This window comes from Lampris incognitus, chromosome 12, assembly GCF_029633865.1.
Source record: "Lampris incognitus isolate fLamInc1 chromosome 12, fLamInc1.hap2, whole genome shotgun sequence".
Lineage (NCBI taxonomy): Eukaryota > Metazoa > Chordata > Actinopteri > Lampriformes > Lampridae > Lampris > Lampris incognitus.
In genome coordinates this window covers 1,568,403-1,704,940 of record NC_079222.1, presented here as the reverse complement: position 1 = coordinate 1,704,940, position 136,538 = coordinate 1,568,403, and the positions used below count along the sequence as shown (strand labels likewise).

Here is a 136,538-nt window from a genome sequence, read left to right as displayed (position 1 = left end):
CGGGGTCCGTGTCTATGGTTTATTATTACAGGAAGTAGTATGGCAGAGGGACAGTCTCTGGTATGATGGACCGAACCCACCAAAGCACCTGAATAAGTTTGGTTTACAACGGAACCAAAGCTGAAACCACTCTGCTGCTCCTGCGGACGCCAGGTAGTGACGGGGCCGTCCGCCCCTGTGTGCGGGCGCCAGACGTTATCGTCGCCAGCACAAACACGAGAGTTGGAGACAAGGCAATAAAGCAGGTTTGCAGCCAGCATCCGGGAGCCTGCTGGCTTTGGACGGAGCCCATCACGTTTAAAAATAGAAGAGCGCTCCCAGAACAGAGTAAAACTGTTAATAAAGCCAAACTGTAAACGAGAGCACTGCAGCACTGCGGCTGAAGCCAGGGGGGAGTTGTAGGAGTCTGCTAACACGACCAACGCCACGGCCGGAAGTGGGAAGTGGGCCAGAGATAAAAACTTCCTTCTTACCAAGTTTTGGAAGGTTAAGAAGAGGCATGAAATCCGATTTTAAAAGCTCTGACTGCTGCCGCGGAACATCATGTGTGCCAATGTGAACGACAACGTTGTCAACAGAGGTATATTGGGAGAGCAGACTAGGAAGTTCTACCGGAAGGTCCTTTACCTTGGCACCTGGAGAGCAGCATGTTGCAGCTCTGGTCGACCCGACGTCCCTGATGATGGAGTCACCCACAACCACAACAGAAGGTGTCTGTGGAATGGGTGCAGTACAAGAGCACACCCGACCACCATACACCGGTGGATGGGGGCTCCCAGCCAGTGTGGGGGACACAGCACCGGGGGGGGGGGCCGCCAGTGGCCAGTTTAGAGCCGGCAGAGTGTTTGGACACTGCCTCCTTCAACAACCTACGTGGAACGGATGAGGTTTCTTTTCGGGATCCGGATGGTGAGCAGCAGCCGGTGGTGAGCAGCAGCCGGTGGGGAGCAGCAGCCGGTGGGGAGCAGCAGCCGGCGGTGAGCGTTCCGCTCCTGGATGCGACACACTGGTCAGCGGAGGGAAGTCTTTTTTGTCAAGCATGTCAAATCCATTTGCTGAAAGGTCAGGAGGAGCAGCCGAGGGCGGACAGCCCGCCGGATCAGGGTGTACTGGGGAGGTCAGATTTTCCAAGACTTGAAATGTATTTCCAAGCTGGAAAGCCTCATCTGAAAGCGATGGGAGGTGGTGTTTAGCCAGGTGGTTTTTACAGTTCTTAACCTGGACCCGAGGCTCTGGGATGGATGGCGTTGAGCAAACTTGGGTCTTAGGCGACTTACAATAATCACATCACATTACATTACAATCATTTAGCCGATGCACCCGGAGGAAATCCACACAGACATGGGGAGAACATGCAAACTCCACACAGACAACGACCTGGGACGATCCCCAAGTTTGGAATACCCCAGGGTTCGAACCCAGGACCTTCTTGCTGTGAGGCGACTGTGCTAACCACTGTGCCACCGTGCCGCCCTGCATGGGTGCAAGCCCAAGTCAAGGCCCCGGTTAACAACAGCCACCATTGCTTTACACTCAATACACAAAATACGAATAAATACATAAAATAAATTGAATGAATATAAAACATGGCATAGGGAGTAACAGACCAAGCTAAAAACGAACCAAAACAGAAGGCAGGGGTGGGGATTTATAAAAAGGCCTGCCTGAAAAGATGGGTTTTTAGAAGCCGCTTAAATGTATTCCCAGAATCTCAGTGTGGCTTCCTCCTATCCAGAGGTACAGCAGACACATTTACAGCACGCCAACTCCAGGAAAACTGCTATGAACAAAGGCAGCCTTTGTACGTGGCTTTCATAGACTTTACAGAGTCCTTTGACTAAGTAGACCACCAGGCTCTGTGGCGCATACTATCTAGATATGGCTGCCCTGACAAATACATCAGAATATTGAGGCTTCTACATGACGGGTGTCAGTCACAGTGCTCAGCAACAACAGCTCTGAGTCAGAGCCCGTCACTGTGGAAACGGGCCAAACAGGGAAGCATCATCACACCCACCCTGTTTGCCATCTTTATTGCTGCTATATGCCACTTTATTGGCGAAGAGCTGCCACGGGGGATCCCAATCCTATACAGAACTGACAGCAGGCTCTTCAACCATAATAGGTTCAAGGCCAAGAGCAAAGTCTGCAACACCACCACCATAGAGCTTCAGTATGCAGATGACAATGCCATCGCAGCACACCCTGCAGAAGACCTCCAGGACATTCTGAATGACTTTGCCAAGGCATACAGAGCCCTTGGTCTAGCATTAAAAATCAAGAAGACCCAGGTCCTATATCAACCTCCTCTCAACCAGCCATCTACCCAGCCCACCATAAAAGTGAACAACAAAATTCTTGAAAATGTTGATCTTACCTCAGCAGCCTTCTCTCTTAACCATCGCCTGAGTTGTGCCAGTGGTGCTTATGCCACTCAGGAAACGTCTTTGAAGACCAAGACCTAAAGGTCCAAACAAAACTCCTGGTCTACAGAGCTATTGTTCTACCCACCTGCTGTATGGCGCAGTCATGGACCACCTACAGCAGGCACCTGAGAGCCCTGGAACAACACCACCAAAGATCCTTACGAAAGATCCTTAGGATCAGCTGGAAGGACAGATGCACCAACATCAGCGTTCTGGAAGACGCCAACATGACCAGCATCACTACCACAGTAATGCAGCACCAACTCCGATGGACAGGCCATGTCCTTCGCATGTCCAACACACATCTCCCCAAACAGAACCTGTACCCTGAGCTCCCAGTGGACAAAAGAAACGTTTCAAGAATAATATCAAGATCCGTCTGAAAAAATTCAACATCACATCGAGCAACAGGGAACACATGACACTGGATAAGCGCTCCAGGAAGAAATCTGTGTAGGAAGGAGCTGCACGTCCTGAAATGGAACTCTACTGTGCTGCAGAGAAAAAGTGACAGCACTGCAAAGAGAGAGAGAGAAAAAGGCTCAGCCACCACCACCAACTACCACCACTTTCCCCTGTCCACACTGCCAAAGTATGTTGATCGCGGATTAGCCTCTACAGCCATCTGAAAACCCACAAGTAGACAACCAGTGGAAAGGAAAGTCATATTCGCTTCGAGTGACCGCCGATGATGATGATAATGGCAGCTTTTGGACAATTGCCGTGATGCCACGAGACGTGTCCAGGTAGTTAAGACCAGGTAAAGATCCATCTGCTCTGGCAGCTTCAAGCTCTAAAAGAATGTCTCCCAGCTCTCTCAACCTCTGATTTTCTGTTTGTGATTTTTGGAAAATTGTCGACATTCTTAAAGAGTGCATTTTGTACTGCTTACGCTGATCTATGGCAACCTTCTAACTTTTGCCAAATCATGCTTACACCTGCTTGATGCATTGTGGATATGGACTGTTCGTATTCTCTTTGCGTGCTCAGATGATTTTGGTCCAAGCCATTTACACAGGAGATCGAGTTCTTCTCTTGATGTCAGGTTTAAGCCCTCCGTAGAGTTGTGGAAAGATGCTTTCCAGGCCTAATAATTTTCTGGTTGGTCTTCAAACTTTGATATCCCGGAGCTTACTATTTCGCGATGTATTTAGATACTTGGCCAAATCTGTTGTAGCTGATGAACTGGACTCAATAGCTCTGGGTGCAACATTGGGATTCGGCTGAGGAGGTTGGTAACCACTGCTGAATGGTCTTGTATTGTGTGATTTGTCTCAGTGGCTGTAGGTGTCTTTGTATAGACTTGGACTGTGCTTACACGCTGCTCTAGCTTGAGGTGGGTAATCTGGGTGGGCTTTGAGCATGAAGATAATTTAGAGGGGCATCAATCTTCTCTCTGAACATGTGCTGAGCAGGTAATTCCTGATATTCATGGTTGCTGATCTCACTTGACTACACATTACCTTTCCCCATGTAGCTTCTAGCTGCCTCACTGTCATCCATTGCTAGCTGCCACATTTGTGTGGATGTGGGTTCTAGTAGCTTTGAGTCTTGGTGCCGTCTCACACCTGATAGTGTGCTTCTAGTCTGCTTCCTTGGTTTGCACCAGATGCAAGAATGATAGTTTTGTTTTTCAGCTGGTTCGGTTCCCTTTCACACCTGTTCGTTTGCTCTGGTCCAAATCAGTTGATGAGTTGGTTAATCAAACCAAAGTGCAGCTGCACAAGCCACATGAGAGCGTTAATTTCACTCATTGGTCAGATGTGTCTGGGACGGGAGCAATAACAACTAAACTGCCCTCCAATTGGTCAGAATTTCCATGCGGGAAAACTCAAAAGAAACTCCGGGAAATAGAATAACAGACAACACAATTTCACAGTGATTTCACAATGGAGACACAACTGCGCGGGTTTATTTTGGCGTTGGTCATCGGTTATTACATCGTTTGCATTTATCACTTTAGGCAAACGATACAGTTTAAAAATGAGTCGCATGTTGTTGTTGTTGCTAATGGGAATTGTCTTCCTCATCCCATAATGCACAGCGTAGCTGGCTACGGGAGATCGTTTAGTTCAAAAATGCGCAGTGCTTTCTGCAGTTGGGTTGGTCCGAGGTCGGATCACGTTCTCACCACAAACAAACTAGAGTGCGTTTGGAAGTGTACCGAGACCACCTTTTCAACAAGGTCTTGGTCAGCACCGGAGTACAATTTGTTCTGACCTGCCCAAACGAACCGCAGTAAGGGGGAAAAGGAACCAGAGTTCGATACAATCCAACCAAACAAGGCAGGTGTCAAAGCACCTTTGGTGAGTCAGGTACTGAATTCACTGTGTACTTATGCTCAGCATAGTCACTCTTTTGGTTTGCACGTTCTAGTTCCCTAAATTCGTCCTCAGCAGCTACTTCCAGAACTTCTGCTTCAGCGATGGCAGCTGCAACAGCATTCTCTAGCCCAGGGGTGGGTAATCTTATCCAGAAAGGGCCAGTGTAGGTGAAGGTTTTTGTTCCAACCAAGCAGTTACACACCTGATCCCACTACTGAACAAGTAGAGTCTTTGCTGAGGAACTTGATTAGGAGACACATGTAATTGATTGGTTGGAACAAAAAACTTCACCCACACCAGCCCTTTCTGGATAAGACTGCCCACCCCTGCTCTAGCCGCAGTGCGTGCAGACTGGCTTGAAGCGCCACTTTCTTTCTAGCAGCCTCCACTGTAGCCTTTTAATGTTCCTCTTCAATGTATACTTGCGCCTTAGTCATGTCTGCTTCTCTTTGCACAAATGATGCTTGTGCACGTGCTGCTTCTGCTTTTGCACGTGCTCTGGCTGTAATGGCACTGGCTGAGGACAACTGACGTGAGGTGTTGGAGCATTGTGATAGTGTTTCAAGTGTCTCCATCCTGCTGACCGCAGCTGCAATGGCAGAAGAATGCTGTGTATTTCTGTGAAGAGCCACTTTTCTGTAGGTCACCCGTCAGGCGTCTGTCTTTTCACTATTCTGCTCTTACTGGAACGTAGACATGACTGCTAGCCTGGCAGATAGCTAAACAGGTTCCTTAATAAACACCCAGGAGACAGCAGGTGGTTTAGGATGTTTACTGTCGGAAGCACTGTGAAACTGAAATACAGGCATAAAAACACATATTCACAATTATAATGTGTTTGTCTCTTGCTCTCACACCAACAAACACTAAATCCTCATTCATTAGCAATCACAATCAACAAGCAATTAGCATGAATGCTAAGCTAACATTGAAAATCCCGTAGACAAGGTAGCACGATTAGAATCGCCATGCTTTAAGTTTCAGCCGTTCCAAATGACCATCACAGGTGTGAAGAAGGTAAGAACCTAAATCACAAATCACTGATTACTTACACACACACGTGTTCTTTGGGGTACTGCAGAGAAGACGAACAGAGGAGAAGGAACAACAGTTGTGCTTGCAAAGCTGTTTCAGTACAAATCAAGCTGCGGCAAGTCTATATGGAAAAACAGTTTGGTGCAGACAACACTGAGGGGCAGCACACGCTGGTTCATCCTTTAGTTTCATTACATACAAATACAAAATACACAAACCCAAAAAAAACATGCTATTCGTTAAAAAAGAATTTAAGTTACAATAATAAATGCATTATAAGGTGGGGTGATGTTTGGCTACTTCCTGTTGGAATTAGCGGTCCCAATGACGCAGTTGTTCACCTGGAACAGAGTAAAACAAAGCAGTGAAAATACAGTCGGTGCTAAACACCTGACCTCCAGCTACACCCCAAGAGAGGCTGCGCTACACTGATAACCATTTGCTACGGGGGGAATGAAGACAAACGTGCTGGTGTGTTTGTGTAGGCGCTTTTGAGTAGTTTTCACTTTTAAATGCTTGGTTTGTGGAGGATCTGAGGTGTGGATTTAGGACATCCCCCAGCAGTCTGAACCCTACAGCAGTAAATATCACAATCCTGATTTCTTTTCTGTTCAAAGTGCATCCTTAACACTGGAGGGACAGTGCAACGAGAAACAAAACACAACCCTTTTTCAACATTAACTTCAGGGTTTTACACTTTTGGAAATGTGAGATGTTTTTCACGAGGAGCTGCAGTCGTAGTAAAAAAGCCAACACCATGACAACAGCACTACAACCTGTTTACTTCCATTAAGCTTAATTCACCTGCTCCCCGACACGGTTGTGTAAAGACAAGTAAGGCAGAACATCAGGTGGGGAGAGGAGATGTTAGTGAAACATGTGGCCACTGACCTTGCACGCGAACCTCAAAGAGTTCAGCGTCTCTCCAAAGTTGTCCGGCTCTGGAGCGATGTTCACGAACATGAGGCTGCAGAGGAACACACGTGTTGTAAAAACACAAACAAACCAAGCAGAAGAACACCTGTTGAAGCAGCCGCCGCCTGTATCTTCCCACCAGATCCATCATGTCATCATGAAGACCACTCATCATAAATCCACCATGTCATCATAAAGACCACTACTAGTACTACTTTCGGCTGCTCCCATTAGGGGTCGCCACAGCGGACCATCCGCTGTGTCATCATAAAGACCACTCATCATAAATCCATCATGTCATCATGAAGACCACTCAGCAGTGTCTTATTGTCCACAGAACTTGCTCAGAGGACTGGCGTGGAGGGAATGTACAAGTCTATTTTCTTCTGACACAGAACACCATGGTGCATACACTTCTTTTTCCTCCCCAATTATACTTGGCCAATTACCCTATTTTCCGACCCGCCCCGGTCTCTGCTCCACCCCCTCTGCTGATCCGGGGAGGGCTGCAGACTACCACATGTCTCATCTGATAAATGTGGAGTCGCCAGCCACTTCTTTTCACCTGCCAGTGAGGAGTTTCACCAGGGGGACGTAGCACGTGGGAGGATCAGCTATTCCCTGCAGTTCCCCCTCCCCCTCGAACAGGTGCCCCAACTGACCAGAGGAGGTGCTAGTGCAGCGACCAGGACACATACCTAAATCCAGCTTCCCACCCGCAGACACGGCAAATTGTGTCTGTAGGTATGCCCGACCAAGCCGGAGGTAACACGGGGATTCGAATCAGCGATCTCCGTGTTGGTAGGCAATGGAATAGACCGCCATGCCAGCTGGATGCCGCATACACTTCTTGTAACAAACATCTGGTGTCATACACTGAACTCACGTTTTGCTGTTTCCCCCCAGGCAGCCCTGCAGCAGGTAGGTCAGCTTGGAGTTCCTGTATGGAACATAACTCTCCTGGAACACAAACACACACAGGTTTGAGTCTCACCACTAAACCATCATGTCAGCCTGTAACCAAACACATCTGAGGGGTTTGGAGTTGTGGGAAACCAAAGCCAACCACAGTCTGGAAATAATGTGAAACTAGGAAGCAGTCAGGTGAAGCCCAGACCAGTGTTATGGAGACGGTAGGCTCAGTTAGGATGACTGTCACACTGCCTCACAAACAGATGACAATAACTGAATATCATGGAGACATGTTGTAGCAGTAGTGAGGGTTGTAGTAATGCATCCATGGTAAATGCATCAGGCAGGCTGCTTTGTGGTCATGTAAATGTAAAGCAAAACCACTTAAACTAGATTGTACCCTGTGAGAAAACCAGTCAGCTCTCCCCGTCCTGAAAAGGTGACCAACTCTCTCACTTAAACTCAAAGAACATTCAGTACAGTTCCACAACCTCTAGAAACTCACACTCACACACACACACACACAGAGCACCTTACATACACCACACACTTTTTATTATTATTATTAGTGCTTTTTTGTTTTGTTTTGTTGTTGTTTCTTACTTTTGTTGCTGTAGTGTTGAGGGGCTGAAACACTTGTATAATGAGGTGTAACAAATAAAGGCTCTTGAATCTTGTTGACTCACCTTGTTGGCCAGGGCGGTGATGACGATGCCCAGGTGAGACAGGGAGCCGTTGATGGCCGTCATCTCTTTGAAACGCTCCCCCTGAGACTGGCTCTTCACCATGCGCTCACTGCCGGCCAGGTCCACCAGGCACAGAGAGGCTGTTACACACACACAAACACACAAATGACTCAAGCGCCACTTGTAGCACACACTGGCAGCACCAGCGGACATCCATCAAATAAGATAAGATAGGTGCCCCCCCCTTGCTCACCGCCCCCCCTCGCTTGCCCCCCCATATATAGCGTTTTTTCCGAAACCATCAATGGCGTTAAAAGTACTCAACTAATGAGGAGCGAAATATCAACACAGATACAAGAAAATTTTTAATACATTGCAGTACAGGCTAGGGATGGGCAAACGATCAAATTTCCTTGATCGATCATCGTGAAAATTAACGATCAATTATCGATTAATTGTTAATTACTTTTAATGAAAAAAAATGCCTATGGCAGAAATACCAAAGAAGGCGTGTTTTTCCGCAATTAAATCTTTATTCATCAAAGGAGTTAACTTATAATACAACCACAATGCTTTTAAACAAGGTAGTTAAAGTTTAACTGTTTAATTGTAAAAAACCGGCGTATCACAGTCCGTCACCACGCATAAAAAAGGCAGCCACGAGCCCGGCCGAGTCAAATCTCTCCACTAATTAAAGAGCTAATGCTGTTGCACTTTTAAACACTATTGAGCCTCTTTGAGAAACAATTCCCCACAATATAAATTATAAGTAGGCTATGTATAAAATATGCAAATTAAAAAATAAAATAAAAACATTAGGCCTACTTAGCGCTGACAGTTTTTCACAAAATGTAACTTTGAACGACTCCAATAGGCCTCCAGCTGAGAGAGAGAAAATAAAATAAACAACAGTTACTCACATAAAGGATAACTGTGCACAGTCCACTCTTAACAAAGTCAAATAATTCCAGCCTACTGGTTTTTGTTCAGCGAGATGAACATGTTGACATGCTCAGGGGTGAGACGCGAACACAGCCTAGTGACGTGACGTCAGTCCAGCCACTGAAAACACTCTCTCGCTCCGAAGGGACCGAAGTTGCGGGGATGCAGAGGTATTTTCACGCTAACTTCACCAGCCTGGGGAACCTCCCTCCATTCACTTTCCACCAGTCTGTGGGGTTGCAATTCAGGGGTGGGGGAGTCTCCCTCAGAAAGTTCTGAACTTCTACTTCGATGCCAGTGTCGCGTGGAGTGGAGTACTGCTCCCCGAAAAGTAGTGCCATGGCAGACGCCGGCGCGGTGGCTGTGGCTCCGGTGGCTGCACTAGCCACACTTCGCTTTATGCGCTTCATGTTGAAGGCTATTTTTCCAATATGGTAGCCGGTTGGTACTAGCTCAGTTTTCGGTCTCCAGATGTAAAAATTGCACCCCCGCCTGGTTAAGAGGTCTCATTACTGCAAGGCAGTGAAATTCATTCTTTCAACATTGCTGCCACGGAGTGAAATTCATTAATTCAACCTCTATGTGATATGGACGTTGATCGATAAAAAATCCATGTGATCGACTAATTTCCTAACGATCAATTATCAATTAATCATGCCCATCCCTAGTACAGGCCTATTTCATGTGACGTGCACTCATCAGATTAACAGCTGATGAGTGCGCGTCACACGAAACAGGCCTGTACTGCAATGCATTAAACATTTTTTCTGTATCTGTGTTGATATTTATAACCATATATATATATATCATATCTCAGCCATTGAAAGAAAATAACCTGCTTACTGAGGTATATAGCTCAGTAAGCAGGTTATTTTCTTTCAATGGCTGAGATATGGTAGAGCAAAGTTTCTTAGCCTCTGTGGAGTGATAAATTTGGCTTCTCTGTGGTCAAAAAGGGATGGTTTGATAGCAAGCTCATTCTACATTGGACAATTCTACACAAGATTGCCCCCAAAATAGTATTTCTGAGCCAGAAATGGTGGCTGTTTTGGAAAAGTGGCAACCATCTTGAGTTTTGCATGGCTAATGGGCTTTTTCAAAAGAACAATCCCCTAGGAGTATCTGTCCCAGTTTTAGTACTTCTTTCTACTTGTGAAAGCTTTTCCTGCAGAAATGCCATTAGCTGCTACACTATGTAGGGGGATTCTTGTTCGTGCCATCATCTAGGCCTTCAGTTGTACAGAAAATGGCACTGGGCCAGTGGTAGTATGAGTGACATGCTCCACCCTCTACATGCTACATGACACTATGCTGAAAGCGGTCACTTACACTTGCACTTGATGTCCCTGCCGGCGTGCTCGCCCTCTATGTCCAGCTTGAAGACCGAGTGGGAGCGAGAAGAGCAGTCGTTGAGGTTGGTCTGTCCTGTAGAACGGTTCTTCTTTGCCAAGTCAATCAAGGCAAACACCTATGAGACAGAGAAAGAGAGACATGTGAGAGAGACAGAAAAATGTGAAGGGACTTTTGATTATGGTTTAGAGTGAGATGAAATAAATCTGTTGAACTGCTCAGCCCTGACAGAACCGCTGAGGTGTGTCTGTACCTGGTCCTCAGAGGTGACCTTCTTGTAGTTGATGTTGGTGACCGTCACCTCGTTATTGGTTGACTTGCGCATATCCAGCTCCGGCCTCTTGCTGGCCATGCCAGTGTACAGAAGGTCTCGCAGGGTCTCATTGTAAATCTCCAGAAAGCTCACCGTGAAGGAGAACTAAGATGGAACAAATAGAGAGGCTCAGGTAAGAGTTATAAGGGTCTGAACCCACTTATCGCCAAAACACACTGCATCACAGAGTACACTTCTCCAAATCCACACTATCCAACACATAGCCCAATGTCAGTGACAGTTGTGGCAGGTGTCATGCCTCCGCATGTGACCTCTCTCATATGTTTGTTCATTGCCCCAAACTGCAACCCAGCGGGCATTCAGTCTTTAAAACTCTTCCTGATGTCCTGGGAATGGGCCTGTAGCCATGCCCCTCTATAGCCACCTTTGCCCCTCTATGGCCATCTTTGGCATCCCCACAGATTTGTTCTCATTAAATTGTAAACAAGCGGACATTGTGGCTTTCACAACCCCGTTAGCCCGTGGCAGAGCTGTTCTGAACTGGAAGTCTGCACTCCCTCCCTCCTTCTCCTCTTGGCTTAAAGATGTGATGTTCTTTCTCAAGTTGGCGAAAATCAAATATTCTTTGACGGGGTTAAAATGATAAATCACCACAAAATGTCCACTCTTTATATTGTTCTTTAATGCCCTGCAGAGGCTTCCTATGGATGAGGGGCTGTAATTTGAGATGTTCCTAGACACCTGAGTCATCTTACCATCACTGACGACACGCTAACAACATGCAGTCCAACCATTTTGCCAACTTGCCAATTTTATTTTATTTATTTGTCTCTCATACTGTCAATTTACTGTTGTTTTGTCGTTGTCTTATTGTATTGTACATTTTATGTTGCTGCTGTTAAAGGTTGTGGGAGGGTGGTGGGTGGGGTTATATTGGTAATGACCTGTAACTATCACAAAATCTGAATAAAAAAATATATTAAAAAAAAACCCACATTGCATGTGTCTAAACACGTGGTTGTATGGCTGTGTACTGGCAAGCATTTGACTATACAATTTGATATCATGACACAAGTGATTCACATTATTGTGATACATTATGATTCCACAAACATGGGTGTTTTTCAATATTTTGTGAGTTTTAGAAAAATATCATTAAAAAAAAACACTTAAATGTGCGTAAAATCAGAGTAATCACAGCTACAGCTAGTCTGACACTGAAAACACCTTCGTTGTGGTGGTTCAGAGCAGTGCTGTTACAATACAATGTAAGCTATGCAATGGGGGTGCTGTTGCAATACTGCTACCTAGTGGTCAGAGAGGTAAGCTACACAATGGTTCTGTGGCCACGTCTCTGTATACATTCTTAAGTATTGATACCGTGTTGTTGAAAATCAGTGAAACAATGTGGAGGATAGTATTGCGACAGTCAACTGTATGGACATGTTCTCACACCACTACTGAATACATGACTGCATGCTGGGTGTAGCTGTGTGCTACAGTACACATATAGCCTAAGGTCTGGGGTTTTCTTTCTTTTTTTTCTTTTGATATACTTTACTGATCCCTGTAGGGAAATCCATTCTCTGCATGTAACCCATCCTAGCTGTGTAGCTAGCAGCAGTGGGCAGCCGCCGTGCAGCGCCCGGGGACCAACTCCAGTTCGTCTCGCCATGCCTCCGTCAGGGGGACAGACAGGAGTATTAACCCTAACATGCATGTCTTTTTGATAGTGGGGGAAACTGGAGCACCGAGAGAAAACCCATCGCAGACATGGAGAGAACATGCAAACTCCACAGAGGACGACCTGGGATGACCCCCAAGGTTGGACAACCCTGGGGTTGGAACCCAGGACCTTCTTGCTGTGAGTTGACAGTGCTAACCACTGTGCCACCCATGCCGTCTTGTTTGGTTCCAATGTCCCCATGTCAAGTGTGTCAGCACTTACTGTGCTACCTTATAATTTACTTGTGCTTTACTTGAGCTCATACTTCAGTACATATAATCTGGTCAACGTCTGCTCACTGACCTCCCAGCCTTGCTCCCTCAGCGTCTTGGAAGCCCTGAAGACCTGCTGCACAGCTCGGGGAATGACCCCCCCGGTCTCCTCCAGGTCTCCTCCTTCCATGGTGTAGGTCTTGCCGCTCCCTGTCTGGCCATAGGCAAAGCAGCAAACATTGTAGCCGTCTAGCGCCGACTGCACCAGCAGTGAGATCTCCTCAAAGACCTGAGAGCACAGTGCGGGAGATGGACACCTGTCACACTGACCGTTATCAGGAAGAACTGATGGATTCCTAAAAATCAGATTCTGAAAAATGCCATCTTGGATGTTTCAAACGAGGGAAAGTTGCTAGTGATTTAAATGCAGCTTCTCCCCATTTTGCTCTGAAATACCTCCGCACACCCTCAGATAGATAGAGAATGTGAGGTGATTTCATAATTTGCAATTAAGACACCGACACTCCGCTTCTTAGAGATGTACAATTTGATTTGCTCAAGGACAGCTGTACAGGATACATGAATGTTGATGCTGAAGACTCAAACATGCAGCCTCCTGTTTAAAGGACTTGTCTCTCAAACACCAATTCTCTATACAAGCTGTAAATGCAGCAACAGAAACACAAAACATAGTGTAACAGATAGCAGGGTGAAGGTCACCTTGCATTAACATGCAAGCATGACAAGAGTATTTGTTCATCGTGGCAACAGGAAAATCATCCCTTATCGAGTTTGCTCACACTTTCAATTAACAATTAAAAGAAAAAAATCTACACCCTGAAATGAGTGAAAAGGGTGCATCAACACTAATTGATAGGTGAACAATTGATAGGTCTTCTCTGTTTTCTCCATCAACACTGATGCATATGATTGACACTTCAGTCATTCATATGTTTACACTCAACCTGATAGCTTCGTAGGCTATTTTCATATTTTAACCTACAAGCCTACAGAGCCATAGGCTACTGTTGGTCTGTCATAGCTGTTGTGGTAGTGGGGTATGGATTAGCCTCGGCTGTAAGTGAAGAGAGAGGGGGCGTGGCTCGCAGGAGAGCAGACCCAATAGTGAGGCTGATTAGTGATCAGCCTCAGGCGTACCAAACTAAAAAACTGCCCTTTATATTCAGCAGTGAAGCTGGTCCTGGAGTCCTGGACCTGACACCGACAGGCATGATCACACACAGGGTGATACAGCGAAATGACACGGGAGACCGGAGAAGGGGCCAGACAGCAGAGGCTCCAGAATTGTTGAGCACCGCCCATATATCACACACAGGGTGATACAGCGAAACCACATGGCGGCACAGAGAAGGAGCCAGACAGCAGAGGTTCCAGCACTGTTGAGCACTGCCTGTCCACCGTGCAGACGAATAGACTTTGAACTTTGTAAATGGACATGTAATAAAGAAACCTGTGTGTCGCCAAGCCGTGTCTGTCCGCCATCTACCACGCCCTCCTGCGGCACAAAAGAGTTACCACAGCTATAAAAAATGTTACCATGTCCTTGTTTTTTTGCAGTAGTCTCCATTTTAGGAAGCCTGCTGTTAAATACATTGCTCAACTTGCCGATTCTGTGTGACATGGACAGTACCAGTTGTAAATAGAACAGAATTTATCCAAGAACTTGCTAATCTGTCAGACATTCAGGTACTAGCCCTGACCGAAACCTGGATACGTCCAGAAAACACGTCCACACCAGCCGCACTTTCTGTTGACTCTGCTTTCTCACACATCCCGTTCTGTTGGGCGTGGAGGCGGTACAGGTGTCATCATTTCCAAAGACTGGATATTCACTAAGCTTTGTCCGCAAAGTAACAACTTCCCCTTTAAATACCATGCAAGCATGATTACTGCTGCTATTAAGCTATTTGTGGTTGTCATATACCGCCCCACCAGGGTAACAAAGTAACGGGGAGTGCAGAAGAGAGGTGGAGAAGAGTGTCAGGAGTGATGTGTGACAGAAGGGTACCAGCAAGAGTTAAAGGGAAGGTTTACAAGATGGTAGTGAGACCAGCTATGTTGTATGGTTTGGAGACAGTGGCACTGATGAAAAGACAGGAGGAGGAGCTGGAGGTGGCAGAGATGAAGATGATAAGATTTTCATTGGGAGTGATGAAGAAGGACAGGATTAGGAAGGAGTATATTAGAGGGACAGTGTTGTGGTTTCACCGCCCCGAGCTGCCTCGCTGGCGTGTTCGAGCCACTCCTCCAGCTCGGGCGCACCGGGAACATCCGAGCGCTCGGTTCGCGCTCTGAGGAGATGAGCGCTGCACTGCACCAGGTGTTTGCCAACATCTATCAGGCACACCTGCGGCAATCAGGCAGCCCTCTACAAGAAGTCTCCCAGAACGCCTCTCTGTGCTTCGACGTACTGAACCCTGCAGTAAAAGCTCTGACAAGCCTATTCCAGTGATTCCTAGTAACCCTTTTCTCGTGTCTATTCCCACGCTGTTGTTTTGTTTCTCCCAGTGTCTAACTCCTGTGTTCCTGTTTTTCGTCTCACTGTATTTGTTTCCCTCAAGACCCTCCCTCCGTGACTTCCACGGCTCCACGCGTCTCCCTCGCTCCTCGTCACCAGTATCCACCTGTATCACGGACTCAGACTTCCTCGGACAACCCCTCGCTCAATGGATTTGGACTTTGGTAGCCAGGCGCACACACATCGTCACAACACCCCGCCAAACATATTTCCATTATTACACGTAGGTAAGATTTTGCAAGTTAGACACCAGCTTTCATCACACACACGTAGTATAGCACACATCTCACAAACAGACTCCGCTATCCGCACCATACATTCCCCCCACCTTAGATCCGCTGGTTATTATTTTGTGGCAGTTTGTTTATTTTATCCTGCATTAAAATTGCCTTCGGGTTTCTCAGTACTCTGTGTCCGTCTGCCTTTGGGTTTTAGCTACACTGGTCTCTGGTCTTCATTCGAGAGCCGTAACAGAACGTTGAAGCCAGAATGAGCCAGAGCAAACCCAAAGGGCAGGCGGTTGCTCAGACAGCTATAGCCCCTTAGCCCCACAACCCTATATCTCTTGAGGCAGTGGTAAAGGACCACAGCACTCAACTCCATTCAGAGCTTCGCACTGCCGTCTACCAGATCACTGGAGATCAGAGGGTTCCAGACTAACTCACATTCCTCGGCGAGCACCCTTGCATCACTTTCCGCGCAGATCGCTGCTCTGACAGTGGCAGTGTCCAAGATCAGCAATCATCCTGCTCTCACCTCAGTCTCTGGCCCCAGCCCAGCTCCAGCTCCCAGTCCCTCCGAGCCTCCCTCCGGTCAACCGTATCATGATTCCCATGTTGAGCCTAATCTCCCCTGTTCTGAAGCCTTCAGTGGGGAGTTCGAGCAGTGCAGAGGTTTCATCGGTCAGTGTCAGCTCCTGTTCAAACACCAGCCAGCCAGGTATAGGACAGGGGAGGCTAAGGTAGCCCTGGTGATAGCCCCGTTAACTGGCAGAGCTCTCAGTTGGGCTATGGCGGCGGTTGGTCATGACGAACCGTTCTCCACCGACTATGACGCCTTCCGCCGCGAATTCCGTTTAGTGTTCAATTGCCCAGCAGACGGGGAAGACGCAGCTAGCTGCCTCCATTCTATCCCGCAGGGAGCTAGGTCAGTGGCAGACTACACCCCCGAGGTTAGGATACTGGCAGCTAACAGTGGCTGGGGCGACACAGCGCTTAAGAGCGCGTACAGGAGGGGGCTCAGCGATTCCATCAAGGATCTCATTGTTAAAGATCCTCTTTCAATGTTGTATTGTGTAAACTGCGTGAACACAACATCCATTGCACGCTGTCCGTCTTGGGAGAGAGATCCTCCTCTGTTGCTCTCTAGGCCTGCAACTAACGATTATTTTGGTAGTCGACTAATCTGTCGATTATTTTTTCGATTAGTCGACTAATCTAACGATTATTTCTTTCACACCCTCCACCTCTGCTTCCTGAGGGCGCGGATCCTCTTCCGGGCTCCAGTGCATGTTTTACCTCACATGCTTAAGTCTGCACACCTGTGAATGTCGCCCTGTGTCTCTGTCTTAACATAACACGATCCCATAGCGAATTAAAATAATGACTCATGAAACATTTGAATTTGGAACTTGTTTTGGAGCTACTTGTTTAATCAAATGCATCATCAATCATAATGAAAACTAAATAAATACATTAAATAATACAAATGAAAGTCAATGCATTATCAATCATAATAAAAACAAAGTAAATAAATTAAACAATGCAAATTAAAGTGCAAGTCAAAACGTAAAGATAATGTGCAAATAATGTTTTAAAAGTAACTCAAAATAGCAGCCTCAGCCCCAGCACCGCGGTTCTGATGGGGCTGTTAACCTGGTCCAGGAGGGGGACGTGGATCCACTCACTAGGCTCCACCATCTCCAACAGGAGGGGAGGATGAGTCAGATCAGACAGACTTGTAGGTCTTTTGTTTGCTGTGTGTGAGTGAGAGGAGCTGTGTGTGTGTATATGTGTGTCTTACTCTGATCTCATGCAGTTCATAAACGCTTTAAATTGCAGTGCAGGAACGTGAGCATGTCGACGTGCTCTGGAGTGAGGCTGGCTCTCTTCTTTGAGGCGATGTTCCCAGCTGCTGAGAAGAGACACTCAGAGGGAGTAGAAGTAGCTGGAATACACAAAAACGATTTGGCTTGTGATGCAAGGGTTGGATACTTTGCCTCATTCAATTTCCACCAAGACAGGGGACTTTCTGTCTTTGAGAGGGGCTGCTCTCCGAAGTACATCAGCACTTCATTACTGATCGCTTGGTTGCGTGCATCCTTTTCATCATTGGTCTCACTGTCACTGTCTGTTGAGTCACATCCAAGCAGTGAATCGAGAGCTGAAACAGACCTATTTGGAGTTCCCTCAGCTGAGTCTGTGGCATCCTTGTCAGCTGATGCTGCTGTGGCTTCTTCATTCCCACTGGTGTGCTGGTTATTAAAAGTACTCCCATCCTTGGACTGTAGGGCCAGAGCTTGTACTTTATTCTGAACAGTAAACCTCTCCTCTGGTGTCAGGAATTTCAGTTTTCGAAATCGTGGGTCTAGTGCAGCTGCAATGATCTGTTTGCTTGGGTCATCATCTGTGATGGTGACCTCTCTTGACCAGCGTGCAGTGGTCTCCTCTGAAGCAGCCGCCTGGAAGGCCTGCACAGGAGCTGTATTATAGGCAGTGTGGGTGGACTTCAAAAGCCCTCTGACTAGTGGAGGCAGGGCGGAGACTGTCACATAGCTTTCACCACTCAAGTAGACAGTGGCACATTCAAAGGCCTGGAGAGCTTTGGCCAGTTCATCTAGCAGGGTCCACTGATCAGCTTTGAGGTCTAGGTATTGTTTCCCTCTCTGTGTTACTGCCGGGTCAGACAGAGTCGCAGTCAGTGGCCATCTCTGTTCCAGCATGCGAGTCACCATATAATAGGTGCTGTTCCACCTGGTAGAGACATCTTGGACAAGTTTGTGTTCCGGGGTCCCCATCTGTTTCTGCTTTGTCTTAAGCTTGCTTGAAGCCAGTTCGCTCCTTTTAAAGTGCTCGACGAGACACCTCGCTGCTCCCAGTGCTTTACTGATCTGAGGGTGTTTCAGTGCACGATTGATCACCAACTGTAAAGTGTGGCCTGCACAGCGGATAGACACCCACCCATGTTTTTCCTGCAAGATGTTTGCAGCCAGTACGACATTGGAGCCATTGTCATGAGCAACTGCCACAATCTTGCTTGGAGGGATCTCAAACCTTTCCACAGCCTGCTCAATCCATGCAGCAATGTTGGGTCCAGTGTGCCGTTCTTCGAGTGGCATGGTTGTAAGGCAGAAGCTAGTGAGCTCCCAGTCATCACTTATAAAGTGACAGGTGATGCCAAGATATGCCTCTGTCGCGACACTGGTCCAGGCATCAGTTGTCAGGGCAATCTTGTTCTTGGTTGCTTTAAGAGCATCTTTAACCTTACCAAAAGTAGCTTCATACTTTCCCTCCATAAGCTTAGTAAAATGAGTTCTGGAAGGTAAGGTGTAACCTGGATGGAATGTGGTGACCATCTGCTTAAATCCCCCATCTTCAACCATGGATATTGGTCTCATGTCATTGACGAGCATGTTGAGGATGCTCTCTGTTAAGACTCCAGCCATTTGAGGGGTGCATGAGCCTCTCTTCAGGATGAACTCATCCACACGCCTTTGCTTAGTACTAAAATAGAAAGAGAACAAAACAGAAAGCTGTATTAATTATCATCACAAGTTGTAGGCTATGGTATCAGTTTATCTTAGTGTACTGCCTAATACCAATTAAACCATTTAAATGAATAAATATCTTACAACTGAATTATTGATATGCTCCAACCCAGTCTAACTAGCTAACGCTACGACAAGCTACAGCTGATTAGAGCGCACTGTGAAAGCTAGTTGACTGTCTAGGCTACAGACAGCTCACGTTAGCACCGTGTCGTGTTTTTGCAGACTGCAGATTGACTAGCTAAGTAAGATAGCTAGCTAATGTTAGATGGTGCTAACGTTCCCCGTCTCTGCAGTCTTGCCTGCGCTTTAGCCCAAAAAGTTCAATTTTTTTCAACTGAAAAAAAAGAAACCTAGAGCTCATAGCGTAAGTTACTGCAGAGTCAGTGAATGTTAGAACCCGTTAACATTTAGCTAACGTTAGCAATCTTAACTTAGCTAGTTAATACTCCAGTCTGCAAAAACACGACACTCGGTGATAAATGACGGAGCTAAACAACTCTAAGCTGTAGTGTGCTATGCTGCAAGCTTGATGCTGTTTAGCTAATGTTACATACAGCTCGTTGGTGGATACGCAGAATCCACATAACTGAAATAGCGTTCGCTTAGCAAGCATCACCCTTGTGACGTTCTGTTTTCCAACATGTAACTTAAGCTAACGTAAACATTACGATACTGTGGCTAACTAGCTAAACTTACCCATGATCCGAAGTAGCAATCATCGTGGCTCCAGGGTGCTTGCGTTTCAAATGCTCGTGCATCGCCGTAGTGCTGCTGTGGAATGCCAATTCGGCTTTGCATATTCTGCATTTAACTGACTTCTTTGGCTTGTCATCTGTGAAATACTCCCAGACTTTTGATAGTCTCGGTCTCGCTGGTTTTTGCTCTTCATTAGCCTCATTCGCTCTCCTTTCCGCCATCGTTCATACGCTTTCTTCTTCTCTTCGTCGTTCATGCAAAATGCAGTTATATCAGACGATGGAAGCGATACTGCCCCCAGCACTTCCTATAGGGCATTGCAGTTACAAATGAACATTTGTGCGGTTTTGAGTTAACGTTACTGGCTCTGATTGTTTTTATACGACGCGTCGAAGCTAAAATTCTGCGTCGACGAGTTTTTATGATCGACGTCGTCGATTATGTCGACTAATCGTTGCAGCCCCATGCTCTCCCTGAGGTTTCTTCCTATTTTTTCTCCCTTTTAAAGGTTTTTTTTTAGGGAGTTGTTACTTATCCGATGAGAGGGTCTAAGGACAGGATGTTGTGTTGCTGTTAAGCCCACTGAGGCTAATTTGTGATATTGGGCTATACAAATAAAATTGATTTAATCTGATCAGCCCTCTCCTTTCAACGAGCTCGTCAACCTCGCTGTCCAGATGGACGAATGGTTGCGGGAATGGTGTCTGGAGTGCCCTCAACGCGCCAGAGCCTCCCATAGACCTACCCCTGCCAGTACTACCAGCGGATCCCCTGTTCCAGTGTCCTGCAGCCAATCTCCGCCCTCTCAGTACTCCATGCAACCCCTGGCATCATCTGTATCCAGGTCGCAGGAGGAGCCTATGCAGTTGGGTCAGTCACAGCTTCCATTGGAGGAGCAGGAGCAGAGGACGCGTGACAGACTCTGCCTCTACTGTGGGAAGTCAGGCGACTACATCCGAGCCTGCCCGACTCGCCCAAAAGACCAGGCTCACTAGTGGGGAGTTTCCTAATGAACTTGATCATCCTGCCCCAGTCCAAAGAAGAGCACAACCGGTTGTTTCCTGCCACTCTCACCTGGGATAAGGAATCACTTTCTATCAGCGCACTGTTAGATTTAGGGGTGGACGAGTGTTTGATTGACATCTCCCTGGCCCGGCAAGCCGGCATTCCACTCGTCCCCCTCGACACTCCCCTCACAGCCCAAGTTTTAGACAGTCGTTCATTCGGTAGGATTACGCACAGCACAGCACTTTTGACCAAAGAGCGGTCCCGGCGCAGCACCAACCGGCAGGGAGTGCCAAACCCGGCCTATCAGCCTGGCCAGAGGGTGTGGCAACTGGCCCGGGACCTGCACCTCCCGACTGTCTCCTGGAAGCTGGCTCCTCACTACGTCGGTCCCTACACCATTGACCGCATCATCAACCCATCCGCAGTACATCTCCTTCTTCCTGCCTCACTCAAGATCCATCCTGTGTTTCATGTCTCTCACCTCAAACCGGTAGCCTCTAGCTCCATCTCCCCCTGTCCAAGCTCCTCCACCGCCCAGCGTCCTCGACAGCGGCGATTTGGTCTGGGACGTCAACCGACTGCTCGCCGTTCGCTGCCAGGGCTGGGGTTACCAGTAACTTGTGGACTGGGTTGGTTATGGGCCTGAGGACCGCAGCTAGGTGTCCCGATCCCACATGGCTGACACCGCCCTTCTATCGGGCCCACCCCAATGCCGTCGGACGGTCGCCCAGTGTCTCCCGTGGGGGGGGGGGGGGGTCCTGTTGTGATTTCACCTCCCCAAGCTGCCTCACTGGCACATTCAAGCCACTCCTCCGGCTCAGACACACCGGGAACATCCGAGCGCTCGGTTCGTGCCGCGCTGCACCAGGTGTTTGCCATCATCTATCAGGTACACCTGCGGCAATCAGGCAGCTCTCTACAAAAAGTCTCCCAGAATGCCTCTCTGTGCTTCAACGTACTGAACCCTGCAGTAAAAGCTCTGACAAACCTATTCCAGTAACCCTTTTCTTGAGTCTTTTCCCCTGCTGTTGTTTTGTTCGCCCAGTGTCTAACTCCTGTGTTCCTGTTTTTCGTCTCACTGTATTTGTTTCCCTCAAGACCCTCCCTCTGCGACTCCCACGGCTCCCCACATCTCCCTCGCTTCTCGTCCCCAGTGACCATCACGTCTCCCCGGACCCCCTCCAGCAATCTCCCTCCGCATCTCTCTCCCTGGATCCCTCCCTTCAGATCTGACTTCCTGTATCACGGACTCAGACTTCCTCGGACAACCCCTCGCTCAACAGATTTGGACTTTGGTAGCCAGGCGCATGCACATTGTCACAACACCCCGCCAAACATATTTCCATTATTACACGTAGGTAAGATTTTGCAAGTTAGACACCAGCTTTCATTACACACACGTAGTACAGCACACATCTCACAAACTGACTCCGCTATCCGTAACATACATTATTCCCCCCACCTTAGATCCGCCGGTTATTATTTTGTGGCAGTTTGTTTATTTTATCCTGCATTTAAATTGCCTTTGGGTTTCTCAGTACTCTGTGTCCGTCTACCTTTGTGTTTCGCTACACTGGTCTCTGGTCTTTTTGAGAGCCGTAACCGACAGCTCAGGTTGGACGGTTTGGAGACAAAGCAAGAGAGGCAAGACTGAGATGATTTGGACATGTGTGGAGGAGAGATGCTGGGTATATTGGGAGAAGGATGTTGAATATGGAGCTGCCAAGGGAGAGGAAAAGAGGAAGGCCAAAGAGGAGGTTTATGGATGTGGTGAGGTAGGACATGCAGGTGGCTGGTGTGACAGAGGGAGATGCAGAAGACAGGAGAAGACAGAAGACAGACAAGAGATGGAAATGGATGATCCGCTGTGGTGACCTCTAACGGGAGCAGCCGAAAGTGGTAGTAGTAGATATACCACCCACCAGGGTGTCAATTGGGGAACTTTGTAGTCAAACTAGACATGTTATTCTCGGCCATTCCTGATGATGACACACCACTGATTGTCATTGGAGACATGAATATCCTTACTGACAAAACCCAAGCGATAGACTTCCTGTCTCTTCTGTCCTCGTTTGACCTCAGACAGGTCTCCACCCCTCCCACACACAAAGCGGGCAATAATCTTGACCTGGTTTTGAATCGGAACTGCTCCACAGCAAATCTGACTGTCACGCCCCTACATCTGTCAGACCACTTCTTTATTCAACTCACAGCCTCCTTACTGGAACATCGTCACGTTCCTCCACAAATGGTCTCCTTCCACCGAAATTTACAGTCCCTTACACCGACCCAGCTTTCCAATGAGGTCTTGGCTTCCATGCCTCGTCATAATGAATTCTCTTCATTCCCTGTCAACGAGGCTACAGACACTCTGTTCCTCACTAGCCTCCTCTCTTAACAATCTCTGCCCTCTAACATCCAAACCTGCTCATAACCCCCCCCTCCCCGGCTCACTGAGGTCATCAGAGAGCAAAGGGCGGGACTCAGAGCGGCAAAGGGAAAATGGCCTAAAACCCCAGAGTCCGATGATCTCAGTGACTATCGGTGTCTCCTAGCATCATTCTCCTCCAGCTTAAAAACAGCTAAGACCACTTACTATCAGAACACGATCTGTGGCTCGACTGATGCTCCAAAAATGTTTTTTGCTTTTAACTCATTCCTCAATCCGCCTCTTCCTCCGACTACCACTCTGCTCACTCCTGACATGTTCACCTCATTCTCCCTCTGACCAGGGAGGAAGTCTCCGAGCTTCTGCTGGACTCATCCCACTACCTGTCCGCTGGACCTGATACCATCTAACCTCCTACAGACCATTTCCCCCGCACTTAACCCCACAGTCACACACATACATCAACTCCTCGCTTAGAACGGATGTATTCCCCACCGCATTTAAGCAAGCTCGGGTCACCCTGCTGATCAAAAAACCAACACTCAACCCAGCCCAGGTTGAAAACTACAGACCGGTCTGACTCCTACCCTTTCTTTCAAAAATACTTGAGTGCACGGTCTTTAACCAAATCTGTGAATTCCTTTCTGAGAACAATCTGTATGATCCGAATCAGTCTGGCTTTAAGCGGGGTCACTCTACCGAGACTGCACTCCTGTCAGTAATAGAATCACTGCAATTGGCTAAGCTGCTGGGCAGTCCTCAGCTTTATTGCTGCTAGATCTGTCAACTGCCTTTGACACGGTTAATCAAATCCTCCTCTCTACATTCACTGAGCTTGGTATCTCAGGATCTACCCTCCGCTGGTTCATGTCCTACCTCTCAGGGAAATCTTTTAGAATGTCTTGGAGGGGAGAAGTGTCCAAACAGCACGGCTTATCCACAGGGGTGCCTCAAAGGTCAGTGCTCAGTCCCCTTCTCTTCTCAATATACACCATCTCACTTGGTGCAATCATCCGTTCCCATGGTTTATCATACCAATGCTATGCTGATGATACCAAGTTCTTCCTATCATTCCCGCCAGATGAACTCACAGTCTCGGCACGGATATTGTCATGCTTTGCTGATATCTGCATGGATGAAAGAACGCTACCTTCAGCTTAACATTTGTAAGACTGAGCTCCTTGTCAACCCAGCCAGTCCATCCTTACATCAACAGATCAATATCAAATCAATTTTATTTGTATAGCCCAATATCACAAATTACAAATTTGCCTTAGTGGGCTTAACAGCAACACAACATCCTGTCCTTAGACCCTCTCATCGGATAAGGAACAACTCCCTAAAAACCCCTTTAACAGGAGGAAAACTAGGAAGAAACCTCAGGGAGAGCAGCAGAGGAGGATCTCTCTCCCAAGACGGACAGCGTGCAATGGACGTTGTGTTCACGCAATTTACATAATACAACATTGAAAGAGGATAACAGAATTATAATGGACATAAAATCTATGAACAACATGATGCACAGGATGCCAAGCAGTGTCCACATGCCAACGGGGCAGTCCAGGACCCAAGCCACGCAACCAGCATCATCATGTAATAAAAGAAAAACTTATGTGAGGAGTGGACACGTAACACCAAGATTTTTGGCTGCCACACTTTGTGAAACCACAGAGTTTTCGATCGTTATCGTTACTTGATCAAATATCCAGCTCGGCTCAACCCAACTCATACCCACAAAGTCTGCCCGAAACCTGGGTTTCATGACTGATGACCAACTAACCTTGAAGATTCAAATGGCTTCGATTGCTCGATCATGCGGATTTGCCCTGTACAACATCAGAGAAATTTGACCCTACCTGTCTGAGCATGCAGCAAAACTCCTGGTACAGGCTATTGTAATATCACGCATTGACTACTGCAACTCCTTACGGGCAGGTCTCCCTGCATGCACTTTCAAACCTCTGCAAATGATCCAGAATGCGGTGGCGCGTCTGGTCTTCAACCACCCCAAAACAACACATGTCATTCCGCTGTTCATATCCCTCCACTGGCTCCCAGTTGCTGCCCGCATCAAATTCAAAACCTTAATGCTCGCTTACAAAACAGCAACTAAAATGGCTCCCACCTACCTGAACTCCCTCATTCAGGTCTACACTCACTACACTCTGCCAATTAAAGGCACCTGGCACTTCCGCCACAACGGGTCCCTAAGTCACTAGCCAGACTCTTCTCTTCTGTAGTTCCCCGATGGCGGAACAAGTTATCAAATTCCATTAGATCCGCTGAGTCCCTCTCCATCTTTAAGAAGAAGCTAAAGACCCAGCTCTTTCACGAACACCTTCACACCTGATGGTATTTAAAAAAATAAATTAAAAAAAACTTCTGTGCACCCTATGGATTGCCTTTGTGCACTGCCTGTTGACATCTATGTCCTATCAGGCTTGAACCTAGTTTTTTGGCACTTACTTGTGTTGTCGCCTCCTGACTAAATCCTTGCTTGTGTTGTATTAACTCTCAAGACGTACGTCGCTTTGGATAAAAGCATCTGCTAAATGAAACTGTAACATTGTAAACGTGCTACTGTACCTCCTGCTGGGAAGCATGGGGTCCAAACACCTTGTCAAATGTGAAGTTGTATTTCTTCTGAGTGTCTCCCGCTTGGCCTGTATGAGACTGAGGGTAGGAGAGGAACAGTGAGAATACATTTGCTTAATTTTTTTGGCAGTGGATAATAAATTTACAGTCGACTATTCACCATTTCAGAGATTAACTTCCATTCTAAATATCCCCGTTGCTGGTAACAAAAGCAAAGGGCTGGTAACAATTGGAATGTACTAGTGAGTATCCTGCAAAAAAACAAGTAAATAAAAATCTGTCTTTCAAATAAGTTTTTGAAAGTGTTGGGATGTCAGTGGGCAATCTCACCTCCTCAGTCTTTATTAGCGTCAACGTCGTCTTGTTGTCACTGCCAGGGAGCTGGATGTGCTCACTCAGGCCTCCTCCTACCTGAGGGCGAACTCTGCAAAACACCCTGATGTTACCCTGCAGGGCAGAGAGAGAGTGATAGACCCAGAGTCATAAGTCTGACAGAAGAGACAGGCGATATAACCTGGGGTTTATACCTTACATTTCTCTTTCCTCCCTCAAAACAACCACCCTTATGGTTTGTGTATATGACATCTGCCATGTTCGCTCGCCTTGAGTTCCTGGATGGTGTTGTGGAGCTGCCTGCGCTCTAGCTCGCCAGCATGGATTGCATCCCTCTGGTTGCCAACGGTCTCCTGGAAAGACCGGATATCTTCTTCCCTGTCTCTGAGGGTGGCCTGGAGCTGGGCCAAAGTGGACTCCTGCACTGACAGTTTCATCTGGAATAGAGAGCGGGGAAGAAGGTGAGGAGAGACACTGAAAAATAGCCTTTTTTTCTTTTATTCATTTACTTATTCTCTTTTCCCACTGAGTCTAGTTCAGGGTCATGAGGAGCTGGAGCCTATCCCAGCAGACAGCAGGGAGACATCCTGGACAGGTCACTAGTCCACAACAGGGTCCTCATACACTTCATACCCACAAACCATTTAGAGTCTACAATTCAACTGTAAGTCATGACTTTTGGACTTAGGGGGTAACTGAAGCATTTAGAAGCCACCTACATGAGCACACAGAGAACATAAACTTCTCATACAGTCCTGGATAAAACCCAGGATGTTCTTGCTGTGAGGTAGCAGCATTAAAGGGCAATTCCAGTATTTATAAATCTGGGCCCTATTTTTCCATCATTTGGGGTCTAAATGACTAATAGGGGCAAACGTTTTTTGAATTGGTCCAGTATGGTGTGAGAACACTTCAGTGAGCAGCTGCGAAACGGGCTGCAATATAATCCTTGGGGGAAAGTTTTCCCATCAAAGTACGTCCACTAAAAGTGATTGTTTTTACTGTTTAACCACACAGCCAAGGTGCTGCCCTTTACTTCTTCACCTGCCTTTTCAATAGTGCAAAGAAATATCTGACAGTGATACGCACTTTGACACACTGACCGCATTCTGAGCAAGAAACCAACTTTCTCAGCAGTGAGGTCTTGTTGATCCAAAATCCCAGTATATCCGCAATCGTTCTGCTTTGTAGAAAAGAGAAGACCACGACTTTTACCTTGCCTAAGCTTTCTGGTAGAACGGTAGAACCAAGAGTGGAACATGGTGCCAACTCTGGCCAAGTCAAGGATTCCAGTCCATCTTGGACATCCTGTTTAAAATGCATGCATGGTATCCATAGGAAAAAAGACGCCAGGCTTAACATTCTTAAAAGTCTCGTACCTTGAGAGTCTGAAGCTCCAACTCCTGGCTATCTCGGAGGGTCTCCATGGCCTTGTACTTGTCATGCAGGTTGGAAAGGTCCCTCTGGAGGTTGTTCTTGTCACTGATGGTTTTTTCCAGTTCCTCCTTGACCCCTAACAAAGCCTTCAGCTCCACCTCGTACTCACTAAGACATAACCCCACAGATCCAAAATAATGATGCCACCCAGTGCAAAGGCTTTGAAAGAACCATTTGAAAAGCTATTTAAAAAGCATTGCATCAGTGTGGCAACTAGAATAGGAATAGGGATAAATCTCACTTAGGTGCAGCAATACTATACAATACAAAGAGATTTGTCGACTGCAAAAGTAAAAGAAAATTAATGGATTAAAGATGAAAAACGGATTAAATATTAAAGCATTGTTACATAAACGTGGCACATTAATGTACTCCTTTAATTTAGTATTAAACTACAGAGCATGTAACAACATCTACCAAACCAACAACTATCAAAATAGTTGGAGACGAAATCCACGCTAGTACCTGATCAAATTTCTCTGTTTGTCCAATTCTTGCTTCAGCTCCGCCCCTCTCTGCTGCATCTGGGCAACTGAACCCTTTAGCTCCTTGTTCTCCTGGTGAACCGTCTTGACCTTGTTGTGACTCTTGCCATCTGTATTGCTGACCTTGCCCTTGAGGTCCGAAGGGCGCTGCTGGCTTGCTCTACCTAGGGCTGTGCGATATTGCCAAAATCTCATATCACGATATAGGTCATTCATACCACGATGACGATACATATCACAATATAGGTCATTCATACCACGATGACGATACATATCACGATATAGATCATTCATAGCACGATGACGATACATATCACAATATAGATCATTCATACCACGATGACGATACATATCACGATATAGATCATTCATAGCACGATGATGATACATATCGCGATATAGATAATTCGTACCACGATAACAATACACATCGCGATATAGATCATTCATACCATGATGACGATACATATCACGATATAGATCATTCATACCAGGATGACGATACATATCGCGATATAGATCATTCATACCATGATGACAATACATATCACGATATAGATCATTCATACCACGATGACGATACATATCGCGATATAGATCATTCATACCATGATGACGATACATATCACGATATATATCATTCATACCACGCTGACGATACATATCACGATATAGGTCATTCGTACCACGATGACGATACATATCACGATGACGATACATATCACGATATAGGACATTCATACCACGATGACGATACATATCACGATATAGGTAATTCGTACCGCGGTGACGATACATATCACGATATACGTCTTTCATACCACGATGACGATACATATCGCAATATAGATCATTCATACCATGATGACGATACATATCACGATATAGATCATTCGTACCACGATGACGATACATATCACAATATAGGTCATTCGTACCACGATGACGATACATATCACGATGACGGTACATATCACGATACAGGACATTCATACCACGGTGACGATACATATCACGATGACGGTACATATCACGATATAGGTAATTCGTACCGCGCTGACGATACATATCACGATATAGGTCTTTCATACCACGATGACGATACATATCACGATATAGGTCTTTCATACCACAATGATGATACATATCACGATATATGTCTTTCATACCACGATGACGTTACATTTAACAAAACATCACTTTCTGTAAATTCAATGAATCGATAGTTTATATAAAATGAGCACAAACAAAGGCCCATTTCTTATTACATTTTGAATTATATGCTCGACAAATAAAAGCTAATTGCTCATATTTGATTATTTTTCTCCTTTAGAAAATGTGCGCAAATTTTCAGCATGTAAAAAAAATATAAAATATTAATGTCCAGGGTTTGCTTTGAGCACTCGACTGAGCTTTTGCGGCTCTCATGTGTAGACTCCCTCCGTACTGTTTGACATGATTCTTGCGTAGGTGGTAAAAGAGGCTAGTGGTGTTTGAGTCTGTTGTGGGGACCAGTGTGTGGCATATTTTGCAAAGTACAGTTTTCTGATCCATGTCAGACTTTTCATACCCAAACCACATCCATACAATAGAACAGCCCCTCTTTGTGAGGCCCTTAAGGCCAGATTTTGTGGAGATATTGAATTAATTAGATTTTAATACACCCTCTCTCTCTACCCTCACACTTCTTTTCCCTACCATGAATTGGGAACCTTCATACTCTCCCTACCACAAACTGGGAATCCTCATATCACCTCTCTCCTGTATAGTCTTATGTACACACGTTACCTCTTCCAAATTGTATAAAGTTCTTAAAGTTTGCCTTTTTTTAATGTGTATGTGTATGTATGTGTGTGTGTGTATGTATGTATGTGTGTGTGTGTGTATATATATATATATGTAGTTTTTTGTTTGTTTGTTTGTTTTTTACTTTCTCTTGTAAGTTTAAAAAAAAAACCTGAATGGCAGAAGAAAATGAAACTGTTATTGTTTTGATATACATTTTGTAATATATACTGCTGTGAAAAATAAAGAATAATAATAATAAAAAAAAGAATAGCCCCTCTTTTAGGTACAAGCTCTTCGTTTGGTCCTGGCTGTGTTCTGTGTTACTTTCACTGTCCTCCATGTTTGTTTGTGTTACCTTCATGCAAATTTTCTGCCTGCGTCTGTGCTGTGCCAAGAGCAGAAAAGGTCGTCCAAATGATGAAAAATATTGCCGTAAAGAGTGTTCGTTGTGACACAACGAAATAAACGATAGAGCTTAATATGAAATGACAGACATTTTCTATCGCACAGCCTTAGCTCCGCCTACATCTTTGGACAGCACTGTCCATTGAACAGAGGTTGTGAGATGTGACATATGGATTATATCCTAATCAACCCAGCGGCATACCTTAAAATCTCGTGGCCCCCATCAGGGAGGGGGCCTGGGGCCCTTTCGCAATGTAGGTGCCGGAAAAATTAACAAAAAAATAAATATTACAAACACGCATGCACACACACACAACCATGCAACAATCACATGACTTACAATAAAAGGATCAATATGCAATATATATTGCAAGCTTGATAAGACAGCTAACTTAGTATTTAACGTCATCTTCTGAAAAAAAGGTGCATGGAATGCATATATAATATACCATTCAAGCACACAACTCATCTTACCTCTGGAAGGACCAGCAGCAACAGTGGAAGCTTTTCGAATGGGTGCTGGCTTGGCTGTGGAAGGAAAGAAAAAAATTGAACATTTACTTAAATGGTCACTTCACATGAAATATTTTACTTAATAGCTGTTCGTAAAAAGTACATTACAGCTAACACATAAAAAAGGATATAGAATTATAAGTAAGAAAAAAAGTAGAAAATAGTGGGTGTCCTATTATTCTATGAACAGTTTAGAGTCTGATTGATGCACCAGTGGAAGGTAATAAATGCCAGCACTGCAAAGCAAATAGGGTGATTATTCCACAACGAGGCCCCACTCACAAAACCCATCATCATCAGTATCTCTCGTGGTTTTACTTGGTGCATCTGGAAAGGTTTTTTCAGCTACGATAAGAAACGGATATGCAGATTGGCGAAAGATTAAACATTCATGCTGGTCCTGTATTACATGTTTGTATGTAGTAGGCTGAACGATTAACCCAATTCAAACCGATATCACAATATAGTGAGAGCAATACACGAAGAAAACATCTTGTCACGCGACGCTTTCATTCTAGCAGTAAGGTTACTATCTTGTGAACATGGCCTCGGCAGAACCGAACACTGAAGAGGAGACTTTAGTGCCAAAGAGGTGCAGTACGTCGGTTGTCTGGACCTATTTTGGATGTAGGACAGAAGATGCTGCACAGAGTCAGGTATTGTGCAGAACATGTCTTGCTACCGTAGCTACAACTCGGGGCAACACTACAAACCTGTTCCAGTATTTAAGAAAGCATCACGACGCCATGTATGACAACTGCATGGCTAAAAACCCGACCACCAGTGTGTCAAGTAGGCCAAATACCACCCGGCAGGGATCACTGACCGAAATGTTTGAGCGTATGTCTCCATATGAATGAGATCCAGAACGGCACTGTGAAGTTACTCAGGCATTAGCAGAGTCCACAGGGAAAGATAGGATGCCCCTCAACACGGTGACCAAGGCCACGTTTACGGCTTTGGTGAAAACACTTGATAAACGGTACAGCATGCCGTCCCACACATATTTTAGCAAGGATGCCATACCGGAGCTACATAAAATGTGCAGACAGAGAGTAGCTAAAAACAGCGAAGTTTTCCGCTACTACCACGGACATGTGGTCAAGCTGTACAGCGGAACCCTTTCAGAGTCTGACTGTGCATTTCATCAATGAAGAGTTCCACGTCAAAGCTTTCTGTCCTCACACTGCTTACTTCCCGGACGACCACACTGGGGAGAACATCGCAGCCAGCCTGAGAGACGGGCTAGCCAGCTGGGACCTCCATGAAGAAAAACACGTCTGCCTCACAACGGACAATGCATCCAACATGGTGAAGGCCATGCAGCTCAACGAGTGGATATTACATGTTTATTACCACTTTGAATTATCCCAATATTTTTAGAGTGGAAGAGCCACAGATTTGTCTTTCTATATTTTTGCACTTCAGTTTGTGTGGTTTGTTACTGCTACGGACGGGAGGTCAGTAAGATTCTGATTTATGTTCCTATTCATGCTCACACCAGCCCTGTTGTTCTGCAGTACTTTGCTGTTCCTTTTCATATTTCATAATAAATAAATGTTCATTTAATGTTAATGACAAATAAATGTTCCTGATTCCTGGTTTCATTAAAACGTTCATAATTATATTACATGTTTACAAGGCTGGACGTTAAATTAATCAGTCAATATTTTACTGTGATTGAAGTTTTTTCTTTTACAGTTAAATAGTTAAATAAGCTGTTATTCATATCAGCTCATGCATCAGTGCGTCACGTCATCATAGCACGTAGGCCTGGCCTACAGGAAAGAGCAGCTTATATGTTGACTGTTTGTTGGTCATGCTATAGAATGAGTTATTGCTGTGTTTAGGGGAGAACACAGAAGATAATGAACTTTGAAAAATAAATCGCATACTGAATCGCAATCACAATATTGGTCTAAAAAAATCGCAGTTAGATTATTTTCCCAAGTCGTTCAGCCCTAGTATGCAGCACATTACAGTAAACGTTGACAGTAAGTTATCCGCACTGTTGTCAGTGATGGAAAATCCCTGTTCATTCATTTCCCTTGGACACTGAAGTGTCTCACATCGAGGCTTGAGGTGGTGACTTACACAGTGTTGGCCTGGTGGATGCAACAACAGGCCTCTTGCTAAAGGTAACGGTGGCTGCTGCCTTGGGTTTGACTGGCTCCACGTCCCTCCGCATCTTCTTCTGCAGAAAAAACAGCATTAGATAATTATGATATCCAAACCAGCCACTGAGGATGCACGAGCCAGTGCATTCTTAGTGCCGGTCCCAAGCCTGGATAAATGGGGAGGGTTGCATCAGGAAGGGCATCTGGCGTAACGTCTTTGCCAAATCAAACATGCAGATCATGGATCTGACTTAAATTAAATTAATTAAATTAAGTTTCCTTCATTAATCCCCTTGGGGAAATTCAGGTGCTGCAAAATAACCCTTCCTAGCTGTGATCTTTGTAGCTAGCAGCGGGCTGCTGCCTTGATGCTGTGCTTGTGGACCAACTCCCCATCTCCAGTTCTTTTCCCGTTGCCTTGGTCAGGGGCCAGACAGGAGTCCTAACCCTAGCATGCATGTGTCTTTTGATGGTGGAGGAAAGTGGAGCACCCGCAGAAAACCCACCGCAGACACAGCAGGGAGAACATGCAAACTCCACACAGAGAACGACCTGGGATGACCCCCAAGGTCATCTGGACTAGGGATCGAACGATTATCGGTTTACATATTTGTGATTTTTCATATTATCGTTATCGGCATATTTTTATTGGCCAAGCCGATATTTTTTTTTAAATCACATATCGAAAATGTTTATTATTTCCTTATATACAAAAAGGTTTAGAAACAATCACATGAAGAGGAAAGATGTGAAAAGAGGAGAAGGGAATATATAGCTGCAACTCACCTGAACATTTTTCAAGGCATTTCTAAATTTTGCAAAAAGTCTTTAAACTTCAGCATTGGCATCATTATTCCTTCAAAATACATGATTGACAGTTGCTTTTAAAAGCTGTCATAAAGGGCGAGAGCAGAGGCCAGCTCTTTGGTAAACTGGTAGGGCTGTCAGCGAAGGTTCCTCATTCCTATATAACTGAACCATGGGGGGGCACACATAGGAGGGTTTTGTCTGTGTCCCATTCCTCAACTTCCGTGCCGGCTACTCCTACTGACTTTCCAAACTGGGGGGCACAGACTCCATCTACTGCAGGTAATACACTGACTAGTGATAAGTACCTCATGCAACAGTCTCCATCTACTGCAGGTAATACACCGACTAGTGATAAATACCTCATACAACAGACTCCATCTACTGCAGGTAATACACCGACTAGTGATAAATACCTCATACAACAGACTCCATCTACTGCAGGTAATACACTGACTAGTGATAAGTACCTCATGCAACAGACTCCATCTACTGCACGTAATACACTGACTAGTGATAAGTACCTCATACAACAGACTCCATCTACTGCAGGTAATACACTGACTAGTGATAAATACCTCATACAACAGACTCCATCTACTGCAGGTAATACACTGACTAGTGATAAATACCTCATACAACAGACTCCATCTACTGCAGGTAATACACTGACTAGTGATAAATACCTCATACAACAGACTCCATCTACTGCAGGTAATACACCGACTAGTGATAAGTACCTCATACAACAGACTCCATCTACTGCAGGTAATACACTGACTAGTGATAAATACCTCATACAACAGACTCCATCTACTGCAGATAATACACTGACTAGTGATAAGTACCTCATACAACAGACTCCATCTACTGCAGGTAATACACTGACTAGTGATAAATACCTCATACAACAGACTCCATCTACTGCAGATAATACACCGACTAGTGATAAATACCTCATACAACAGACTCCATCTACTGCAGGTAATACACCGACTAGTGATAAGTACCTCATGCAACAGACTCCATCTACTGCAGGTAATACATCGACTAGTGATAAGTACCTCATGCAACAGTCTCCATCTACTGCAGGTAATACACTGACTAGTGATAAGTACCTCATGCAACAGACTCCATCTACTGCAGGTAATACACCGACTAGTGATAAATACCTCATACAACAGACTCCATCTACTGCAGGTAATACACCGACTAGTGATAAGTACCTCATGCAACAGACTCCATCTACTGCACGTAATACACTGACTAGTGATAAGTACCTCATACAACAGACTCCATCTACTGCAGGTAATACACTGACTAGTGATAAGTACCTCATACAACAGACTCCATCTACTGCAGGTAATACACTGACTAGTGATAAATACCTCATACAACAGACTCCATCTACTGCAGGTAATACACCGACTAGTGAAAGTACCTCATACAACAGACTCCATCTACTGCAGGTAATACACCGACTAGTGATAAGTACCTCATACAACAGACTCCATCTACTGCAGATAATACACTGACTAGTGATAAGTACCTCATGCAACAGACTCCATCTACTGCAGATAATACACTGACTAGTGATAAGTACCTCATGCAACAGACTCCATCTACTGCAGATAATACACGGACTAGTGATAAGTACCTCATGCAACAGACTCCATCTACTGCAGGTAATACACCGACTAGTGATAAGTACCTCATGCAACAGACTCCATCTACTGCAGGTAATACACCGACTAGTGATAAGTACCTCATGCAACAGACTCCATCTACTGCAGGTAATACACTGACTAGTGATAAATACCTCATACAACAGACTCCATCTACTGCAGATAATACACTGACTAGTGATAAGTACCTCATGCAACAGACTCCATCTACTGCAGGTAATACACTGGCTAGTGATAAGTACCTCATGCAACAGACTCCATCTACTGCACGTAATACACTGACTAGTGATAAATACCTCATGCAACAGACTCCATCTACTGCAGGTAATACACTGACTAGTGATAAATACCTCATACAACAGACTCCATCTACTGCAGGTAATACACTGACTATTGATAAGTACCTCATACAACACACTCCATCTACTGCAGGTAATACACTGACTAGTGATAAGTACCTCATACAACAGACTCCATCTACTGCAGGTAATACACTAACTAGTGATAAATACCTCATACAACAGTCTCCATCTACTGCAGGTAATACACTGACTAGTGATAAGTACCTCATACAACAGTCTCCATCTACTGCAGGTAATACACTGACTAGTGATAAGTACCTCATGCAACAGACTCCATCTACTGCAGGTAATACACTGACTAGTGATAAGTACCTCATGCAACAGACTCCATCTACTGCAGGTAATACACTGACTAGTGATAAGTACCTCATGCAACAGACTCCATCTACTGCAGATAATACACTGACTAGTGATAAGTACCTCATACAACAGTCTCCATCTACTGCAGGTAATACACTGACTAGTGATAAGTACCTCATGCAACAGACTCCATCTACTGCAGGTAATACACTGACTAGTGATAAGTACCTCATGCAACAGACTCCATCTACTGCAGATAATACACTGACTAGTGATAAGTACCTCATACAACAGACTCCATCTACTGCAGGTAATACACTGACTAGTGATAAGTACCTCATACAACAGACTCCATCTACTGCAGGTAATACACTGACTAGTGATAAGTACCTCATGCAACAGACTCCATCTACTGCAGGTAATACACTGACTATTGATAAGTACCTCATACAACACACTCCATCTACTGCAGGTAATACACTGACTAGTGATAAGTACCTCATACAACAGACTCCATCTACTGCAGGTAATACACTAACTAGTGATAAATACCTCATACAACAGTCTCCATCTACTGCAGGTAATACACTGACTAGTGATAAGTACCTCATACAACAGTCTCCATCTACTGCAGGTAATACACTGACTAGTGATAAGTACCTCATGCAACAGACTCCATCTACTGCAGGTAATACACTGACTAGTGATAAGTACCTCATGCAACAGACTCCATCTACTGCACGTAATACACTGACTAGTGATAAGTACCTCATACAACAGACTCCATCTACTGCAGGTAATACACTGACTAGTGATAAGTACCTCATACAACAGACTCCATCTACTGCAGGTAATACACTGACTAGTGATAAATACCTCATACAACAGACTCCATCTACTGCAGGTAATACACCGACTAGTGAAAGTACCTCATACAACAGACTCCATCTACTGCAGGTAATACACCGACTAGTGATAAGTACCTCATACAACAGACTCCATCTACTGCAGATAATACACTGACTAGTGATAAGTACCTCATGCAACAGACTCCATCTACTGCAGATAATACACTGACTAGTGATAAGTACCTCATGCAACAGACTCCATCTACTGCAGATAATACACGGACTAGTGATAAGTACCTCATGCAACAGACTCCATCTACTGCAGGTAATACACCGACTAGTGATAAGTACCTCATGCAACAGACTCCATCTACTGCAGGTAATACACCGACTAGTGATAAGTACCTCATGCAACAGACTCCATCTACTGCAGGTAATACACTGACTAGTGATAAATACCTCATACAACAGACTCCATCTACTGCAGATAATACACTGACTAGTGATAAGTACCTCATGCAACAGACTCCATCTACTGCAGGTAATACACTGGCTAGTGATAAGTACCTCATGCAACAGACTCCATCTACTGCACGTAATACACTGACTAGTGATAAATACCTCATGCAACAGACTCCATCTACTGCAGGTAATACACTGACTAGTGATAAATACCTCATACAACAGACTCCATCTACTGCAGGTAATACACTGACTATTGATAAGTACCTCATACAACACACTCCATCTACTGCAGGTAATACACTGACTAGTGATAAGTACCTCATACAACAGACTCCATCTACTGCAGGTAATACACTAACTAGTGATAAATACCTCATACAACAGTCTCCATCTACTGCAGGTAATACACTGACTAGTGATAAGTACCTCATACAACAGTCTCCATCTACTGCAGGTAATACACTGACTAGTGATAAGTACCTCATGCAACAGACTCCATCTACTGCAGGTAATACACTGACTAGTGATAAGTACCTCATGCAACAGACTCCATCTACTGCAGGTAATACACTGACTAGTGATAAGTACCTCATGCAACAGACTCCATCTACTGCAGATAATACACTGACTAGTGATAAGTACCTCATACAACAGTCTCCATCTACTGCAGGTAATACACTGACTAGTGATAAGTACCTCATGCAACAGACTCCATCTACTGCAGGTAATACACTGACTAGTGATAAGTACCTCATGCAACAGACTCCATCTACTGCAGATAATACACTGACTAGTGATAAGTACCTCATACAACAGACTCCATCTACTGCAGGTAATACACTGACTAGTGATAAGTACCTCATACAACAGACTCCATCTACTGCAGGTAATACACTGACTAGTGATAAGTACCTCATGCAACAGACTCCATCTACTGCAGGTAATACACTGACTATTGATAAGTACCTCATACAACAGACTCCATCTACTGCAGGTAATACACTGACTAGTGATAAGTACCTCATGCAACAGACTCCATCTACTGCAGGTAATACACTGACTAGTGATAAGTACCTCATACAACAGACTCCATCTACTGCTGGTAATACACTGACTATTGATAAGTACCTCATACAACAGACTCCATCTACTGCAGGTAATACACTGACTAGTGATAAGTACCTCATACAACAGACTCCATCTACTGCAGGTAATACACTGACTAGTGATAAGTACCTCATGCAACAGACTCCATCTACTGCAGGTAATACACTGACTAGTGATAAGTACCTCATACAACAGACTCCATCTACTGCAGGTAATACACTGACTATTGATAAGTACCTCATACAACAGACTCCATCTACTGCAGGTAATACACTGACTAGTGATAAGTACCTCATACAACAGACTCCATCTACTGCAGGTAATACACTGACTAGTGATAAGTACCTCATACAACAGACTCCATCTACTGCAGGTAATACACTGACTAGTGATAAGCATCTCATGCAACCTCACTTAAAAAAAAAACACAACTATCCCTTTAAAGATAAGAGATAGGGAACAGGATGACACTAATGTACATTTTTCCATTCAGTTCAGTCAAAGCCTGCTGGGAGCACTTTAACCAGTTTATGTGTAGTTTTTATTTTTATTTATTTATAGTTTTCCCCCTTATCCTACCCGTATGTGTAGTTATTTTAATATTATAGCTATTCAGTTTGATTCAGTTTGAGTGAGTGAGTGACTGTGTCCCTGCTGTTTAATTCATTCCATTTCCATGCTTTGGAAGTTATTTATTTTTAATTAAAAAAGAATTCCACTCAGATTGTTATCTAGTGCCTTGAACATCATGCACTTTATTTTTTCAATTATTTTGTTTTACACAAAGCGCAATAACTTACGATAATCAAAAACGGTATCGGCCCTGAAAGAACCATATCGGTCGACCCCTAGTCTGGACACAAAGTTTATTGACAGATATGTTTCCTCACTCAACTAAGTGACATCTTCAGTCTAACCTGACTGCAGGTGTCCCCACCCTTATAAACAATACAGTGCCTGCAGGTATCCCCACCCTTATAAATAGTACAGTGACTGCAGGTGTCCCCACCCTTATAAATAGTACAGTGACTGCAGGTGTCCCCACCCTTATACACAATACAGTGACTGCAGGTGTCCCCACCCTTATAAACAATACAGTGACTGCAGGTGTCCCCACCCTTATAAACAATACAGTGACTGCAGGTATCCCCACCCTTATAAATAGTACAGTGACTGCAGGTGTCCCCACCCTTATAAATAGTACAGTGACTGCAGGTGTCCCCACCCTTATACACAATACAGTGACTGCAGGTGTCCCCACCCTTATAAACAATACAGTGACTGCAGGTGTCCCCACCCTTATAAACAATACAGTGACTGCAGGTATCCCCACCCTTATAAATAGTACAGTGACTGCAGGTGTCCCCACCCTTATAAATAGTACAGTGACTGCAGGTGTCCCCACCCTTATACACAATACAGTGACTGCAGGTGTCCCCACCCTTATAAACAATACAGTGACTGCAGGTATCCCCACCCTTATAAATAGTACAGTGACTGCAGGTGTCCCCACCCTTATAAACAATACAGTGCCTGCAGGTGTCCCCACCCTTATAAACAATACAGTGACTGCAGGTATCCCCACCCTTATAAATAGTACAGTGACTGCAGGTGTCCCCACCCTTATAAACAATACAGTGCCTGCAGGTGTCCCCACCCTTATAAACAATACAGTGCCTGCAGGTATCCCCACCCTTATAAATAGTACAGTGACTGCAGGTGTCCCCACCCTTATAAATAGTAGTGACTGCAGGTGTCACCACCCTTATAAACAATACAGTGGCTGCAGGTGTCCCCACCCTTATAAATAGTACAGTGACTGCAGGTGTCCCCACCCTTATACACAATACAGTGGCTGCAGGTGTCCCCACCCTTATAAACAATACAGTGACTGCAGGTGTCCCCACCCTTATAAACAATACAGTGACTGCAGGTGTCCCCACCCTTATAAACAATACAGTGACTGCAGGTATCCCCACCCTTATAAATAGTACAGTGACTGCAGGTGTCCCCACCCTTATAAACAATACAGTGACTGCAGGTGTCCCCACCCTTATACATAGTAGTGACTGCAGGTGTCACCACCCTTATAAATAGTAGTGAGTGCAGGTATCGCCACCCTTATAAACAATACAGTGGCTGCAGGTGTCCCCACCCTTATAAATAGTAGTGACTGCAGGTGTCCCCACCCTTATAAACAATACAGTGACTGCAGGTGTCCCCCACCCTTATAAATAGTACAGTGACTGCAGGTGTCCCCACCCTTATAAATAGTACAGTGACTGCAGGTGTCCCCACCCTTATAAACAATACAGTGACTGCAGGTGTCCCCACCCTTATAAACAATACAGTGACTGCAGGTGTCCCCACCCTTATAAATAGTAGTGACTGCAGGTGTCCCCACCCTTAGAAACAATACAGTGACTGCAGGTGCCCCACCCTTAGAAACAATACAGTGGCATAATGACCGAAACCAACAACCAGCTTCATATGCAAATAGGGGTGTGACCATGAACTAGAGTTACAATGGTCATGTGTACTATTCACAGAGGATTTAGGAATGTTACAATCACAGCATTGTAAGATGGGGGCAGATGTACTCTTATCTCCCCCAACGTTCAGGGATGGTCGTTCCCTCTTCACATAGATGGCCTCTTCGACTCCCCGTTCAAACCAGCGTTCCTCCCTATCAAGGATGTGCACCTCCTCATCCTTGAAAGAGTGGCCACTGACCTGTAGATGGTGTAGACTGTGGAATCCTGGCCTGTAGATGGTGTAGACGGTGGAGTCCTGGTCTGTAGATGGTATAGACTGTGGAGTCCTGGTCTGTAGATGGTGTAGACTGTGGAGTCCTGGTCTGACGTGTTAGCTCTCCTGTGTAGTGGCATCTTCTTGGCCAGTGTCTGTTTAGTTTTCCCAGTGTACAAGTCACAGCAATCCTCCTGCTAAGGGTGGGTAATTAAAACGACCCCACCCTTAGCAACACTGACCAAGTGTGTCTGCTCCTGAAGCTGTGTCTTCAGTCCAAGTACTTACAGGGGGCAGTACTATAGGCAGAGTCATGGGTGTGCTATGGGTTCCCTCGTCTCACCTGTAGTGGCCAACTTGTATATGGAGGAAGTGGAAAAGAGGCTCTGATGTCCTATCCAGGGACACCACCTAGCCATTGGTTCAGGGTTAAACTTAAATCTCAGGACGTACCATGTTTCACCGACCGCATTAACTCTGTGGACACTACATCAAGTTCACCAGGGAGGATGTGAAACATGACAGCTTAGTCTTCTTACACTGTGAAGTTGCAATTGGTGATGAAGGACATTTCATTGTTGATGTTTACCGTAAACCAACACATACTGATCAGTACTTAAGGTTTGACTCTCATCATCCACTGAAGCACAAACTAGGAGTCATCAGGATGTTGGACCACCGAGCTGACGTCCCCACCAACACAGCGGTCAGGGAAGGGGAGAAATCCCACATTAAACAGGTCCTGGTTAAGTGTGGTTATCCTAACTGGGCGTTTGTCAAAGCCAGGAAGACCCCAAACAGTGCATCAGCTGATCAGAGACAAGGACAACAGCTGTCTAAGTGTAAACCAGTGGTGATTCTGTATGTGGCGGGAGTGTCAGAAAAGCTGAGATGTGTATTTTAAAAACACCGCGTCTCAGCTGCTTTCAAACCCCGAAACATGCTGCGCCAGAAGTTGGTCCACCCCAAGGATCGGGTCCCTGGGCACAAACAGAGCAATATAGTGGAGCTGTTAAGTGCCAGGTGGATTGCTGTGACTTGTACAATGGGGAAACTAACAGACACTGGCCAAGAGGATGACACAACACAGGAGAGCCAACACGTCAGACCAGGACTCCACAGTCTACACCATCTACAGGCCAGTGGCCACTCTTTCAGGGATGAGGATGTGACCATCCTTGATAGGGAGGAACACGGGTTGAACGAAGAGTCAAGATGGTTGTTCCCTCTTCTCTATGCGAAGAGGGAACAACCATTCCTGACCTGGGGGGAGGGGGGGTACATCTGTCACCATCTTACAATGTTGTGATTGCAGCTATTCCCCACCCCTGTGTCTGTGAATGGTACTCATGGCCATCGACACTCCTGTTAATTGGCACACCTATATTTGATCATGAAACTAGTCGTTGGTTTTGGTCATTATGCATCTGTCGCCATCTTACAATGCTGTGATTGCAACAATCCCTAATCCTCTGTGACTAGTACACATGATCAATTATCACACCCATATTTGCATATGAAACTGGTCGTTGGTTTCAGTTGTTAGGCACTGTATTGGGCTGTATTGTTTAGACTGAAGAAGCCACTTAGATGATGATGAAACATATCTGTCAATAAACGCTGTATCCAGATGAACTGATTCAACCTTCTTTGATGGACTTCATTGTGCTGAACATCTTCTTTGGATTATTGCAGTTACTGTGGATAAGAGGGGATTGGGGCCCTTAAAAACATGAATGCCTCTGCAATGTTTATAAGATAAAATCTCACTCTATATCGAATCTGGAGGTACCTGCCAATTCCCAGCCTCAACAAATTAATTGGAGAGGAGGTCAACTGGAGACTCTAAATTGTCCATATTGTATGATGTCTTGGTTCCAATCCATACTTGCAATGAACTGGACTGACAGGGATTATTGAACGGATGAATGAATTTTAGGCCATATAAAACGACCCCTTCACCCTGAGAGACTTGCAATAATAGACCCCAAATCAATTTAGCAAGCAAGCAGCTACTGCAGCAAATGCACCAGATTAGCAGACAACAAAATTACTCTGCAGCAAATGCACCAGATTAGCAGACTTAACATCATTACTCTGTAGAAATACACCAGATTAGCAGACTTAACATCATTACTCTGCAGCAATGCACCAGATCAGTAGACTTAACATCATTACTCTGCAGCCAATGCACCAGATTAGCAGACTTAACATCATTACTCTGCAGCAAATGCACCAGATTAGCAGACTTAACATCATTACTCTGCAGCAAATGCACCAGATCAGTAGACTTAACATCATTACTCTGCAGCCAATGCACCAGATTAGCAGACTTAACATCATTACTCTGCAGCAAATGCACCAGATTAATAGTCATAACATCATTACTCTGCAGCAAATGCACCAGATTAGTAGATTTAACATCATTACTCTGCAGCAAATGCACCAGATTAGTAGTCATAACATCATTACTCTGCAGCAAATGCACCAGATTAGCAGACATAACATCATTACTCTGCAGCAAATGTACCAGATTAGCAGATTTAACATCATTACTCTGCAGCAAATGCACCAGATTAGCAGACATTCATATATAGCAGCATAACACCCCGTCCGTCTCTAAAAACGCCCGCGTCATTCAAGTTGCTAGAAGGTGAAAAAGGAGCAGTGGACAAACTAACAAGGATGTTTACACACCTGGTCAGGTTGGCTGTTCTCCTTTGTGTTGCTCAGTAGAACCCGCTTACCAAGCAAAACCGGCAACGAAGAGTTCTGAAAGACCAAACACATCGCAGACAAATGTCCCCCTTTAAAGAGTGAAGACAGCCTAACAGAAGACAGTTGGGTCATAAAGTGAATGAAAGACAGCCCCCCCTCCTCCCCCGTTATATGTTTAATCAAGGAAATGTGTTGTTGCTGAGTGCAAAGGTCAGATGGATGGTTGATAATACATATGTGTATAATATGTGTCGTGCGCAGTAAGCAGGCGGGGAAATAACCGCAGCATGGTGTCTGGTGGTGTTCTGGTCGAGCTGTCCGAGTGGTACTGTTACACTGGACGCCACTGGGCCCACGCCGGACAGCGGAGCCGGCTAGCTACTGACCCGTACCCCGGGGTGTGCGGCTGTGGTGCGGACGCCTTACCTTCTTGTTCATCGTGGCCTTTCCCTGCTGCAAACAAAGCGACAAGGATCGAGGATTAAAACACAGAAGGCTACCCGTGTTCCTGGCTCAGCGGGCACAGCCAAGGAAAGCAGTGTTCAGGTAGCTAAAGAGGTGAGCTAAAGATGTGTGAGCTAAAGAGGTGAGCCGGCTAAATGACCCGGCTGATGAACGAGCGATGTAACAGAAGGAAGCGCCGTGACGGGACACGGCTCTAGGAAAGTGGCAGAACCACGCAGGAAGAAAAGCAACTAAAGCCGTAATCAACCCACCTCTGCTCCACTCGCCATCCCGCCGCCCTCCTTCGCCGCTTGCGGCCGTTTGAATTTGAAATCTAAACGTTCTGGCGGGTGCGTCACGGGCGCCACTGTGATTGGACAAATCCTTATAAATCCCGCCTTCTTCCGGGTTTGTTCGCCGTTAATGAGATTAGGGCGCGATGCTTTAGTCAATGCTGCTTTATTCACAACGAAGAAGACGCATTAAAAATGACGCGTCTAGAGAGACTGGTGACTGCTAGGAAGCGGTGACCATGTGCTGATAGAAGTTCAGTGTAGAAAGACAAAGACTGAAGGGCAGCGTGGTAGATATGGGGAGGGGGGGGAGCAGGATGGTAGATATGGGGAGGGAGGGAGCAGGATGGTAGATATGGGGAGGGAGGGAGCAGGGTGGTAGATATGGGGAGGGAGGGAGGGAGGGAGCAGGGTGGTAGATATGGGGAGGGAGGGAGCAGGATGGTAGATATGGGGAGGGAGGGAGCAGGATGGTAGATATGGGGAGGGAGGGAGCAGGGTGGTAGATATGGGGAGGGAGGAAGCAGGGTGGTAGATATGGGGAGGGAGGAAGCAGGGTGGTAGATATGGGGAGGGAGGGAGCAGGGTGGTAGATATGGGGAGGGAGGGGGGTGGTAGATATGGGGAGGGAGGGGGGGAGCAGGATGGTAGATATGGGGAGGGGGGGAGCAGGATGGTAGATATGGGGAGGGAGGAAGCAGGGTGGTAGATATGGGGAGGGAGGGAGGGAGCAGGGTGGTAGATATGGGGAGGGAGGGAGCAGGATGGTAGATATGGGGAGGGAGGGAGCAGGATGGTAGATATGGGGAGGGAGGGAGCAGGGTGGTAGATATGGGGAGGGGGGGCAGGATGGTAGATATGGGGAGGGAGGGAGCAGGGTGGTAGATATGGGGAGGGAGGGGGGGAGCAGGATGGTAGATATGGGGAGGGAGGGAGCAGGATGGTAGATATGGGGAGGGAGGGAGCAGGGTGGTAGATATGGGGAGGGAGGGAGCAGGGTGGTAGATATGGGGAGGGAGGGAGGGAGGGAGCAGGGTGGTAGATATGGGGAGGGAGGAAGCAGGGTGGTAGATATGGGGAGGGAGGGAGGGAGCAGGGTGGTAGATATGGGGAGGGAGGAAGCAGGGTGGTAGATATGGGGAGGGAGGAAGCAGGGTGGTAGATATGGGGAGGGAGGGAGCAGGGTGGTAGATATGGGGAGGGAGGGAGGGAGCAGGGTGGTAGATATGGGGAGGGAGGGGGGGAGCAGGATGGTAGATATGGGGAGGGAGGGGGGGAGCAGGATGGTAGATATGGGGAGGGAGGGGGGGCAGGATGGTAGATATGGGGAGGGAGGGAGCAGGGTGGTAGATATGGGGAGGGAGGGAGCAGGGTGGTAGATATGGGGAGGGAGCAGGGTGGTAGATATGGGGAGGGAGGAAGCAGGGTGGTAGATATGGGGAAGGAGGGAGGGAGCAGGGTGGTAGATATGGGGAGGGAGGGAGCAGGGTGGTAGATATGGGGAGGGGGGGCAAGATGGTAGATATGGGGAGGGAGGGAGCAGGGTGGTAGATATGGGGAGGGAGGGGGGGAGCAGGATGGTAGATATGGGGAGGGAGGGAGCAGGATGGTAGATATGGGGAGGGAGGGAGCAGGGTGGTAGATATGGGGAGGGAGGGAGCAGGGTGGTAGATATGGGGAGGGAGGGAGGGAGCAGGGTGGTAGATATGGGGAGGGAGGGAGCAGGGTGGTAGATATGGGGAGGGAGCAGGGTGGTAGATATGGGGAGGGAGGGGGGGCAGGATGGTAGATATGGGGAGGGAGGAAGCAAGGTGGTAGATATGGGGAGGGAGGAAGCAGGGTGGTAGATATGGGGAGGGAGCAGGGTGGTAGATATGGGGAGGGAGGGGGGGCAGGATGGTATATATGGGGAGGGAGGAAGCAAGGTGGTAGATATGGGGCGGAAAGAGAGAGGGAGGGAGCAGGGTGGTAGATATGGGGCGGAAGGAGGGAGGGAGGGAGCAGGGTGGTAGATATGGGGAGGGAGGAAGCAAGGTGGTAGATATGGGCAGTGAGGGAGCAGGGCGGTAGATATGGGCAGTGAGTGAGCAGGGTGGTAGATATGGAGAGGGAGCAGGGTGGTAGCTATGGGGAGGGAGGGAGCAGGGTGGTAGCTATGGGGAGGGAGGGAGCAGGGTGGTAGATATGGGGAGGGAGGGAGCAGGGTGGTAGATATGGGGAGGGAGGGAGCAGGGTGGTAGCTATAGGGAGGGAGGGAGCAGGGTGGTAGATATGGAGAGGGAGGGAGCAGGGTGGTAGATATGGGGAGGGAGGGGGGGCAGGATGGTAGATATGGGGAGGGAGGGAGCAGGGTGGTAGATATGGGGAGGGAGGAAGCAGGGTGGTAGATATGGGGCGGAAAGAGAGAGGGAGGGAGCAGGGTGGTAGATATGGGGCGGAAGGAGGGAGGGAGGGAGCAGGGTGGTAGATATGGAGAGGGAGCAGGTTGGTAGCTATGGGGAGGGAGGGAGCAGGGTGGTAGCTATGGGGAGGGAGGGAGGAGGGTGGTAGATATGGGGAGGGAGGGAGCAGGGTGGTAGATATGGGGAGGGAGGGAGCAGGGTGGTAGCTATAGGGAGGGAGGGAGCAGGGTGGTAGATATGGAGAGGGAGGGAGCAGGGTGGTAGATATGGAGAGGGAGGGAGCAGGATGGTAGATATGGAGAGGGAGGGAGCAGGGTGGGAGGGAGCAGGGTGGTAGCTACGGAGAGGGAGGGAGCAGGGTGGTAGCTATGGGGAGGGAGGGAGCGGGGTGGTAGATATGGAGAGGGAGGGAGCGGGGTGGTAGATATGAGGAGGGAGGGAGCAGGGAGGGAGCAGGGTGGTAGATATGGGGAGGGAGGGAGCAGGGTGGTAGCTATGGGGAGGGAGGGAGCAGGGTGGTAGATATGGAGAGGGAGGGAGCAGGGAGGGAGGGAGCAGGGTGGTAGCTATGGGGAGGGAGGGAGCAGGGTGGTAGATATGGAGAGGGAGGGAGCAGGGTGGTAGATATAGGGAGGGAGGGAGCAGGGAGTGAGGGAGCAGGGTGGTAGCTATGGAGAGGGAGGGAGCAGGGAGGGAGGGAGCAGGGTGGTAGCTATGGGGAGGGAGGGAGCAGGGTGGTAGATATGGGGAGGGAGGGAGCAGGGAGGGAGGGAGCAGGGTGGTAGCTATGGAGAGGGAGGGAGCAGGGAGGGAGGGAGCAGGGTGGTAGCTATGGGGAGGGAGGGAGCAGGGTGGTAGATATGGGGAGGGAGGGAGCAGGGTGTGAGGGAGCAGGGTGGTAGATATGGAGAGGGAGGGAGCAGGGTGGTAGCTATGGAGAGGGAGGGAGCAGGGAGGGAGGGAGCAGGGTGGTAGCTATGGGGAGGGAGGGAGCAGGGTGGTAGATATGGGGAGGGAGGGAGCAGGGTGGTAGCTATGGGGAGGGAGGGAGCAGTGTGGTAGCTATGGGGAGGGAGGGAGCAGGGTGGTAGATATGGGGAGGGAGGGAGCAGGGAGGGAGGGAGCAGGGTGGTAGATATGGAGAGGGAGGGAGCAGGGTGGTAGATATGGAGAGGGAGGGAGCAGGGAGGGAGGGAGCAGGGTGGTAGATATGGAGAGGGAGGGAGCAGGGAGGGAGGGAGCAGGGTGGTAGCTATGGGGAGGGAGGGAGCAGGGTGGTAGATATGGGGAGGGAGGGAGCAGGGAGTGAGGGAGCAGGGTGGTAGATATGGAGAGGGAGGGAGCAGGGTGGTAGATATGGGGAGGGAGGGAGCAGGGTGGTAGCTATGGGGAGGGAGGGAGCAGGGTGGTAGATATGGGGAGGGAGGGAGCAGGGTGTGAGGGAGCAGGGTGGTAGATATGGAGAGGGAGGGAGCAGGGTGGTAGCTATGGAGAGGGAGGGAGCAGGGAGGGAGGGAGCAGGGTGGTAGCTATGTGGAGGGAGGGAGCAGGGTGGTAGATCTGGGGAGGGAGGGAGCAGGGTGGTAGCTATGGGGAGGTAGGGAGCAGTGTGGTAGCTATGGGGAGGGGTCGAGCAGGGTGGTAGATATGGGGAGGGAGGGAGCAGGGAGGGAGGGAGCAGGGTGGTAGATATGGAGAGGGAGGGAGCAGGGTGGTAGATATGGAGAGGGAGGGAGCAGGGAGGGAGGGAGCAGGTGGTAGATATGGAGAGGGAGGGAGCAGGGAGGGAGGGAGCAGGGTGGTAGCTATGGGGAGGGAGGGAGCAGGGTGGTAGATATGGGGAGGGAGGGAGCAGGGAGTGAGGGAGCAGGGTGGTAGATATGGAGAGGGAGGGAGCAGGGTGGTAGATATGGGGAGGGAGGGAGCAGGGTGGTAGCTATGGGGAGGGAGGGAGCAGGGTGGTAGATATGGGGAGGGAGGGAGCAGGATGGTAGATATGGGGAGGGGGGGGCAGGATGGTAGATATGGGGAGGGAGGGGGGAGCAGGATGGTAGATATGGGGAGGGGGGGCAGGATGGTGGATATGGGGAGGGAGGGAGCAGGGTGGTAGCTATGGGGAGGGAGGGAACAGGGTGGTAGATATGGGGAGGGAGGGAGCAGGGAGGGAGGGAGCAGGGTGGTAGATATGGAGAGGGAGGGAGCAGGGTGTGAGGGAGCAGGGTGGTAGCTATGGGAAGGGAGGGAGCAGGGTGGTAGATATGGGGAGGGAGGGAGCAGGGTGGTAGCTATGGGGAGGGAGGGAGCAGTGTGGTAGCTATGGGGAGGGAGGGAGCAGGGTGGTAGATATGGGGAGGGAGGGAGCAGGGAGGGAGGGAGCAGGGTGGTAGATATGGAGAGGGAGGGAGCAGGGTGGTAGATATGGAGAGGGAGGGAGCAGGGAGGGAGGGAGCAGGGTGGTAGATATGGAGAGGGAGGGAGCAGGGTGGTAGCTATGGGGAGGGAGGGAGCAGGGTGGTAGATATGGGGAGGGAGGGAGCAGGGTGGTAGCTATGGGGAGGGAGGGAGCAGTGTGGTAGCTATGGGGAGGGAGGGAGCAGGGTGGTAGATATGGGGAGGGAGGGAGCAGGGAGGGAGGGAGCAGGGTGGTAGATATGGAGAGGGAGGGAGCAGGGAGGGAGGGAGCAGGGTGGTAGATATGGAGAGGGAGGGAGCAGGGAGGGAGGGAGCAGGGTGGTAGCTATGGGGAGGGAGGGAGCAGGGTGGTAGATATGGGGAGGGAGGGAGCAGGGTGGTAGCTATGGGGAGGGAGGGAGCAGGGTGGTAGATATGGGGAGGGAGGGAGCAGGGAGGGAGGGAGCAGGGTGGTAGATATGGAGAGGGAGGGAGCAGGGTGGTAGATATGGAGAGGGAGGGAGCAGGGTGGTAGATATGGGGAGGGAGGGAGCAGTGTGGTAGCTATGGGGAGGGAGGGAGCAGGGTGGTAGATATGGGGAGGGAGGGAGCAGAGAGGGAGGGAGCAGGGTGGTAGATATGGAGAGGGAGGGAGCAGGGAGGGAGGGAGCAGGGTGGTAGATATGGAGAGGGAGGGAGCAGGGAGGGAGGGAGCAGGGTGGTAGCTATGGGGAGGGAGGGAGCAGGGTGGTAGATATGGGGAGGGAGGGAGCAGGGTGGTAGCTATGGGGAGGGAGGGAGCAGGGTGGTAGCTATGGGGAGGGAGGGAGCAGGGTGGTAGATATGGGGAGGGAGGGAGCAGGGAGGGAGGGAGCAGGGTGGTAGATATGGAGAGGGAGGGAGCAGGGTGGTAGATATGGGGAGGGAGGGAGCAGGGTGGTAGCTATGGGGAGGGAGGGAGCAGGGTGGTAGATATGGGGAGGGAGGGAGCAGGGAGGGAGGGAGCAGGGTGGTAGATATGGAGAGGGAGGGAGCAGGGAGGGAGGGAGCAGGGAGGGAGGGAGCAGGGAGGGAGGGAGCAGGGTGGTAGATATGGAGAGGGAGGGAGCAGGGAGGGAGGGAGCAGGGTGGTAGATATGGGGAGGGAGGGAGCAGGGAGGGAGGGAGCAGGGTGGTAGATATGGGGAGGGAGGGAGCAGGGAGGGAGGGAGCAGGGTGGTAGATATGGAGAGGGAGGGAGCAGGGTGGTAGATATGGGGAGGGAGGGAGCAGGGTGGTAGCTATCGGGAGGGAGGGAGCAGGGTGGTAGATATGGAGAGGGAGGGAGCAGGGAGGGAGGGAGCAGGGTGGTAGATATGGAGAGGGAGGGAGCAGGGAGGGAGGGAGCAGGGTGGTAGATATGGAGAGGGAGGGAGCAGGGTGGTAGATATGGGGAGGGAGGGAGCAGGGAGTGAGGGAGCAGGGTGGTAGCTATGGGGACGGAGGGAGCAGGGTGGTAGATATGGGGAGGGAGGGAGCAGGGTGGTAGATATGGGGAGGGAGGGAGCAGGGTGGTAGCTATGGGGAGGGAGGGAGCAGGGTGGTAGCTATGGGGAGGGAGGGAGCAGGGTGGTAGATATGGGGAGGGAGGGAGCAGGGAGGGAGGGAGCAGGGTGGTAGATATGGAGAGGGAGGGAGCAGGGTGGTAGATATGGGGAGGGAGGGAGCAGGGTGGTAGCTATGGGGAGGGAGGGAGCAGGGTGGTAGATATGGGGAGGGAGGGAGCAGGGAGGGAGGGAGCAGGGTGGTAGATATGGAGAGGGAGGGAGCAGGGAGGGAGGGAGCAGGGTGGTAGATATGGAGAGGGAGGGAGCAGGGAGGGAGGGAGCAGGGTGGTAGATATGGGGAGGGAGGGAGCAGGGAGGGAGGGAGCAGGGTGGTAGATATGGGGAGGGAGGGAGCAGGGAGGGAGGGAGCAGGGTGGTAGATATGGAGAGGGAGGGAGCAGGGTGGTAGATATGGGGAGGGAGGGAGCATGGTGGTAGCTATGGGGAGGGAGGGAGCAGGGTGGTAGATATGGAGAGGGAGGGAGCAGGGAGGGAGGGAGCAGGGTGGTAGATATGGAGAGGGAGGGAGCAGGGAGGGAGGGAGCAGGGTGGTAGATATGGAGAGGGAGGGAGCAGGGTGGTAGATATGGGGAGGGAGGGAGCAGGGAGTGAGGGAGCAGGGTGGTAGATATGGAGAGGGAGGGAGCAGGGTGGTAGATATGGGGAGGGAGGGAGCAGGGTGGTAGCTATGGGGAGGGAGGGAGCAGGGTGGTAGATATGGGGAGGGAGGGAGCAGGGAGGGAGGGAGCAGGGTGGTAGATATGGGGAGGGAGGGAGCAGGGAGGGAGGGAGCAGGGTGGTAGATATGGAGAGGGAGGGAGCAGGGTGGTAGATATGGGGAGGGAGGGAGCAGGGTGGTAGCTATGGGGAGGGAGGGAGCAGGGTGGTAGATATGGAGAGGGAGGGAGCAGGGAGGGAGGGAGCAGGGTGGTAGATATGGAGAGGGAGGGAGCAGGGAGGGAGGGAGCAGGGTGGTAGATATGGAGAGGGAGGGAGCAGGGTGGTAGATATGGGGAGGGAGGGAGCAGGGAGTGAGGGAGCAGGGTGGTAGATATGGAGAGGGAGGGAGCAGGGTGGTAGATATGGGGAGGGAGGGAGCAGGGTGGTAGATATGGAGAGGGAGGGAGCAGGGAGGGAGGGAGCAGGGAGGGAGGGAGCAGGGTGGTAGATATGGAGAGGGAGGGAGCAGGGAGGGAGGGAGCAGGGTGGTAGATATGGGGAGGGAGGGAGCAGGGTGGTAGCTATGGGGAGGGAGGGAGCAGGGTGGTAGATATGGGGAGGGAGGGAGCAGGGAGGGAGGGAGCAGGGTGGTAGATATGGAGAGGGAGGGAGCAGGGTGGTAGATATGGGGAGGGAGGGAGCAGGGAGGGAGGGAGCAGGGTGGTAGATATGGAGAGGGAGGGAGCAGGGAGGGAGGGAGCAGGGTGGTAGATATGGAGAGGGAGGGAGCAGGGAGGGAGGGAGCAGGGAGGGAGGGAGCAGGGTGGTAGATATGGAGAGGGAGGGGAGCGTCCAGACAGAAATCAACCAAATACCATTTGCAACCAATATGTAATGGCCGCTGACTGGCGCTCACAGACTGAAAAACACTTTTATTTCCTAAGTATTTACATTATACTACTAAATTATATTTAACGTGTTTAAGTAGACTTTCATCTTGATATTTGAAGTGGCGGCGCTCCAGCGCCCCCTTCTGACCAGCCGCCACTGGGTGTGAAACATGGGACAAGCAATTACAGGTGCAAAGGGTATTATTTAATACAGGTTCACTATCCAGAATATAACTTTATCTTTATAAAGTGGTGTTGTAACACTCCGGTACGGTAGGTGGCGGCATGCACCTTTAATATTGGATTGTGGTCCGCCTCTGCAAGGCGCGTTCGGATGTACGGAGCCCGTTAAGGGACCTGCATAGTAGACAAGCAGAACACGGAAAAAAATGCGGCTTGAAAAAAATGACGCGGGGTTTAAAACATGCGACGTGGGGAGGGGGGGCTGCAACGTGGGGGGGGGGCTGCGACGTGGGAGGGGGGGCTGCGATGTGGGGGGGGGGGCTGCGACGTGGGGGGGGCTGCGACGTGGGAGGGGGGGCTGCGACGTGGGGGGGGGCTGCGACGTGGGAGGGGGGGCCCTGCGATGTGGGGGGGGCTGCGACGTGGGGGGGGGCTGCGACGTGGGAGGGGGGGCTGCGATGTGGGGGGGGCTGCGACGTGGGGGGGGCTGCGACGTGGGAGGGGGGGCTGCGATGTGGGGGGGGGGGCTGCGACGTGGGAGGGGGGGCCCTGCGATGTGGAACAAAACCTGCGACGTGGAACAAAACCTGCGACGTGGGAGGGGGGGCTGCGACGTGAGGGGGGGGCTGCGACGTGGGGGGGCCCTGCGACGTGAGGGGGGGCCCTGCGACGTGAGGGGGGGCCCTGCGACGTGGAAAAAAATTAGTGTGGGATGGGAAGAAAAGAGCGGCTGCGGGGTAAAAACCAAAGCCGAACCTGCGGGTTTAAACCCTGCCTGTGTTTGACGTGATGACGCTCAAATTCAAAGCCCCGTGTGTCTCCCCGCCTGCCGCCCAATGCCTGCTGGGATAGGCTCCAGCATCCCCGCGGCCCTGGCAGCAGGAAAGCAGTTCGGATGATGGATGGATAGATGGATGGATGGATGGATGGATAGATGGATGGATGGATGGATGGACATTCAAATTCAAATGTCTTTATTTCGAACCTGCAAGATAAAAAATAAAAAAGGACCAAGTTTAAATAACACACCAAAAAAAATGATAAAAATGAAACCAGAAGAATTCAACAAGAATTTTCAACAGACAATCCAACAAAAAAACTACATGTTCAAAAAGGAGCAGGAGGAAGTTACTACTTACAATTTCCTGCCCCCTCTCTAATGCTCAATTAATAAAGCTACACGATCGACGTAGTTTTCCACACATCATCAGAGTACGTCATTCTCAGGATCTGTCTCAGTCCAGTGAATATGCCCAGGTCGTTGTCACCGAAGGAGACGGTGGGCCACTGCAGCAGCAGGAGTACTCAGAACTGCCACAAATATTGCAGCAAGCAAACCAGTCTTTACATCAATCCTGACATTCAGCCGGTAGCGCAGCCCTTAAGGGGGACACCGCTTTATCTGAGGGGACCTGTAGAGAAAAAAATAAAAGAACTGTTAGACATGGACATCACTGAAACGGTGAATGGACCTACTCCATGGGTTAATCCAGCAGTAATCGTGCCAAAAGGAAACTCCCAAATTAGACTTTGTCTTGATATGCATCAAGCAAACTGTGCTATCGTAGATGAAATCCTGCAAGGCATGAACGAGTCCATGGTGTTCAGCAAACTGGATCTCAAGTGGGGTTACCACCAACTGCAGTTGACACCATCCTCGCGCCAGATCACAATATTTGCTGTCCGCAACGGAGTCTGTAGATACAAACGGTTGATCTTGGGAGTGTCTTCAGCCAGCCAGCAATATCAACATGAAGCAGCCTCTGCACTAGCTGCAACAGAGCGAGCTGACAACTTTGCAGACAATGTCATCGTTCACGCACCAGACCAAAAGATACATGACCAACGGCTACACGCTGTCAGGAAATGTCTGCAGCAGTGTGGACCTACCTGCAATCACGCCAAATGTGAACTCAATATGGATCGCTAGATCTTCATGGGAATTTTGCTGACAGCCAGTATCAGCAAGTCTGAGATGGACCGGGAGCCGAGTCAGAAAGAGCAGAAAGTCAGTGCACTTACCTTAATGCTTGAGAGCTGTAATGATCGACTTCAGGACCAGCTGGCTTTTAAGACAAAGGAGTGCGAACAACTCGCAGCTGAGCTAAAACAGCAGCACACCAGCAAGGAGGATGAGAAGAGAGAGTTCACTGAGCAGCTGCAGCAAACGCAGAAGCACTTCACTCAGAATTATAGTAACGTGGTTCACGAGACCGAGGAAAAACTGCACTCCCTGCAGAAAGAAAACCACACTTGTAAATCAGAACTTGAAGTCAAGGGGAGGAATTTGAAAAGATGAAAAATGGAATTGTAAAGAGCAAGGAGGAGGGCCTGAAGGCAACAGAGGAGAGGCTGTCAACAGAAAGTGCCAGGAAAGTATCAGAATTGAAAAAGAAAGAGCTGAGGCGATATGTCGCAGTGTACATAGGAATTACACACACCACCAGTAATGAGAGACGACATCAATGAATCACACAACGCAGATGGTAACGTGCGGCAGCAGCCATTTAGTTAAAACAGGAAGAACAACAGAGCCTGCAACACAGGCAGACCGGGAGGGAGGCTTGGTAACTATAGCAACCACAACCACTACTGTTGCCTGTTGCCCCACTATCAACGGTGAGACGCATAGGGCAGTGTCCATGGAAGGCATCGAGGTAAGGGGACTGTTTGATAAGTACACGTTCCACACCACTAGATGGCGCTGGCTCCCCACTAACGCACTCCTCTACCTCATCATCAGTCTCGACCTGCTCTCCCAAAACCTGGCGCGACTTTGCCATGTGCATGTTATCTTGGGGGGGGGGGGGGGGCAGAAAGGAACATTTGCTGAGGAAGTGATTATCAGGCCTGCCGGCACATTTACAAAGGGGACATGACCTCCTTGTCCGGACAGGGATGGATTGCTTTGACTTGGGGAGTTCAGACACAGCCCCGGTGCACTGAAAGCCCTAATGTAGAAGAATAGCTTGCCATATGCTGTCAACAGATGTGGAGTCCCTGACTACGCTGTGACGAGAGATTACAGGACAATAATTGGCTATCTGTCCCAACATTAGCTCTAACATGGCTACCTTCTGTTCTTTATTGCGACGTCGGGGCGCGGGAATATCTTCGCCGTCATCTGTGAATCCCCGGACAGGGAACGTTTTAGACTTCTTCTCCCACTCCACGCCATCGAGCAGGAAGGGGGCAAACCCGGCGTCGAGCGACATTACATAAAGCAGGTCCCCAGAAGAGTTCACCCTCTTGGTCTTTGTTAAACACCACTGCTTCGGTGCTCTGTGTGTCGCCATGCTGCCCACTTAGCTAGCACAACTGTGTCTGAGCTAGCTAGCCCAGCTGCGTCTGGTGGTAGACGTGACTACCCTGGGATTCCCCTGGAAGGGCTACCGCCATTAGCTCGGTAAATATCAGTCCTCGGGACGTAAGTCTGGTAAGCGCTGCCACCACGCCAGTAATGAGAGACGACATCAATGAATCACACAACGCAGATGGAAACGTGCGGCAGCAGCCATTTAGTTAAAACAGGAAGAACAACAGAGCCTGCAACACAGGCGGACCGGAAGGGAGGCTTGGTAACTATAGCAACCACAACCACTACTGGCGCAACGCAACAGGCAAAAGCCCAGCAGAACTCTTGTTCAACAGGGAAATGAGAGGCAAGTTACTGGAAATCACGTCTGCACACATGGATTTGGATGTATGTGATAAAGATGCAGAACAGAAAGGGAAATGCAAGCTGTATGCTGATGAGCAGCGCAAAGCAGAATATTCAGATGTGGATGTTGGAGATCACGTCCTGGTGACACAAGACAAGGTGGATAAGTTCAGTACAACTTTTGGCAAGGTACCACATAGTAAAAATGGAAACAAAGTAACCAGTGAATCACCTACCGGAGCTCCGTACAGCGGAAACACAACCTGTGTGAAGAAGTACTACATCACAGTGGGAACAGGAGACCAACACGGGACAGAAAGATTGGAAGATGGGAATGCTGGTTTGAACCCATGCAGGGCAACAATCAGCTACAGACTCTTCCAGATGTCCTGCCATGCAGGCTGAACACAGCAGACCTTAACACCTCCTCTAAGGCCTCTGCGGCAGAGGAACCCACCTGAAAGACTGAAAGACAATGTCCTTACTTAAGTCACATGTTTTGATTGTGGAAATTTTGAAGTAGAAGAAGATTCCGGAGATTATTATTTTGGTTGTATTTGTAATTTGAAATTTAACTCAGTCGAGAAAATGTGGTTATAAGATAAGACTTTATATCCAAGTAAAAGGGGGCTGTCATGTACCGAATGGTGCACTGTACCTTTAAGAGGAACTATGTGATATGTAACCAGGGGGAGACTATTTATGTTACACACGTCCACAGTTGAGACATCAGTAAAAGAACAGGTGTCCGTGATTTGATTCCGATAATCCTAATTAAAAGAATTAAGGTAAAGGAAGAAGTTACAAAATATAACAGCTCTGACCGATTGTCAAACCTCGGATCCAGGAGGGACAATGCGGATTCTGTCCTGGCCATGGAACAACGGACCAACTCTTTACCCTAGCAGAAGTGCTGAGGGGGGCATGGGAGTTTGACCAGCCAGTCTACATAGGTTTTGTGGACTTGGAGAAGGCTTACGACCGTGTACCCCGGGACACTCTGTGGGGGGCACTGCGGGAGTTTGGGGTACCGGGGCAGTTGCTACAAGCCATCTGGTCCTTGTATAACCAAAGTGAGAGCTGTGTCCGCGTTCTCGACACAAAGTCAAACATGTTTTGGGTGGGTGTCGGACTCTGCCAAGGTTGTCCCTTGTCTCCGATGCTGTTTGTGATATTCATGGACAGGATGTCAAGGTGCAGCCAAGGTGAAGAGTGTGTCCATTTTGAGAACCTCAGAATTGCATCTCTGCTCTCCGCAGATGATGTGGTTTTGTTGGCTTCATCAGAACGTGACCTCCAGCACGCACTGGGACGGTTTGCAGCTGAGTGTGAAATGGCCGGGATGAGAGTCAGCACCTCCAAGTCTGAGGCCATGGTTCTCTACCGGAAAATGGTGGATTGCTCCCTCCAGGTTGGGGATGAGTTGTTGCCTCAAGTGAAGGAGTTCAAGTATCTCGGGGTCTTCATCAAAGAAGGTTGAGTTGGAAATTATACAGCTCTGAGTGCTGTCCTAATCTGGACACGCAGACACAATTCCTAGATAATCTTAATATTCCTAACATTTCGGAAGAGGAATGTAGAGTATTAGATCAAGATGTAACTGCATTGGAAATTGCAGAAGCAATTGGGTGTATGCAGGCTGGAAAATCAGCGGGTCCAGATGGCATCCCTATAGACATTTATAAAAAATGTCAAACCAAATTAATACCACCCCTCTTGGAGATGTTTCAGGAGTCCTTTGAGAATGGTCTTCTCCCTACATCTATGAGGGGCGCCCTAATCACTTTACTCCCAAAACCGGGGAAACCAAATACAAAATGTGAAAATATGCGTCCAATTAGTCTCCTAAATTCTGATACAAAAATACTCTGTAAAATTCTTGCAAGAAGATTGGAGGATCTTCTACCTAGAGTAGTGGGGGAAGACCAGAACGGATTCATTCAAGGGAGACAGGGTTTTCATAACGTTAGACGAGTGCTCAATATTTTATACAGTCAGATGGAGGCGCCTGACACGGCCTTACTTTCACTTGATGCAGAGAAGGCCTTCGACCATGTTGAATGGCCTTATCTGTTTGAGGCGTTAACACGATTTGGCCTTGGGGATACATTTATCAAATGGGTAAGATTGCTTTGTACAGGGCTTACTGCAGAAGTTTTGACGAATAGTAAGGTTTCTAAACCTTTTAACATTTATAGAAGTTGCCCTCAAGGGAGCCCTTTATCGCCTTTACTTTTTATCCTAGCGACAGAACCATTTGCTATAGCGGTGAGGACACACAGCGATATTTATGGAATTCGAGAGGGACATCTGGAGCACAGGGTAGCACTCTTCGCCGATGATGTGATATTGATGCTTAAAAATCTGCATAGATCTATCCCAGCGCTCCTAAGCCTTATTGAATCATTTGGGAAAATATCTGGTTATAAAGTTAATTACTCCAAATCATCTATAATGTTACTGAGTGAAACAGAGAGGAAGAATGGTCTTGTTTATGCTTCTACCTTCAACCCAACAGACACATTTACATATCTGGGAATAAAAATTGTCCCTGAGGTGAATAAGATTGCTCAGTCAAATTATGAGCCCATCCTGGACGCTAGTATTGCTTCGATAGAGCGTTGGACATCCTTACCTATTTCAATGATCGGCAGGATTAATATCCTAAAGATGAATATGCTTCCCAAATTTCTTTATTTGTTCCAGAATGTCCCCCTACCCCCTCCTTCATCTGTGTTCACGAAAATCAAGAAACTGTTTACCAACTTTATTTGGCAAAATAAACGTCCTAGATTACGTCTATCTTTACTTTATCTACCATATGATCGAGGAGGCCTGAAATGTCCAAGTATCCAATGGTATTACTGGGCAGCACAATTAAGGTCGATTATGTTTTACTTCTCATCTGGAAGTCCCCCAGCTTGGATTGATCTGGAAGCCTGCTCTGTTAAACCAGGCTTACCATTGCACCTGTATTTGTATTCAGCAGACCGTAAATATCTGAAGAAAAATACAGACAACCCTATAATATTGAATATGACTGATGTTTGGTTCGATGCTTGTAAGTATTTGAATATAAATATGTCCCGGTCACGCTTCAGTCCTATTTGGGGTAATGCCAATTTCAAACCAGGGCAAAATGATAGGGGATTTAAATTATGGGCTGAAAAGGGGTTAAGGAAAGTGCAAGACATGTACAGGGAGGAGGATGAAGTATTCATGTCCTTTGAGGAAATATCTACCAAGTATGACATTCCAAGGAATCCTTTTTTCAAATATCTTCAGCTAAGGAGTTTTATATCATCCTGTCAAAGCCATTCATTAGACATTCCTACCATTTCTATATTAGAAGTTGCAGTCACAAAACACTGTTATGATAAAGGTTTAATTTCAACTATGTATGACTTATTTGTATCTGGATCTGATGAATCATCAGAGACAAAACTGAGATGATGGGAGGGAGATATAGAGGAGGAAATATCTTTAGAAGAATGGAGTGAGGCATGTAAAGAGGCCCAGAGACAGATAGTTAGCAGCAACCTAAAGCTTCTACAGTATAAATGGCTGATGCGTACATATATAACTCCTGTTAAATTGCACAAGTTTAATGACAATATTCCTGATACCTGTATTAAGTGTAGTGAGGCAAGGGGAACGCTGTTTCACTGTATATGGGAATGTGTGGCAGTGAAAACCTTCTGGCAAGATGTTGTTGATATGATTGATCAAATTTTGTCAAAGAAATTACCATTGAGTCCAAAGCTTTTTATTCTTGGTTTATATCCTACCACCCCACATTTACATAGCAATGAGTTCAGATTTATAGACATGTGTATATTACAAGCAAAACGTGTAACTGCTCTTCATTGGAAAAGTGTTGATGGACCAAGAATTGGTATGTGGGTTAAAGAAATGGCTTCAAACATGTCAATGGAAAAGATAATGTATATTGTTAGACGTAAACAAAGTGTTTTTGATAAAATCTGGGGATTGTTTCTGTACTTCTGAAGACGTAATACTAATGTTGGTAACTTGCTTCAGCAAGAACAAGCTCTGGGGGAGTAGAACAACTCTATCTGACTGTTTATATGCGTAAAAGCAACTGAAAAAAAACCACACCCTCTAATCAGTCTGTGAAAGAAATTATTTATTTTTTATTATTATTATTTAATTTTTATTTTTATTATTTTCTTCAACCCTGCTTTGAATTGTATTACTGGTTATAGGGACGGGGTTATGGGGGGGGTGAAAATGTTTGCTGTACTGTACTATTACTTGTTTTGATGTAATTTGCAAACAAAATTCAATAAATATGTTGCTTAAAAAAACAGAAGGTTGAGTGAGTTCATCTGGATACAACATTTATTGGCAGATACGTCTCATCACTCAACTAAGTGACATCTTCAGTCTAAACTGACAGCACATATCCCACCCTTATGAACAACACAGTGGCATAACGACCAACACCAACAGCCAGTTTCATATATGCAAATATGGGTGTTTTAAATACTACCGTGTACTGTTCACAGAGGATTAGGGAATGTTGCAATCACAGCTTTGTAAAATGGTGACAAATGTACGCTTTGCCCCCCCCCCCCCCCGGTTCAGGGATGGTCGTTCCCTCTTAACAGAGATGGCCCCTTTGACTCCCCGTTCAAACCAGCGTTCCTCCCTATCAAGGATGTGCACCTCCTCACCTTTGACGGAGTGGCCACTGGCCTGTAGAGGAGATAGTAGGAAAATGTGAGATATGTCTTAAGTACAGCAAGCCTAAGTCCAAGCCTGCTGTTGGTCTGCCCATGGCCTCCCGATACAATGAGACTGTGGCAGTAGATTTACATGAGCTAGAACCGAATGTGTGGTACCTGCACATTATCGATCACTTCACATGCTTCAGTGCAGGTGGCATTGTGACCTCAAAGAAACCAAGTGTGATAGTGAAATGCTTTGGACATTCCTGGATCAGTGTCCATGGTCCACCGGACCGTCTCTTCAGTGACAATGGCGGCGAGTTCAACAACGAGGAAATAAGAGACATGGCAGAGAACTTCAACATCGAGATAAAGACGACTGCTGGCTATAGTCCATGGAGCAATGGCTTGCTAGAACGCCATAACCAAACGCTCACAGAGATAATACTGAGGGTAACATTTAACAATGGAGTTGACTGGAAAACTGCACTGGATTGGGCACTCATGGCAAAGAACACAGTGCAGAACGTACATGGCTTCAGCCCACATCAGCTGGTGTTTGGACAGAATCCGAACCTTCCCTCTGTGTTAGTGGATCAGCCACCTGCTTTGGAGGGAACTACTATGAGTGCATGGGTGGGACAGCACATAACAGCATTACATGCAGTAAGGAAAGCTTTCACAGAGGCAGAGTGCTCAGAGAGAATCAGAAGAGCTCTACGAAAGCAACTTCATCCAACAGATGACAAGGGGACAAGGTGTTCTACAAAAGGACAGACTGTGTTGAGTGGAAAGGTCCTGGAGTCGTGATAGGACAAGATGGGGTGGTGATCTTTGTACGCCATGGTGGGACCTATGTCAGGGTTCATCATTCTAGGTTGCGGAAGGCCGATAAGAGTGAAGTAGGTGCTAGTGAGGGTCTAGAGCACCCTGGGGAGAATGTTACTGAGGGCAATATGAAAGTACCTGTTACTGATAGTGATGTGGATGTTGATAACAATGACAGTGGGAACATACCTGGTACTAATCGTGACATACTAGATGTTGATATGAACAATGACGGTGAGGCTGGGGGTGTTACAGACAATGATACAGATGTCACTGAGGGTAACAATCATAAGGATAATCAACAGACAGGCACAAGGGTAGGAGCCTCCTTAGGGCTGAAAACAGGTCAAACAATCAGCTTAGTGGATAATGTAACAGGTGCGTCTCACAGAGCTAAAGTGATGGGACGAGCAGGAAAGGCTACAGGAAATAACAGAAACTGGTACAACCTACAGTACTTAGAACCATCTGACATCGCTGGTACTATGGGGTCAGCTGATCGTACTAAGGTAGGCAATCTTCAGGTTAATCCACTGGATAGTGTAGAACTATGCTCTGATATGCAGGAAAATTATGTATTAGTCACATATGGTGTTTCATTTGATAAGGCTAAACTAGATGAAATCAGTAGCTGGAAGAATGATGGAGTGTTTGAGGAGGTAAAAGATATGGGTCAAAGGCATGTGTCCACTAGATGGGTGTGTACGCTGAAAGAAACCACTGATGGCATAATGCCCAAAGCGCGTCTTGTGGCTAGGGGTTTTGAAGAATTCAACACTAAAGATCTACAGAAGGACTCACCTACATGCTCATCAGAGTCCCTCAGACTACTCATGTCAGCTCTATGTCAGAATAAGTGGCATCAAATAACTTATCCAGAACAAAAGGATTCACCGTATTCTGTGGTCAGCTACAAAGGAACAGCTGGCAGACTGTCTGATCAAAAAGGGAGCCTCTTCCCTGGTATTACTTAAGGCACTGAATAATGGACAATGGAAGCTAGATGACTGAGTCTGACTGTTGACAACTGAGCATTTGTTTTGTTTTCCTGAAATATTATCCTTGCAGTTTTTGGTTTTAAAAAAGAGGGGAGATTGTTAAGTTTGTTAAATTAACTTTTGTTGGTGCCTATAATACAGTTAATATGGTAGCCTGTTTTGTTAGTCACTTCTACTGCGGTCTTTACGGTAACCCTCCTGTTAGGAGGAAGGCGCGCTGCTAGTGAAAGGCACTTGTTGAAATGTTTGGTAGGCTGTGGCCACTTGCTGTTGAGAGCGCAAATAAAGTTCAGTTAAATAAGTACAGTTGTCTTATTTGAAACTAACAGCAGCGCGTGGGAGGGTCACGCTATTCCCCCCCCCGGATATACAAGAGGGGGCGCTAGTGCTGCGACCAGGATACATACTCACATCCGGCTTCCCACCTCCAGACACGGCCGGTTGTGTCTGTGGGGACGCCTGACCGAGCCGGAGGCAACGCGGGGATTCGAACCGACGATCCCCGTGTTGGTGGGCAACGGAGTAGACCGCTACGCCACCCGGACGCCTGAAGCTCTACTCTTTTAGGAACCGCCTACACTTTCATCCGTCTGTTTTGTCAGACTTGGATCAGCATCCGTCAGACACAGCTGCACTTCGTCAGTCAGACTCACCTGTATTTTGGACTAGCAAGCTCCTGTTAGTATGCAAAGCCCGGCCGCCACTGAGCATGCTCAGGGCAGCCACTGAGCATGCTCAGGGCAGCCACTGAGCCCCCAACCAAGCCCCGAGAAATGGGGAGGGTTGCGTCAGGAAGGGCATCCAGCATAAAACCTTTGCCAAATCACATTTGAAGATCATTAATCAGATTTGCATACCGGATCGGTCGAGGCCCAGGTTACCATCGACCACCACCGGTACTGTTGGCCAGCAGGGTGCTGGTGGAAACTATGTTACTGTTGGGTGAAGGAGGAGGAGGAGGAGGAGGAGGAGGAGGAGAGGGGGAAGGCCTGTCCAGAGGCAGAGGGAGAGGAGGGAGGGTAGTTCTTGGATACTTCTGGATAAACTGTTGGACTTAACGTCAACGTGTGGTGCATCATGTCAGTGGAAACAGGAACAACTGGATCAGGCTGCAGCTGTGGTGTTCTGACTTAGGGCCAGCTGGCTTCACGGAGTTTGTTTTAGTTGGTCAGGAAATTGAGTTTTTATAGGAATCATAGAACTCGTCACTCTCGTTACAGCTGGTGGAGGTTTGTGTCTGTGTATTTGCACATTTTTTCTTGGTATTTCAAATTTCATTCACAGGAATGTTATCCTTTTAAAAGCTTGCAACGATAAAGCTGAATAAAGCATTTTCTTTTTATGCATTTAGTTGTGATTTAGTATTTTCGATGGATAATGCCATAAATAATCAGGTAACTCTTTGTTTCAAATCGTCTGACATGCAGACCAACATTTAGAATGGTTGAAAAAAAAAAGACTGATTACATGCTCCACTAATGACCACCAAGAAACAATCAGCCACCCAAAAATAGCTGCATTAAAAATGCTGTCATACTTGGTAGTCAGACTTCCCGAGTTATAACTTGGCTTGTAAAAGTCCTTGCCCAAAGTTCACCAATTTACTGGTAAAACGCCAAATGCAGTGTCAGTGAAACATGATCGCTATTTTCATATCTTCATAAAATATTGAAAAACCATTTTGAACAGTATAGTCTTCAGCTGTGGACCAGTAAGTCGAGGGTTTGTTGTGCAATTGTTTTATTCAAAATTGCCAAGCTCATGTCCACATATTCAAGAAAAACCACTACAAAAATAGATTTAATAAATTTACAGGCAGTGCAGGAAAAAGTGCTACAGTTTATAATACATTAAATAACATTTCGTAGCAAATACTGAACCAGCCTGCAGAGTCCATCTTTATTAATATTCTGTCGCACATTTAAGCCCGACATTCAGGGTCGTGGATGGCGGCCCTTTTGAAGCCTTTTTGTTTTTTGTTTGACGCCTCTATGCTGATGTAGCACAGACCTAGGTCATCGTACCCAGGCTTCCTTCACCTTCACAGGCAGAGAGATCCAGCAGGGATAACTCTCTCAAATCCTGCAGGAGTGTGTACAGGTTGGGGGTTCTGGTCTGGCGGAACTCTTCTTCTTCCTCAGAGGAGAGCTTGGAGGTGTAGGTGGCTTTCTCTTGTGCCTGGTGAGAGGCCTCCTTGGCCAGGTGCACCACCTCCTGGATCAGCTGGGAGCGTCCATAGGGCTGGGGGTTCTGCGTCTCCGGGCTCAGTCGGGGTTTGCTGCTGATCATGTCCAGGTGGAGGCTATCTGAGTGACACCGTGATGACTGGACTGAGATCCGAACCTGCGGATTGGAGAGCACTGATCTCAATAAGAGCCATTCATCAGACTGGAACCATTTTTACACTTCAATACTGTTGATAACCAGTATTACCAACTTTCACCACTGGAGGGTGTAAATGGCAACAGCCACTCATAAAAACAGGTGAGCTAGCAGCTGCCAAGCAAACAAGTAACTAGTAAATATCATGTCAAGTAAATGTCCTTGGGGGTTACTAGCTAAACGATTCACTGCCCCTGCACTCTGCAGATTTCCACATTTAAAACCACAGGAGCTGGACCCGCGGAGTGATTCTGTTATTTGATGAAGTTTTAATAGGATTAAAGTTGAGGTAGACGTGCATGGTCTTGGTGGATACGGAAGCTTACAGTAATATGATCAAACAGTTTAAAGGTGGAGGTTCCAGAGCTGCTGGTGGTGCTGATGTGGTCCAGGTATCTCTGGACCGAACCGCTCTGCCACTCACAGCTGCCGTCTGGTTTGACAGTCAGAACCTGACCCTCCCTGTTCTTCAGATTCATCGCCCCTTTCAAGCAATACCTGAAATGACAGCAGTCAGCATTGGGAAAAAAACGTTTTTGTGGTACTCTGTTATACACACCAGGAATTTGTCTTGGTGGGATGTTTACAAGAATGAGAGCAAATGGGTCATATTTTCACAGTATTACTCAACAGGTACACCATATTCTTTAATATAATCAATGAAGCATTTTTGATTTACTTACTGTGGGACAAAGACCAGGACGCCATTTGCTCGTATGGCGTAAATAACGGCATCAGCAACACAACGTGGGTCTGTCTGGGAGTCTTTCTCTTTAAAGTAGAGACACTGAAACAGCTCCATGGATGACTTCTGGACCTGCTGGGCCGCCTGAAACCAGCACACACAGGATGTGGCCTTTGAGATTAGAGGGTCACTGCTGTTGACTTCAAATAAGAACAGGGCGGATGCTGGTCAAACAAGGTGAGGAGGCTTGCACGTAGGACGTTTCCTTAGATGTGGTGAAGCATGCTTGCTTATTTCAGTTTTTGATTATTTGGACATGTTGGTGAAGGGAACAGAGGTGATGAGGAGGTGATGGGTAGGTATGGTGTCAAGGAGAAGAATGTGGAAGGACAGATGTGGTGGATTTTGCGAAAAGGATGGAAATGGCTGTGGTGAATACATATTTCAAGAAGAGGGAGGAACACAGGGTGACGTACAAGAGTGGAGGAAGGTGCACACAGGTGCTCTATATCTTATGTAGGAGGCGCGATCTGAAAGGGATTGGAGACTGCAAGGTGGTGACAGGGGAGAACGTAGCTGTAGGATGACTTTGGAGATCAAGGAGAGGAAGAGAGTGAAGGCAGAGCCAAGGATCAAATGGTGGAAGTTGAAGAAGGAAGACTGTTGTAATGAGTGTATGTAAGTATGTGTACGTCAGTAAGCTGCTAACATGTATTTCAGCATCTCTGATATATTCTCTGCACCACTGCACTTTATCACCTCTTAATTCAGCTGTGTAAGTCAGTCCTTGTGTATATATGTGAAGATGTTGTGTTGTGGTGTTGTTATTCTATGTTCAGTACACTGAGAGAGCCACGAAACCAGAGTCACAGTCCATGTATGTGAAACCTACATGTCCAATAAACATGGTTCTGATTCTTCTGTGAATGCTGAATATGGTTGAGTACTTAAATTAATACCTGTGTTTCTTACTGTAATGGTAACTGCACTTTTGAATCAGGAAAGCTCAAGTTTACAGTGTGTACATGTAAAAGTTTTATCAACGTTCCATGTTCTGGATGTACACACACAGAAACCCAACAAAAATCATATTAGTTACAACAGATAATCACAACCTGTAGTTTGAAAGTGAACCTTTTGTTCCCCTGGTTCTGATCAAGACTCTTTCCTTGAAGCAGCAGTACCAACCCGGCTTTTGTTGTTGATATGCTGGGCCATTTCCTGTAGTTCTTTGTTGCTGTTCAACGCCTTGCAAGGCCCTTCCCCCTTTTCCAGGTTGATGGCTGCAGTTAGGAGGCGGTGGACCACTGTGTCAGCGTAGCGGCGGATGGGTGAGGTGAAGTGTGTGTATCGGTCCAGCGCCAAACCTAAAAAAAAAGAGAAGAGGACAAATATGGATCCGCTCGGTCCTTTAAAACACCAAGAATTTCACTTTTTAAAAGAATTTTCTGAGTAATAATATCACATACAAGTGCATCATCCAGACAAATCTGTCGCCTACATCCTGCATTTACACAGGAAATCAGACAGGGACGCTTATGAATACAGGTTAATGGAGTAACATGATATCAACAGATAAAGCCGTTCTTTTCTATGAGACAGGTGATATGGTAAAAACACATATAGTTGGACTGATGTACCATAGTGGTAGTACTGGTCCGGCGAGCAGGTTCCGGTGGAAAAGTATTGTGCGTTAGACATGGCTTGGGTAGCCATAATTCTGAGAAGCTTGTTTACCAGCGGGTCCTGGGGATCTACGGCACAGTCCAGAGAGGCTGCCAATGCTTTGTTGGACCTGGTAGTGCAGAATAAAGAACTGTTCAAACCAAGCAGAAACCACCAGGGCTAGCAGTTGAAGCCAGTGCAGCAGGGCCTCAGACAGTACCTTAGTCAGTGCCTTAGACAGGGCCTTAGACAGTGCCTTAGTCAGTGCCTTAGACAGTTCCTTAGACAGTGCCTTAGTCAGTGCCTTAGACAGTGTCTTGGACAGTGCCTTAGACAGGGCCTTAGACAGGGCCTTAGGCAGTGCCTTAGACAGTGCCTCAGGCAGTGCCTTAGACAGTGTCTTAGACAGGGCCTCAGACAGTGCCTTAGACAGGGCCTTAGACAGGGCCTTAGACAGTGCCTTAGGCAGTGCCTTAGTCAGTGCCTTAGATAGTGTCTTAGACAGTGCCTTAGTCAGTGCCTCAGACAGGGCCTAAGACAGTGCCTTAGACAGTTCCTTAGACAGGGCCTTAGACAGTGCCTTAGACAGTGCCTTAGACATGGCCTGAGACAGTGTCTTAGACACTGCCTTAGACACTGCCTTAGGGCAGTGCCTTAGACAAGGCCTTAGACAGGGCCTTAGACAGTGCCTTAGACAGTGCCTTAGTCAGTGGCTTAGACAGTGCCTTAGGCAGGGCCTTAGACAGTGTCTTAGAAATTGCCTTAGACCATGCCTTAGTCAGTGGCTTAGACCGTGCCTTAGACTGGCGCCAAAAGATTCCGAGTCCAGTGTAAGTTGAAAGCCATTTTATTTTTGTCATTGTACAGACTTTTGTTTTCTGCATGTAACCATCCTATTGTACAGGAACAGTGGGCAGCTGTGGTGCAGTGCCTGGGGACCAACTCCAGTTCTTCATTCCACTGCCTTGCTCAGGGGCACGGACAGGAGAATCAACCCTAACATGCATGTCTTTTTGATGGTGGGAGGAAATCCAAGCAGACACGAGGAGAACATGCAAACTCCACACAGAAAGGACCTGGGACAGCCTGGGGTTAGAACCCAGGACCTTCTTGCTGTGAGGCAACAGTGGTAACCACTGGGCCACCGTGCCACCATTAATGAGAGAATCCCCAACTTCTACCTTAAAATACAGTCAATTAATGAATTCTACAAGAATTAAATCACTCAGTCGCCGATATGGAGTCTGGCACACAGAGCGAGGGCAGTTATTTTGAAAATGATTGTTCCGTTAAGAAGATATTAAGCATGAAAAATGGGCATGTTGAGGGCATGTCTGCCTTGAATGACAGGTTTGTCAACCTGTTTGACACCAAGGTCCAACTCCAGCTCTACCAACACTGCACACCGTTGCCCATATTTAGATTTTCTGGCTTCAAAAACTGATAAGATGGCGGCAAGCTGAAAGCCAAACTTTCGCCCTCAAAATGCCCCTTAAGAAACCGATGCGTGACATCAAAGTCGCGCCATCTTTTTTGTTGTTTTTTTTTGTGATCAAAAATTTCTATTTTTAAAAAACAGGACACAACAAACACATAAACAACAACAACAGGGCAGCACATTAGTAACAATGTTTAAGGACCGAAAATTACAGGAAAAAAACTGTATCCATGGTAGCTGAGAGTAAGAGACAGACATTCCCAAGGGAAAAACAAATAATAGTGGACTGAAAAGAAAGAAAGAAAAAAACAAACAATAAAACAAAACTATCCATTGTAGACACAACCATCCATTTGTACTAACTTCCAAAGCTGGCCTGCTCCAGGTCCGATGTTACTGGGTGTGGAGGGGTGTGGGAGGGGGAGAGCCCTTCTTTTAAGGTAGCAGGTAGTCCCTTATGGACACAGCGATGCCTGAGCATGCCTGCACAGTGGCAGGTTGGGCTCTGTTGAGTCGTGCTGTTGTACACTCACTACGCCCTGGTAGGACGCCATCCAGCACTGATTAAAGGAGGTTTGGGATTAAACCAAAGTGTCGGTATGGTCTTTTCTGCTGCAGCAAGTCCTGCCAGCATTAGTCTTCGCTGATGTAAATGGAGAGACAGAGACGAATCATCACTGAGCAGACAAAGGCAAGGATGAGGCGTTATTGTCGATCCTAATAACTCTGACAGTACTGACATAACTTGTGTCCAAAAATCTCTGACCAGTGAGCAGTCCCACAACATATGCACTGTTGAGCCCGGCAGTGAGTACATCTAGGACTGGTAATTAGTTTCATTTTAAGACATGTGATGGGTTTAGGTTCGCGGTGGTGTAGCGGTCTAAGCATCGGCTTTGTGTCGATGCAGTTGCCCACTGGGGACTGGGGTTCGCGCCTCGGTCTCGTCAGATCCGACTATGGCCGGACTCCATGAAACAGCAATAATTGGCAATGCTGTCTTCGGGAGGGGGGCGGAGTCGGCTTTTGTTTGTCACATGAATGCGTCTCTGCGTGTGTCGGAGAAAGCAGTGGTTCGGCCTGGATTCGCCTTGTCACAAAAGTGGCGAGGCGTCTCCTTCGAGACTGCCGGCTGGAGAGATGCAGTTGGCGAATGCATGCAGTACGAGGGTGGGTGTTTGAACTAAAATAGGGAGAGATTGGCCACTAAATTGGGAGAAAAAAGGGGAAAATCACAAATAAATGAAAAAAACAAAAACGTGATGGGTGTAGCACATGCTCTGTGAATCAGCACATAGTGTATAAGCTGATGTGCAAGATTTTCAGAGGTACTGCTTAGACCATACCGTTTCCCAGTTTGGTTCCAGACCGACAATGCGGAGTTCCCTGGCCCACACCCCTTCAACTGGCAGTGTCTTAGTAGAGTGATCAAGCAAAGAGCTATCTATATGTGTCACTGTCCCCCGAGAACCCCGCCCAGGACCGATCCGCTCCTCCATAGGGTGCTCCGGCAAAGGCCCATTCCAGGGCACACCATATGTTTTCATTGCAGCTCTCAGTCTCAAGTAAAAAAAGAAAGAGGTGCCCGGTAAATCACATTCCCCCCTAACATCTTGGAATGAACGGAGTCCAGCATGTTAAAGAGATCACTGAGAGTGGAGACACCTTTTTCTGGCCATGAGGCAAATGTAAAAGGCTGCCCATCTGAGTGAAGGTGACAGTTATTCTATAGTGGAGATGTTTGATGAAGCTCCATCTTTTTTATACAGTCGACAGTTCAAACTGTTCAGATGGGTGGTGCTGCAGACTCATACACTCGTATCCAAAAGCAGAGGTTCATGGTTCGAACCCCGGGTTTTGGCTCCAGCTCGGTTTGGCGTCGCAGGGAATTTATTTGTCAATATGCTTGAGTGGGGGGTTAGTAGGGTTGACATGCCCACCATTGGATTTCTAATCTAGGTATCTATCTTTTAGTCAATCTAGTCATCAATTCTCATTAAGTGAATATAATAATCACACATACAAAGTTCAATTTGTAAGGTGTTCATTTTAACTTCTGGAGTGATTCTGAATTGCTGGTTCATCTAAAATAGAGTAAGTATCTAGAATAGACTAAGTATCATCTTTCCTGCTGAACAAGTTGCTACTAGTCTTATTCCAGCTGCTTGAGTATTAGTCTTTTTGTCTCTACATCTGCCGCTGGTTCCTAGTGGGATCCCATTCTAGCTGTAGCTGTCTTATTATATTTACTTACTTGTCTTATTTACTTATTCTAGCTGTAGCTGTTTTTCACCTAGTGTTTCCTTAAACATTTCTTGTTGCCTAGCTGTTTTGACTTAGTTATCCTTTTAGCTTATAAATATATTCCTTGGTAACTTGCTCTTTGCAGTTTTAATACTATTGTGTGAGGTTTGATAGAGTTTTACATAAGTGTCCAGTTTCCGGGCAATACGCCTATTTTCAGGGTACCTCTTTGGCCAATTGGGTGTTAAGTGCCCAGGGTGTGGCCTGCTTTCATGGCAGACAATTAGCAATCAGTGTTCTTTAAATCACTGCTGCTACTTGGAAGCATCAGCTTCCAACCGTCAGGCAAACAAGCCTAGGTTGAACGAAGGCTAGAGTGAACAAAGGCAAGTGCGACTTTTTCAAGCAAAGACTTCGTCAAGCACGGACTGCTCTTTTTAGATCCGGTCAGTCATCTGTATTGTGTGTAGCTAGTATAGACTATGTGTTTCCATCGCATTCCTGTCCTTTCCTCTTCCCAGGGCTGGCATAGATGTTGGGTCACTCCTAGGCGCTGTGACCCCTACCAATCTCATCTATCCCACTCTCTCCACTCACGTTGAGCAAGTGGTGACGGGAGGGCTCTGGAATTGCCAGTCTGCGGTGCCGAAAGCTGAGTTTATCTCAGGCTACGCATCCTTGCTCTCACTCAACTTTCTTACTCTAACTGAGACCTGGATCATGCCAGAAAACACTACCACACCCGCAGCTCTGTCTGATGTGTACTCTTTTTCTCACACTACTGGAGCTGGGAGGCGGGGTGGTGGTACTGGCCTGCTAATCTCCCTGAAATGGAAATACTCCTTTGTTTCCATTCCACAATTTTCTCTTTTGAATTCCATGCTGTTACTGTCTCTTATCCAGTCAAACTCACCATCGTGGTTGTGTACCGCCCACCACACCCCCTTGGTGAGTTTCTGGAGGAGCTTGACACACTTGTCTCGCACTTCCCTGTTGATGACTCTGCACTTATCCTTCTTGGTGACTTCAACATCCACACTAACAAGCTAGATCCTCCTCTCTCTTTCCTCTCCTCCTTTGACCTACACCTCTCACCCTCTCCTCCTACCCACAAGGCCGGCAACCAGCTGGACCTTATCTTTACAAGACACTGTCCTATTTCAAATCTCTCTGTTACTCCCCTCTAGCTCTCTGACCAGTATTTCATGTCCTACTCTCTCTCCCTCTCTTCAACCCCCCAGCCCCTCCCCCTACCCACATGGTTTCCACCCGTAGACACCTCCGCTCTCTCTCCACCACTGATCTTTCTTCCTCTGTTACCTCTATCCTCCCTACACCTGAATCTTTCTCTCTCCTACCCCCTGACACTGCTACTGATCTTCTCTCTACCCTTTCCTCTTCTCTGGACAATCTCTGCCCCCTCACCTCCAGGCCTGCACGCCCAACTCCACCTGCCCCTTGGCTGTCCGACTCAGTACGTACTGACAGACGGAGCCTAAGAGTGGCAGAGCGCAAATGGAGAAAAGGCAAACTCCCAGAGGACCTTCTCAACTTCCGATCTCTTCTTTCCACTTTCTCCTCGGCCCTGTCTGCTGCTAAAGCTGCCTTCTATCACTCTAAAATCCTATCCTCTGCCTCTAATCCTAAGAAACTCTTTGAAACCTTCTCTATACGTCTTCAACCCCCACCTCCTCCTTCCTCCCTTCTTCCTGATGACTTTGCTAACTTCTTTGACAAGAAGGTAAACGACATCAGATCCTCCTTTTCTCACCACCTGGTTAGTACTGCTTGCACTAGCCAACCCTCTGCACTGTCCCTCACCTCTCCACGTCCCACCCTATCCCTTCTCTCTCCCCTCTCCCCTGATGAGGTTCTAAACCTCATCACATCCAGTTGCCCCACCACATGCTCCCTTGACCCGGTCCCCTCCCCTCTTCTTCAGTCTATAGCACCTGAACTCCTTCCCTATCTAACCCACCTCATAAACACCTCCCTACAGGCAGGATGTGTTCCATCTGCCTTCAAGACTGCTAGAGTCACCCCCCTTCTCAAGAAACCATCACGTAACCCCTCTGACATCAAAAACTACAGACCAGTTTCCCTTCTACCCTTTCTATCCAAAACGTTTGAACGTGCTGTCTTTAACCAACTTTCTTTGTACCTCCACCAGAACAACCTCCTGGACCCCAACCAGTCTGGGTTCAGGGTGGGTCACTCGACAGAGACGGCCCTCCTTGCAGTGACAGAATCGCTGCACTCTGCGAGAGCAAATTCTCTCTTCTCTGTCCTGATACTCCTGGAGCTGTCAGCTGCGTTCAACACAGTGAACCACCAGATCCTCCTCTCTACCCTCGAGGGGCTGGGTGTCACAGGCTCTGCACTCTCAATGTTTGCAACCTACCTGACGGGTCGCTCCTACCAGGTGACATGGAGGGGATCTGTGTCGGAGCCTCGCAGACTGACTACAGGCGTTCCACAGGGTTCGGTTCTGGGTCCTCTCCTTTTCTCTCTGTACACGACTCCCTGGGTTCTGTTATTCGCTCACATGACTTCTCTTACCATTGTTATACCGATGACACCCAGCTGATCTTGTCCTTCCTCCCTCTGACACACAAGTAGAGACACGTATTGCTGCATGCTTGACTGACATCTCAGAGTGGATGGCGACACACCACCTGAAGCTCAATCTGCACAAGACAGAGCTGATGTTCCTCCCCGGGAAAGGTTGCCCGCCCCGAGACCTGGCCATCACCACTGAAAACAACGTGGTGACGCCAACTTGGACTGCGAGGAATCTGGGTGTGATCCTGGAGGACCAACTGTCGTTTGCTGAAAACGTTGCATCGGTTGCTCGCTCCTGCAGATATCTCCTCTATAACATCAGGAGGATTTGCCCATTCCTCACCAACGAGATGGCACAGGTGCTCATCCAGGCTCTGGTCATCTCCCGGCTGGACTATGGCAACTCCCACCTTGCTGGTGCCCCGGCTTCGGCCATCAGACCTCTGGAGCTTGTTCAGAAAGCGGCAGCTCGTCTGGTGTTCAACCGCCCTAAGTTCTCCCGCACAACTCCCCTTCTCATGTCCCTACACTGGCTCCCAGTAGCTGCTCGCATCCAGTTTAAGACTCTGGTGATAGCCTCAGGGCAGTGAAAGGAACAGCTCCTTCCTATCTCCAGGCCATGGTCAAGCCCTACACCCCTGCCCGACCAATTCGTTCTGCTGCCTCGGGACGCCTGGTTGCCCCGTCGCTCAGAGGCCCCTGCTGCCAATCGACCCGGTCACAGCTCTTTTTTGTCCTGGTCCCACAGTGGTGGAATGAACTCCCCACTGATGTCAGGACAGCGGAGTCGCTGCCCATCTTTCGGCGCAGGTTGAAAACTCACCTCTTTAAGAACTACTACCCTGTTACTTGTTCTTAGCACTTATTGTATTCACTCGTTTTAAAAAAAAAACTCTTTCTTGCTCTTTTACTTTAGCACTGGTTTTGCTCTTAGATGCTTGTTTAGATGCACTTATGACCTCTGATGACTAATAGTTCTCCTGATTTCCTATGTTAAATGATGCACTTATTGTACGTCGCTTTGGATAAAAGTGTCGGCTAAATGACTGTAATGTAATTTCTCCTCCCCCATTGTGCTAAGATGATCTACTGCTACTACTACTACTACTACTACTACTTTCAGCTGCTCCCATTAGGGGTCGCCACAGCGTATCATCTGTTTCCATCTCTTTCTGTCCTCTACATCTTCCCGTCACATCAGCCACCTGCATGTCCTCCCTCACCACATCCATAAGCCTCCTCTTTGGTCTTCCTCTTTTCCTCTTCCCTGGCAGCTCCATATTCAGCATCCTTCTCCCAATATACCCAGCATCTCTCCTCCACACATGTCCAAACCATCTCAATCTTGCCTCTCTTGCTTTGTCTCCGAACTGTCCAACCTGAGCTGTCCCTCTAATATACTCATTCCTAATCCTGTCCTTCTTCATCACTCCCAATGAAAATCTTATCATCTTCATCTCTGCCACCTCCAGCTCCACCTCCGGTCTTTTCATCAGTGCCACTGTCTCAAAACCATATAACATAGCTGGTCTAAACACCATCTTGTAAACCTTCCCTTTAACTCTTGCTGGTACCCTTCTGTGGCAGATCTGGGCTAAAATAATGATATTCAACCATATCAACATGTACTAGGGTTGAGATTTGAGTTTCTGTCCCATACGCACACAGATGTCATTGCATTTTCTTGGTTAGCATACAGACCACCCTGGTCACCTGGTGTCTATGCTGAAGCCCTTGCCCTTGGCGGTGTCAATCAGCTGGTTGAAGAAGTCCTGGCGTGGGGGCGGGTGGTGGCGCAGCAGAGCATGCTGGGGGAAGCTCTCATGGATCTTACATGCCACCCAGTGGTTGGCATAGATCATACACTGAGCCACAGTCTCATGGATCTCCAGGGGCTTGGAGGGCAGCAGCGCTGTGATATTCTTTTCCTGATCCAGCTGAGCATGCACCTGAAGAGGGATGGGAACACGGCTCAACATTCAGGACAACAAAAACAAGACAATCCCTTTAAAGGGTTAACAAACCTTTTATGTTTACTCTTTTTTAAGGTGGTATTGGTCTTGGATGGTAGAAATAATTGTTCTCATGGTAAATTAAACAAAAATGAGACACACCACATGGAGGTTTTCAAGGAGAAAATCAGTTCTTTTTTGGATGTCCACATTACCATCAACTCCCTCCCAAGTGGTGATGTTGATGCTTCTGAAGCTGTGAGTCACGACCACATTGCTTTTTGTCCTTTTATACTTGGACACCACCATCATTGTCCTCCATATCCACACCGTTATATCCTTTATACAGTGACACCACCATCACTGTCCTCTACATCTACACCCCTTTATATCCTTTACACATGGACACCTCCATCACTGTCCTCTACATCTACACCCCTTTATATTCTTTTATACATGGACACCTCCATCACTGTCCTCTACATCTACACCCCCTTATATCCTTTTATACATGGACATCTCCATCACTGTCCTCTATCTACACCCCCTTATATCCTTTTATACATGGACACCTCCATCACTGTCCTCTACATCTACACCCCTTTATATCCTTTATACAGGGACACCACCATCATTGTCCTCCATATCCACACCCTTATATCCTTTATACAGTGACACCTCCATCACTGTCCTCTACATCTACACCCCTTTATATCCTTTATACATGGACACCTCCATCACTGTCCTCTACATCTACACCCCTTTATATTCTTTTATACATGGACCCTTCCATCACTGTCCTCTACATCTACACCCCCTTATATCCTTTAATACATGGACACCTCCATCACTGTCCTCTACATCTACACCCCTTTATATCCTTTATACATGGACACCTCCATCACTGTCCTCTACATCTACACCCCCTTATATCCTTTATACATGGACACCTCCATCACTGTCCTCTACATCTACACCCCTTTATATCCTTTTATAGTACATGCCAGGAGGTACAGATGGACTAAAACCCATGCTGAGGATAACCTCGATGAGGCTCTTACTTGATGAACAGATGGCAGATGGCAATAAGTGAAAAAAACAAATCCCACCTCCATGCTCTCCAGCTGTAGAGCGCCCCCTCTCTCCCGCTGTGTGCAAAGTCGCCTGGCGATGTGGGTCAGCAGCTCCAGCGCCTGCTTTAGCTGAGCCAGCTTGGTGTCCCTCTCCTCAGGGCCGAGGCCGGCCAGCTCTGGCACTTCCACTTCCTCCCCGTCAAGGATCATCTGGGCGAGCTCGTAGTGCAGCTGGTAGGACGAACAGATCAGTGTGCGGCCGAACCAAACCTTCTGAACAGCCAGGCTGTGTGCATCCAGCTCCCACATCACGCTCATCGCATACCTGGTCACGGAGTAGATTGTGAGTGTGAAAACACAAATACACACACATCATACACATACATATACCTCATCAATATGGTGCTGTGGACGGTGGGCTCAGTTCCGTGCGCTCTTGTACTTTTTCTGTTTTTGTTTATTTGTTTAGTTTCAGCATCCACTCCCTGATCACATGCAGCAGGGAAGAACTCCCCCCCCCCCCTATTTTCTCCCTAATTGTATCTGGCCAATTACCCCGCTCTTCCGAGTCGCCCCGGTCACTGCTCCACCCCCTCTGCTGATCTGGGGTGGGCTGCAAACTACCACGTCTCCTCCGATACATGTGGAGTCACCAGCCGCTCCTTTTCACCTGACAGTGAGGCGTTTCACCAAGGGGACATAGCACGTGGGAGGATCACGCTATTCCCCCCAACTCCCCCTCCCTCCCGAACAGGCACCCCGACCGACCAGAGGAGGCGCTAGTGCTGCAACCGGGACACATACCCACATCCGGCTTCCCACCGCAGACATGGAAAATTGTGTCTGTAGGGACGCCCGACCAAGCCGGAGGTAACACGGGGATTTGAACCACCGATCCCTGTGTTGGACAACCGGACAAACTGAACAGACTACTTTACCAACTTTAATTAAACATTTTAATGAAAGTCTTGCCGAGGTCTTGATCGGTACAGTCCTGTGTGGACTATGATGAAGATGCTGAAGGGGTAACCAAGCCGGAGTGCTCGTTAAACTGCGACAGCGGGGATTTAGAACCGCGCTCCTGTCAGTCCACCTGGTGAATGTCCACTCTCTGGGCAACAAGATGGACGAACTGCTGCTCCTAAACGGACAAAACTCAGACTTCTCCGGATCTGCCACCCTGTGTCTCATTGAAACCTGGCTTAGTGAGCCTATCACGGACAGTACACTTCATCTGCTGCATTTCCAACTCCTCCGGGCGGACCACCATACGGAAGTATCGGGAAAAAACAGGGTGGTGGCATATGCTTCTACATAAAGGAAGGTTGGTGTACGGCTGTCACAGTGTTGAGGACATCATGCAGCCCTCACTTAGAGACCTTTTTCCTTGGCTGTAAACCATTCTATTCACCATGGGAATCTTCATCATGTATTCTGGTCGGTGTCTGTATCCACCCCAGGCCTGTGTTAAAGAGGGGTTAAAACACCTGCTGATCACATTACAGACATGGAGCACAAATATCCAGACCCCCTACTCATTATGCTTGGGGATTTTAACAGAGCAAACCTCAGCCACGAACTGCCAAAATATACACAGCATGTTAAATGTCCCACCAGAGACAAAAACACTCTGGATCATTGCCGCACAATATTAAAGGACACCTATCACTCTGTCCCCCGTGCAGCCCTGGGCCTCTCTGATCACTGTCTGATTAATCTGATCCCAACCTACAGGCAGACACTAAAACCTGCAAAGCCTGTGGTTAAAACTGTGAGGAAATGGACCAATGAGTTAAACCTGGATCTCTAGGCCTGCCTCCACTGCACTGACTGCAGTGTTTTTGAGGCTGCATCTACAGACCTGGACGAACTTACTGACACTGGGACATCTTACATCAGCTTTTGTGAGGACATGTGTGCCCACCAAAACCTTCTGTGCCTTCAACAGCAATAGGTCCTGGTTTTCAGCTAAACCCAGGCAGCTTCGTCAGGTCAAAGAGGAAGCCTACAGGAGAGGAGATAAGATCCGGTACAACAAAGCCAGGAATATACCCACAAAGGAGATCAGAGTGACAAAAGGTGCTACTCTGAAAAGTTGAAAAACAGGTTTTCTGCCAACGACCATCATCAGTCTGGGGAGGTTTGAAAGACACTACCAACTGCAGGAGACCCCCCCACACACACACACACCCACTGCAGGGAACCATCAACAGGCTGACGACCTACAGGGGTTTTACTGCAGGGTTGAAAAGCAAACTTTCCCACCCCTCCCCCTCTCCATCCACAACACAATACCAACTGCACTCCCTGGCAGCCACTCCCCTCCCCATCAAACCCCCACCCACACTCAGGATCTGTGTTGAGGACATGCACCAGCTCTTCCCGAGACAGAAGACCAGGGAGGCACTGGGGCTGTCTGAAAGTCTGTGCAGACCAGCTGGCCCCGTTTTCACACTGATCTTCAACAGATCACTGGAGCTGTGCGGCGTCCCCTCCTGCTTCAAGAGCTTCACCATCATCCTGGTCTCCAACAAACCCTGTATTCATTCATTAATTCATTCACTCATTCATCTTCAGCCGCTTCTCTGGGGTCGGGTCGCAGTGGCAGCAAGCTAAGTAGGGCACTCCAGACGTGCCTCTCCCCAGCAGCGCCCTCCAGCTCCTCCTGGGGGATCCCAAGGCGTTCCCAGGCCAGATTGGACATGTAGTCCCTCCAGCGACTTCTGGGTTTACCCCGGGGTCTCCTCCCAGTTGGACGTGCCTGGTAAACCTTCAAAGGAAGGCGCCCAGGAGGCATCCTGATCAGATGCCCAAACCACCTCAACTGGCTCCTTTCAACGCGAAGGAGCAGCAGCTCTACTCCGAGCTCCTGACCCTATCTCTAAGGCTGAGCCCAGACACCCTACGGAGGAAACTCATTTCAGCCGCTTGTATCCACCATCTAACCCTTTCAGTCACTACCCAAAGCTCATGAGCATAGGTGAGGGTTGGAACGAACATGGACTGGTAAATTGAGAGCTTTGGCTTCTGAAACCCCGTATCACAGGATTAAATGACTACAGGCCCGTTGCCCTAACATCTGTGGTCCTGAAATCCTTCGAGAAACTGGTGTTGGCCCACCTAAAGGAAATCAGGACATCCATCACTGTCTGGTTTGGTTCAGCCACCAAACAGGACAGGGACAGACTACAGCAGACAGTTAGGTCTGCAGAGAAAATCACTGGTGCCAACCTGCCCTCCATTCAGGACTTACACACCTCCAAACTCAGGAAACGGGCAGGCAACATCACTGCAGACCCATCACACCCTGGTCACAACCTGTTCCAACTCCTCCCCTCTGGCAGGCGCTACAGAGCACTGTACCCCAAAACAGCCAGGTATAAAAACACTTTCTTTCTGCAGGCTGTCATTCAAATGAACGCTTAACACTGTCAGTAAACCCACCATGTTGTATATACTGTACTGTACATGTTGTCTATACTGTACTGTACATGTTGTATATACTGTCCTGTACATGTTGTGTATACTGCACTGTACATGTTGTATATACTGTACTGTACATGTTGTGTATACTGTAGTGTACATGTTATATATACTGTACTGTACATGTCGTATATACTGCACTGTACATGTTGTATATACTGTACTGTACATGGTGTACATACTGCACTGTACATGTTGTACATACTGTACTGTATTGTACGTGTTGTATATACTGTACTGTACATGTTGTATTTACTGTACTGTACATGTTGTATGTACTGTACTGTACATACTGTACTGTATTGTACGTGTTGTATATACTGTACTGTACATGTTGTATTTACTGTACTGTACATGTTGTATGTACTGTGAGTAAGCTGCTAACATGTATTTCAGCATCTCTGATATATTCTCTGCACCACTGTACCTCATCACCTCTTATTTCATCTGTGTAAGTCAGTCCTCCTTGTGTATGTATGTGAAGGTTGTTGTGTTGTAGTGTTGTTATTCTATGTTCAGTACACTGAGAGAGCCACGACACCAGAGTCACTTTCCATGTGGTGTGAACCCACATGGCCAGTAAACGTGGTTCTGGTTCTGATACACAGATGCGGCTGTATATGGAAGGTATGGTATGTACACACATGCACACCTACATGGCCACACCTGTATATGGAAGCCTCTCACACACACACACACACACACACACACACACACACACACACAGAGTCGTGAGGAGGTGGTGTGAGTTGTCTGACCTGTCCACACCCCCCAGCAGAGAGCACAGGTCGGCGCTGAGGACGGCAGGTAACATGTCATACCTGCGGTCCGCCAGGTAGTAGGTGGTGGTCCTGAGGGAAGATGGACAAAGTGATGAGGATGGAAGAAAGATGTCTGTGCCCTCCAGTGCTCAGGGGTTTATTCAGCACCGCTCACCGTGCACGTGCCGCCTGGTCCGTGAGCGAGCCCTCGGCAACAAAATGGGTGACGTCTGCGATGTGGACGCCCAGCTCCAGCGTGTCGCCCCCGGGCAGAACCTGCACTGACAGCGCGTCGTCCACGTCCTCACAGCCCGGCGGATCGATGCTGAACACCAAGTGACTCCCTCTGAGGTCCCGACGCAGCGCCACCTGGGAGGGGTCGACCGCCCACGGCCTCTCAGGGGAGTTGACGGGCATCTCTCTGAGCTGAGGACAAACACACAAACCAGTGCAAGACACTCAATGTACAGCGGCACAAGCACTGAAAAGAGCGAGCGGTCACAGCTGAAGGTTTCCCCTGCCAGGCTCAGAAGACACACACACTTCCCCCCCCCTTTTTTTTTCCCACACCCCCCCAATTGTACCTGTCCAATTACCCCACTCTTCTCAGCCGTCCCGGTCATTGCTCCACCCCCCCTGCTGCACCGGGGAGGGCTGCAGTCTACCACATGCCTCCTTCCATACATGTGGAGTCACCAGCTGCTTCTTTTCACCTGACAGTTAAGAGTTTCACCAGGGGTACGTAGCACGTGGGAGGATCACGCTATTCCCCCCAGTCCCCCCCCCCCCCGAACAGGCGCCCCGACCGACCAGAGGAGGCATTAGTGCAGCAACCAGGACACATACCCACATCCGGCTTCCCACCCACAGACACGGCCAACTGTGTCTGTAGGGATGCCCGACCAAGCCGGAGGTAACACAGGGATTCAAACCAACGATCACCGTGTTGGCGGGCAACAGAATAGACGCTACGCTACCTGGACACTCCGAGACAGACGGTTTTCTTTTCTTTTCTTAAAATTTATTTCTGATTTGTCCCCTTTTCTCCCAACTTAGTGGCCAATCCATCCCTATTTTAGTTCAAGACAGACGCTTTTCTGATGGTGTGGTGGACTCAACCTTAGTTTAATGGCTTGGTGGAGACACACAGACATCAGGTCATGTCTGAGGTGTGAACCCACATGTACAAGCTGTACGGCTCAACCAGCAGCACGCAGACGGGTACGTGAATGTGTGTACACACAACAGTTCTACCGCAAGCCTGAGTACACAACCTGCACCAGACAGTATCACTAACATGAGCAACAGGACCCTCGTGACCTGGATGTCCTGGACACTGAGGTACACACACCAGAGGCAGAACAAGGACACGTGTGTGCATGCACACCTGCAGGATGACGGTGAGGGATGTCGCAGTTACTACACAATCACCTGGTCGCCGTTCTTCGACTTGGCCACGTCACGCTGCACACTGTCAGAATCGTTTCAATTCATTTGTGTGCAAACCGCTGGATGAGACGAACAGATGTGTATTTCCACCTGGTTTTCCACCGTCTGGTGTTTGGCATTTTGTCGGATTTGCAACAAAGAAGCGCTCATACCACACATTTAAAAGCCATCTACGGATCCACCACCCCACCCAATTCGCCGAACTTGGAAAGACAGCCACCGCCGCGGTTCCATCCCGGCCACTGGCTGTTCCTGAAGCTTTCGGACACGTGTCCAAATATAAACATGACAGCACCAGATGGTGCACGTTAACAGACAGTGTAATGCGGTTTACAGCCAAGGAAATGTATGGGAGGAGACATGTGGTAGTCTGCAGCCCAACCTGGATCAGCAGAGGGGGTGGAGCAGAGAGCTCGGAAGACTGGGGTAATTGGCCAAGTACAATTGGGGAGAAAAAAAAAAAGGGGGGGGGGAGTAAAGAAAAAAACGAAAAAAGAGACAATTAAATCATTAATCACGACTATTTGTATGACAATTAATCGTCAATGAAAATTTCATGATCATGACAGCCCTAACTATAGCTTTAAATTTTAATTATAGCTTTAAATTTTAATTATAGCTTTCAGTGGAAAGACACATTCTAGATTTGACTGAATGCAAATATAAGTCCTATGAAGTCCTTGAATCAAATATAATTCCTATGAAGTGCTTGGATCAAATATAATTCCTATGAAGTGCTTGGATCAAATATAATTCCTATGAAGCCCTTGAATCAAATATAATTCCTATTAAGTCCTTGGATCAAATATAATTCCTATGAAGTCCTTTGCTCAAATATAATTCCTATGAAGTGCTTGGATCAAATATAATTCCTATCAAGTCCTTGGCTCAAATATAATTCCTATGAAGTGCTAGGATCAAATATAATTCCTATCAAGTCCTTGGCTCAAATATAATTCCTATGAAGTGCTAGGATAAAATATAATGCCTATGAAGTGCTAGGATCAAATATAATTCCTATGAAGTGCTTGGATCAAATATAATTCCTATGAAGTGCTTGGATCAAATATAATTCTTATGAAGCCCTTGAATCAAATATAATTCCTATCAAGTCCTTGGATCAAATATAATTCCTATGAAGTCCTTGGCTCAAATATAATTCCTATGAAGTGCTTGGATCAAATATAATTCCTATCAAGTCCTTGGCTCAAATATTATAATTCCTATGAAGTGCTAGGATCAAATATAATTCCTATCAAGTCCTTGGCTCAAATATAATTCCTATGAAGTGCTAGGATCAAATATAATTCCTATGAAGTGCTAGGATCAAATATAATTCCTATGAAGTGCTTGGATCAAATATAATTCCTATCAAGTCCTTGGCTCAAATATAATTCCTATGAAGTGCTAGGATCAAATATAATTCCTATGAAGTGCTTGGATCAAATATAATTCCTATGAAGTGCTTGGATCAAATATAATTCCTATCAAGTCCTTGGCTCAAATATAATTCCTATGAAGTGCTAGGATCAAATATAATTCCTATCAAGTCCTTGGCTCAAATATAATTCCTATGAAGTGCTAGGATCAAATATAATTCCTATGAAGTGCTAGGATCAAATATAATTCCTATGAAGTGCTTGGATCAAATATAATTCCTATGAAGTGCTTGGATCAAATATAATTCCTATGAAGCCCTTGAATCAAATATAATTCCTATCAAGTCCTTGGATCAAATATAATTCCTATGAAGTCCTTGGCTCAAATATAATTCCTATGAAGTGCTTGGATCAAATATAATTCCTATCAAGTCCTTGGCTCAAATATAATTCCTATGAAGTGCTTGGATCAAATATAATTCCTATCAAGTCCTTGGCTCAAATATTATAATTCCTATGAAGTGCTAGGATCAAATATAATTCCTATCAAGTCCTTGGCTCAAATATAATTCCTATGAAGTGCTAGGATCAAATATAATTCCTATGAAGTGCTAGGATCAAATATAATTCCTATGAAGTGCTTGGATCAAATATAATTCCTATCAAGTCCTTGGCTCAAATATAATTCCTATGAAGTGCTAGGATCAAATATAATTCCTATGAAGTGCTTGGATCAAATATAATTCCTATGAAGTGCTTGGATCAAATATAATTCCTATCAAGTCCTTGGCTCAAATATAATTCCTATGAAGTGCTAGGATCAAATATAATTCCTATCAAGTCCTTGGCTCAAATATAATTCCTATGAAGTGCTAGGATCAAATATAATTCCTATGAAGTGCTAGGATCAAATATAATTCCTATGAAGTGCTTGGATCAAATATAATTCCTATGAAGTGCTTGGATCAAATATAATTCCTATGAAGCCCTTGAATCAAATATAATTCCTATCAAGTCCTTGGATCAAATATAATTCCTATGAAGTCCTTGGCTCAAATATAATTCCTATGAAGTGCTTGGATCAAATATAATTCCTATCAAGTCCTTGGCTCAAATATAATTCCTATGAAGTGCTAGGATCAAATATAATTCCTATCAAGTCCTTGGCTCAAATATAATTCCTATGAAGTGCTAGGATCAAATATAATTCCTATGAAGTGCTAGGATCAAATATAATTCCTATGAAGTGCTTGGATCAAATATAATTCCTATCAAGTCCTTGGCTCAAATATAATTCCTATGAAGTGCTAGGATCAAATATAATTCCTATGAAGTGCTTGGATCAAACATAATTCCTACGAAGGGATTGGATCAAATATAATTCCTATGAAGTGCTAGGATCAAATATAATTCCTATCAAGTGCTTGGATCAAATATAATTCCTATGAAGTGCTTGGATCAAACATAATTCCTATCAAGTCCTTGGCTCAAATATAATTCCTATGAAGTGCTAGGATCAAATATAATTCCTATGAAGTGCTTGGATCAAACATAATTCCTACGAAGGGATTGGATCAAATATAATTCCTATGAAGTGCTAGGATCAAATATAATTCCTACGAAGGGATTGGATCAAACATAATTCCTACGAAGGGATTGGATCAAATATAATTCCTATGAAGTGCTAGGATCAAATATAATTCCTATGAAGTGCTTGGATCAAACATAATTCCTACGAAGGGATTGGATCAAATATAATTCCTATGAAGTGCTAGGATCAAATATAATTCCTATCAAGTGCTTGGATCAAATATAATTCCTATGAAGTGCTTGGATCAATCATAATTCCTACGAAGGGATTGGATCAGCGTCATGCAGTGTTTCACTCTGAATGGCTCGATGCTCTGCTGACAGACAGCAAGTCAACAGTGGGAAGTGGTGGTATTTTTCTCTTGCACCTTGATGCCACTAATCCAGATGTTCTGACTCGAATCCACTGGGTTGTTCAAAGGAACAGAACCACTCACCACTAGCGGTAAGACATGGTGTAATACAAGCAGTAACACATGGTGTAATAACAGCAGTAAAACATGGTGTAATAACAACAGTAAGTGGACTTTGAGGTGTTGCTCTGATATCATGTGCCATTAGAGAAACCATTTTCTGCCATGAGGCTGGATTGAGGTGTTTGGTGAGGAACAGGATTCAGATCAGAACAGCTTCAGATCACACCAGGTTCAGATGAGGTTGGGCAGCAGCTGCCTGCAGACCTGGGCTTCTGTGAAGGGTGGCACATGAATGCAGTTCTCTATCAGGATGGTCTGGACTTCAGTCTCCAGCTCCCCGGCTTGACCCAGGACTCGCACGATGTGGCCGTTGGGGTACAGCGATGTTTTTTCCCATAAGTCAATGCGCACCACCACCCTGTGGTCCTGGGGGAAGGAGACAAGGAGTGGGAAGGATTAAGTTAAATCTCTGTGTCTTGATGCTGCTCAATAATCCAGGTAAAAAAACCAAAGAAGGCTGAATCAGTTCATCCGGACACAACGTTTATTGGACAGATACGTTTCATCATCATCTAAGTGACCTGTTCAGTCCCACCTGACTGCAGGTACCCCCACCCTTATAAAAAATACAATGACTGCAGGTACCACCCTTATAAAAAATACAATGACTGCAGGTGTCCCCAACCTTATAAACAATACAATGACTGCAGGTGTCCCCACCCTTATAAACAATACAGTGACTGCAGGTGTCCCACCCTTATAAACAATACAGTGACTGCAGGTACCCCACCCTTATAAATAACACAGTGACTGCAGGTACCCCACCCTTATAAACAATACAGTGACTGCAGGTGTCCCCAACCTTATAAACAACACAGTGACTGCAGGTGTCCCCACCCTTATAAACAATACAGTGACAGCAGGTATCCCCACCCTTATAAACAATACAGTGACTGCAGGTACCCCACCCTTATAAACAATACAGTGACTGCAGGTACCCCACCCTTATAAACAATACAGTGACTGCAGGTACCCCCACCCTTATAAACAATACAGTGACTGCAGGTGTCCCCAACCTTATAAACAACACAGTGACTGCAGGTGTCCCACCCTTATAAACAATACAGTGACTGCAGGTGTCCCACCCTTATAAACAACACAGTGACTGCAGGTGTCCCAACCTTATAAACAATACAGTGACTGCAGGTGTCCCCAACCGTATAAACAATACAGTGACTGCAGGTGTCCCCACCCTTATAAACAATACACAGGGTTCTTACACTTTTTCACCAATGATTTTCCATGACTTCTCCATTACTTCTCCAAAACCTTTAACTGAATTTCCGTGACCAAAAAAAATTATTTTATCTCAATGGGACCACCGAAAACTAATTATCGTAACACTAAGTAAAATTAGGTTTACATCTGAAATGTATGATGCCTCTCTAAAAAAAGAAAAAAAAAACCATCAGACAGGCACACTTAGATAAATTTTCTCATATTTTAATTCCAACGGTTTAACATTTTTGTCAATGTCTCAAAAGATAAAAATGCCATCACATTTTCTGTCAGAGATAAACAGAGAGAAATAGTGCATTGGGGTGGGTAGGAATGCCAGTGCTAACTACTGATTACTCAGTAATCAGTACATGAGTTGTCAATATAAAAAAAGACATAACATAAATAAATTAAATAAATCTTCTAAAATTAACTTCCACTCCTAAAACTAGAGACGGAATGTACAAAGTCTGGAACTCAATGTGTAGTCTTTAGTCTTTACTTCTGCTCCATCCCACAGCCTCACATGTAAATCCATTTGTTTGGACTGCAAATAGTGGTTTAGGCTTTCGTCAAACAGCACTACATATGCCTTTTGTTGGGACACTTCTGACACTAAGAGTCTTTTAAAGCGCGGCGGAGCAAGCCCAAAAGTACAGACATAGGCACACTTGTTCTCACCACAGGTATATTTCGCTGCAATCTGGCTGTCCGGGAACATGGCGGCCAAAACACGGGTCGTGTCCTCGGATGACTTGAATGAGTAGTGTGAATTCATGATGTTTAGTGCCCACAGTCTCTCCGCTTTGAGGACTTCAGTTTTTGCAGAAACGTCCAAAGTCGTCTGCTTTGTTGCTGTGGAAAATGTAGTACTGTTGCTGGATGTCCTCACAGCATCCGCGTTCATAAACTCACCTATGGGTATTGTGCGGCTAGCAACTGCGGCTACAGTCTTGAGTTTTTTCCCCTTCAAGTGGCTAACGAGCAGTCTCTTTTGCCAGCCGTAATTGGTATTTACCCTTAAAAAGCCATGTATTATTGAAGCTGCACTTCCCTGGCATTTTGTCGAAATCGGCCATTTGCTAGCAGAAGCAACTGCAGGCTAGTGGGCGTGCCTGCAGTTGCTAGGCGCTTGCACGCCGCATGCCCAGTAACACAGACTGGCCCAGTAACACAGACTGGCCCAGTAACACAGACTGACCCAGTAACACAGACTGAGCCAGACTGAAGAAACTTTTCACACCACCAACATATCACAACGGTCCTTGGCAATTTACATTTTATTATGACACATCGATTTTGTTTGGATTAATTGATGAAACTTTAGATATCTTTCCATGACTTTTCCAAAACTTCTGAAAAAATATTATTTTCCATAACTTTTCCAGGGCCTGGAAATTGCATTTTAAAATTCCATTACTTTTCCAGGTTTTTCATGACCGTACAAACCCTGAATACAGTGACTGCAGGTGTCCCCACCCTTATAAACAATACAGTGACTGCAGGTGTCCCACCCTTATAAACAATACAGTGACTGCAGGTGTCCCCACCCTTATAAACAATACAGTGACTGCAGGTGTCCCCACCCTTATAAACAATACAGTGACTGCAGGTGTCCCCACCCTTATAAACAATACAGTGACTGCAGGTGTCCCCACCCTTATAAACAATAAAGTGGCATAACCACCCAAACCAACGACCAGTTTCATATGCCCATATGGGTGTGACCATTGATCATGTGTACTATTCACAGAGGATTAGGGATTGTTGCAATTACAGCATTGTAAGATGTCGACAGATGCATAATGAACGAAACCAACGACCAGTTTCATGATCAAATATGGGTGTGACCATTAACTAGAGTTTCAATGGTCATGTGTACTATTCACAGAGGGTTGGAGAACAGTTGCAACCACAGTCGAAGAGAGGAGAAGGACAACAGCTGTCTAAGTGTAAACCAGTGGTGATTCTGTATGTGGCAGGAGTGTCGGAAAAGCTGAGACGTGTATGTTCCAAACACCGCGTCTCAGTTCCTTTCAAACCCCAAAATACGCTGCATCAGAAGTTGGTCCACCCCAAGGATGTGGTGCCCCGGCACAAACACAGCAATATAGTGTAGCTGTTAAGTGCCAGGAGGATTGTAGTGACTTGTACATTGGGGAAACTAAACAGACGCTGGCCAAGAGGACGACACAACACAGGACAGCTAACACGTCAGACCAGGACTCCACAGTCTACACCATCTACAGACCAGGACTCCACCGTCTACACCATCTACAGACCAGGACTCCACAGTCTACACCATCTACAGACCAGTGCCCACTCTATCAGGGATGACGATTTGACCATCCTTGATAGGGAGGAAGGCTGGTTTGAACGGGGAGTCAAACAGGCCATCTATGTTAAGAGGGAACGACCATCCCTGAACCGGGGGTGGGGGGTGGGCGCTAAGAGTACATCTGCCATCATCTTACAATGCTGTGATTGCAACTATTCCCCAATCCTCTGTGAATAGTACTCATGATGAATGGTCATGCCCATATTTCGATATGAAACTGGTAGTTGTTGTGGGTCATTAGGCACTGTATTGTTTATAAGGGTGGGACACATGCAGTCACTATTGTTTATAAAGGTGGGGACACCTGCAGTCAATGTATTGTTTATAAGGGTGGGGACACCTGCAGTCAGCGTATTGTTTATAAGGGTGGGGACACCTGCAGTCAATGTATTGTTTATAAGGGTGGGACACATGCAGTCACTGTATTGTTCATAAGGGTGGGGTATTTGCCGTCACTTTATTGTTTATAAGGGTGGGGTACCTGCAGTCACAGTGTTGTTTATAAGGGTGGGGTACCTGCAGTCACTGTATTGTTTATAAGGGTGGGGGTACCTGCAGTCACTGTATTTTTTATTAGGGTGGGGTACCTGCAGTCACTGTATTATTTATAAGGGTGGGGTACTGCAGTCATTGTATTATTTATAAGGGTGGGGTACCTGCAGTCACTGTATTGTTTATAAGGGTGGGGTACCTGCAGTCACTGTATTGTTTATAAGGGTGGGGTACCTGCAGTCACTGTATTATTTATAAGGGTGGGGTACCTGCAGTCACTGTATTGTTTATAAGGGTGGGGTACCTGCAGTCACTGTATTGTTTATAAGGGTGGGGTACCTGCAGTCACTGTATTATTTATAAGGGTGGGGTACCTGCAGTCACTGTATTGTTTATAAGGGTGGGGACACCTGCAGTCACTGTATTATTTATAAGGGTGGGGTACCTGCAGTCAGGTGAGACTGAAGAGGTCACGTAGATGATGATGAAACGTTTCTATTAATAAATGTTGTGTCCAGATGAACTGGTTCAACTGTCATGATTAAATCTCTGTGATTGTTTCAGATCTTATGAGCTCACGAGTCCTCCTGAATTTGGGTGTTTTAAACTTCTTTAGGATTCACAAGACACTGCATGTCCCTGAGTTCGGTTTTGAAAAGCCTTGAGTATGTTCTTGATGAAATCTTTCAGCTGTGGATGCAGAGACAAACATCCACACTCACACTATCTTCTCCACCCTTCTTCATTTGTTTGACAGGTAGCAGTACTCCTGAGATAGCTGTACACTTTTGCTCAGAAAGTGGGACAGTGTGACTTAAATGCATGTGTAAACACCAGAGGACAGACAGCAATGTTCCTCTGTCCACTACTGTGCTCAGATGTATGACTCATAGTCTCACCAAGACACTTGCAGTGCTTTTGTCTCAAACATGATGAAGTGTAGTACATGAGACTGAGAGTGAAAGTAAACTGATTAGGATATCGAGTGAAAGGATAATTCTGTTTTTCTACAACCTGGCTTTCATTTTTATACTTTTTTCCATCAGTTATGACATCGTTTTACTCACTGGCTTCATTGTGGGGACTTTGAACACAAGACGACTGGACTCAGCTTCACAACGGCTTCTCCTGGTGCGACCTGACCCATTATCTAAACCATGCAACGGGAAGTGAAAACCAAAGGGGAAGTCGGAAGTGATTATTCATAATCTCCAGTACCCTCGTGGTGGATCACATGGCTGAGCTACCTGCTGCTTCAACTTGAATGAAGGAGCAACCTGAACTCACCGTAGGCAGTGGTGCCATCTGTACGGTGGTACAGAACGTAGATAACACCATGTGCACCCTTCAGCTGAGGGAAAGGTTTTGTTGTTTTCTTGCTGGTGACAGGACAAGTTTGTTTTCCGTGGCACCACAACATGCCATTGTAAAACTGAATCCAGCAGTGGTGCCATCTCCAGAATCCCCAAAATGAAGCTGGTGAGTAAAATCATATCCCAACCGATATGTGAGAAGGCCAGAACTACCAAAACAGACCCAACTTGTAAAAACCGGATCATCCTTTAAGAGTTTCTAACTGCCTTGTCATATCTTAAACTAATCTGCATGTTTTTGTTTAGCTTAGTGAGAGCCTCCCGGAGGAAGCACAGACCTCCAGAGCCTCCGCCTGGTGGGTGCTGATCCGGATCTTGGGAATGCGCTGGTCCCAGGGCGTGACCAGGATCCGCTGGGAGGTCCTGGTCTGGCTCCGGGTCTCCTCTCTGGGGGGAAGAGTCACCACATAGTCTCTCCAGTTCCTCTGCAGGATGCCCACCACGCAGCCTAGAGATGTGGAGGTACAGAAACATGGAGTAACCCACTTATCAGCAAGGATCAGGTCATCTGCAAACCTACAGACACTACCTGGTCTGTAGTCATGTTCACTCCGTCACGCCAGTCGGAGAAAGTACAACGTGTATTTATGTTTGGGACATTCTGGGGAACTGGAATTGATTCTGAAGGCTGGTCTTTGGAATTTATCATGCTGTTTATAATAAGTAAATAAAAATGAAAAGATAATTCTATTTGTCTTTACAACCTCAGTCTTCTTTTCATAGTTTTTGCCATTGTACAGATCGGTGATGATATCATTTTACTCAATGGCTTCATTTTGAACATTTGGAACACAGGACCACCCTTGGGACAACTGAACAGGAGTCTTCACTGGTGGTGGTTGAAGTGAGTTAGCCCTTCAATGTGAAGTGCTTTGGGTGTGTAGAAAAGCTCTACATAAATGTCCATCATCCAAACCATTTATCCTGCTCTCAGGATCATGGGGATGCTGGAGCCTATCCCAGCAGTCATTGGGAGGCAGGCGGGGAGACACCCTGGACAGACCACCAGGCCGTCACAGGACCCCCCCCCCCCCACACACACACACCTAGTGACAATTTAGTACGGCCGATTCATCTGACCTACATGTCTTTGGACTGCGGGAGGAAACCGGAGCACCCGGAGGAAACCCACGCAGACAAGGGGAGAACATGCAAACACCATACAGAGGACGACCCCCAATGCTCAGGACCTTTTTGCTGTAAGATGACCGTGCTAACCGCTACACCACCATGCCGCCAGTACATGTAATTATTATGATTATACGTGTCCTTTAGACAGTAAACTAGTGTCTCAGTCAGACTGTGTCCATTATCTATGACTTGTCTGTGGTGCTGGCCAGCTAGGTTATGGATGGTTACTACTCCCTATGGTAAGTACAGGCTGCTACTTCCTGCAGGGTGAACCAGGGAGTAGATCAGCAATGTCCTCCACCATCGATTATATTGGACATTTCACTTCATAACTTTTAACTTTCATTTTCATTTTCCACTCCAAACATGTGGTCTAGATGTTTGGGTTGAACTGGACTTGTTGAAGCGTGTCTGACCCTGAAGTTCAGCTGTCCCACAACACACTGACGCTACGCTGAATCCAGCGAGTAAATCTCCAACATGAAGCTGGTGAGTAAAGTGAGATCATAACTGACCTGCAAGATGGCAAATCTATAGGTGTCTGGGTAGCATGGAGGTCTAGTCCGTTGCCTACCAACACGGAGATCACCGGTTCGAATCCCTGCGTTTCCTCCAGCTTGGTCAGGCATCCCAACAGACACAATTGGCCATGTCTGCAGGTGGGAAGCCGGACGTGGGTATATATTCTGTTCACTGCACTAGCGCCTCCTCTGGTCGGTTGGGGCGCCTGTTCAGGGCGGGGACTGGGGGGGAATAGCGTGATCCTCCCATGTGCTACGTCCCCCTGGGGAAACTCCTCACTGTCAGGTGAAAAGAAGCGGCTGGTGACTCCACATATATCGGAGGAGGCATGTGGTAGTCTGCAGCCCTCTCCGGATCAGCAGAGGGGGTGGAGCAGAGACCGGGACGGCTCGGAAGAGTGGGGCAATTGGACGGTACAGTTGGGGAGAGAGAGGGGGAAAAATCCCCCCCCCCCCAAAAAAAGATGGCTAATCTACGATGGAAAGACTCAGGTTGTAAAAAAACAGAATTACCCTTCAACGATACAATACAAACAACTTTATTAGTCCTGTGAGGGGCAATTTGTTTGGAGAAGCTTGTGAAGACAAAACACAGTAACATGCAAACAAACAAATAACACAGACAATAAATAATAGCACCTCAGGGAGCTAAATGTGGAAGAACATCTATAAAATATATAAAAGTACACAATAAGAAACACCATAAGATAAACTTCATAAAGACAATAAAACAATCTGATGAAAACACTATGGAGCATTTAAGAACTGAGTTGCAGCAGGTATGAGTGATGTAGAATAAGGATTAACTTTACCAGCGGGTAAAACATGACGATGCCCTGATGGCAGCAGACAACATTCACTTGCTAGAACTTGTCCAGAAGAAGCCAAAATACCTGCTGCTTTCTAGAGGATTTGTTGGCTGCAAAAAGAATTCAGATCTCTTTGTTTCACTCCGTTGATCTTAGAACAGATTTTAACAATGCTGTTCAGACTGTTTCTGTGTTTTACTGTGAGGCTGTGAAACCAGCAGGTAAAAGAAAAACTTAGAAGACTCAATAAAAGATTAATAAAAGCGACAAAGGATGACAGGACTGACAGAAAAGGAATTTAGTTGGTGCAGAAGGTGAATTCACTGTTGCCCCTGTTTCACAACAGCCTCAGTGTTCACATCACATTGAAGGTGCCCATAGATGATAGTGCCCCAATAGTTGTATGATGTGACCATTTCCACACTGTCATTATGTATGATGCACTCTGGCTACATCTGTTACGTCTAAAGTCAATAATCAGTTCCTTGATTCTAGAAACATTTAGAAACATGGGAGTGACGAAGAAGGACAGGATTAGGAAGGAGTATATTAGAGGGACAGCTCAGGTTGGACAGTTTGGAGACAAAGCAAGAGAGACAAGACTGAGATGGTTTGGACATGTGTGGAGGAGAGATGCTGAGTATATTGGGAGAAGAATGCTGAATATGGAGCGGCCAGGGGAGAGGAGAAGAGGAAGGCCAAAGAGGAGGTTTATGGATGTGGTGAGGGAGGACATGCAGGTGGCTGGTGTGACAGAGGAAGATGTAGAGGACAGGAAGAGATGGAAACGGATGATCCGCTGTGGTGCCCCCTAACGGGAGCAGCCGAAAATAGCAGTAGTAGTTGGTTTTAGAAACATTTAAGTGCAGAAGTTGTTATCACACCAAGAAATAAAATCAGTGAGAGCATTCCCATGGACTGATTCTGAAGCTCAGAGGAGGGTCAGCAATGCAGTGTCGTCAAAAAATCTGACCAAATAGCTGCCCTCCTGAGTGCTCCTGCATCCATCAGTGCACCTAATAAAAAGTAAGGGTGGAAGGAAGCATTCTTGTGGTGAGCCTGTGGATATAGCGACGGAGTCTGAGAGACAGCCATTTACAGACACCTTCTGCTCTCTGTCAGTGAAGAAGCCCAAGATCCAGAACACGAGCTGGTGAGGCGAATTAAAATCGCACAGCAACCTGTCTACTAAAAGATGCAGCTGCATCGTATTGAACGTCAATGAAAAGTCAGCAAACAAAAGCCTGGCATGGGCTTGCGGCTTTTCCAAGTGCTTATCCAGGTTATGAAGTATAAAAGTTGTGCATCCTCCACACCTTCCCTGCCTGGTGAGCAAACTGCAGTGGATCAAGTTTTCCATCCACAGTTAACAAAACAAGGTTATTAACAATTTTCTCAAGGATTTGCATGATTACCGATGTCTTCATTATTAATGGTGTTTCAGACGAAAGACACAGTTCAACACAGTATCTCCAAGCTGTGTGTGTCTGCGTGTGTACATTTCAATCAGAAAAAGGAAGTGCAGAAGCAAATAAAGAACAAAGAACGCAGAAGAGAAACTAAAAGATGAATGTAGTCTCACCTGTTGGGAGGGGCTGGCTCTGGTTCCCCTCTTCATCTTTCTCCTCCCTCTGTCCATCTGACAGGGAGGTGCTCTTCCCTCTCCACTCGCTCCGGGGCAACAACTCCACCACAACCACGTCACCGTGCACGGCTCTGTTGCGACTACGTCTGCCGAACACCATTATATCACTGCTCAGGTCTGGAGGGAGAGAGAGACAGAACGAGACAGAGAAGGAGACAGTGGACATGACAGGAAAGTCAATCAAAAAGCTGACAGTCTGGCAGGCAGACAGACAAGACAGGCAGACAAGACAGGCAGGCAGGCAAGCAGGCAGGCAGGCAGGCAGACAGACAAGACAGGATGGCAGGCAGGCAGGCAGACAAGACAGGCAGGCAGGCAAGCAGGCAGGCAGACAGACAAGACAGACAGGCAGGCAGGCAGACAGACAGACAGGCAGGCAGGCAGACAGGCAGGCAGGCAGGCAGGCAGGCAGACAGACGACAGGCAGGCAGGCAGGCAGGCAGGCAGGCAGGCAGGCAGGCAGACAGGCAGGCAGACAGGCAAGACAGACAGACAGGCAGGCAGGCAGGCAGACAGACAAGACAGGCAGGCAGACAGACAGACAGACAGAAAGACGGACAGACAGACAGGCAGGCAGGCAGGCAGACAGGAAGGCAGACAGACAAGACAGGCAGGCAGGCAGACAAATCAGGTAGGCAGGAAGACAGACAGACAGACAGACAGACAAGACAGGCAGGCAGACAGACAGACAGAAAGACGGACAGACAGAAAGACAGACAGACAGGCAGGCAGGCAGGCAGGCAGGCAGAAAGACGGGCAGACAGGCAGGCGGGCAAACAGATAGACAAACAGGCAGACAGATAGAGATCCACTGTTAATTACCTGTGTTTTTATTCGTAGAACCGTCTATTCTGATGAAGGCCTCATTCTGAGCCCGGTGTTTGTTGACATGCAGGGTACCCTGTCGATAATTCTAATGTTAAATATGATTCACTTATTCACTTTCACTTTCTTCCCACAGGCTGTCATTCAAATGAATGTCACTGTCAAATCCAACATTGCTGTATATACTGTACTGTACATTGTACGTATACTGGTACACTCTACCATGTCCATCTACCTCACGCATGTATGTAAGTAACTTGCTAACATGTATTTCAGCATCTCTAATATATTCTCTGCACCATTGCCCTTTATCACCTCTTATTTCACATGTATAAGTCAGTCCTTAACCCAGCCACTGAGGATGCACAAGCCAGTGCATTCTTAGTGCCGGTCCCTAGCCTGGATAAATGGGAGGGTTGTGTCAGGAAGGGCATCTGGCGTAAAACCTTTGCCAAATCAAATATGCAGATCATAAATCAAGATTCCCACACCAGATCAGTCGAGGCCCGGTTTACCAACGACTGCCACCGGTACTGTGGGCCAGCAGGGTGCCGGTGGAAACTATGCTACTGTTGGGCAAAGGAGAAGGAGAGGGGGAAGGCATGTGCAGAGGCAGTGGGAGAGGAGGAAGGGTAGGAGTGTGGAGGTGAGAGTCGGAACTTTGAATGTTGGCACTATGACTGGTACAGGGAGAGAGCTGGCTGATATGATGGAGAGAAGAAAGCTAGGCATACTGTGTGTGCAAGAGACCAGATGGAAGGGGAGTAAGGTCAGGAGTATCGGAGGTGGGTTCAAACTCTTCTACCATGGTGCAAATGGAAGGAGAAATGGGGTAGGGTAATTCTGAAGGAAGAGTATGTCAAGAGCGTGCTGGAGGTGAAGAGAGTGTCAGACAGAGTGATGAGTATGAAGGTGGAAATCGAAGGTGTGATGATGAATGTTATCAGCGCATATGCCCCGCAAGTTGGGTGTGAGATGGAAGAGAAAGAAGAATTCTGGAGTGAGTTGGATGACGTGGTGCAGAGGGTACCCAAGGAGGAGAGAGTGGTGATTGGAGCGGACTTCAATGGGCATGTTGGTGAAGGGAACAGAGGTGATGAGGAGGTGATGGGTAGGTATAGTGTCAAGGAGAAGAAAGTGGAAGGACAGATGGTGGTGGATTTTGTGAAAAGGATGGAAATGGCTGTGGTGAATACATATTTCAAGAACAGGGAGGAACACAGGGTGACGTACAAGAGTGGAGGAAAGTGCACACAGGTGGACTATATCTAATGTAGAGGGTGCGATCTAAAAGGGATTGGAGACTGCAAGGTGGTGACAGGGGAGAACGTAGCTAGGCAGCATCGGATGGTGGTCTGTAGGATGACTTTGGAGATCAAGGAGAGGAAGGGAGTGAAGGTAGGGCCAAGGATTACATGGCGGAATTTGAAGAAGGAAGACTGCTGTGTGGAGTTCAGGCAGGAGTTAAGACAGGCACTGGGTGGTAGTGAAGAGTTGCCAGATGGCTGGGCAACCACTGCAGAAATAGTGAGGGAGACAGATAGGAAGGTACTTGGTGTGTCATCAGGACAGAGGAAGTAAGACAAGGAGACTTGGTGTTGGAATGAATAGTACATCAAAGTATACAGAGGAAGAGGTTGGTGAAGAATAAGTGGGATAGTCAGAGAGATGAAGAAAGTAGACAGGAGTACAAGAAGATATGGCATAAAGTGAAGAGAGAGGTGGGAAAGGCAAAGGAAAAAGCATATGGTGAGTTGCATGAGAGGTTAGACATTAAGGAAGGAGAAAAGGACTTGTGCCGACTGGCTAGACAGAGGGACCGAGCTGGGAAGGATGTGCAGCAAGTTAGGGCGATCAAGGATAGAGATGGAAATGTGCTGACAAGCAAGGAGAGTGTGTTGAGAAGGTAGAAGGAGTACTTTGACGGGTTGATGAATGAAGAAAATGAGAGAGAAAGAAGGTTGGATGATGTAGGGATAGTGAATCAGGAAGTTCAGTGGATTAGCAAGGAGGAAGTGAGGGCAGCTATGAAGAGGATGAAGAGTGGAAAGGCAGTTGGTCCTGATGACATACCTGTGGAGGCATGGAGGTGTTTAGGAGAGATGGCAGTGGGGTTTTTAACTAGATTGTTTAACACAATCTTGGAAAGTGAGAGGATGCCTGAGGAGTGGAGAAGAAGCATACTGCTACCGATTTTCAAGAACAAGGGCGATGTGCAGAACTGTAACAACTACAGAGGTATAAATTTGATCAACCACAGCATGAAGCTATGGGAAAGAGTAATAGAAGCCAGGTTAAGAGGAGAGGTGACGATCAGTGAGCAGCAGTATGGTTTCATGCCATGAAAAAGCACCACAGATGTGATGTTTGTTTGAGAATGTTGATGGAGAAGTATAGAGAAGGTCAGAAGAAGTTACATTGTGTATTTGTAGATTTAGAGAAAGCATACGACAGGGTACTGAGAGAGGAGGTGTGGTATTGTGTGAGGAAGTCGGGAGTGACAGAGAAGTATGTTGGAGTGGTGCAGGATATGTATGAGGGCAGTGTGACAGTGGTGAGGTGTGTGGTTGGAATGACAGATGGGTTCAAGGTGGAGGTGGGATTACATCAAGGATCGGCTCTGAGCCCTTTCTTGTTTGCAATGGTGATGGACAGGCTGACGGACGAGATCAGGCAGGAGTCTCCGTGGACGATGATGTTCGCGGATGACATTGTGATCTTTAGTGAGAGTAGGGTGCAGGTAGAGGAGAGCCTGGAGAGGTGGAGGTATGCACTGGTATGCACTGGAGCAAGACGGAATACCTATGCGTGAATGAGAGGGAGGACAGTGGAATGGTGAGGATGCAAGGAGTAGAGGTGATGAAGGTGTAGGAGTTTAAATACTTGGGGTCAACTGTCCAAAGTAACGCGGAGTGCAGAAGAGAGGTGCAGAAGAGAGTGCAGGCAGGGTGGCAGTGGCGCCGGCAGCTGTAATCCTGTACGCATGGTGCGTACAGGGATCTGTACGCATCGTGCGCTATTAGCCAGTGACATTAACACCAATCATCGGCCTTCAAATGTATTTGTGTCACATGACGTGAGTGGCAAAAAAAACAAAAAACAAAAACAAACAAACAAACAAAATCATAAAAAAAATGTACGCACGGTGCATACAGGATTACAGCTGCCAGCGCCACTGCGGGCAGGAGTGAGTGGAGAAGAGTGCCAGGAGTGATTTGCGACAGAAGGGTACCAGCAAGAGTTAAAGGGAAGGTTTGGAGACAGTGGCACTGATGAAAAGACAGGAGGTGGAGCTGGAGGTGGCAGAGATGAAGATGATAAGATTTTCATTGGGAATGATGAAGAAGGACAGGATTAGGAACGAGTATATTAGCGGGACAGCTCAGGTTGGACGATTTGGAGACAAGACTGAGATGGTTTGGACATGTGTGGAGGAGAGATGCTGGGTGTACTGGGAGAAGGATGCTGAATATGGAGCTGCCAGGGAAGAGGAGAAGAGGAAGGCCAAAGAGGAGGTTTATGGATGTGGTGAGGGAGGACATGCAGGTGGCTGGTGTGACCGAGGAAGATGCAGAGGACAGGAAGAGATGGAAATGGATGATCCGCTGTGGCGCCCCCTAACGGCAGCCACCGAAAGTAGTAGTAGTAGTAGTAGTATTCCTGAGGATGGAAGTATATTGCTGAAGACAAAAACCCTGGGTTTTAGCATCAGTACAACATTCACATCCCTATAACTTGGAAATACCCCTGATGGGTTGAGTAAAGATGAAACTTACCTCCTAAAGACCTTGCGGCAGCAAGTAAAACGCCAATACAAAACACTGGCTTCAGAAAACTTGTCTTTTTGTCAATATTGTCAAACACCTACATCTTCTAGAACAGATTACCTACAGGTGCATCTCAAAAAATTAGAATATTGTGGAAAAGTTGATTATTTTCTGTAATTTAATTCAAAAAGTTAAACTTTCATATATTCTAGATTCATTACACATAAAGTGAAATATGTCAAGCCTTTTTTGTTTTAATCTTGATGATTACGGCTTACAGCTCATGAAAATCAAAAATCCAGTATCTCAAAATATTAGAATATTACATAAGACCAATCAAAAAAAGGATTTATAATACAGAAATGTCGACCTTCTGAAAAGTATGTTCATTTATGCACTCAATACTTGGTCGGGGCTCCTTTTGCACGAATTACTGCATCAATGCAGCATGGCATGGAGGCAATCAGCATGTGGCACTGCTGAGGTGTTATGGAAGCCCAGGTTGCTTTGATAGTGGACTTCATATTGTCTGCATTGTTGGGTCTGGTGTCTCTCATCTTCCTCTTGACAATGGTTCAGGTCAGGCAAGTTGGCTGGCCAATCAAGCACAGTAATACCATGGTAGTTTTGGCACTGTGGGCAGGTGCCAAGTCCTGCTGGAAAATGAAATCAGCATCTCCATAAAGTTTGTCAGCAGACAGAAGCATGAAGTGCTCTAAAATTTCCTGGTAGATGGCTGCATTGACTCTGGGCTTGATGAAGCACAGTGGACCCACACCAGCAGATGACATGGCACCCCAAATCATCACTGACTGTGGAAACTTCCTACTAGACTTCAAGCAGCTTGGATTCTGTGCCTCTCCACTCTTCCTCCAGACTCTGGGACCTTGATTTCCAAATGAAATGCAACATTTACTTTCATCTGAAAAGAGGACTTTGGACCACTGACCAGTGGTCCAGTTCTTTTTCTCCTTAGCCCAGGTAGGACGCTTCTGACATTGTCTCTGGTTCAGGAGTGACTTGACAATAGGAATGTGACATTTGTAGCTCAGTTCCTGGGCAGGCCTGAGCGTGGTGGCTCTTGATGCACTGACTCCAGCCTCAATCCACTTCTTGTGAAGCTCCTCCAAGTTCTTGAATCAGCCTTGCTTGACAATCCTCTCAAGGCTGTGGTCATCCCTGTTGCTTGCGCACCTTTTCCTACCACACTTTTCCCTTCCAGTCAACTTTCCATGGATATGCTTTGATACAGCACTCTGCGAACAGCCAGCCCTATCAGCAATGACCTTCTCTGGCTTATGGGGTATTGTCAAGAGGAAGATAAGAGACACCAGACCCAACAATGCAGACGAGACATGTCTGTGAATGTTCTCATTCATCCAGGTCATGGTTATCCAAAGGAGTTGAATCAAGTGCAACTGGACTTGGTATATATCCGTGAAGACGTTTCGCCTCTCATCCAAGAGGCTTCCTCAGTTCGTGCCTTTCTGACTAGACCAAGCTAGTCTGATCTGCTGGTGATGAGACTCAGAAATTATCCTCTTGGGAGTCGTTGTCAGAGCTATAAATGTCCATGGCTCTTTGTGTCCTGATGTTTACCAACGCCTGTCGCTAACAGAGCCATAGATATATGAGTGGTTCTTTTGTGTACCGATGTTTGGCCGCGCCCGTCATTATCGGAGCTATTGATATGCGTGGCTCTCCTGTGCTCCGATTTCTATGCGAAACTGGAAAAACCATCCCCCAACAGAGGAGGAGGTCTGCAACACCACCTATCTCCCACTTACAATGCCGTCCTTTCATCTCTATCCAGGAGACTCAAGAAGCCTAGCCTCCAAGAACAACAGTCGGTCACTAACGGCTCCAACGACTTTCATGACCACTGAACAATGAAGTCGAAATGAACACCCCCAATGACTGTCGCTGCTAAACAAATGCAAATCAATAGCTCCGATGGCGACGGGAGCGGCTGGACATCGGAGCACAGGAGAGCCACGCATATCAATAGCTCCGATAACGACGGGCGCAGCCAAACATCGGTACACAAAAGAGCCACTCATACCTATGGCTCTGTTAGCAACAGGCGTTGGTAAACATCGGAACACAAAGAGCCATGGACATCTATAGCTCTGACAACGACTCCTAGAGGATAAATTCTGACTCTCATCACCAGCCAGTCAAACTAGCTTGGTCTGGTCAGAAAGGCACGAACTGAGGAAGCCTCTTGGATGAGAGGCGGAACGTCTTCACGGATATATACCAAGTCCAGTTGGACTTGATTCAACTCCTTTGGATAATGCAGACGAGCTGAAAGCCTATATCAAAGCAACCTGGGCTTCCATAACACCTCTGCAGGGCCACAGGCTGACTGCCTCCATGCCATGCTGCATTGATGCAGTAATTCGTGCAAAAGGAGCCCCGACCAAGTATTGAGTGCATAAATGAACACACTTTTCAGAAGGTCAACATTTCTGTATTATAAATCCTTTTTTTGATTGGTCTTATGTAATATTCTAATATGTTGAGATACTAGATTTTTGATTTTCATGAGCTGTAAGCCGTAATCATCAAGATTAAAACAAAAAAGGCTTGACATATTTCACTTTATGTGTAATGAATCTAGAATATATGAAAGTTTAACTTTTTGAATTAAATTACAGAAAATAATCAACTTTTCCACAATATTCTAATTTTTTGAGATGCACCTGTACTCCATACAGCTACACAAAGAACTGGGAGAAACCCGGTGGGGACAATGGTGTGTTTATTTATAGCCAATGAAACAGATCTTTCATAACTGTTTTATGTGCCATGTGCAATATTTTACTTTAATTAGGCAAATTTGTCTTGATTTACTGATTGCCCCATGACCTCATATTTGTTTGCCTTTTTGTTTCTAGTTTACGTTTTGCTTGCTGTCCTTATGTGAAAAATTTTCATAAATGAAAAGTTAAAAAAAACAACTCACGAACAGAAGAAAAAGTCAAGTTTAACTGTATAGCCCTAAATCACAACGTCCTCACGGAGGGCTTTACAATCAGAGTCATATACAAACCACCTATCCTTACACACTCATGGTTTGCTGAATTTCAAGTGGCCCTTATAACACACACTGTCTCTCCCAGGCTGCGTGTACCTTAATATATCGCCCAGACTTGATGCCAGCCTCCAGTACTTCAGCAGCCAGGTGTTCAGCGTACTGTCTCTCTGGACCGTCACTCGCCTTCTCCTTCACAGCCTGACGGATGGCCGAGTAAATCTCATGAGATGCCTGCAGGGCTGGCCAGAAGCTCTGCAGGTAATCCTGAAAAAACACGGAAAATCAATTATAATCCTGACAGACACCAAACCTGTTATGATCCAGACTCCTACGCAGAATCTCTTGGAAAGAAAATCCCTGCCAGGTAGCTCACGATGTTCACCTGTGGTGCCAGGTTCAAAGCCTTCCTGACAAACCAGCACGACTGGCAGTTCTGAGGGCCGCTGCCGGGAACCACCATTTTACTAATAATAACCTAAACTGTGCCCAGTTAGATGAAGGATGAACATGTGTCAGTAGAAACACCACTGGTTACTGAAGGAACATAGCCTGGAAAGGTTTTGAAGTGGTATTAGCTAAGGAAATGTTTTAGGACCAACTGATGGTACACCGAGGGACCTACAATGACAGGAAGGTACCTGCTATGTGTAGAATGGTCAGATGTGGTTAAATTGTGTTCAGACTCGAAAATGTGGTGAGACTGTGTTCAAACCAATAAAGCGTGGTTAGACAGCAGTCTAGTTAGACTGTGGTCAGATTGGTCAGGTGTGAAGTGTACCTGCACAGAGAGGACATAGACTCCAGAGTGAAGACTGCTGTACTGATCCACTGCAGTCTGGTCTTCAGTGATCATCACCACAGGCTTCACACCAGCCAGGTGGTCATGATACCATACTGCAGCACGGTACACACATCTACAGTGATACACACACACACACACACACACACACACACACACACACACACACACACACACACACACACACACACACACACACACACACACACACACAAGTTACATACAAACCATCATCATCATCATCGACGGTCACTCGGGGTTGAGTATGACTGTCCTCCTTCTGTGTCCTTGTGGGTCTTCAGGTGGGTGTACAGGCCGATCCTGGAGCCACATATTTTGAGGCAATGTGGGCAAGGGTGTGAAGAAGTGGTTGAGGTCTTTCTGGTAACTCACTCCATTCTGAGTCTGCACTTGTTTTCAGCAGCACGGTGTAGGTTATAATTGTTGAAATAATAACAATAACAACAATAATAATAATAATAACAATAACAATAATGATCATATAATAATAATAACAGCAATAACAACAAAAATAATAACAATCATAATAATAACAACAACAATAATAACAACCATAATAATAATAATAATAATAATGATGACAATAATAATAATAATAATAATGGCCCTGTCCAGGGTGTCTCTCCACCTGCCGCCCAATGACTGCTGGAATAGGCTCCAGCATCCCCGCGACACTGAGAGCAGGATGAGCGGTTAAGACAACGAATGGATGGATGGATAATAATAATAATAACAATGATAATAATAATAACAACAACAATAATAATAACATAACAATAACAATAACAATAATAATAATTATAATAATAAGGTCCATAGAAGTTCAACCCCTCCTCCACGTGGCATGGACCGGGCAACGCCAGTATGGCAAGCCAGTAATACAAGCAGCCAAAGGGGCTCTGACAATTAAACACAATGATGCAATTACAACTAACTAAATCACCACACCGCATCGGTCGTCACGCGGGTCAACAAGGACCGCGGTCCCCAGTGAGGAACCACGCTGGGATCGAAAAGTCTGCTCATGGAACAAACTCTTCCCAGCAAGTACTAGAGGAACACCACACCGAGGACACTCCTCACAGTGGTCTTCTATGTACAACAACTAAAAACCCAACAAAAAGAACACGACAGAAATGGTCTAGGGAAGAGTATATAGAAGCCTTATATAGAAGCCACGGAAGCCTTCTACACCAGTGTTTCTCAAACCTCTCCTGGAGGACCACTTGTCCTGCATGTTTTAGATCTCTCCCTGCTCCAACACAGCTGATTCAAATGATCGACTCGTTATGAGCTCCCGAAGCTGCCTAATAACAAAACTGATCATTTAAATCAGCTGTGTTTGGAGCAGGGAGAGATCTAAAACATGCAGGACAAGAGGTCCTCCAGGAGAGGTTTGAGAAACACTGTTCTACACTGCTTCACTAAACCCGACAGTAACATCAACGTCCAAAGCTGCCTACAACATCTGGCGAGAAAAACACCCCATGGACAGACTGAATCTGGATGCCAACAAATTCTCCATTGTCAGGCGCAACATCATTAAAAACCAAAGACTAACAGACATGGAACTCGAAAACATACTAAAAAAGATCAGAGAGAGCATCCCCAACATGAACATCGAGCAGCTAAACATCAACAAACCAGACGAGAAAGCAGCAACTGTTGGAAGAGGAAGAAGAACAAACAGAAACCACCATCACGGACCCCCAAGAAGTACAACACCAAGTAGAGGCAGTCCAGGAAGAATACAATGAGAAACAAGCAGAGATGACAGTAAGCATCCGGCAGAGACGGGAAACCCTAAAAAAATTCCTATCGAAGAACGACTAATAATACCAAAGATCAAGAAAGACCACCACTACAAAGATGCCATCAGACTCGCCAATGAAGCCATCCAAAACATCAAGGGCAAGATGACAAGACCGTTGAACCTAACAGAAATCAACCAGCTCATATGAGGCTGCTTCAGCCATCGCAGACACAGTAGGAAAAAGATCAAGACAACAACAGAAACGGAAGAGAAAACAACCAGTTTGGAAGGAGAAATTTCAGAAGGAGATTGGGAAACTGCGGAGACAACTATCACTCCTGGGTGAAGTCGAGAAAAACTCCAACTTAAAAGAGAGAAAAAGGAAAGACCTGGAATGAAAGCTCAACATCAAACAGAAGAATGATATACCAATAGTCCAAGAGATGCTGAAACAACAGATTCAAGCAAAGGCACAGAGACTCAGGAGATTTGACAAGAGGAGCATGTTCTTTTGGCAAAACAAGATCTTCAAAGAAGATGCCAAATAATTCTATCGTGAGCTGGGCAAGAAGAAGATAGACGTCAACGAACCACCTACAATTGAAGAAGTCGAGGAGTTCTGGAGTAAGATCTGGGAAAACAACAAAAGACACAATGAGAGAGCTACATGGATCCAGCAACAACAGGATCAATACAAACACATACAGAACCAAGAATGGCCAGACATCAACACCACTGAGACCACTGCTGCCATCAACAAGACCAACAACTGGAAGGCACCAGGGATAGACAGAATTGCTAATTTCTGGCTCAAGTACCTGCCCAGCATCCACAAAGACCTCGCATGGGCCTACAATGATATCATCAAGAACCCAAAGAAATGTCCCAAATGGCTCACGTGGGGGACCACGTACCTGCTCCCGAAGACAGAGGAGACACAGAACCCAAAGAATTACAGACCCATCACCTGCCTACCTACAATGTACAAGATCACCTCCATCATCACAGAGAGGACCTATAGCTTCCTCGACAAAACAACTTGTTACCAGCAGAACAGAAGGAATGTAACAAAGGTAGCTATTGATGCAAGGACCAGCTACTCATCAATAAAGCCATATTGCAAGAGGTCAAATCGAAGAAAAAGAACTTATCTGCAGCATGGATTGACTACAAGAAGGCATTTGACAGCATGCCACACTCCTGGATGGAGAAGAGCCTCAAGATCTAGATCCTCAAGATCAAGTGTGCATTTTAACTTCTGGAGTGATTCTGAATTGCTGGTTCATCTAGAATAGAGTAAGTATCATCTTTCTTGCTTAACAAGTTGCTATTAGTCTTATTCCAGCTGTTTGAGTACTAGTCCCTTTCTCTATACATCTGCTGCTGGTTCCTAGTGGGAACTAGTGGTATCTTATTCTTGATGTAGCTGTTTTTCACCTAGTGTGTCTTTAAATATTTCCTGTTGCCTAGTTGTTTTGATTTAGTTATCCTTTTAGCTTATAAATATACTTAGCACAAAAAGTAAGGAAATTTTTGTTTGGTAGATTATTTCTTTGTTATAACAATGATTCTTGGCAATAAATCTTATACCATTGGAAAGCCTGTTTATTTACCTTTTAAATGGTGCCACATTTGTAAGGAACATGCATTTGTGGGATGAGCAGCAGAGCTGAGTATGTGGGTTGTGCCCATGAAAAATTTGCCAAAATTTCTCTGCCAAGGCCAACAGCTTATTTTGCTGTTGCTATTGACTCTTGTTTTGAGCTTCTGGTACCCCAGGTGCTGACAATCAGGTGCCTGATATAAGATTTATTGCCAAGAAGCATTGTTACAACAAAGAAATAATCTACCAAAATTTCCTTACTTTTTGTGTTGAGTTTATATTCCTTGGTAACTTGCTGTCTGCAGTTTTAATTGTATTGTGTGAGGTTTGATAGAGTTTTACATAAGTGACCAATTTCTGGGCAATAGGCCTATTTTCAGTGTACTTCTTTGGCTAATTGAGTGTTAAGTGGCCGGGGTGTGGCCAGAACATCACAGGGATTTATAAGTCTGGCCTGGTTCAGTTTCAATCAAGTGTGCATTTTAACTTCTGGAGTGATTCTGAATTGCTGGTTCATCTAGAATACAGTAAGTATCATATTTCTTGCTTAACAAGTTGCTATTAGTCTTATTCCAGCTGCTTGAGTATTAGTCCTTTTCTCTATACATCTGCTGCTGGTTGCTAGTGGGAACTAGTAGGATCTTATTCTTGCGGTAGCTGTCTTATTCTAGCTGTAGCTGTTTTCACCTAGTGTGTCCTTAAATATTTCTTGTTGCCTAGCTGTTTTGACTTAGTTATCCTTTTAGCTTATACATATATTCCTTGGTAACTTGCTGTTTGCAGTGTTAATTGTATTGTGTGAGGTTTGATAGAGTTTTACACAAGTGACCAATTTCTGGGCAATAGGCCTATTTTCAGTGGGTGTTAAGTGGCCAGGGTTTGGGCTGCACTCCTGGCAGACAATTAGCAATCAGTGTTCTTTAAATCACTGCTGCTACTTGGAAGCATCAGGCAAACAAGCCAAGGGCAAACAGGTCTAGGTTGAACGAAGGCTAGAGTGAACAAAGGCAAGAGCGACTTTTTCAAGCAAAGACTTTGTCAAGCAAAGACTGATCTTTTTAGATCCAGTCAGTCATCTGTATTTTGTGTACCTAGTATAGACTATGTGCTTCCTTCGCATTCCTTTCCTTTCCTCTTCCTGGGGCTGGCATAGACGTTGGGTCACTCCTAGGCGCTGCGACCCTACCAATCTCATCTATCCCACTTTCTCCACTCACGTTGAGCAAGTGGTGACAGGAGGGCTCTGGAATTGCCAGTCTGCGGTGCCGAAAGCTGAGTTTATCTCAGGCTACGCATCCTTGCTCTCCCTCAACTTTCTTGCTCTAACTGAGACCTGGATCATGCCAGAAAACACTACCACCCCCGCAGCTCTGTCTGATGTGTACTCTTTTTCTCACACTACCAGAGCTGGGAGGCGAGGTGGTGGTACTGGCCTGCTAATCTCCCTGAAATGGAAATACTCTCTTGTTTCCATTCCACAATTTTCTCCGCCCTCTTTTGAATTTCATGCTGTTACTGTCTCTTATCCAGTCAAACTCACCATCGTGGTTGTGTACCGCCAACAAAGCCCGCTTGGTGAGTTTCTTGACACACTTGTCTCGCACTTCCCTGTTGATGACTCTGCACTTATCCTTCTTGGTGACTTCAACATCCACACTGACAAGCTAGATCCTCTTCTCTCTTTCCTCTCCTCCTTTGACCTTCACCTCTCACCCTCTCCTCCTACCTACAAGGCCGGCAACAAGCAGGTCCTTATCTTTACTAGACACTGTCCTATTTCCAATCTCTCTGTTACTCCCCTCCAGGTTTCTGACCACTATTTCATGTCCAACTCTCTCTCCTTCTCTTCACCCCCCTCAGCCCCTCCCCCTACCCACATGGTTTCCACTCGTAGACACCTCCACTCTCTCTCAGCCACTAATCTTTCTTCCTCTGTTACCTCTATCCTCCCTACACCCGAAGCTTTCTCTCTCCTACCCCCTGACACTGCTACTGATCTTCTTCTCTCTAACCTCTCCTCTTCTCTGGACAATCTCTGTCCCTTCACCTCCAGGCCTGCATGCCCAACTCCATCTGCCCCTTGGCTGTCCGACTCAGTACGTACTGACAGACGGAGCCTAAGAGTAGCAGAGCGCAAATGAAGAAAAGGCAAAACTCCCAGAGGACCTTCTCAATTTCCAATCTCTTCTTTCCACTTTCCCCTCCTCCCTTTCTGCTACTAAGGCTGCCTTCTATCGCTCTAAAATCCTATCCACTGCCTCTAATCCTAAGAAACTCTTTGAAACCTTCTCTATACGTCTTCAACCCCCACCTCCTCCTCCTACTTCCTCCCTTCTCCCTGATGACTTCGCCAACTTCTTTGACAAGAAGGTAAATGACATCAGATCCTCCTTTTCTCACCACCCGGTTAGCGTTCCTTGCACTAGCCCACCCTTCGCACCCTCCCTCACCTCTCCATGTCCCACCCTATCCCACCTTGCTCCCCTCTCCCCCGACGAGGTCGTCAACCTCATCACATCCAGTCGCCCCACCACATGCTCCCTTGACCCGTCCCCTCCCCTCTTCTTCAGTCTATAGCACCTGAACTCCTTCCCTTTCTAACCCACCTCATAAACACCTCCCTCCAGGCAGGATGCTTTTCATCTGCCTTCAAGACTGCTAGAGTCACCCCCCTTCTCAAGAAACCATCACTTAACCCCTCTGACGTCAAAAACTACAGACTTCCTTTCTATCCAAAACATTCGAATGTGCTGTCTTTAACCAACTTTCCTTGTACCTCCACCAGAACAACCTCCTGGACCCCAACCAGTCTGGGTTCAGAGTGGGTCACTCGACAGAGACGGCCCTCCTTGCAGTGACATAATCACTGCACTCTGCGAGAGCAAACTCTCTCTCCTCTGTCCTGATACTCCTGGACCTATCAGCTGCATTCGGCACAGTGAACCACCAGATCCTCCTCTCCACCCTCGAGGGGCTGGGTGTCACAGGCTCTGCACTCTCAATGTTTGCAACCTACCTGACGGGTCGCTCCTACCAGGTGACATGGAGGGGATCTGTGTCGGAGCCTCGCAGACAGACTACAGGCGTTCCACAGGGTTTGGTTCTGGGTCCTCTCCTGTTCTCCCTGTACACGACATCCCTGGGTTCTGTTATTCGCTCGCATGACTTCTCTTACCATTGTTATGCCGATGACACCGAGCTGATCTTGTCCTTTCCTCCCTTTGACACACAAGTAGAGACACGCATTGCTGCGTGCTTGACTGACATCTCGGAGTGGATGGTGACACACCACCTGAAGCTCAATCTGGACAAGACAGAGCTGATGTTCCTCCCGGGGAAAGATTGCCTGCACCGAGACCTGGCATCACCATTGACAACACCGTGGTGACGCCAACTCGGACTGCGAGGAATCTGGGTGTGATCCTGGACGACCAACTGTCATTTGCTGAAAACGTTGCATCGGTTGCTCGCTCCTGCAGATTTCTCCTCTTTTACATCAGGAGGATTTGCCCAATCCTCACCAACGAGATGGCACAGGTGCTCATCCAGGCTCTGGTCATCTACCGGCTGAACTACGGCAACTCCCACCTTGCTGGCGCCCCGCCGTCAGCCATCAGACCTCTGAAGCATGTTCGGAAAGCTGCAGCTCGTCTGGTGTTCAACCGCCCTAAGTTCTCCCACACAACTCCCCTTCTCATGTCCCTGCATTGGCTCCCAGTAGCTGCTCGCATCCAATTTAAGACTCTGGTGCTAGCCTACAGGGCAGTGAAAGGAACAGTGCCTTCCTGTCTCCAGGCCATGGTGAAGCCCTACACCCCCACTCGACCACTTCGCTCTACTGCCTCGGGACGCCTGGTTGCCCCGTCGCTCAGAGGCCCCTGCTGCCGATCGACCCAGTCACGGCTCTTTTCTGTCCTGGCCCCACAGTGGTGGAATGAACTCCCCACTGATGTCAGGACAGCAGAGACGCAGCCCATCTTTCGGCGCAGGTTGAAAACTCACCTCTTCAAGAACTACTACCCTGTTACTTGTTCTAAGCACTTATTGTATTCACTCATTTAAAAAAAAAATCTCTTTTTTGCACTCACTGGTTTTACTCTTAGATGCTTGTTCAAATGCACTTATGACCTCTGATGACTAGTAGTTCTCCTGATTTCCTACTTTAAATGCACTTATTGTAAGTCGCTTTGGATAAAAGCGTCAGCTAAATGACTGTAATGTTATGTAATGTAATGAATGTAAGATCTACAGAGTCTGCTCAACAACTGTCAAATTCATCACGGAGAGCATGAAGACCTGGCAGACGACTCTGAATCTCCATCATGCAGAGGGGTCATTAACATCGAGACCAATCAACATCAGAAGTGGAATCTTCCAAGGGGACTCACTATCACCACTCCTCTTTTGCCTTGCACTAGCGCCACTCAACTGACCCAGCTGTTCTACATCGATGACCTCAAGACATTTACCAAGGATGACAATCAGCAGAGGGGTCTACTCACCAACATCAAGACCTTCAGCGACAACATCAAGATGGAATTCGGAATCGACAAGTGTGCCAAAGCCACTTTCAAGAAAGGAAGACTTACCAAGACTGCAGACTTAGACCTTGACACTGACACCGTAATCAAAGAGCTAGATTGAACATAAAAGCACCTAGGAGTGAACGAAGGAGACGGCATACAATACTCAACCATGAAGGAAAAGATCCAGAAAGAGTACCACAGGAGAGTGCGTATGGTACTGAAGAGCGAACTCAATGTGGTTAACAGAATTGATGCTAACAACACCCTAGCGATACCTGTAGTGACGTACAGCTTCAACATGATCAATTGGAAAGTGAACGACATCAAGTGACTCGACAACAAGACAAGAAAGATGCTGACCATGGAGAAGATGCACCACCCGAAAGCAGATGTTGACAGGCTGTACCTATCAAGAGCTTCAGGAGGATGAGTCCTAGTCCAACTCGAACTGACCTTCAAGACTACCACTATTGGGCTAGATGCATACCTGACAAAAACAGATGACCCACTCCTCCGAATAGTAAAACATCAGATCTACTCCATCAATAAAGAAGCTGCACAATTCAAGAAAGCGCTTGATGTCCCAGAAACCCCACCAACAGAAAATGAGGCAACTACCATCTATGCCAAACGAGTGAAGCAGAAGGCAAAACACCATGGCCAGCGGCAACTGCAAAAAAACTGGGACGACAAAGCAATGCACGGGAAGTACCAAAAAAGAATGAGAGATGCAGATGTGGACCAACAAAAGACACACCAGTGGCTGAGGAGCACCGGGCTGAAAGCAGAGACGGAGGGCCTGATAATCGCTGCACAAGACCAGAGCCTGGCAACCAGATCCTATCACCATCGCATCATCAAAGATGGAACAGACCCAAAATGCAGAATCTGTGAAATGTACGAAGAAACCATCGACCACATTGTCTCAGGCTGCCCGGAACTGACAAAGACCGAGTACATGTACAGGCACAACAAGGCAGCAGCATACCTGCACTGGAAGATCTGCAGGAGTTACAAGATCAAGAAGACTGAGAAGTGGTACGAACAGCAGCCAAAAACGGTCACTGAAAACAATGACGTCACCATCCTCTGGGACATGCCCATCCACACTGACAGAGAGATAAAAGCCAACAAGCCCGACATCGTTATCAAGGACAGGAAGAAAAAGAGGTGCATGCTCACATGGCAACACAATCCAGAAAAACAGCTCAGTGAAAGTCACAGAGAAGCTGACCAAGTACAAAGACCTGGAGATTGAAATCAACAGGATGTGGGGAATGAAGACCGAAACAACACCAGTGGTCATCGGAGCTCTAGGACTCATGAAGGAGGGAATGGAAAAGTTCACCAACCATATCCCAGGAAACATCAACATCTGCGTAGTCCAGAAAATCGGCCCACATATTACAACGAGTACTGTCGATCAAGTGACATCTGCCTTATAGTGCCTCAGGTCCATCGTTTGGACCTGGCTAAAACAGGATGGAAAACAGGAAATGTGAAAGAAATAATAATAATAATAATAATAATAATAATAATAACAATAACTTTATTTATATAGCACGTTTCTAAAACAATGTTACAAAGTGCTTTACAAAGAAATAAAACCAGACAAGACTAAAATAAAATTAAGACCAAATAAGAGTAAAAATAAATAAAAACAAATATCAAACATTAGTAAAAGCGTTCATAAAAAGAAAAGGTTTAAGAGGAGATTTAAAAGCAGCTAGAGACGTGGTGTGTCAGTTCATCAGGAAGAGAGGTCCATAGTGTGGGGGCTCTAACAGCAAAACCTCGACCACCCTTTATAACAAACCCAGACCTGGCAATAACCTCAGGGCTCCACTGGCACACCTTCATGGTGGAGGGGGCGTGTACCAGGTCAATAATCAATAAATCACACATGTATGTAGAAGCAAGACCGTTTAAAGCCTTAAAAGTGAGCAATAATATATATACTATATATATCCCCCCCTCTTTTCTTCTCCCCATTTGTATCCGGCCAATTACCCTACTCTTTTGAGCCATCCTGGTCTCTGCTCCACCCCCTCTGCCAATCCGGGGAGGGCTGCAGACTACCACATGCCTCCTCCCATACATGTGGAGTCACCAGCTGCTTCTTTTCACCTGACAGTGAGGAGTTTCACCAGGGGGACGTAGCGCGTGGGAGGATCATGCTATTCCCCTCAGTTCCCCCTCCCCCCCAATCAGACACCCCGACCAACCAGAGGAGGTGCTAGTGCAGCGACCACGACACATACCCACCGCCGTCTTTCCACTCGAAGACACGGCCAATTGTGTCTGTAGAGACGCCTGACCAAGCCGGAGGTAACACAGGGATTCGAACCGGCGATCTCCATGTTGGTAGGCAATGGAATAGACCAGCATGCCACCCAGAAACCCTTGAGCAATAATATTTTAAAATCAATTTGAAATATAAAAGGGAGCCAGTGTAGGCAGGCAAGCACAGGAGTGATATGATCATGCCTCTTTGTCCCGGCTAGCCAGGGCATCAGCCGGGGCATCAACCAGGGCATCGACCAGAGCATCAACTATGGCATCAGCCGGGGCATCAACCAGGGCATCAACCGGGGCATCAACCGGGGCATCAGCCAGGGCATCGGCTGGGGCATCAGCCGGGGCATCAGCCAGGGCATCAACCAGGGCATCAGCCGGGGCATCAGCCAGGGCATCAACTAGGTCATCAGCCGGGGCATCAGCCAGGGCATCAGCCAGGGCAGATACTGAGAGAAAGAAGACTTCTAAGAGGAGACACAAGGGGAGAATGAGTCTGACCTGGTCTGCCACGTCTCCTGACTTTCCCCCTTCTCTCGCGGGCAGTAGGAAAACTCCTGGAACTCGTTGGTGAACAGCACACAGTCATGGCAGGGGTCTTTCAGCAGGCTCCGCAGGTGGTTGTACTGCCTACTCCAAAACAGCCAGGAACAGACAAGAAGATACAGGACAAGATGTGTTTAATGTGATATGAGCCCAGCCTGCGAGTGAGGCTGTGACCTGACACAGCATGCTGCATTTACTGCACCATCTGTTGCACTATACTGTACTGTACTATTATCTTCAATGCAAGTCAATAGTTCCCCTTTATGTTCTCAAGATATTTTTTCTAATCAGTTCAATGTCTCCCAAACATGTGAAAACATTATATATAGTATATGAATGTTACTACTTACTCTTTCTTTCAGTGTACTGAAATATACTTATCAACAAATAAGTTCTTATTAACCTGTATATTAGATATTCAGATAAACGGATAATCTCAGGTACATACATTTTTCATAGACAATATTTGATATTCTTAGGGCCAGTTTCACAGACAAGGCTTAAGCCTAGTCCCAGACAAAAAATGCCTGTTTGAGTTGTCTTAACTCAAAGTGACTTGCACAGACACATCTTAAAAAAGTCCTAGATTTAGCCTGTTCTGGATTAAACTAAACCGACTGCAAGAAGGAGGATCATAGTTACTCTAGGACTAAATTGAAGCTTAAATTAATCCTTCAAAGAGGCAGGTTTAAATTCTGCTTAGCAGTTTACGAGGGAGCATGGACTACTTGGAATACCTAAATGAAGACCAACATGCAATACAGAGGCCAGCCAGACGAGTACTTGTGGATAGCAGTAATCCATTAAATTACTCTGATGAAATAACTTTTCAAGACCGCTTTCGTATGTATAAAGAAAATGCACTGGAGATCATATCTTTGCTTGATCCTAGACTTTCCTCTCTGTCTCAAAGAGGAAGGCCTTTACCCAGTTCTCTCCAAGTTCTGATCACTTTGAGATTTCTGGCTTCTGGAATGTTTCATCGTGAAACTGGTGATTTATGTGGTGCCAGTGAAGCAACTGTTTGTAGAATAGTTCACAAACTCTGTAGGGCCATTTGTGAACTGAGGAATATTTACATCAAGTTTCCTGATGCTCCTGGCCAAGCCAACTATAAAGTGCAATTCTATGAATATGGGCACCTCCCAGGAGTGATTGGCTGTATAGATGGATGTCATGTTCCCATCAAGTGTCCATCAACTCCTGATGCTGAGGAGTACAGGAACTGCAAGAACTGGTTTTCCATCAATGTTCAGGGTGTATGCATTCCTAATTTAGAGTCTTCTAACATTGTTGCCCGTTGGAAAGGTGCAACTCACGATTCAAGGATTTTTCTCAACTCTTCATTGTGTGCTCAGTTTCAGAGAGGACAACATAGTGGACTACTCCTTGGTGACAGTGGATATGGTCAGAGTAACTTTTTGTTCACCCCATACCTAAATCCCACAACAGCTGACCAGCAAAGATACAACAGAGCTCATATCCGCACTAGAGGGCTGGTCGAGCGTATGTTTGGAGTATGGAAAAATCGATTCCAGTGTTTACGCAATTCACTTCGTTTTGAGCCAAGAAGATGCTGCAAGGTGATAATTGCTACAGCTAGGGGTTAGTTAAGGGGTTGCAGCCCTTCAATACAGTTGAATCTCCATCTTTTAGGTAAGTTACGTTTGCAACGATCTACTAGTAAAAGTAACAGTAAATACATGGTTAGTACTTCTACTTGCTTCTGAATGAACAATCTGACTGTAACACTGTTCTTTTTTCCCTTTGTTTTATTAAGAGAGATGGTAGCAGCCCTCAATCCCCATTACCAGACCCCCTCCAGAGACACACTGTCAAACACTGATACCAGCGTGGTACAAGGTAGAGGGGGAGAGAGTGCACGAGGAGTTCAGGGAGGTGAAGGAAGTAGTGCTGACCTGTGATGGATGGACAAGCATAGCGCAGGACCACTACCTCTCAGTTACAGCCCACTTTATACAGCCAGGTGCAGGCAAGGTCACAGAGAGAGTTCTGCAGACCAAACCTGTCTACAAAGTGCAGACAGGAGTGAATGTGGCTGCAGAAGTTAGCCTTATACTCGACGAGTTTAACCTCAAAGAGAAGGTGAATATGAATATTAGAATACACAGTTGACTGAGCAATCTCCACCAAACTACCAATCTGGCATTCTAATAACAGTTTGTTAATCTGGCATCTAACAGTCTGTACAGTGTGATGTAATGTATCTCCTACTTATTCCATCTAACAGGTGGTGGTGATCACCATGGACAATGCCATGAACATGGAAGTGGCGACCAGGATAATGAGCTACTTGAAGTTGCCTTTCTTTGCTCATTGCCAAAACCTTGCAGCACAGAAGCTCTACTCAGAGCAAAGTGTTGCCAGGTGGGCTGCCCGAATCCGCATGGTGGTAGTGTGGCTGAAGAGAGCAGTCTTGGCCAAACCAGTCCTCAAAGAAAAACAACACCTCCTAAGTATGTATCCATTATTATATTCAATAATAACAGAGTTAAATTTAAGAAGATAAATATACTAGCTAACTAATGTTTTTATGTTTTAGACCTTCCTGAGCACAGACTGGTGTTGGATGTGAAGACCAGATAGAATACACTGTTCCTGATGGTCGAGAAGTTCAGTGAGCAGTATCCTGCCATTCAGGCAACTTGCATGGACCCTCGCCTGAGAAGGTTGATGGAGAGAGATAGGTAAGTTGTTGTAGAGGCTTTTTTTATGTATAGAGAGTAATATGCTTTATATGCGAGACTACTGTACAAAAGGCTGTGTTTGTGTTCGTGTGTGTTGTATGTGTTGCTGTATGTTTTCTTCCAGACTGGACAAAATCACCGACCAGGAACTTAAGAAGGCAGAGGACTTTGTTGAGAAAATGCAAGTCCTGTACACGTCAACTCTTGCTGTTTCGGCTGAGAATACCCCAACTTGCAGCCAGATTTTGCAGATCATCCAGAAGCTGGAAGCCCACTTCAAAGTGGGAGATGGTGAGGACTCCTTCTCTGCCACTGTGAAGACGACGATCTGAATGACCTCTCTAAGCGGTACAAACTAAATTCAGGTTGCCCGTGTCAGAACCTGTAGAGAGAAACCCAAGCGAATTCTAGTAATAATAAATAATACTAGCAGACTAGAATTGCCCTCACTACTTGAATCTGACTTATCATTTGCTCTAACAGGAGCCAAATATCCAGGCATTCCTCGAAGAGGCCACCGCTATGGATCCGTGATTTAAAGGGAAAGTCCAGGATGCTGCCACCTGGGTGAGGCTTGAGGAAGAGACCTGCTTGCGGTTGCAGAACCAGAGAAAGGTACTTCAGAGGGGTTTGCTTTATATCAAGCCAACAGACTATGCTATAGACACTTATGTATGGATGTAATTATAAACACATCTCTTTCCATTTAAAAAGGAACATCATTCTGATGTTGGCCAGGCGGAGGAGGAAGAAGCAGCAGCACTGGAGGATGATGGCATGGAATATGTAAGAACTAAGGAGAATTGTGTGATAATATCAATGCCATGCGGCCACTGTCCTCTGTCTGAGTGATATCATTCTGAGCCATGTTGCTTTCATCTGCTTTTTTTCCAGATTCCACCAGAAAAGAGGTCGACCCCCCTGACTGCACTCGGTGAACTCGTTGAGGACGAAGACAGGGCCCTAACCATCAGCAGAAATGTGGAGGGTGTCAGCACAAATGCACAGACTGAAGCAGAGGGCAAGAAAGGAATTGGAGCTGTATAGAAGCCTACCTAATGTGTTGACCTCAACAAATCCAGTAATCTGGTGGTTTGAGAGAAAGGAGACTTTACCAGTCTTGTTTGGTCTAAGTGCTAGGTACTTGTGTCCCCAAGCATCCTCCACTCCAGTTGAGCGAACATTCTCAACAGCTGGGTACACAATTAGTGTAGAAAGAGCCCGTCTTCTGCCAGAAAGGGCAGATATGCTTATCTTCCTGCATAAGAATGCTAAATGAGAATGAGCAAACATAAACTCACCGGCCACTTTATTAGGTACACCTTGCTAGTACCGGGTTGGACCCCCTTTTGCCTTCAGAACTGCCTTAATCCTTCGTGGCATAGATTCAACAAGGTACTGGAAACATTCCTCAGAGAGTTTGGTCCATATTGACATGATAGCATCACGCAGTTGCTGCAGATTTGTCGGCTGCACATCCATGATGCGAATCTCCCGGTCCACCACATCCCAAAGGTGCTCTATTGGATTGAGATCTGGTGACTGTGGATGCCATTTGAGTACAGTGAACTCACTGTCATGTTCAAGAAACCAGTCTGAGATGATTCGAGCTTCATGACATGGCGCGTTATCCTGCTGGAAGTAGCCATCAGAAGATGGGAACACTGTGGTCATAAAGGGATGGACATGGTCAGCAACAATACTCAGGTAGGCTGTGGCGTTGACACGATGCTCAATTGGTACTAAGGGGCCCAAAGTGTGCCAAGAAAATATCCCCCACACCATTACACCACCACCACCAGCCTGAACCGTTGATACAAGGCAGGATGGATCCATGCTTTCATGTTGTTGACGCCAAATTCTGACCCTACCATCCGAATGTCGCAGCAGAAATCGAGACTCATCAGACCAGGCAACGTTTTTCCAATCTTCTATTGTCCAATTTTGGTGAGCCTGTGCGAATTGTAGCCTCGGTTTCCTGTTCTTAGCTGACAGGAGTGGCACCCGGTGTGGTCTTCTGCTGCTGTAGCCCATCTGCCTCAAGGTTCGACATGTTGTGCGTTCAGAGATGCTCTTCTGCATACTTCGGTTGTAATGAGTGGTTATTTGAGTTACTGTTGCCTTTCTGTCAGCTCGAACCAGTCTGGCCATTCTCCTCTGACCTCTGGCATCAACAAGGCATTTTCGCCCACAGAACTGCCGCTCACTGGATATTTTCTCTTTTTCGGACCATTCTCTGTAAACCCCAGAGATGGTTGTGCGTGAAAATCCCAGTAGATCAGCAGTTTCTGAAATACTCAGACCAGCCCGTCTGGCACCAACAACCATGCCACGTTCAAAGTCACTTAAATCACCTTTCTTCCCCATTCTGATGCTCGGTTTGAACTGCAGCAGATCGTCTTGACCATGTCTACATGCCTAAATGCATTGAGTTGCTGCCATGTGATTGGCTGATTAGAAATTTGCGTTAACGAGCAGTTAGACAGGTGTGCCTAATAAAGTGGCCGGTGAGTGTACATTAAAGATGGCAGTCTGCATGTTGACCTCATTGTCATTGTATCCTTTCAATCTCAAAGTGCGAGAGTACAGAACCGAAATAACACAATGTGTCAATGAATTATGGTGCTCACTGCATAGAAAAGTAGTTTGCTGATAATCCTATAAGGTTTTTGTAATATATAGTACCGGAAAGTATTGTTTAGGTATCGTATCGAATGGAAGGTATTGGGTTTGGTATCGGTATCGAAATTTTTTAGGCGATACCCAACCCGACCCAGGTGAAGGAGCTAATCCAGGTGAAAGAGCTAAGCCGGGTGAAAGAACTACGCCGGGTGAAAGAACTACACCTTGTGAAAGGGTGTTTTTTTGCATCTGCCTTGCCCACAGGTATGAACGCACCTGCGTCCTTTGCAGTGTTGCAGGGCCTGGCAGGCCGTCTGAGTGAAGACGATGCCTTGAATTTCTGGGAACTCCAGGATCTCCAGGTAGTCGACCACCACCCCGGCATCAGGAAACAGGTAGTGGGTTACCTCACCCGACAGTAACTTGCCATCTGTTTAGGGAGAATTCACAGAGTTTTAGTAGGGTCTTAAACCACACATACTTAACACAAAAAGTAAGGAAATTTGTGTTTGGTAGATTATTTCTTTGTTGTAACAATGCTTCTTGGCAATAAATCTTATACCGTTGGAAATCCTGTTTATTTCCCTTTCAAATGGTGCCAAATTTGTAAGGAACATTCATTTGTGGGATGAGCAGCAGAGCTGAGTACATGGGTTGCGCCCATGAAAAATTTGCCAAATCTTCTCTGCCAAGGCCTAACAGCTTATTTTGCTGTTGCTATTGACTCTTGTTTTGAGCTTCTGGTACCCCAGGTGCTGACAATCAGGTGCCTGATATAAAATGTATTGCCAAGAAGCATTGTTACAACAAAGAAATAATCTACCAAACACAAATTTTCTTACTTTTTGTGCTAAATTTAGAAAAACTTCAAATGCAATTGACTGTTTAACATTTTTATTAGGGATTGGATTAAGGATTAGGGATGCACAGATACCGACATTGGTATCTGATATCGGGGTCAATACCAGTCTAAAACTGAATAAAGGTATTTGAGATTTTACCCAAGGCTAAGATCCAATACCTAAAGTCATGAGTAACATGTCATGAATACAAGGAAAATGGTTTGATTTACTGCATTTTTGGCACATGGAAGCTTGAGTTTCTTTAACACTGGAAAAAAACTGATTCCATCTCAGTTATTTTTCTAACTGAACCCAAGCTAATAGCCTAGCTCTGCACTGTTCAGCAAAAGTAATGGATCAATACTCAGAATCGATATCAGCAATGAAAATGTGATATCAGTACCTCCCTAATTTTAACCAAAGCAGTTGGTTAAACCTTTTGAAAAAATCAACTGCTTCACAAAAGTTGAAACTGGAGAATTATTTCAATGTGACAGGAGTGGGAAATGTGTAGTTCATTGAAAAATCAAACATAGGTCCTACTTATATGTAGCTACAAGGTACTTATCTGGGTTTGATTAGATTCAAGAGAATAACTGCCATCTCTGATATATTCAGGTATCTACTACTACTACTACTATTACTACTGCTACTACTACTACTATTACTACTACTACTACTTTTGTCTGCTCCCGTTTGGGGTCGCCACTGTGGTTCAGCCCTTTCCATCTTTTCCTGTCCTCTGCATCTTCCTCTGTCACACCAGCCACCTGCATGTCCTCCCTCACCACATCCATAAACCTCCTCTTTGACCTTCCTCTTCTCCTCTTCCCTGGCAGCTCCATATTCAGCATCATTCTGCCAATATACCCAGCATCTCTCCTCCACACATGACCAACCATCTCAATCTTGCCTCTCTCCAAACCGTCCAACCTGAGCTGTCCCTCTATTATACTCGTTCCTAATCCTGTCCTTCTTCATCACTCCCAATGAAAGTCTTATCATCTTCACCTCTGCCACCTCCAGCTCCACCTCCTGTCTTTTCATCAGTGCCACTGTCTCCAAACCATACAACATAGCTGCTCTCACAGCCATACTGTAAATCTTCCCTTTAACTCTTGCTGGTACCCTTCTGTCACAATCACTCCTGACCCTCTTCTCCACCCACTCCACCCTGCCTGCACTCTCTTCTTCACCTCTCTTCTGCACTCTCCGTTACTTTGGACAGTTGACCCCAAGTATTTAAACTCATCCACCTTCGTCACCGCCACTCCTTGCATCCTGACCATTCCACTGCCCTCCCTCTCATTCACACATAGGTATTCCGTCTTGCTCCTACTGACTTTTATTCCTCTTCTCTCCATGCATACCTCCACCTCTCCAGGCTCTCCTCCACCTGCACCCTACTCTTGCTACAGATAACAATCTCATCCACCAACATCATAGTCCATGGAGACTCCTGCCTGATCTCGTCCGTCAACCTGTCCATCACCATTGCAAACAAGAAAGGGCTCGGAGCCGATCCTTGATGTATTCCCACCTCCACCTTGAACCCATCTGTCATTCCAACCGCACACCTCACCACTGTCACACTGCCCTCATACATATCCTGCACCACTCCAACATACTGATCTGCAACTCCCAACTTCTTCATACAATACCACACCTCCTCTCTTGCTACCCAGATGCCCCCTTTCTCCACCCCTGTAGGCTTCCTCTTTGGCCTAACGAAACTGACTGAGTTTAGCTGAGAACCAGGGCTTATTGTTGTTAAAGGTACAAAAGGTTTTGGTGGGCACACACGTCGTCACAAAAGCTAATGTAAGATGTCCCAGTGTCAGTAAGTTCGTCCAGGTCTGTAGATGCAGCCTCAAAAACACTGCAGCAGGTACAGTCAATGCAGACCTGGAGATCCAGGACTCATTGGTCCATTTCCTCACAGTTTTAATCAAAGGCTTTGCAGGTTTTAGTTTCTGCCTGTAGGTTGGGATAAGATGAATCAGACAATGATCAGAGAGGCCCAGGGCTGCACGGGGGACAGAGTGATAGGTGTCCTTTAATATTGTGCAGCAATGATCCAGAGTGTTTTTGTCTCTGTTGGGACATTTAACATGCTGTGTGTATTTTGGCAGTTCGTGGCTGAGGTTTGCTCTGTTAAAATCCCCAAGCAAAATGAGTAGGGGGTCTGGATATTTGTGCTCCATGTCTGTAATGTGATCAGCAGGTGTTTTAACACCTCTTTAACACAGGCCTGGGGTGGATATAGACACCGACCAGAATACATGATGAAGATTTCCGTTGTGAATAGAATGGTTTACAGCCAAGGAAAAAGGTCTCTAAGTGAGGGCTGCATGATGTCCTCAACACTGTGACATCCGTACACCAACCTTCCTTTATGTAGAAGCATATGCTACCACCCCATTTTTTTCCCAATAGCTCCGTATCGTGGTCCGCCCGGAACTGGTGTACTGTTCAGTTTAGCTCCTCATTCAGTTTAGCTCCTCATTCAGTTTGGCTCCTTATTCAGTTTAGCCCCTCATTCAGTTTGGCTCCTCATTCAGTTTAGCTCCTTATTCACGTTAGCTCCTCATTCAGTTTAGCTCCTCATTCAGTTTAGCTCCTTATTCACTTTAGCTCCTTATTCAGTTTAGCTCCTCATTCAGTTTGGCTCCTTATTCAGTTTGGCTCCTTATTCAGTTTGGCTCCTTATTCAGTTTGGCTCCTTATTCAGTTTAGCCCCTCATTCAGTTTGGCTCCTCGTTCAGTTTAGCTCCTCATTCAGTTTAGCTCCTCATTCAGTTTGGCTCCTCATTCAGTTTGGCTCCTTATTCACTTTGGCTCCTTATTCAGTTTAGCCCCTCATTCAGTTTGGCTCCTCATTCAGTTTAGCTCCTTACTCAGTTTAGCTCCTTATTCCTTATTCCTGCTTCATCAGTTCATTTCGAGTAAGGAGTTAAACTCGGCTAAATCACTGTAATGTAATGTAATGTTATGTGCACATGTAAAGGTATTTAATCAGAACCATGTTTACTGGTCATGTACGTTTGCACATACATGGAATGTGACTCTGGTTTCGTGGCTCTCTCAGTGTACTGAACATAGAATAACAACACTACAACACAACAATCTGCACATAACCTCTCACTGTCCCAATCTAACGTCCCGGCATTCTTTTATCACTCCTGTCCCCAAGAAACCAACATCCACATGTCTGAATGACTACCGACCCATAGCACTCACCCCCATTGCCATGAAGTGCTTTGAGAGACTGGTTCTGGCTCACATCAAAACCATTATCCCCCCACATTCGACCCACATCAGTTCGCCTACCGTCCAAAAAGGTCTACTGAGCATGCCATTGCCACTGCCCTGAACGTTGCTCTGACCCACCCTGAACTTAACAACACATACATCCGGATGCTGTTTATAGATTACAGCTCTGCCGTCAACACTATCATCCCTGCCAAACTAACCACCAAACTCCCCTCTCTTGGCTTCAACCCCTCCCTTTGTAACTGGATCCTGGACTTCCTGACCAACAGACCTCAGTCTGTTTGGTTAGGTGACCACTCGTCCTCCACCTTGACCCTCAGCACAGGTGCCCCTCAAGGCTGTGTTCTGAGCCCCCTCCTTTTCTCCCTCTTTACCCACGACTGCCTGCCAACTCACCCTTCAAATGTTATAGTTAAGTTTGCAGATGACACCACAGTCATTGGACGTATCACCAACAATGATGAGATGGCCTACAGAAACGAGATTGAGCACCTCACATCATGGTGTACTACCAACAATCTTGTTCTTAATGTGCACAAGACGAAGGAGCTGATTGTGGACTTCAGGAGGTCTAGAAGCTGCAGCCACTCCCCCATACACATCAATGGGGTGGAAGTGGAGCGTGTTTCCAGCTTTAAATTCCTTGGAGTCCACATCAGTGAGGACCTTTCGTGGACATTAAACACCCAGGCCCTTGTGAAAAAGGCCCAACAATGCCTGCATTTCCTGAGGAGGCTGAGGAGCACTCGTCTACCCCCCAAAATTCTCACCAACTTCTACCACTACACCATAGAGAGCATCCTGACCATCTGCATCTCAGTGTGGTACGGCAACTGCACCTCAGTAGACCAGAAAGCTCTGCAGCGGGTCGTCAAGGCGGCCCAGCATATCACCGGTACCCAGCTCCCAGCCATAAAAGACATTTATCACAAACACTGCCTTCGAAGGGGTCTGAGCATCAGCAGAGATCCCACCCACCCCAACCATGGACTGTTCTCCCCCCTGCACTCTGGGAGGCGGTACAGGAGCCTCAGAGCCCACACTACCAGGCTCAGAAACAGCTTCTTTCCACAAGCTGCTGCCCACCTGAACCTGGCTACCCACTGAATGTCTGTAGATATTTTTAAATATTTTGTACTCCAGCTTTCTTTTAACTTATTTTTAGCTTTTGGTCTTCATATGTGTATATCTTATATTGTGTTTGCTGTGTTTGTGTGTGTCTGTCTTGCACTGTTTGGTGAAGCCACAGCCCTCATTTCATTTTTAACATGTGCTGCACATTGTTTTTAATGACAGTAAAATTGAATTGAATTGAACTGAATATGTAAACAAGGACTGACTTATACAGGTGAAATAAGAGGTGATAAGGTGAAGTGGTGCAGAGAATATATCAGAGAAGTGAAATACAGAGAATATATCAGAGATGTGAAATACAGAGAATATATCAGAGATGTGAAATACAGAGAATATATCAGAGAAGTGAAGTACAGAGAATATATCAGAGAAGTGAAGTACAGAGAATATATCAGAGATGTGAAATACAGAGAATATATCAGAGAAGTGAAGTACAGAGAATATATCAGAGAAGTGAAATACAGAGAATATATCAGAGAAGTGAAGTACAGAGAATATATCAGAGATGTGAAGTACAGAGAATATATCAGAGATGTGAAGTACAGAGAATATATCAGAGAATATATCAGAGATGTGAAACACAGAGAATATATCAGAGATGTGAAATACAGAGAATATATCAGAGAAGTGAAATACAGAGAATATATCAGAGATGTGAAATACAGAGAATATATCAGAGAATATATCAGAGAAGTGAAATACAGAGAATATATCAGGGAAGTGAAATACAGAGAATATATCAGAGAATATATCAGAGAAGTGAAGTACAGAGAATATATCAGAGATGTGAAATACAGAGAATATATCAGAGATGTGAAATACAGAGAATATATCAGGGAAGTGAAATACAGAGAATATATCAGAGATGTGAAATACAGAGAATATATAAGAGAACTGAAATACAGAGAATATATCAGAGAAGTGAAGTACAGAGAATATATCAGAGGAGTGAAATACAGAGAATATATCAAAGAAGTGAAGTACAGAGAATATATCAGAGAAGTGAAATACAGAGAATATATCAGAGAAGTGAAATACAGAGAATATATCAGAGGAGTGAAATACAGAGAATATATCAGAGGAGTGAAATACAGAGAATATATCAAAAAAGTGAAGTACAGAGAATATATCAGAGAAGTGAAGTACAGAGAATATATCAGGGAAGTGAAATACAGAGAATATATCAAAGAAGTGAAGTACAGAGAATATATCAGAGAAGTGAAATACAGAGAATATATCAGAGAATATATCAGAGAAGTGAAGCACAGAGAATATATCAGGGAAGTGAAATACAGAGAATATATTAGATAAGTGAAGTACAGAGAATATATCAGAGAAGTGAAATACAGAGAATATATCAGAGAATATATCAGAGAAGTGAAGTACAGAGAATATATCAGGGAAGTGAAATACAGAGAATATATCAGAGAAGTGAAGTACAGAGAATATATCAGAGAAGTGAAGTACAGAGAATATATCAGAGAAGTGAAGTACAGAGAATATATCAGAGAATATATCAGAGAATATATCAGAGAAGTGAAGTACAGAGAATATATCAGGGAAGTGAAATACAGAGAATATATCAGAGAAGTGAAGTACAGAGAATATATCAGAGAATATATCAGAGAACATATCAGAGGAGTGAAGTACAGAGAATATATCAGAGAATATATCAGAGAATATATCAGAGGAGTGAAGTACAGAGAATATATCAGAGAATATATCAGAGGGGTGAAATACAGAGAATATATCAGAGAAGTGAAATACAGAGAATATATCAGAGGAGTGAAATACAGAGAATATATCAGAGGAGTGAAATACAGAGAATATATCAGGGAAGTGAAATACAGAGAATATATCAAAGAAGTGAAGTACAGAGAATATATCAGAGAAGTGAAGTACAGAGAATATATCAGAGGAGTGAAATACAGAGAATATATCAGAGAAGTGAAATACAGAGAATATATCAGAGGAGTGAAATACAGAGAATATATCAGAGGAGTGAAATACAGAGAATATATCAAAGAAGTGAAGTACAGAGAATATATCAGAGAAGTGAAGTACAGAGAATATATCAGGGACGTGAAATACAGAGAATATATCAAAGAAGTGAAGTACAGAGAATATATCAGAGAAGTGAAATACAGAGAATATATCAGAGAATTATCAGAGAATATATCAGAGAAGTGAAGTACAGAGAATATATCAGAGATGTGAAGTACAGAGAATATATCAGAGAAGTGAAATACAGAGAATATATCAGAGAAGTGAAATACAGAGAATATATCAGAGATGTGAAGTACAGAGAATATATCAGAGATGTGAAATACAGAGAATATATCAGAGAATATATCAGAGATGTGAAATACAGAGAATATATCAGAGATGTGAAGTACAGAGAATATATCAGAGATGTGAAGTACAGAGAATATATCAGAGAATATATCAGAGATGTGAAATACAGAGAATATATCAGAGATGTGAAATACAGAGAATATATCAGAGAAGTGAAATACAGAGAATATATCAGAGATGTGAAATACAGAGAATATATCAGAGAATATATCAGAGAAGTGAAGTACAGAGAATATATCAGGGATGTGAAATACAGAGAATATATCAGAGAATATATCAGAGAAGTGAAGTACAGAGAATATATCAGAGATGTGAAATACAGAGAATATATCAGAGATGTGAAATACAGAGAATATATCAGGGAAGTGAAATACAGAGAATATATCAGAGATGTGAAATACAGAGAATATATAAGAGAACTGAAATACAGAGAATATATCAGAGAAGTGAAGTACAGAGAATATATCAGAGGAGTGAAATACAGAGAATATATCAAAGAAGTGAAGTACAGAGAATATATCAGAGAAGTGAAATATAGAGAATATATCAGAGGAGTGAAATACAGAGAATATATCAGAGGAGTGAAATACAGAGAATATATCAAAGAAGTGAAGTACAGAGAATATATCAGAGAAGTGAGGTACAGAGAATATATCAGGGAAGTGAAATACAGAGAATATATCAAAGAAGTGAAGTACAGAGAATATATCAGAGAAGTGAAATACAGAGAATATATCAGAGAATATATCAGAGAAGTGAAGCACAGAGAATATATCAGGGAAGTGAAATACAGAGAATATATTAGATAAGTGAAGTACAGAGAATATATCAGAGAAGTGAAATACAGAGAATATATCAGAGAATATATCAGAGAAGTGAAGTACAGAGAATATATCAGGGAAGTGAAATACAGAGAATATATCAGAGAAGTGAAGTACAAAGAATATATCAGAGAAGTGAAGTACAGAGAATATATCAGAGAAGTGAAGTACAGAGAATATATCAGAGAATATATCAGAGAATATATCAGAGAAGTGAAGTACAGAGAATATATCAGGGAAGTGAAATACAGAGAATATATCAGAGAAGTGAAGTACAGAGAATATATCAGAGAAGTGAAGTACAGAGAATATATCAGAGAAGTGAAGTACAGAGAATATATCAGAGAATATATCAGAGAATATATCAGAGAAGTGAAGTACAGAGAATATATCAGAGAAGTGAAGTACAGAGAATATATCAGAGAAGTGAAATACAGAGAATATATCAGAGGAGTGAAATACAGAGAATATATCAGAGGAGTGAAATACAGAGAATATATCAAAGAAGTGAAGTACAGAGAATATATCAGAGAAGTGAAGTACAGAGAATATATCAGGGAAGTGAAATACAGAGAATATATCAAAGAAGTGAAGTACAGAGAATATATCAGAGAAGTGAAGTACAGAGAATATATCAGAGGAGTGAAATACAGAGAATATATCAGAGAAGTGAAATACAGAGAATATATCAGAGGAGTGAAATACAGAGAATATATCAGAGGAGTGAAATACAGAGAATATATCAAAGAAGTGAAGTACAGAGAATATATCAGAGAAGTGAAGTACAGAGAATATATCAGGGAAGTGAAATACAGAGAATATATCAAAGAAGTGAAGTACAGAGAATATATCAGAGAAGAGAAATACAGAGAATATATCAGAGAATATATCAGAGAAGTGAAGTACAGAGAATATATCAGGGAAGTGAAATACAGAGAATATATCAGATAAGTGAAGTACAGAGAATATATCAGAGAAGTTAAGTACAGAGAATATATCAGAGAAGTGAAGTACAGAGAATATATCAGGGAAGTGAAGTACAGAGAATATATCAGAGAAGTGAAGTACAGAGAATATATCAGAGAAGTGAAATACAGAGAATATATCAGAGGAGTGAAATACAGAGAATATATCAGAGAAGTGAAATACAGAGAATATATCAGAGGAGTGAAATACAGAGAATATATCAGAGGAGTGAAATACAGAGAATATATCAAAGAAGTGAAGTACAGAGAATATATCAGAGAAGTGAAGTACAGAGAATATATCAGGGAAGTGAAATACAGAGAATATATCAAAGAAGTGAAGTACAGAGAATATATCAGAGAAGTGAAATACAGAGAATATATCAGAGAATATATCAGAGAAGTGAAGTACAGAGAATATATCAGGGAAGTGAAATACAGAGAATATATCAGATGAGTGAAGTACAGAGAATATATCAGAGAAGTGAAATACAGAGAATATATCCGAGAATATATCAGAGAAGTGAAGTACAGAGAATATATCAGGGAAGTGAAATACAGAGAATATATCAGAGAAGTGAAGTACAGAGAATATATCAGAGAAGTGAAGTACAGAGAATATATCAGAGGAGTGAAGTACAGAGAATATATCAGGGAAGTGAAATACAGAGAATATATCAGAGAAGTGAAGTACAGAGAATATATCAGAGAAGTGAAGTACAGAGAATATATCAGAGAATATATCAGAGGAGTGAAGTACAGAGAATATATCAGGGAAGTGAAGTAAAGAGAATATATCAGAGAAGTGAAGTACAGAGAATATATCAGAGAAGTGAAGTACAGAGAATATATCAGAGAATATATCAGAGGAGTGAAGTACAGAGAATATATCAGAGAATATATCAGAGAATATATCAGAGGAGTGAAGTACAGAGAATATATCCGAGATGGTGAACAGATGTTAGCAGGATACTTACACACATGGCTGAGCTAGATGGACCTTAGTTGAGGGAAGGTGGAAAACATGACTTAACCTCGTGTCAGCGGACACCTTTACAGGTGCACATCACCTGGTTTAGCTTCTCATTCAAAATGAGCTCGCGATAAGCAGCTCAGTGTCTGCAGACATGGTCGTGGTGTATTGAGAATGGACGATACGGAAAACAGGATCAGGGCTTTCCTGGCTCCACATAAGCAGACCGGATCGGGGCTTTCCTGGCTCCACATAAGCAGACCGGATCGGGGTTTCCCTGGCTCCACATGAGGCTCAGGTGGTAACTTTGGTGTAAACGTGTTGGTTGACTGAAAGCTACAAGTCTAATACTCTGCGTTGACTGACGGGTGACGTCGTCCATGCTGGTGGTTAGCGGGTTAGCCGTTAGCTTGCCTTACCTTGGGGGCACTGTGTGCACACAGAGCTGCCGCATGGGATATCTCCTCTCAGGTACAGCTCCCGAACCACCCGAACGTTCCGCCCGCGCGAATTCTTCAGCACTAAAACCCGATCCGTCCTCCGGGGCATGTCTAGCGGGTCGCAGTAAATCCCGCGGTTTGTTTAGCGCTGCTCAAACGGGGAGGAAATTACGCTCTCATGACGCCCTTTAAACGTCGGGAAGACGCAGCTTCCGGCTACGTCATATACCCCGCCCCCTGCTAGTCATCGACGACGTCACGTTTACGAACCACAGACCCCTTTCTGCCCGGAAGTATTAATTCGAGTGCCATGAAAAGGCCCAAAGCACCGTAAAACATGTTAGCCCGTGGGCCAGAGGCCAAAATGTCACTATTTCGTCCATGTCAGGGTGGCAAACCTTTCTAGGGATGTTTGAAAAGATACATGTCTGTAGATGACATGTTGGTACGGTAGCCCTTCCTACGTGGTAGCTGAGTCACAGCTACCAGCTCATCAAGTCAATAGCCACTCATCACAAATTCAGTTTTTTGACACTAGTGTATATCTGGTTAAAGCTCATGTAAGGACATTTGCCAATGTTTAATAATATAGTGTTTGGTATCATTTTAAAGGGGACCTTTTAGGCTTTCATTTAAACCCAATATTGTATTTGTATGACAAACACAGAGTTCATGTGACCTCTTTAAACCATAAATGACACACATTTTCCCACAATCTTCACCTAAACTATATTCTGTCTTTTAGCCCCGTGGCATCAAGAGACCTCAGGGGCACAAAACTCAACAACTGCAATACAGAGGAGATTCCAAGGATTCAGAAAATGTATAATATACCCATACTTTTTCTTTGTGAGAGGTGATTTTGAGCCTTAAATTAGAAGTCACCAGCTCAGGCCCATTCACCTCCATTATTTGGACCAACATATTTAAATAGGATAATTCTTCCCAAGGAGTAACTTAGTCATAGCTATCACCTTTCAGTGACACCATTCGTGATTCAAAGAAGGAAATAAGAAAAAAACTATACATTTAATACACCTAATCTTCATCATCATCATCATCATAGTCGACCAGTTTCACATCAACCTCTACGTCCTCCTCCTCCTCTCTATGATTGGTGCAGGTTTGTAGCTTGCACATTTCTGTGCACTTCAGTCTGTGGGCAAGGCAGGAGTAGTCAGGAAGCTTGCAGGTCCGTACACACTTGCAGGCCATAAGTTCCAGGACAGCCAGTGGTGCTGGGGGTCCTCGCATCCATTCTAACATCAGCGTACCTGTAAGAATAAGTGGAACATATTTCTAATCCATTTCAGCGAGGAAGTTGAATGTTGAGAAATTACCTATACATATTATTTTAGCATTATAGCATGATGAATATGTATGTAGTGAATTATTATAAGTATACCTTGGTCATCAGTTGTCCATCCATGTCCTTTTGGCTCTGGTATGTCTGGTTGTCCTCCCAGGCAGCGCCTCCACACTGCTGCCTGATAATTGGCACGCTGGATATGCATCTGTAATAAGTCCTTGCAAGGAGGAAGTACACTGGACTCCACTTCACCCCTTTTGCTGCAGAACAGCAAGTAACGCAGATCATTGACATCACATATGCTAGATGATGGCGCATACAACCTGCAGACAAATGATTCCATATTGCTGTACAATTCGTCTGATACATCCCAGGATGTTCCCAGGGTTTTGAAGGACTCTTGCAATGTCCTGTTTCCTTTGATCAGTTTGAAAGCACAAAGTTTACCACGTCCTGCAAATGCACTTACACTATTACAACCTGTGAAGGCATGTACACCTACAAGAGCATCACATAGGTCATCCCCAAGGAGCTGAGCAAGGTTGCTGATGTTGATGTACCTTGTCCGATTCTGAGTGCCACACTTCAGATACAAGGGGCAGTTTATCTTCTTATAGTATCCAAGACAAAGGATCATGACATCTGTATCCTCGCTCACAATAACTGTGGTTTGATAGCCATTCTTACTGGCATGATTTGCATGTAAGAGCATGTGGATATCCGCCTCATCATGGGAAGATTTCAGGTCTTCAACAAAATTCCAGTCTGTTTTGCGGAGACAATAGCATGTCTCTCCACAGGTTGCAAATAGCTGCTTGTCCTCCTTAAGCCTTTGAAGGTTCTCTGGTTGCTTCCACTGGTCCACCATGAACGTTATCAGTGCTGTTTTGCTGTCTGGATTACTTAAGAGTTTTCTCCACTGCACAACTTTGTGTCCCGGGGCAATGTTTTGCCGTTGAGTGCTAATTGCTGAACCACGATTGCATCGCTCAGCATTCTTGATCGATGTTTTCCTGTATACATCAAACACCACATCTATCCGCTTACTGTGTCCTCCTTCATACAGCACTAGGTTCAGCACAGATCCAGCAATCTCTCCAAAGGTTTTGCCATCACCTTTCATTTTCTGAACAAGGCTCATTCCATCAATGATGCATGCAGAATGTTCTCCAATTTCTTCTACTGCTGGTCCTGATTTCTCCAACTCTCTTGCAAGAGCAGCCTTGTTAGTTTTCCACAGTGAGCCATCTGGTGCCCAAGGTAGTGGACCAAGAGGATGAGCCAGGACATCTTTAATGTGAAAATCTCTACTTTGTGAAACAATGATCATATGTCCAAAGAGATTTCTATCTGCTTTCAAGACCACCTCCTTGTTTTTTGCCGGCTTTCCTCTACTTTTAATGATGCTTGCAAATGTCTTCAGGTTCTGTTTTTTCATTGTGTCATGGAACTTGGCTGTTGGTGAACCTTTTTCCAAATGCTCACTTCTGAACTTTTGATATGCTTCCTCTCCAGTCTGGTGAGCTTGCAGCAGATCACGAGCTATGTCGGATGACACAGTGATTCCTGTGGAAAGACTGATTATATCAGATTGATCTGCACCTAGAGGGTTTACCCAGCTTTTCTCCATAAGTTCTACAAAGGCATTAACATCTGCCCGGTCCTTCTCTATCCTTGTCTTCTGTAGATCGTGATGATTTACACTTTCTGTAGGATCATTGCCTGTCATGTTCCTGAGTTGCCTTAGATACTGACTTCTGTTTTCTGAAGTGAGATAGTATCTGGTCACTGCTCCAGCTTTTAAGCTGAAACCTTTGGTCCCTCCTGCAGTCTGAGTATCCTTGTTTACAGTCTCTTCAATTGTCTGGTCTACTGGAATTTTTCCAAAGGGATTGTTCCTTCCCAGCTGGACAGAAAAAACACCCTCTACAAAGTGTGCATGAACACCGGGATAATCAATCTCCAGGCAAGACATTTGAGCATAGTAGAATGGTAGATATCTGGCATAGTTCAGTTTATCATAGGCAAAGCACCATGGAATGATGGCCCTGATTGCTGCAAGATGCATCATCCACTTTCCCTTTCTTGATGCTCGAATAAGACTCAGCATAATCTCAACCATGTCCACATAAGACATCCAGAAGGCTGAGAGGGGGCCATTGTCTTCTCGAAGGTAGTTGAGGAACTCATTGAAACGTGTCAGAATAAGCTGATATGAATCTTGCTCAAGCGTGGGCTGTGATACTTCATCACACATGTTCTCGATTGCTTGCAGAGTTTCTGCCAAGTGAAGGAGATCTTCAGGGTGATTCTCTTCTAACCAGAGATGAACACCTTCTCATGCTAGTCGCAACAGAGCCTCATAGAGCAGTTTGTGGAACCGTACAGCTCGGTTATACCTGTGACCATCAATAACCCCTGTCATTGAACCATCGGCTATCACTCCTGCCTCTATGCAAAGGTCTCTTAGACCAGCATCTGCAAAACGTTTTCCAATCGTTGCTATGAAAATGCAGGTGGTATGAAAGACCCCCATTCTAAGGATGATGTTCTTGAACTATTCCGGGTGTTTCCAGGTGATTTCAGCAGCTTTGGCATACAATGCCTGGTCAAAAACAACAACAATGTTGTTGAGCTGCAGAGACTTCATGATGCTTATCGACTGGTGAAGAACCTCATTAACTGTTGATAGCCATGTGGCAGGAGCGTTGATTGTGGGCAAATAGCCGGTGCTGTGGCGGACACTAGGGGCTGTGCCTCTCACCCAGCAGGACTGTGAGCTGGGGGCGTGGTTTACGTTCCCGGGCTTGCTGGTGCAGGGTTGTTCCTGCAGAGTTTTGGTTTTTGGAGTTGAGGAATAAACATCAAACTCGCCTTCATCTGCTGTGTTTTTCCTCATCCTGCCACATTGGTGACCCCAAATTGAACATGTTTGGAGCAGAAGAGGAGTGTGAATCCACTTTGGCCACGCCGCCCCAACTCTCACAGCCGGCCGTTCTCGCCGCGGCTGTGAAGCTCCCAGAGTTCTGGCAGAGCGACCCGGCCTCGTGGTTCCAGCATGTCGAGGCGCTGTTCCACCTGCGTGGAATCTCCGCGGACGACTCCAGATACTATCTGGTCGTCGCTGCGCTGGACCAGCAGTCCACACGCCGGGCCATGCAGCTGTTGCCCCCCCCCCCTCCGCAACACGATAAGTACGTCGCCCTCAAACATCTTCTGCTCCGGAGGTACAGCCTATCTGCCGCAGAGAGGGCAGATGGGATCCTTTCCCTATCCGGTTTGGGCGACGGGACGGCTGTGGATCTAGTGGACAATATGCTGTCGCTCCTAGGCTCGGACGAAGGTGGGTTCCTTTTCCCGCACGTTTTCCTGCGCCAGCTCCCGTCTCCTGTGCGCGCGGCTTTGGCTAACTCCCCGTGTCTGGCCGCTGGTGACTGCCGAGGTTTGGCTGAGGAGGCCGATCGGGTCCTGCTGGCTACCAGACGGCTGTCTGTGCAGAGTGTGGCATCGGAGCCTCTGCAGCCGGCGTTGGAGGACGCGGACCCGGCAGTGGTGGCTTGAGTGACTGCCTGGAGACGGCGCGGGAGTGGCCTCTGTTTCTTCCACCAGCAGTTCGGCGGCAAGGCGAGGCGCTGCGTCTCTCCGTGCACGTTTGAGGCGGCGGGAAACTCCAGGGCAGCGCTCAGTAGCAGCTGTGGGCGCTGGCGGACGTAGTGAGCTGCTCTTCATTAAGGACACGATGTCAGGAAGACGGTTTCTGGTGGACTCAGGCTCGCAAAAGAGCCTACTCCCTCCTGCTAAGACAGACAGGTCGGCCGAAGGCGGCAGCCCACAGTTAAGTGCAGCTAACGGTTCGTCCATTGCGACGTTTGGCACAAGGTTGGTGACTGTTTGCTTCCACAGGCGCCATTTTGAGTGGGACTTTGTAGTGGCCGCCATTACTGTTCCTATTATCGGCGCGGATGTTCTGTGTGCTAATGGTCTGCTGGTTGATGTTGCAAACCGCCGTTTAATTGATGCTGTGTCTTTCGCCACTGTTCCATGCGAGACGGGGGGAGCTGGGCCGTTAACACACGCTAACTTTTTAGCATCAGGGGATGTTTTTCAGCGTTTGCTGGCGGATTCTCCATCGGTGACTACGCCTGCCTTTTCCACCGCGGTTACTAAACACGGGGTACATTTCATTCCCACTCTGGGACCGCCAGTTTTGGCGCGCGCGCGGCGCCTCAACACAGTAAAATGGGCTCCAGCTAAGGAGGAGTTCGCCATCATGGAGCGTCTGGGTATAGTGAGGCATTCCAACAGCCCGTGG

The 136,538-nt window shown here is 46.2% G+C and overlaps 2 protein-coding genes across 2 annotated transcripts; both read right to left on the bottom strand.

Annotated features, from left to right (window-relative positions):
- Positions 1-6,081: 6,081 nt before the first annotated feature.
- LOC130122045 (carboxy-terminal kinesin 2-like) lies at positions 6,082-44,661 on the bottom strand. Its single transcript, XM_056291067.1, has 17 exons — positions 44,633-44,661; positions 44,343-44,369; positions 43,896-43,970; positions 32,854-32,953; positions 30,721-30,774; positions 28,034-28,223; positions 27,511-27,676; positions 26,401-26,568; positions 26,129-26,245; positions 25,790-25,876; positions 12,894-13,091; positions 10,844-11,008; positions 10,570-10,708; positions 8,299-8,438; positions 7,587-7,660; positions 6,677-6,752; positions 6,082-6,126 (listed from the first exon to the last, which is right to left on the bottom strand). The coding sequence occupies exons 1-17, from the start codon at positions 44,648-44,650 to the stop codon at positions 6,082-6,084; spliced, it is 1,839 nt and encodes a 612-aa protein (XP_056147042.1). The 5' UTR covers positions 44,651-44,661.
- Positions 44,662-64,679: 20,018 nt separating this feature from the next.
- dis3l (DIS3 like exosome 3'-5' exoribonuclease) lies at positions 64,680-131,026 on the bottom strand. The gene is made up of 18 exons (XM_056291155.1): positions 130,897-131,026; positions 120,391-120,544; positions 114,740-114,868; positions 104,020-104,155; positions 103,338-103,505; positions 96,432-96,510; positions 95,547-95,726; positions 91,782-91,951; positions 86,287-86,448; positions 81,364-81,614; positions 81,186-81,278; positions 76,981-77,269; positions 75,633-75,868; positions 67,651-67,805; positions 67,199-67,377; positions 66,009-66,154; positions 65,652-65,823; positions 64,680-65,286 (listed from the first exon to the last, which is right to left on the bottom strand). Exons 1-18 carry the CDS (start codon positions 131,024-131,026, stop codon positions 64,954-64,956), a joined length of 3,162 nt encoding a protein of 1,053 aa, XP_056147130.1. The 3' UTR covers positions 64,680-64,953.
- Positions 131,027-136,538: the final 5,512 nt, after the last annotated feature.

What these genes read in the sequence shown, in the direction of transcription:
- LOC130122045 (XM_056291067.1), bottom strand. An exon ending in TGCTGCTGGTCCTTCCAGAG is followed by an intron (nt 28,224 to 30,720) that starts GTAAGATGAGTT and finishes AATATCGCACAG; the next exon opens with CCCTAGGTAGAGCAAGCCAG. An exon ending in CCCATGCTTCCCAGCAGGAG is followed by an intron (nt 13,092 to 25,789) that starts GTACAGTAGCAC and finishes CTGTGCTCTCAG; the next exon opens with GTCTTTGAGGAGATCTCACT.
- dis3l (XM_056291155.1), bottom strand. Translation starts at nt 131,026, where the DNA reads ATGCCCCGGAGGACGGATCGGGTTTTAGTGCTGAAGAATTCGCGCGGG. An exon ending in CTGCTGGGGGGTGTGGACAG is followed by an intron (nt 77,270 to 81,185) that starts GTCAGACAACTC and finishes CTCCGTGACCAG; the next exon opens with GTATGCGATGAGCGTGATGT. An exon ending in GTCCTGGTCTTTGTCCCACA is followed by an intron (nt 65,824 to 66,008) that starts GTAAGTAAATCA and finishes CTGTCATTTCAG; the next exon opens with GTATTGCTTGAAAGGGGCGA.